We start from the raw sequence: 127,150 nt of genomic DNA, 5'->3' as shown, positions 1-127,150 counted from the left end.
ACAAGTTAATTAATCAAGTGCAAAATAGGGTCATTTTCTAAAGAGGTTAAGTGGCCCTCTGCTGAATATTTGACAGAATGAAGATTTAAGACACATTTACATGAGCTTCATTGTTTTTAGAGGTGACATCCACTCTTTTATACAGTCTATGTTTGTCTGTGGAATGTAAATGTGTGTCTTTCTTGGAAGGTTCAGTCTTGGAAGGGACTTTCCAAAGAAGTGTGCTTAGGAGTTTAAAGTCTTTAGGATGAGCGGTTCTTATTTTTGGTCACCAAAACAACTTCTGAGAAGGAGGCTTTGTGATAGGGTCAGAATTATGATACAAATTCGTACGACGGTCAAGTGTGAGTGGGTTCAGTCGGTGACGAGGCGTCCACGCCCAAATGGATAACCTGCTATATCGTCGACCGTATTTCACTTTACACAGAACCTGGGAAAATCAAGGTGATGTTGTTTTGAAGAGGATATGAAACTCACAGGGAAATGTTTATTGAGGCAATACATCAAGTTACATTTAATCTAATTTGTCTTGCAAGCACTTCTGTAGCGGCTTCTTTTTTTTTTTTCAGGCCTGGAGGCTTCAGGCACTTTTTTTTTTTTATAATGTCCCTGTTTGTCTCTTGAGTGTAAATAAAAGTCTTTCTTGGAAGGAACAAGCTAGCATTTTGGCATTTTCACCCACTATTTTGGATACATTTACAACTGATCTGTTTTGGTTTGCTCTCAAAGCTGTCATTGAGTTTATGTCTAGACAAGAGAGGAGGTTTAGATCAGAGAAAACAACAACTAACAGACACATTATACACCATCTGCCCATCACAAAATAGCAAACCAGTAGCATCTTCCCATCCGAGTTGGAGGACAACAAAACAGAACGAGACGACTCAATATTTAACTAATATAGTTGATATAATTTCCCATCTCAGAGTGCAATTAAAGACATGATTGTTGACAGCAGTGCATACTCTTACCCACCCTAAATCTAAACATGTTAAAAGCAATAAACTCTGCATCTTGTTCATCTTTATGAAAATAAAAAATGCTCTAAAAGATGCTGTGGCTGTCTTAAATAATTTCCTATTGGAAAAATAGAAGGAATTGATCCATGCATACGTTTGTAAAAGGTATCACTGCTGAACGTACAAACAAAAAGACCATCTCTAATGAATTCATTGTTATTTAAACCACAGCTGAAGTGGGTCCAGCTTGACATTAAGCTCACCCAATGAGATGTGCACAGCACTGTTTCCATTTCTGCCCCTTCATTAAACAGACAGAGAACAGCTGCCATTTAAATATGACTGTTGGAGTTTCCAGACACAGTCTGAGTCCACCTGTCTGTCTGGCGTAAGATGGGACTCAAACAGCGGCAGCCAGAGTTTCGGTTTTATTCAACCACAAGATGTTGCAATCTAACCAAACCCGACTCAACCAATGTAAATACGGTAGCAAAAAAAGTGCACCAGTATTAGTACTGTACCTCTCCCCTCCTTTACCACTGGACCTCAGACTTCCACATTTGGAGATTTTGTTTGAAATACAGACCTGTAAATAGCTGAGAGAAATACCATTTGGAAAATCTTCAAAGTCTTGTACAGTACGTGTGCCAGTCCGAAGAGTTGACAGTTGACCTTGCATGATCTACTGTCCGGCTCCAGTTCACCAGCGAGAAAGATTTAACGGTTTTAGAGACATCTTAAAGTAAAGCCCTCAACCTTGGAAAAATGATATTTACAGTAGCTGCATTATGCTGGGAAAAAAAAGGAGATTTGGTGCAGGAATTATAGATGAGATTAACAGAAGCTCTTTGTCGGGAAAGAAGGTCAGAGACCCAAAATAGTCATCAGGCCTGTCCTCTTCCAGCAAGCTGTCATTGTGCTTAAACCTATACATGCTGCAATTGAGGGAAGTGACATTACAATTATTATGTTAAGAGGAAAGGAAAGTCTTAGATGTGGATCAACCCGGTTAACAGGTCTGCAGCTGCGGTCACTTAAGACAGCTGCAGTGTGCTGAAATTACAGAGCACAATGACTCACTGGCTCTCTGTTTTTGAGACCACTAGGCTCTGCTCGGGACGAGATGAGCCCTCTCGGTGAAACAGGCTCTCCACAGAGAAACTATTGGCTCATCAAAATAACAAACTCTTTGTTCTGCTGTGCAACGTCGGCCTTGCAGACCACCTGGTAGCATTTATTATCTTCACCAGTTTACGCTGATCAGCTCCCACAAAAACGAGTTTGAGATAAACCATCTAGACCCCCCAAGATGTTACTCTGCATTTTCATTTATTAAATTATATTTCCATAGCTTTAATCTATGTAATGCAACCGACTCACATACATCATTAAGCAAAAACCAGACTGGATTCAGTCCATTAGACGCTGTAACTTTAAATGTCTTGAACTCAGAATTGCATATACATGTTAAAAGGTGACGATTTCACATTTCTTGTACACCATCCTGAACACCAGTTACCTTCTAAAAGGTCTTTTCCACAGCTCATTTCATTTAAATGCTCAGCTCTTCTAAAGATTTGTTCAACTGTGTCCTTCTTCGTGAAAAAGGTTGAAATCGCTTGTAATTCTGTCGCGTCCCGCAGCAACAAAAACACCAGAGTTAATTCACTGTGTTACTGTTGCATTTTTGAGGAAACGACCACAAAACAGTTTAGCCTGTGAGGTTTTTACACTTCAGCTTCACGTTTGTTTTGTCTAAACGGACAGTCTGAGATGACCTGTGGTCAGACATGTTTCCCTTGTGGTGGGGGTTCAAAAGATACACAAGAAGTTAAGAAATATCCCGGACCCATACTGTGCCAGACAGCTCTCCCCTTCCACAACTCTAGACCATGTGAGGAGGCCCAAGTGTTTTTGCTTTCAGGATCCACCTTCAGTGCGTCCTGCAAATGTGAAGTCCAGCTCTCTAAAACCCTTAAAAAAAAAAAAAACACTACCAACCATCAACCACCAACACACAAACCATAGGGAATGAACCTTCACTTTGTGTGTTCTCATCCGTGTTTATTTTGGGATGTTCCTGTGTCTGTGGATTACCAATAACAAACTCCAAAACATCGGCGGCGAGCCACCCGTCTGAATGATTGCGGGGGTTTTCTCTTTTAATATTTTCAGACAGTCGGCCAGTTGAGAATACTTTGGTGTTGGTTTCTTGGACATATATGTGGAGAGATTACGCCATGCTGGATTTGATTTGTTATGACTTTTCATTGATTTTTCCAAGCGCAGTTCTCTCAAATTTCTGATTACAAAACTGCTCTCAGAGAAAGCAGAGTTCAAACTGGACCGTTTGACGTGATTTGGAAGCCCCGGGGAAAGAGCAGTGTTGCTAATGTTAGCTAGCTAGCTTGAACTACCATGGTGGAGTCTTACAAAATTTCTTTTTCTCATCAAATCCACTTTAAAAACATTACATAGTAACAAAGATACTGACTTATCTGATGTTTTGTTTTGTTTTTTGCCTGGAAAGAGCTTAATACCCACAGAGGTTTCTTTTCCCCCACATTTGCTTGTCCTTATAAATGAAGAAAAAAAAGTGCGAGCTTTGAAATTGATATGGAAAAATTGTTAATAAATGCAAATATCAAACACCATGTGTCATATATGAAAATTATCATGCATCTGGAGGTTTTCGTCCAAAAAAAATATGAAAGAGAGAAAGAGTTTTATTTTTTTTCAAAGCTGCAAAAGTTACATTTTGTTGATATTATACAATGTGGAATGACCATTTCTATATAGTTAGGCCTGCTGTTTCGGGCTGAGCCCACACAACAAAATGAAGCTCTAAACCACAGTGGATGGCGCTTGGACCCCGGCATTGTCATGGACATAGTGCACATTAAACTCCAGCTGACTTCCTGTGGCCGTACCTCAGAATCCAGACCGGCATGAGCGGCGATATGTGAATTACGTGGCACTAACAACAGTTTAGCACATTTATTTTAAGACAGACTTGGCTGCAACCAAATATAGCGTGCAGAGACAACACTTGTTTTGTCTCTCCACAAGTCATTATGGTGCAACGTTAAGTGTCGGCTCCAGCGAGAGAGGTGACATTGTCTTATGTAAACATTGTCTCTGGGTTGTCACTTTGCATTTCAGATGTGCCATTTCTTCCCACACACGCTCGTTTAAGTCAAATGTAATTATGAAGTGACAAGTCAAATATAAATCCGCCTCTGCTCTGATGGCGTTTACTCAGTATTAAGCGAGCTGGGTGTATTTACCCTCCTGGCCCTCACAAAGACTTCTCCTCACAGGGTTTTTTTTGGCATTAGTCGTGAAATAGCTGACGCTGCCTGATACAGACAGCAAAACCTGAAATTTTCACAGGCTTGATGTCGCAGATTAGTCATTATCCTTAAATACAGGACTCCACCACCTACACTTAACTACCGAAAAATCCCATTAAGGTGGTTTTATTTGACTTTGATATCCTTAAAAGATCCCGCAATCAGCAGGGTGAGTGGATCTCTAACTCAGAAGGGATTTGGAAATGTCTCAGTCGCAAAGTTTGAACATATCATAAAATGCAAGGGTAGAGGAATACCTATACATTACTCTGACCTTTTTACCTTTCCAACACATTGTGCGCGCAAGTGCTGCTTTGCAATACTTTATAAACTGTCTGGCTGAGTATTTTTAGTTAAATTAGTTTCTGGCTGCAGCAACTCTGATTTCCTCGGCTGAACAAAGACCAAGAAAGCTGCCTCAAACCAGCACCTGAGTCAGACGTTTCCAGAAATAACCCATACAGCAGTTGAACCATGGAAACAGAAACAATCAAATCTCACAGCTGAGATAAGGTTGCACTTGACTTGGTTGACTGATAACACACAAGTTCTTGCTTTTAGAAGTGAGGCAGGTGATATCAATCATCTAGAGGAACCGATTTAAATGCAAATTTTCACCTATTTTAAGAAAAGCGACTTATTTAGATAGATATATATGGTGGTAAGCTATATAGTAAAACACCCTTAGGGTATTTTTGTCCGTTCAGTTTTTTGGCAGATTCACATCCATACAGTTATATGCATCCACGCCTGGGAGCTGTTGAAGCACATTTCTCATCCGTCCCCCGCCTTCCGTGCCTTTCTAGGATTTCAAACTGGTGACCTCCCATACATCACCACCTATGCTACCACCACCACTTTCCAGTTACTTTTACACTTCCGGCTCCATTTGGGTCCATGTTTGTTTTCAGGACCCTGTAATTTCCCCACCAATCAGTCACAAGGGCCCCCGTCAAGCGCCATTCATAAGGTTTAAAGTAGCTCTTAGTGGTCCGTGGACTTTATTGAAACATCAAATTTGTATCCCAGCCGTGATGGTTTATCTTTAGCGAACTCACGTGCTTGGATTGGTCCCCTTACATCAACCGCCAATTATGTTCTCCTCTTGGGTGTGGGTTGAGCTTTGGTCAGCAAAGTTGGTAAAAAAAAACAACCCAGAAACATCAATCCTTAGGCAGCAGAGCGAACTAAAACAGGATAATTCTAAACCTTTCTTCTAAGATCGTTGTAGAGTAAAACATGACTAATACTGCCAGTAACACAGTGTGAGGATTTTAGGAGGCTGGTGTTTGATACCGGTGAGGGCCTGAACTACACTTAAGTTCACCCTATACCATCCACAGACAGGTCAGATGAACAAAATCTGCACTGTCACCACTTCCCATACTTATTTTTTTATCTTTCCTATCCATCTACATCTGCAGAAACTCTGAAATATGAGGTGAGGTTTCAGGGGTTTTTTACGCGCAATAACTTTGGGTGTGTCAAGTAATTAGCTTTTGTTTTTGTAAGCTTAGTGAAAAGGTTTTTGTAGCATTTCAAGTGCATGACATGGGACTGGAATCGTATTTCACAGTGAGGGATGTTCAACAATATAGCAGCGTCATGGCCTTCAGCAAGCTAACTGTTAATGTTTATTACAATGAAGCCAGCAGACCACATCAAGCGGCTGTGGTTCTGTAATAAACCGAGCAGCATAAGCCTTCTCTCATCCACAGCCTACAATTCTGTCACCATACGCTCAAGTCTTTCTCAGATGAATGCTGTGGCATGTTTAGAAAATGTAGGGGGAAAAAATGCTACCCAGGTTATAAACAACATCCAAATTACACTGTTAAATTCAAAACTTCCTTAAGCCAAAATGTTCTCTGGTTCCTACACTCGACATGAACATCCCGGCGTCTTCAAAGGCTCACATGCCGATGCAAATTGTTCGTATTTTTTTATGCACGAAAAGATGAATCATTGTTCTAAGAACTATAAATGGAGAAGCTCTTTTACAGTGGTTTAGCCGTGTTTGAAAACATAAATAAACCAAAATGATTTGAGCCTTTAAACTCCACCCTCTCTTTGCTCTGTCATTTCATCTAAATGTGACTAAATCTGGTCTCCTGCTAAGGCTCAAGCTAAAAGAGATTTTAAAATCATATACTATAACTTAAAATGTATCAAAATTGTCAGCTCAGGAAAAAATATGGTGTTGTAGTTACCAGTAAATATTTGCTGGATAAACATGCTCAGATCAGATGATACAGCAACAGCTAACTTCCATTTTAGCTGAAAATGCTGTGATCCTTCTCTTGCTTGAGATTTACAACGCGTCTCCTGCCCAGGTCTTTAGTCTGCACTATCAATCTTATCTTAGTTATGATCAGAATCTCAAACATGTGGAAATGAAGATCACAATTTACCAGGATGAGCGTACTTGAATAATGCTTGGGAATAGAGAAGGTAGCATTTTGGAAAATTGCGCATAATTTGGTGCAGAATCTTAAATCATGCTCACAGTGAAATGTGGCTTGTCACAGTCACATGTTGTGTAAATTGCATTCAGCATATCTGCGAATATTCACACGTATACTCCATAGTTAGAACACAACCTAAATGCTCCCATATCCAAGATGCCCTGGGATGGGATATAGAACACCCTACACATTGTTTATGACTACTTGTGTGTTTTAGAACATGTGATTATTTGGGTGTATGCATTTCCTATGTGGCTGGGCTGAAATTGAGAAATTACAGTCGGAGGATCTGAACGTAAGCAAGTCAAGGTGGAGGGAGGATAATACTCGAGGAAGGAGCTGATTGAGGAAATACAACATCATGACAGAAACCAGCTGTAATTGTAGGAACAGGCCTGAAACCTCGGATGATGTATGCACTGGGAGGACCAAAAATAACAAGTGACCACAGGGCCATGGCCCCCTCTGCAGCAGCACCATCTGCCTCTGTGGAGAGGAGCTGTCCAACAGTAAAAACTGCCATCTGGTGTCTGAATATCATCACTGCACAAAAAGGGCAGTCGGGCACCAACTTACAAGACGGCACAGAAACAAGAGCAAATGTCTTTTCCAGCAGGTCTTTAAATAACTTTATTAGCTGTTTCGAGGGAGACGACACACAAAATACACAACTTAAGAGCTAAAAGTCCTGAAATAGTGACTTAAATGAAATCAACTCTGTTTTCTCTCGGCCACAATGACTAGCTGACCAAATAATATCCAGGAAATGAAACTGACTAAGAATAAATAGTGCAATTACATCAGGAATAAACATAATCACTATTTTTCAAACTGTAGCATCTAAAACCTCCAGTAACCTTTGTTCATGGATGTCTTGGGCACCTTTTCATCACTCACCCTTGTTTACCTTTTCCTGGTCAGCCCGGGGGTGTCCAGACAGTCAGGAAAAGGTAAAAGGTAGGTCTCCATAGCCGGCTGGACAAGATGTAAATATGGTGATGAGTCTGGTACTGTATATTCTCAATGCAGGCTTTGTATAGAAGTACAGGTACCACTACAAATCTGCTGCTGCTGTTTTTTTTCCCCCCAAAATAGATGTATAGCAGACTATTTTCAGATCTTGTCCAATTTATTCTGGGGGCTCATGAACACTAACTAATAAATATTTGTCTCAAGCAAAAAAAAAAAAAATTATACTTTAAATAAAGTTTGCATCAAATTCGTAAATACAAGCTCAAAATGAAAAGTTTTTCCTGTTCACAAAGCCGACTCGTGTTCTTTGTTACTTTTTTTTTTTTTGTACATGATTATTTTCTAGTTCAGAAAAAGATTTTTCAAAAAAAGTGATAATCATGTGTCTGGATATTCAAGACATGGAGGCACCCTGATGTGACATGCCCGCTTTGGGCAGATCTGTCTGCTAATTACAGCCTAGCTTTGGGGAGGGAGGTACTTGTGTGGTGGGGGCATTTTTTTTAATGATTCGAGGGGTAGATATGGTATAAATACTCACAACCTTGTACTAGAAAGCAGCATATCCTCAGTTGTGCTCCTACCCTAAGGATATACAGCAGCACCAGGAGCCCACTGGTGCTGAAGAGACTGTTTTTTTCCCCTTTTGGATCCTGGTATGTGTGTGTTTTCTCTTCCTTTCTAAAACAGATCCATCTCTGGAGGAGAGGGGTCAGCATCTTGGCTTAATGTAGGCCCTCACTGGGTCTGATGATAGTCTTGGGATGGGATGTAAAATACTTCTTCCTCGGAGCACCCTTTGGGTGGGAGGGTTTGCAGAATCCACACATGTCGAGGACTCTGACAGAATCGAGCATTGTTTAGGTGATGCGTGTATCTGCATTTAGAAAGTGCTCTGTAAAGTAATTGCAAAAAGACAGCAAGTTAATGCAAGCTTGAGACAGGCTGTGCTGACTGCCTACTTGTACCCCCATGCAGGTTTGACCTCGGAAGATGGACATACGAGTAGCATGCATCCTCCTCCTCATGGCAGCCTCAACTGCAGCCCATGGGAAGGGGTATGTGGTGAAGAAGGTTGTGCCCTTCGCTGTGAAGAGCCACGGTAAGAAAGCACAACCTCCTGCTCTGCATACAATCATCATTTGACAGTAGGGGAAGGCAGCTTTGCGTTCTCAAGGAAGTTTCCCCATAAGTCTTTTGAAACAAGTTTAAAAGTGTTATATCTCAAGCTTGAATCTCCAACAAGGGGATTGTAAATGTAGCAGTATTTCACCATGAAAAAAATGAACTTCACCTGCTCTGAATTCATCTGTTGCTCTGATTGGCTACAACAGCATGTGCGTGCGCACACTTCTCCTCTCACACAGTACATCTCAGACTGACTCAGCTCAGAGTAAAGCACTGCAGTTTTGTTTGTCCTGAAGTACTAATATTTGATTTTCTGAAGTCTGTTTTTTCACTATTTTTGTAGTTCAGACTGATGATTATATAATGAAGTCGAGCAGTAACAAATCCAGCCTTTTTTGATGGAGGTGATATGGATCTTTTTTCATTTTGTTCTCTGATTTTTGACAGTTAACAGAACAGACACCAAGTGGAGACAAGCAACATATGCTCTGTGTCTAGAGTGGCTTCGATTTTTTTTTTTTCACATGCCATACTTTAAATTAACCATTTTCTTCAGTTATATCTGACACTTTTTTATATGATGATTGGTGTTAAATTTGCACATTCTGCTTGTTTTATGGACTTTAAGAAACCCATCAAGATAAGGCATTATTCTTTAAAATTCATTGAATGTTATTCCTGCAATTTTCTATGCAAAACCAAAAGTATCCATATTTCTGGGGAGCTTCTGCAAGAAAGTCAAATTTGAAGTTGACTTAAATGACTGCAGCAAAATGTACAATTTACTATTGTGAGATAAAAACATGTTCCTATTTTGATGTAGAAAGTGGCTGTTAAGGAATTATTTTTAGTTTGACACTGATAATTAGAGTCCAGTCACCCAGCAGCGTGGTTTGTGTGGGTGTGCCTGCTTCACACAGAAGTAGAAACATCTGTTCAGCGTCATCTGGATGAAGCTGCAGCGAACTGAGGACAGACTCCTTTACACTCAAACACACTCAAAAAAGAAAGGTTCCCTGTCATTTAGGCCTGCTGTTTCCAAACCAGTCACGCCATTTCTGTCATCTATGGAAGAAATAGCAATTAATTAAATGGCTTGAAATATTCATAAAGATTTTTTCTAATCCACTAGATATAAATAATCCAATGAATCTGGCTTTCATGGTGAACACGTATTTTAAAAATGAAATCAAGTCTCACAGTTGGTGGAGGATTTGTTTGTTTTCGTTGGATTAAGGAATGGCATCCCTGACTCAACACTGGTCATTCCCTTCTCAACAATACATGATGACCTCATGGGAATAAAACCATTGGGAATCAAATATCAATGGAGTTTAACCCATTCGTTGTAAGGTTCTCACCATTGTTTCACCAACGAAACAGATCAGAAGAATAAATGAGGGAAATCTGATGATTTTTTTTCAGTTTTGTTTTGCTCAATCTAATTCGTACTCAAACCCTGCCTATATTATAACTTATATTTTAACTGAATGACACAAACAGAAATAGTAGAGATACTAGACTTTGTGAGATCATAATATGTTTCACAGACAGTCACATTTACCTCAGAGTTATAGAATTGTTTTGTTGTTGGTTCTTTGTCAGAAAAAATACAGTTTATATGTAACAACATTGTTTACTTGAGATTTCACTTTGTTTTGTTCGTGTTTCTGTTCCGGCCGCTCTGATCATGATCACCGTTTCTCTTCCACAGTTGTGGCAGGTGAACCTGGTGCTCCAGGTGAGCCCGGCCCTGAGGGACCCCCTGGCCCTCCTGGCCCCCAAGGTGAGACTGGTGAGGGTTACCCCGGAGCCCAAGGACCACCTGGACCACAAGGACCTCCTGGCCGATCCATTGCTGGCAAACCTGGAGCCCCAGGTGGACCTGGCAAACCTGGTGCCCCCGGATCACATGGCGCTAAAGGAGACACTGGAGCTCCTGGACCTCAAGGACATAGGGGAGCCCCTGGAGCTACTGGAAGCCCTGGACCTGCTGGCCTCTCAGCAACTGGCAAGCCTGGACCAGCTGGTATTCATGGAGCAATGGGACCTAGAGGAGAGCCTGGTCTGAAAGGACATCCAGGTGTACCTGGTCTGCCTGGTCCTAAGGGTGATAGAGGGGTGGGAATTCCTGGAGCTCAGGGTGAGAGAGGACCTGTTGGACCTACGGGAGCTACTGGAGCCCCAGGTGAGCCTGGAGTTGGCAAGCCAGGAAAAACTGGTGTGCCCGGTGAGCCAGGAAAGTCAGGTAGCCCAGGTAGGGATGGTGCAACTGGTCCCATGGGACCAATGGGATCCAAGGGTCACACTGGTGCCCCTGGTGTAGGTCTTCCAGGAAAACCAGGTGAGAATGGTGCCCCAGGTATGCCTGGTCCAATTGGCCCTAAAGGCCACCAGGGTGCTGCCGGAGGTCCCGGAGCCCCTGGAGTCCCAGGATATGGAAAGCCAGGTGCAAATGGAGAGAAGGGAGACAGGGGAGCTCCAGGTAGCACAGGTGCCACAGGTCCCAAAGGCGAGCAAGGTGCAACAGGATATACAGGTGCAACTGGTCCAACTGGGCCCCTTGGTCCTGTTGGACCACAGGGTCCAGTTGGTTTCCCAGGTGAGCCTGGTGCTGCTGGTCCTAAAGGTGACACAGGTGCAACTGGAGCTCAGGGACCTAGGGGAAGCAAGGGAGATCAGGGAGCACAAGGTTTCCAGGGTAAGCAGGGTTATCCAGGTCCAGCTGGTCCCGCTGGAGGCAGAGGAGCCACTGGACCTGCCGGTGAGAAGGGCCATGTTGGTGCCCCAGGTACTCCAGGTGCCCCAGGTATTCCAGGCCCTGCTGGTCCCAAAGGTCTTCCCGGTCGTGCCGGTGAGCCAGGTGCTGCTGGTAATGATGGTGCTCCAGGTGCTAGAGGATCTACTGGTCCTCAAGGTCCTGCTGGTGCTCCTGGTGCTAAGGGACACCCAGGTCTCCCTGGACCTGCTGGCCCTGCTGGCTTGGCTGCTAAGGGTGTTCCTGGACCTCAGGGTTCCGCTGGTTCACCTGGTGAACCTGGTTCTGATGGAGCCATGGGTCCACCTGGACCTCCTGGTCCTCCTGGTCCACCTGGTGAGGTTGCTTTTGAGAAAGGTATGGGCATTGGTATGGAAATGGGCGAGGTTATGGTCAAGTCCCCCATGTCTGCTTTCACTGCATCTCTGGCCACCCCCTACCCTGCTTCTGGCAGCCCCATTAAGTTTGATCAGATTGTGTACAATGCTGAGAATCACTACGACCCTGAGACCGGCATCTTCACCTGCCAGGTTCCTGGAGTTTATTATTTCTCCTACAGCATCCATGTTAATGGTGCTCATGCCCTGGTGGCTCTGTACAAGAATGGTCAGCCTGTTATGTTCACTTATGATGAGTACAACAAAGGCTTCCTGGACCAGATGTCCGGCAGTGCTGTCCTCTTGCTCGATGAGCAGGACACAGTCTACGTCCAAATCCCCGATGAGGAGGCCAATGGCGTCTTCGCTGCCGAGAATGTCCACTGCTCCTTCTCTGGGTTCCTCATTGCTTCTACGTGATACGTTGATGCCGTAGTTACCAAAAGCCAACCAACTAAATTTGCAACCTATTTCTCAAATTAAAGTCAACTCCCTGTTCATTGTTCCCTCAATCAAACAGACAGGCAGTTCACTCCCTTTTTTGAGGAATAGTAGCATATCGACTTGAAAACTACAAGAAATAGGTGTTTAGAAGAAGGAAAACTAATTTATAAAAACAGGTGATCAGGGATGGGGAAAGCAATTCACAAAATCACGAGTGAGCTTTTACAAAGGAGACAACATGTGAAATTGAGGTGTTTATCTGTGTTGTGTCCTGACTTTTTCTTTTCCACTCTTCCTTTTATAATGACTTCAACTGGTGATTCTTAATTTAGTGTTTGTCTGTTTTTGTTTGTTTTTGTACAACCTTGGTTTTTTTTTTTTTTTTTTGGTTTTGTTTTGTTTTGTTTTGTTTGGGTGACCAATTATCTTATTAAAAGTATACAAATACTTTCTGTGCAACATGTTGTAACTGTTGTCCTTGTATGTGACTTGAATATTGTGAAAGGTAATGGTCAAATTGACTATTATGATGAAATAACTTACCAGATTATTGTCATACAAACACAAACTGTTTACCAGAAACATCATCATATCCCTGAACATGCATTATGTCATGAAAAACATAATGACTAAAATAAAAGATGTCTTAACAAATGCTTTGTCTCAGGCGCACTTTTTAACAATTTACTTGAAAGTATTAAAAGGCAGCAAAATAAGAAGTCTTTATTGTTTAAAAATCCAACACTTAAGATTTGAATTACATTTGAATGGTAGAGTGTTCTTGGAAGTGGTTTGGGATCTTACAGTCAAACACGACTGCAGTGTGCTACACAAAGTATGAGTTCCTCCAACTAAAGTTGGACTTTAGCATTTTAGCATCAGATAACCGCATAAATCGATCATCGAAAAGCTCCTACATGATAACTTAAGAGAGAATTTACCAAATAGCTCATTCTCAACCTCCAAAAGAGATCATTTTCACTTAAAAGTAGAAATATTCCAATGTAACAACTCCATTAAAAGTAAAAGCTCTGATTCACAAGTTAGTAAGCGCTGACAGCCGAAAGGTAACAAATCCAATACGTCAATGGGCAGTGGCACATCTTAGAGAGATATATCACATGTAAATATTATTCATGACCCATACTGCATTGGAAGATATTTTTAAAAAGAATGTCTCAGGCCCCCAAAGCTTCTTTCAAGACATTTATCTATAGAAATACACTGCTAGAGAAGTATAGTGAATGGCATCTAAAACATAAACGTTGCAGATTTGAATTTTGACAATACGTTTTCTTAATAAAGGACTAACAACTCTGAAATGACCTCAAGATGTAAAACAATAATACTGCAAGGTTTAGGTTTAGTACTGGCGACAAGAAAACCAGACCTTTACAGAACAGTTGAAGTTTGAAATTACTATTCGTATACAGTATATGTACATTGGTATTTCGGGATGTATTGTGGTATGTGCATTTTATGGTATCTACATATTTGTAGTGTACAGTGGTTTTATGATTACATGTAACATCCCAAGTTTGTGCTGCATTTTTACTATTACAAAAAGAAAACAAAGTTGAAAGCTGTGGAGGAGAACATAAGATCTTTTTCTCTGAAGTGTCGTTGGATAGATTTATAGATAACATCAATGTAAAAGCTTAACTATAGAGCTTGAATAAATGTACTTTCCTTTACTGGTCCCTCAGAAGCAAAGATGGATGAGCGTGAGTGAAATTATTCCCCATATGATGGCCACTGGATTGGCTCTGCTGCCAAAGTTTACAAAAGCTACTCTACCATGCAAGCCTGAATGTGGCTGTGCTGAAAATAGTTAGCATGTGGGATGAGGTACAGGGATGGTGCTCTGGCAGCTAAAATGTTTGATCTTCCCTGGGAAGAGGGTGAGATGGTGGTTAGGTGATGGGCCCCCGGTGACAGAACAGAGAGGAAGCTGGTGGAGGAGAAAAAAACCCACTGGGGATGGAGGCGACAGCCTTTCAGAGACACTCTGTGGTTGGTGCATGTGGAGGGACAGACAGGAAGAAAGATGGAGCAGTGTGTCTGGTTAATTCCACAAGCCACACTCCAAAATTATCTGCTGCAATGACTCACTTTGATATATTTGTTTTTCAGAGAGCTCACCTGTTATGTAGTCCTGTTGTGTACAACGAAAGAAATCAAGAGGATGGAGAATCTTGTGTGGCTAGATGGAATTCTTCCTGGCTGTTAGGCGTACTGGGCACAAAATTAGCAGCAAATCCCTCAGGAACCTGACCAAGATGGACATGCAGACCAACAAGCAGAAATAGAAATATTATGTGTAAAACACACCCTTCTTGTGGCAGCTGAAGTTGCAGGGTTACACTCGGAGCAAAGGAAATAGATGGTTTGAAATGTGCGAGGGTGCAGCTGTGGGTAGATATAAACACCCTGAATACGTTTGTAGAAATTCCGGTGTTTTCACAAATGGAACACATCTACGGCGTGTCTGCACGAGTCTGCGCTGCATGTTTGCAGTGGATGCAAAAACTTAACACACTGTAAAAATGTTTGTCTGACACGCTATCATTTATGGTACAAAACCAGAAGTTATGTGATAGGATCAAATGCAACTTGCCCTGAATCCTTTCACATAATTATGTTGTGGTTGCTCCTCGGGCGTTTTCCTAAAAATACGGTTGGGCAGCAAGCACATCTCACTTTGTCTCCTTGCAAATTAGGATGGTTTGGAGAGAAAAATGCTTGCGGTATTCCTACACGTTGTAAAATATGCTCATAGCAGCTTCAGGGATGTTATAAAAGAGTTGAAATAAATTTAAGGGTCTATTTGGGCACTATATTAAATAATTATACCTTTCTCTGTCGCAAATTCTGCCTTATTTGTGTAATAAAAAAAAAAAAAGACTCCTTGTGCATGAAGTGAGTTCTCCCAACGTTCCACATGTGGGCGCTGTTATGCAAATAATCTACAGTCACATTTATTCTAGTTGAAAAGAAAAAAAAAAGTCAGTTGATGTTTAAGTGTAAATAAATGAACTGAGATTGCCAATTCACACTTTCCTTTATTCTTCAGTGCTCACAGAAAATAAACGGAACACCTCAATACCATGTTGTAGCCAATGTTACATTCCATATTAAAGTGAAGCCTTGTTATATACAAAAAAGATGCCCTAAACTCTCAATTGTGTAGTAAAGATATGAAGTATTGTAGTCATCACAGCTTGATCAACATTTGCTTAAAACATCTCCCAATTTTATTCAATCTTACAAATGGTGAAAAACAAGAAAACTTCATTTACAATGGGTAATCTGTTAAAAATGTCATTTAGGTACATTTCAGTCATAAAACCAGTAATATCAAAGTCTATACAACGTGCATTACTACCGAGTTTGGAAATGTTGGATTCTAATGGAAAGTGTTGAGCACCTACTGTTTTCTTTTTTCTTTTTTTTTTTTTTGATAGTAACTAACTCTAGTTCATTCAGGAATGGTTTAGTCCACAGGAGTGTTGAGCTGGAGTTGTAAACAACAGTGCACTGCAAAGACAACATTTAAGACGTAGTTTAGGGCATTCCCTTTAAATATCACCATGTGTCAAATCTTGCAGACACAGCTTTAGCTGCTACATCCAATTGCCCAGCACCAAAGACTTCAATTAAATATGTCAAATTCAGCATTGTGTCAACACAGTCATGGTTTCATGTAGAAAAGCATTCACACTCACATTCGCGCCTTCACACTCACCCACGTCACAAATGCAAGCACCAATGAGCAGTGAGGAAGCAGCACACTCTCCAGTACACCTCCTGTCCATCACTGCCACGGACATTGCAGTCATTATGGATGAGATGGTTGCAAAATAGTAAACAAACACCAACAAAAAAAATAAACAAAAAAATCCCTGGTTTCAGACAAGTCCTCGCATTCCTTCAGATAGGCTCCGTCGTCTCCTTCATTCCGGTGTCTTGTTCAGCAGGATTATTCGGCGGCAGCAGCCGCAGCCTCTGGACTAGCTGCGGACTCTGGTTCAGCAGGTGAAGCCTCGGCTGCTTTCTCCTCGCCCTCCGCGGCTGCTTCCTCCACCTTCACCTCCTCTTCAGCTTTTGGCTCTTCAGGTGCGGCCTCCTTGGTTTCCTCCTCGCTGGCCTCAGCTGGCTTGGCCTCCTCGGTGGGAGCCTCCTCAGCCACAGCCTTCTCTCCCTCTGCTGGCTCTTCTGCAGCTGCCGCCTTCTCCCCCTCCTCTGCTGCCTCCTCAGATTCCTTCTTGGTCTTTTTAAAAGAGAAGCCGCTGAGCTTGAAGGAAGGCTTCTTGAAGGAGAAACGCTTCTTTTTCTGCTTGCCGTCTTCACTGGTAGACGGGGTGCCTTCGTCTGGTTTGGCGGAAGCCTCTCCGTTTGTGGCGGCAGGCTCTTTCTCTCCATTAGCCTCAGCACCCTCTACTTTCTCACCTTCCTCTTTCGGCACCTCCTCAGTAGGAGTGCTGCCATTGGCCTGCACATCAGCTTTGTTAGCCTCTTCTGCAGCTGGGGAGGCATCTCCATTGGTCTTGGCATGGCCGTTCTCCTGCAGGGGAAACAATACAAAATGTCAAAGTACTGTTAAAATTTTAAGAAGGAGTTACTCGTCTCGATTACATCCATCTATTGAGGGGAGAGCTGTGTGACAATGTGAATGGAGGACTATAAAATATTGTCTTGTAGTATTTAATCAAATTAATTGTCCAGTAGTATCCAATAGGAAAATAGCTCAAAAAATTGCAGCAACATCTGTTGCTATGAGAGTGACGACAGATCAGGTTTTCAGCAGAAGGCTGCTCGGTTAGATTGCAGAACCAACCACATCCACCAGGTGGCGTTGAGTTTTAGAGTAAGTGGAAATAACTGGTATTTTTTCATGTATTTTACTCTTTTTAATGGCCAACCACTACCTGATAAACATTCCATAGTTATTATCTGATCAAATATTTATCTTCTGCTTTAAATCAATTGATTTTTTTGTGATATGTGTGTGTGAACAAAACATGGCTCCTTTCTTGAATCTGGCAACAAAGGCGTGGCGTTTCTAAAATGGCCATGCCACAGTGTGAGCGCCCACAAACCCCGCTGAACACATTTCAACCAAGAAAAAAACCGCAATGGTAGACGTGCTAAAGAGCGGCCATGTCTTGGTGCAATAAATCAAAAATGCCATTTTCAACACTTGACATTCATTTGATTTATTATGTCCATCGAAAAAATAGTCAAATTCCACGTTTAAAATTGGTTTTAATTCATACAATGTATCTAAAATGATGATAGTGTGAAATGTTTGAAAAAAAGAACAATGGATTTGGTTGTGGGGGAAGGATGCATATGTGGCCACTTTCCCTGGAAGCCGGTGAGCATGAGGATGCGCTACATACAACATGGAGCACGCCATTGACGCAACACATTGCTAGACCATAAATTCCGCGCGAGCAATTAAGACTTTAATAATTTAAATTCAATTTACCTGTCCGTTAGACTTGGCTGCAACAGCTGCACCGTCGGCTGCCTTCTCTACCGCAGCTTCCTCTTTTCCAGCGGTTTTGGAGATTTGTGCTCCCATGCTTCTGGTCCAACAAAGGAACCCGAGCGATGAAATGAATGAACAAAGACCGCAAGCCTCCTTCCAAAAAATCCTAATCAAACTCCGAAACCTCCTTCTGCAACCGAAGCCGAGGAATCAGCACCAAACCCAAATGACCGCAAAGAGACGTGTGAGAATTTACAAAATGTGGCGAAGACGCAAAAGAAATGCGAATTCTTTCAATTTTTTTTGTCGAGCAGAGTTTGTAAGCGGAGAAATTGGCCCCGCCGCAAATGAGATGCTGAGTACAACGCCCAAGTCCACTGATGAATGGGCACTGGGGCTATGACGACAAAGCGACCCCGTCTCAGCCAATCACAAGTCCGCAATCCAAAGAGGAGGGAGGGAGGGGGGTAATGGATTGGGGAGAGGACAATGGGAGAGAAACAACAACATGGCCAACTAGGCTACTTGGTTTTATATCCACTTTATTGTAGTGAAACCTGATTTTGATTTATTACCAAAACAACGGCTGAGATGTTCTTACACTAAATATCTTATTTTTTCCACGTCATGCCGATTATATGGTGGCTCATAACAAAGAGATTGGCCATTTTCTATTTCACTGCTGAAGTAACCATGATACAGGGTTTTTTTTGTCTACAATTTATAACTTTAAAGAATATTACATCAACATTCATGACTCAAAAAGCCTATAAGTGACATAAAAATGTCACAAAATTATTTTATTCATGATAGATAAGATAGATAGAATTGCGGATAGATGGATTGATGATAGACAGATGGATAAAAATAGGAAAAAATACGGATGTTTTTGTTAAAAAATTAACAAAACAACGAATAACAGCATGCAAAGCTGTAACACATACAAATGTGTCTGCCGAAATAAGATGGCGAAAATTTAAAATACGCTGTAAATAAGTTACTTGAATAGATTAACACATCAAATAATGCAATGATGACTAAAACATTAGCACTACCATGAGCACAGGGTTTAAACACTGAGAGAGCCCCTATAGACAAACTGAATTCAGGTACATTAATATACAAAATAGTTCCTTATTCATGTAGATTTATATAACAGTACTCACATTTTGAAAATAATTTAGAGTCAGATGTATTTATTGATAAACGATGCTACAATAAATTGGGCCAGGGAAGTTGTTTATCACACCTTTTCTAATTAATATATGCATGTACCAAAACAACAGCATGTGTTGGACAGCTGAGCTGACAAATCAGCGCTCGGCATGTTATATCATACACGCACCCTCCTGACATATGCCTCGCTCAGAAAACAGACGTCCCCTGTAACCATAAGCCCCTGCGCCCACAACTTCCCTCATCCCTCTTCTTGCATAATAGCGTCTTGTCTGCCTGTTACAGCTGGAGCATCCCAGTGACCCAGATATAACGAGAGTTTATGGCCCTGTGCTGCTGCCTGCCCAGGCAGCCTGCAGTGCTCTGACTACACCAGCAGCCACAAGTCTTTTCACTCTTCCATCACTGCGTGACCCACATCTCCATGGTAACAAGTCCAAAATGGCTTCAAGGATGAGGTTGAGGGGCTTTAGCGGTCATAAGTCTCGCTTATGAAGAAGTAAGGTGAGAGTGAGTTCAAAACCAAGCAAACACCAGACAACAGTTGAGGATTAGGGTGACTTCTTCCACCCAGCCAGCCAACCCTCCCTCCCTTCTTCAGGCTAACTAGGCCACGCTCATTGTTGTGATACTCTGATTACATGCAAAGCTGCCATTTTTACTGAGCGCTGTCATGAATATGGAAACTGGGGGACAAAGACAACAGAAAGCACCAATTCAGACGGACAGATTACACCTGTCAGGACTGCTGAATCATGTCACTGACCTTGTGTGTGCGCGCGTGTGTATGTGTGTGGGTGCACGCGTGTGTGGGTGCGTGTGTGCAAAAGTGAGTGTGAGTAAGAGGAATTTGGAAAAATAGGCAAACTAGCATCATGAAAAGCCCTCAAATCAGTACTAAAAACATATAAATTGGTAACTTCATTTGATAGATTTCTCCATTAATTAAAAAAATGTTAGCATAATTTAAACATAAAGTTGTTGTTGTTTTTTTTAATTCATGAGTGAAGCTACAGTCCGGTCCAGTCTAACAATCCTCAACAGATACTTGTTAGTATTCCATCAGTGTGCCCTCGACAAAAAGCTAAAAGAAAATGTTGTCAGCTCCTGGGATAATGATCATATATTTTTGACAGGAAAAATATGCACAGATCCAGAAAGAGGTTTGGATTAAAAAAAAAACAACAACCAGAGAGCATTAAGAGGTGTCAAAAAAATCATCAATTGATTTTTTTTTCCATGAATTAATCAGGTTATACATTTAGAGGTGGAGGTGTATTTTTTTTTTATCTTGTAACATTTCTTTACTCTTACATGTCCCTGAAAACCTATTTGATTTAGTCTGAGCACCAAGTCAGGGCTGAGTTCAATGAACAGAGGTCAGAGGTCAGCCGTGTAATTAATAATAACATTCCTGAGCAAACCCAAGTTGCTGTAAATCCTTGTAAATGTGGGTTTGTTAGGATTGTTTGGCTTTGATTAGAAATATATTTCACCTGCATCTCCCTCTCCCTGTTTGGCTTCCACTGAGAAATGATGACCCCACAAAGGTCACTTCAAGCTGCATCATTTGGACCACAACGACTTCTCAACATGCTATGGAGGGCTTGTATCCTGCTTTAAACTCACCCCTGCAGGTAATTTCAGTAGCTTTTCTGGTAGAACAGGTTGTCACCTGTCGTTGCTATTAACTGCAACAAAAACATAAACACAGGAGAATTTGTTGGAAGACGACACTCAGTGGATAAGAGCCTCAGCCCACTTTAAAATTTGACTCTAAAACGTCTGTTATGGGGGATGAAATCTCTTGAGGTTGTCTCGGTTTTCAAGGAGTCCGCAACAAATCACAATGCAAATCAAAAAGAAACATATGGATTTCAACAGTGCATAAACAGACAAAGAATTTGCAATACTTTAATTATCAAAAATAACAAAAAAGTGGCAAATAATAATCAAAGTGTAACTGGATTGTAGACCAGAGGGTAATTCATCTAAACCTAGAGGGGGAACCTTCCCTTCTCAGTCTTCCTCATGTTTAAAAACCAAAGATGGTATGCAATAAGACTCTGACCATTTAAACAAGAGCAGACAATTTGCCAACCCTGCCCTGTTTTTCAGTCACTCCGGCGATGAGGCGGTATCTCATTATACATTGTAACCTTTCATTGGTTGAAATTGATGCCAATCAAAGCTGCTGGTTGGCGTAGTTCCGCAATCACAACCGCAGCAAGTCAATCAGAGATAAACCGGAAACCAAAATCGAAAAAATAAAAGCACAAAGTAGCTTTGGAAACAAAATATAGTCTGTGCTAACCTTAATATTGCATATCAAGTTTTATCTGAATTTGAATAAAGATATATTAGATATATTTTTGAGTATTAACACATTTACACTTAGACCGGCCCTTTACTACGGAACACTTTCAAAAACAATATTTTTATTTTGAAAAGTTAAACGGAAGCTTAGCTTAATATGCTTGTTAGCTTAACACCATCGTCGCCTTCGTCATAATCTGTACACACGGCGGCGACAGCAGCTCCTGAGTCGGCAGGGACGGGCATCCTACCGCTATTCTCTGTCTTTATCAAAGCCAGAAAAGAAAAACACTAAGAGAGAGAAACAAAACACCGGCGAGTTTTCCTCCGCGAAACTTCCCCTGGAAACTCCGATGGATTAGCTTGATTTTAATGTGGTAAGCACGCTTTTTTTTTCTTCATGTGTTGAATTTCAATTGGTGCAGCCGCCTTGTCCCCTGTTATGCGCTTTGAGATGAATTCATCTCGAGAGAGAGAGGGAGAGAGAGAGAGAGAGGGAGAGAGAGCGAGAGAGGTGAAATATAACATTGTGGGTCGCTGCATTCAAGACAGAATCTATCCTGCACATCCTGCAGATGAAGCTGCTTCTATTTGACGGGTAACTTTGCCCTCAGAGGGGGGAAAAGAGGAGGGGGGGGGGGGGGGGGTGTAATGGACTCGTAATTGTGGATGATGTTTTGCAGTGGTGTGATTCCAGAGAGGGGCTCTTCTTGTATTGCAGTAGCAGCAGCAGCAGCAGCAGCAGTAAGGATGGATGCGCTGCAGCTGACCACCACTGAGGCCACATCAAGCCACAACAGGCCTGCAGACAGCCTCCTGTTGATTGAGCGCCACATAATTTCTAATTGTCATATATCTAATTAAAGCTGGTAATCTGATGTGTGTGTGTGCGTGTGTGTGTGTGTGTAGAGTTGCAGCCATCCATCTTGCAGCCAAAACACTAGAGATGATAGACTTGAGTGTGTTGCTTTACACTAATAGTTTGATCGATAAGTCAGGCATTTAAAGCCAATAAAGTGTGTGAATATGTACTCTGCAGCCCGAAGCTCTTAGTATTCAGCTTCAGTCCGTGAGTGACTGAACAATGGGAGTGCGTGATGTGTATCAAAGTTGAATGAAAGGGATGGCACATTATGGTTCATGTGCATTTACCCTCAGGCTCTTTCTATCCTTACACACTCTCATCAGACAACACATAGGGTTAAAGTCCGCACTCTCTACTTTTAACGGTACAAACAGAATTACATCAGTACGACACAATATCGAGTCACATTAAATCAATCTGTGGCATATTTCAACACGTGAGAGTTAAGTACAGTTAGAGAAACTAAGCAAGAGACCCTGTGAAGTCATGCAATCAGGTTTTCAAGCTCAATACATACACGCTCACACACACACTCTAGATTACAGTGAGCCAAAAGTGATGTCAAGAGTGGTTACACTTCTAACTACACGACACAGACAAACACTCTCTGCATGATTTAAGATGGCAAATGCAAATCTGGCCATAGAAAATGTAAAATGCAACACGTGGTCAAACACAAAATATTTCTAAGAACGGAACTGCGGATGTTGCAGTTGCAGCTAACGTTAGCAACACGCCTGGAAACAAAGATGTTTGCAGCTGATATGATATTTTTTTAATATTGTGAGAGTAAAATATCAACAACAACAAAAAGTACAATGGGGTGTCTGTACTCACTTCCAGGTACGGGTAAACGCAGACGTTCACCAATTGTGTGGTTCGGGGTTCATATCGACACTGATCATTAAAGCATAAATTCGGCTAACAGCTGAGGCTAATTGTTGTCTTAATCTTTTTTTTTAATCATTATCCCACCCTTGGAAACAAAATTATCATCATCATAAATAATTTTCCATGTAGTCCTTCATCACACCAACTTTGAGGACTGATTCATTCCTGCACATATTTGAAACAGTATTTAATACAACCTTTCATGTCAACAGTTAAGCAGCCACTGTCGTATATAAATGTCTTTTTATATGCTGATGTCAATCAACATGGAATATATCAGCCGAAACCAACACTCCACCGATACGTCGGCTGAAAAGGGACCGATAGCTCATGATCTGACGGCGAATGTGTCGTGTTGACGCTTTTTTTTAACTTTGTCACTCCTGCGTTGATTTGAATTCATTCAGTTTACACAAGGGTTTACCTGCTCGTGTATCAGATATCACCTACAGCGCATTGTCTTAATTTCTGAATCGGTTTGGGTTTTCCGCCAACTCAAAATCGTATCGAGTTCCACCAGAAATCTTCCAACCTCCTCTGCTGCAGTCCCACCGCACGCATCAGAATTTCCAGTGAATTCTCACAATGACAATCGCCCTCCACTGGCAAAAGATTTGGAAAGAACCACGCTGACTAACAAGTAGAAGTGGCTTCTACGGGAAAAGAACCCCATTTTTTTTTCTCTCTCATTAAAAAAAAAAAAAAACCTTCCGCGTACTGGTTATAAACCTCGCTGTGTGAATGGCCGTTCCTGTTTACAATAGCGATTCAACAACAACATGACTCAACACACTCAACAGTGTTCCAGTTCCACACGTAGGTACTGTATGAAGCTCAGCTGTGGGGTTTTCTAACTGGCTCTTTTCATTGAGAATGAGAAGAATGCTTTGAAAGCGTAACACTGCGTTGCATTGTCCAGATAATCTTGTAGCAGAGTGAAATGTAGCCATTGTCTTGTTGTTGACCCACTGAATGAACTCACTTGCCTGACACAAGCAAATATTGTAACTATTCAGTGAATGGCACCCAATAAGAGAGAGAGAGAGACTCACTGTTGTATCCAGTAAACACACCAGTGGGTTTCAGTCCATCATTTAAAAGGCACACAAGTTGAAGTGACCTTTTTTTGTTAACCTATCCAAAGAATGTCTTATTCTTCAACTCCTATTTTGGCATTGAAATAGATCTAGTGTGACTTCAGTAGAACGCGTGTGGGAGGTTTGATCTCTCTCTCTCTTGCGCGCACACACACACACACTTCACACTGAAAAGGCTTCTGTTGTTGCTGAATTGTTCTAAAGAGATTTATAAGTTCACTGGTGTTGAGTAGTGAAGGCTTCACTTGATTCGGTGACCATCTGAGAGCAGTTTATACGTCAAAAGGTTCAGATCTCTTTACAAAGCTGACAGGACTCTTACAGAAAATCTGTCCAGTGGAATAATCACTCATCTCATCAGCGGCTTGATAAAATCAGAAGCTATTGTCACAAGCTAGCATCGTTTGGCTGTTGGATTTTTTTTTTTTGGCCAACATCTGTTATGCTGAGACTTTAAGACTGATTTGGCCATGAAGTGATATTTAACGATGTCAACAGCTTAACAAAAAGGAAGTTCCTATCATATTTATATGTTTCACTTACAAAAAGAGACATGTAAACATTGTGAATCCGAAAATGTACAACTTTTCTTTATTTCCAAAACATTCGGGAAAGCCCGGAAATCATGTATTTACCTCAATATAGAACATACATATTTTGAATTTTCAGCTTTTCTTTCATTCTGTATGATGACATTTTTGGACTGATGGTTGAATGCAAACTCAAACAAAAGTTACAGGTTAATGTTAGATACAATAATCGAGAATCAATAATGAAAATAATCCTAGGTTGCAGGTGGTTTCCACGGCGACTGCAGAATGAGATAGAAACATTTGGAAACAGCAGAAGATAGAGTCAAGAAACAGGAACACAATTTGAAATAATAAATACAATGTAATGGAAATAAAAGGTTAATTAAAAAAGCAATATACATAAGAAGAATTATAAGACTAAACACTCGGTGCATTATAGCTGACGGAATGTGGAGATGTAATGAGTGTGGTGGCTTTACTCCTCAGGGTTTATTAGAAATAAATTAATACCAGCACTGTCATTTATTTCAGTCACACACACACACACACACACACACACACACACACACACACACACGTGCAAGTACGAGTGTAACTTTTTTTATACTGTATACATTGCACAGAATGAGACGCCGCCATGTCTGCCGTCTCCGTCTTGACTGACTGTCTCCTGTTTAATCCATCAGCTACACTCGGCGACCCTGACATGTCTGTCCTTTTAATTTAGTATATTGATCTTGCAGCTTTACTATAAATGGCTGTGTATTTCATTACGGCTCCCAGCAGTGTGTGTGTGTGTGTGTGTGTGTGTGTGTGTGTGTGTTTGTGTGTGCGTGTTATTATAGATGATTAACATTTATGCCTGTAGAGTATCCAAATAAAGCTCTTTGTTGCAGTAAATTAATTTCCAGATGAGCCCAGTATTTGTGAGTGATGTCATGGTGGTTCAGGACCATGACACAATACTATCATAGTCTGATGTAGTATTGTGTTTTTTGCAATGTGCCACTAAAAGAAAACTGTTGTATCTTCTGACCTGCGTGTTTTACACAGCTCAGTGTAAACACAACAGGCTGAAGAACTCTTATATATCAGTCCAGCCGCTGATAAATCAGAGCTACTGTGCTGAGGATGTTGTGTCATGTAAATGTGATTAGTGGTATGGTATGTGTTTGGGTTAAGAGTTTGTGTGCGTGTGTGTGTGTGTGTTTTATTGGTTTGTTTTACCAATGATGTAATGTTATGAGCATCTTCGTTTTTAATCTGTATATCATTTTCTTAATGGAGCCCCTCTGTGAGCACAAGACCAACTTGAATGACGTCTTGTCTCATCTCATCTCCTCTGTCAGCAGGATGACTCATTTATGGATGGATTTTGGTGAAATGTGTACGATGATAAGTTATCAAACAGCTGATTATAAATCAGAAATGAATCAGAACAGTGTCTGCTGACATCACAACTGCCTTCGTGGAGCTGTGCACAAAATGATCGTACCAACTGACCAGCACTGTAGCCTCCCCTCCCCCCCAAAAGAACTAAAGAACTTGTCCTAAATGTTGCATGTGCCTTTACAGTTCACATCAGATAATGCTGATATTTGACGTTCATGTTTTAATAGGAATTCAGCAGCCAAAATATCACCATACTCTACTTGACAAAGCTCCTGTTGCTTATGCTTAGATGATATTGGCCTCTTCACTCTTTACTTCCTGCTGTGAAGGAATCTCGCAGCAGCGTTGACAAATGCTCTTCAACAGATTTGGCCAGACATCAAAGTCGAATTTCAGACACCATCTTGAGTTGATCAAAACGACGAGGCTCTCGTGTGATTGGGGTGCTGTCTGTCTGCCTGCGTGTGTGTGTGTTTGTGTGTTTTTGGTATGTGTGACTGTCCTCCCACTCACTCCTGGTGTCTCTGCCATGTGCTATTAACTGTCACAACACAAAATCAAGCTACCATGTCCCTGACAGACTTTCCTTTAACACGCTAGCAGAGCCAAGCTGTTCATCGGGGTTTGAAACCAACGTGATGAGGGATCTTGCGATAGCCAGGCGCTGGCACGGAAGGGACGAGGCCGACAGCTACAATACTATCATCTGCTTTTCCTTTTTTTTCTTTTGATGGTGGTGGGGGGGTGGGGTTAGGGGTGCAGGGGGAGATGTGTTGCAGATCAGGTGACTAGCAGGCTAGCTCTCTCCTGCATGGTGTGAAACTCTATTAACACCCACCTAAAATGTTCCATGGCTTTTGTCTTGACATTTCTACACTAATGATCCATAGTGTCAGTTCATGCGTGTAATTGAGTAACAGAATAGCGGATGTGAAAGTGATGATGAACGCTCTCGGAACGGTTATTATATTAGTGGGTAAAAATGTGATAAGGCTGCCTGTTGCTGTCTAATGTACTTTAGCTAAACCTAATAAATCTGTTCATCTCCTGAAAGCAAAGCTGTCCAAAAACATGCCCGTGTTTGTATTTAAGACCCATTCAGCAACCACAAAAGTGAACACAGACTTGATTCATATGCAAATGTTTACAAGTCAACTCTCAGCCAAAAAAACAATGCCGCAAAGGGAACGTATGTATATAAACAATACAAGATGGCCTAGATTCTGTGCAGCACAATGGTTACAGATCTATTAAAGCTATGGTAGTCCCTGGTCTTTTTTTTTTTTTTTTTTTTAACTTCAAGAGCAGGAAGATTTTCATAATCCCCGCAGGCAGAGCTACGACGTGAGATCTCCCCTCATTTACTCAGATCCCTTCAGGAGTGCAGGAAGAGCTATTTCAGTCCCCACAGTTCAGGAGAAACACACCAGAAACCCTACACGCTATCTATGTTTGTATTCCCTCAACACCAAAGGGTTTTGACATATTCACACAACTCCCAAAAGTCTTTTATTTTGTATATTATTCCATTAAATACCCACCTTAAGTGCCCTTGAGCCTTTTATGCTGCAGACGTGATTAGAAAGGTACTTTGGAAAAGAATTTCCTAAAATTCCCCGAAGGAAAAAAAAAAAAGAAGCCAGAATGTCACCTGTTTTGAGCATTAAATGGCATCAAAAGCAAGAAGAAATCTGGTCAGTGGATTTTTGATGTGTTAATTTAAGTCGATTACAGCCAAAACGCAATGCAAACACAACAGCGGGGTAGTGGTCGAGAAAAATAGCGCTCAGATTATGATGTCATCAAAATCAGCTTTTTTTTTTTTTTTTTTTTACATTTGAGTTTACAACATTTTTTCAGCAAAGCGTAAGCAGGGCACTCAGGACGGGAGATTGAGAGAAAAATAGAATTAAGACAAAAGACCTAGATTTACAAAATAAGATAAAAACAATAAAGGAATAAGAGCAATAAAAAAAAAACCCGCCTCAGATACTTATAATAAAAAAGGATAAGAGCGATTAAAATGATCAATATTTAATGAGACTCTATTGCACTTGTTCAGTTATTACCCAGGCTAGTGTTCCACACACAATACTGCTTCAACTCAGAGAGCCGGTCAGCACAACGCTGCTATCTTATCACCTTCTCACGTGGCCTATTATTTACATTATGGCTTAGCTCGGTTTTTACAAAGGAAGCCGCCACAACAAAACCATTCATCGACGTCGATCGGAATGTCTGTCAGTACAGTTTGTGTTGCCGTTGGCCGCGGGTTTAAATTGTCCAAACAAAGTCGGAGTATATTCATAAAACAAATCTGTACGTCTATTGTTTTAACTCTGCTGCGTCACCATGAAAAAAAAAAGTCTTCATTTCTAGGGTTCTGAGGAGGCTGATACATCACCTCCTTAAATGGATATGAAGTGTTGAGAGTGGATTTTTGCTTCCTCGTATTAGCGGAGAGTGCTGTAAATACCTGAAAATGGAGGGGATGTGAATATAAATGTCAAGGAAGATTACTTGATATCTTGACTATCAGAGAAGCAACAGTCGGCGAGTCTGTGGTCTCAGCTTCGGTCCGGGCTTATGTTGTAATGCTACCCCTGGGCTTGTTTCTTCTTCTGGATATTTCATGGGCTTTTATTGGCAGCAATGAATCTCCATCATCCCCTTTCTCTCTCTTGTTCCTCTGTTAATCCTCGTGGAGAAAAATAAAAAAAAACTGGACGAACTGGAAATGATACAACGGTGACAACTTGTCATACTGGGTATCTTGGCATCTATTTTCGATGATAGATTCTCCCCAGCCCCCATGAACAGGGGTGTTTTGTCATCATCATTACACTGTTGACAGCAATCAGATATCTGGAATTATAGAAGAGGTAAAGACACCGACACAAAACTACTGTTTAGTGTTAATAGAGCTGGTCATAGTGCACTAAAGTCTTTATAAATGAGTTTGTGCACTTAATTACGGTGTTAAATCACGGGTATCACATTTAACTACTCACTTCCTGGAAAGATCCAGTTTATTTTAAGTTTCTCTTACTTTTCTCTCACATTTACTCTCAAAACATTTAAATGCAAGTTTCCATGATATACTGTATACCCCTTTTAACCCCTTTACATTAGACCCTTATTGTTCCCCTCTTCAAAAAGAGATGGAAAAAGGTAATTACTTCATAATTATTTACATGGAAATCCTTTTTTCTTTCTTTCTGTCAAACAAAATACGACACGTTTACATAAGGATACCAACCCATTTCAACCAGTTTCAATGAAAGTCCTCCCTTTTTTCCCTGCTTCATTCACTGATACACCTTGCAGCAGTTAGATCCTGCAGTTCCAGTTGGACTTCAAGCAGGTTTACCTCCTCTACAATATATAACACACTGCAGTGTGCAGCAAATGGCACAATGTACACTTTGTGTGTGTGTTTTAATTTATTTCTATATTTATTTATTTATTTTTTGCTTTTAAATGCGAAACTGGACTAAATGCATCTAGTCACCAAAAGGCTCCAGTGTCACTGAGGGCATACCTTTGATTTGAGCTCATTTAGTATAGGAGGTGGGGGGACTAGTTTCCGAAGAAGATCGCAAAACAACTCAGCCTATCATTTTCAGATATTTCCTCGGTCTGCCACACTGTTGGATGAGCCAGAATTGCGTAAATACAATGTTTCGACAGCATTTCAAGTACGTCAAGAATAAGATGGAATGACTCCTGCAAACTTGAAAATGTACGCTGATGTTTTTGTCTGACTCAATGGGAACAAAAAAAACAAACAAAAAAATCACTATTTGTTAGACAGCCACTAATGCTGATGAAAGACAACAGTGGCTTCTTCTTAGCTGCGCTGAACCATCTTCATAAGCTTAAAAAGGGGACTGGGGGGGGGGGGGGGGGGGGGACTGAACCGTGCATTAGTTTAACTGGGTCTTTAAAGACGTACGGCTCCTTTTAATTGGTAAAGCAGATTGCCTCACTCATTACTGAAACTGGTTTAGCTTTAGTGAGGCCAAATGCTTCGTCAGTCCTCCCTCATGAGACCCGGCGTAGAGCCAGGGAGCGTGTCTCTCTCTCTCTCTCTCTCTCTCTCTCTCTCTCTCTCTCTCTCTCTCTCTCCCCCCCCCCCCCCCCCTCGATTAAACTCTGAATCTGTAGACGGGTGTGTGGCTGCTCGTAAAGCAAGCAAAAATAGATCTCATGCCAACTTGTAAACGCCAAAGTCGGGGTGTCGTTTCTTCTCACGAGCGTGGTCGTACAAGTCAACGTAAAAGCACGACGAGCGATGCTGTTGAAGTATTCGCGGGGTATTGTCAGCGTAAAGTATCTCAATTCAGCATCATTCAAATGAGCCACACGCTGCAGCTCTGTCACATTATGTTCTTCTGTGTAATTAGTTACGGACTTTAAAGTATCGTGTGTCATTTCAGTCTAATTGAAAGATTTTTCTGAAGGCTTGCCCTAACTCTCGGAGGAAGCGCTGAAATAATGGAACACTGAATCATAATTTCCCCACTGGAGACGGCTTTGGAGCTATTATTTTACCTACGTACTAATTCCATCTCTGTCTCTTTTCTCTCCATCCACAGAAATTAGAGGATGGGCTGTGTGCAATGTAAGGATAAAGAAGCAGCGAAACTCACTGATGACCGCGAGACCAGCCTTTCACACAATTCGGGGTACCGTTATGGGTCTGACCCCACGCCGCAGCACTACCCCAGCTTTGGGGTCACCACCATCCCTAATTACAACAACTTCCACAGCGCCGCCACACAGGGGGTGACGGTGTTTGGCGGAGTCCACACGTCCTCGCAGTCTGGAACGCTTCGATCCCGGGGAGGAACAGGTGACCTTTCAATAACTCTTGTAGACAAATGAGTTGACCCAGTTGTTGAAAGCTGTTTCATATTCTGGGTCACTATTTAATACCATACGGTTTTCATACCACACTTACATGCATTTAGTTTATTGGCACGTTGCTGTTGTTGTTTTTTTGTTTTGTTTGTTTGCCCACTGCATTATGCAGTTACTGCATAAATGATAAAAAATGCTATTAGTGCCGTATAGTTACTCTTCAAGCAAGCCGCATTAATGTTATGGAATGTTAAGCTAAGTGCTAAGCTTGCTAATGCCATTTCCCACTACACAAGTGCATGTGTGGGATTTTAAGAATAAGAGGAAGAGAAAAAAAACAAACCTCCACCAGAAAAAAACACGTTTTGCAAACAGCATAGTATAAAGCATTATGGGGTGTGTGTGTGTGTGTGGGGGGGGGGGGGGGGGCTGTAGAACCTTGAGTAGAACTCAACTCTGCTTCTAAAACTCAACACGGAATTTGTTGCTGAGAAGACAAAAAGTTGCAGAAGTTACATGCTTGAAAAAGTCGAAGTAGAAGCGGCACGTTCACATCAACGCTGAGCGGAGCCTGAGACGACAAACAGCCCTTTCTACTGCGGGCTCATTTGACCTGGGACTGAATGCTGTTCAAACCGTTTCCAAAGCCAGATATTAGCAAGTGTTAGCAGAGGGTGTTTTGCCCCTTCTCTTTTTGCTCTCTTTCGCCTCACCTGGTCGAGGCAGATGGCCGCCCACACAGACCATGAGTCCGCTCCAAGATTTCTGCCTGTTAAGAGGCAGCTTTGCATCACCGCTGTCGCAGAGTGGGGAACTGTTAGGCTCCTTTACACTCAATCAATTTAGATTGATACTTTCTCTTTTTTCTCTCATGTATATAGAAATAGAATAGACTTGACCTCTCATAAGGAAAAAAAAATCATCCACAATTCACCGATCTGTTTGTGTTCCATCGCTCTCCCTTGGTTACATGTTTTGCAACCAAAAGAATGAGTAACATCCTGGAAACAGCCAGTAAGTTTAGTTTCCTCTGTAGGGCTGCTGGCGCTGCTGCAGGACACACACTCTCAAGGTACAAGGTGATAGTAGCAGATGGGATTGACTGGCGCTCACTGGTCAGCAATTTCACATACGCTACCTTTAATTGTCGCGAGGACGTCGTCTTCTTTTTACACAGATATTTTCATTAACATTTTTAACATCGACAAGATATGAAAACGACTCGGGTTTAGATACTAACATTCATTTACGACACATGACATGTGTACGCTAATATGATCATAATAATGCTGCGAAGTTTGGAAAAACACTTTTCCCAGGTCGCATTTTCCCGGATGTCTGTTTGTCCAGCATAAACTCAGTTGCTCTTACCCTGGTAATTTAGCTGAGTATTTATTTCGCACTAAACACACTACAAGGAGGAACTCGTCTAGTTTTGCCACCTGACAACACCGCGACATAAAGTCCCTCCTGGAGAAACTCTGTCCTACGTTCCCTTTTGTACTTTTGGTGATAAAGAATGATCTGAAATGATTTCCATCACGGTTGAAACTGTCATCAGCTTTCTCTGTTATTTTCCTTCTGTATCCTCAAGGAAATGTGTTATTCTTCCCCAGTATGTGCTCATATTGTGGTGCTGTCATACATTAATCTTGCTGCAGAAGATGAATGTCCACTAGCTGCAAGTTAATGGAAAACAGGGTGACCTAAATTATTGCTGCTGGCACATCTGACGTCCAAAAAGAATAGCTGTTGTCCTGGATAGTGCAAATGTGTTTTGAAGGCAAGTAGTCAGTTTGATAATCTTTCACTTCATAATTTAAAGAGACATACAATGTGAGGTGCATAAATTAAAAGCATCCCTCACTTTGATATCAACTGCTGAGCTGTTTCTCTTTTCTTTTTTTTCTGGAGGTAGATCCCAGCGCAGATAAACACGCTGCATCTGTGGAGTCAGCATCAGCCGCTCATATGAATAAGAAATTACTTGAGGAAGGCAGCAGCATTCAGACCCAAGATCGCAACAAGAGGCAGCAGAAGTAGTGCAGAAATCTGACTCGACAACCCCCTACTCCCAACCCCCCCCCCCCCCCCCCCCCCCCCCGTTACCACCCTGGGCTACCAAATTTATGTTTTCGCTGGAAAATGAGCAGAGCTTTCACAATGCACTGTGTGTCTGACTGTCCAGACAGGATGCAGATCAAATCACAAAATGAAATCAAATTTTGCAATTTCAGGCTTATTAACAGATAAAGGGACTCTTGGGTTGTTTCGAATCGCATATGATAGATTTGATTTGCCTTCCTAATGTAGACCTTGGCAGCTCATCATTCCTAGAGGATGCACTGTGTGATAAAGAGAAATCATCCTTTTATTTTTTCATTTTTTCTTTCGGTTTTGTCACATTAGATCTACATTTTTTGATTTTACTTTTGTGTACTTTACCACTGGGAGGAAGCTAGAAACAGTATCAATATCTCTTTACCTACAGGAAGGCTCCTGCTTGCGTTTTGGGACAGGCCAGGTAATTTACTTTGGGAGTATTGCTGCTTTTTTTGGTAGTGCTGCTGAAAACACCTGCCTGTTGCACCTTAAGGGGGGGGGGGGGGGGATGGGACTTTCAAGTTGCGTTTTTTGTAAAACCAAAACGCTGAGCAGAAAGATCCTGAAGTGCTGCATGGAGACTGGAACTGAGACGGGAAAATCACTGTTTGCAGGTTCACCAAAGGGACACCTTTTGCTATCAGAAATATTCATGCATGCAGTCATTAATCCAAAAACACTCATTAGCACAAATCTCCAATGAAACGAATCATAGAGAAATGAACTGGAATGATGCAGAAGGATAAGAGAACAGGCCAAAAAAAAAAATAAGTCAGTCTCAGCTGTAAACAGAAACTGTTCACTGTTTATATTTTGAGCTTCATTTAACCTGGTAAAATCAATTGAGAACCAGTTCTCATTTGGCTAATTGGATATTCTTGTCAAAAGTTCACACTGGAAACCAGCTGTCTTTATTTAGGCATGTGCTTTAAGGAGATTGTTGTAACTTGATGAGAAAATGTGTTTCATAACTGAGGATCCCATTTTGTCCCACTGAACATGTTTTGTAAATGGATAACAGATAAACAGCAGTGACTCAACGTTACAAAAATCACAGAATACAAGAAATAAACATTCCAGTCCATGTGTTGAACATATGAACGAACCCCAACATAAAACCGCAAAGAACAACCCGACAAGATGTTCGTATTCTCTGCTGCTTATCTGGGACGGGGTCATGGTGGTGGCAGATTGAACCCAGACACCCCTCTCCCCAGCAACGCCCTGCTGCTCCTGCTGGACGATCCCAAAGCAGATGAGATATAGAATAATCGGAACCTTGCTCCATTCAGGGAAAAAAAGAGCTCGATACACTTCCACGAAGCAAATGAAGCAAAAACCAGCATTTTCCAGCAGACATAACATTCATGCAATTAGCATAGCATACCACCTCTGAGCACCGCATGTTGACCACATTACTTTCCTGCAGGGGTAACTCTGTTTGTGGCTCTGTACGACTATGAAGCCAGGACCGAGGATGACCTCAGCTTCAGAAAAGGGGAGAGGTTCCAGATCCTCAACAGCACGTAAGTTTGAAAACATGTGCATGACAGCATTAAAGGGTGGGGGTCGTGTTTTCCCCCATTTTGCTGTGAGTGATGAATCTGGAATTAAATCTTTTTGACCCAGTCTGTTTAAAATCAGTCAAAGCTCATGAATGTATTTCTTTTTTTGATAAATAAAGTGTGATAGATATGTCTTGTTTTTGGTAAAAGTCCGATTTTGCTCCATACATGTCTCCATTGGTGGTGTTTTATGAATCGAATATTTTCTTTTTAAAGCCATTCTTCATCATGTACCGTTTCTTTGCATTTGTCCACTTTTAGACCTTAAAACAACTTGAAAAATTGATGGCGTTTTGGTCAATAAACTTTTATATCTCAGCCTCTGTAGCAGATAGAAACATGAAGTAGAAATAAAAGAAATGTTGTTCGGACCTTTGGCTTCGTTGTAAAATCGTGTGCCTTTGTTTAACCGTGGATGGATTTTTTTTCATGTGGAGCATCCAGGCTTAAAGGGAGAACAACCTTGATTCCATCAGATTTAAATGGATGAATAAAATGACTCACAGAAAGGAGTTATTAGAAAAACGGCTTTAATTATTGTTTTTATACTTCTTAGTATTCACTTCTTCAGAACCGCTGACTATATAAATGTTTATCCCAACCTGCTTCCCTCTCTCTCCTTTTTCCTCTCCTCAGTGAGGGAGACTGGTGGGAGGCTCGCTCTCTTACCACAGGTGGAACTGGTTACATTCCCAGCAATTATGTAGCTCCAGTGGACTCCATCCAAGCTGAGGAGTGAGTAAAAAAATAATGTTATATGAACAAACACACACGCACACACACACACACACACACACACACACACACACACACACACACACACACACACACACACACATTGTCTCAGCAGCATGGCAGCTTCATCAGCAGAGAGCATATCCATAAATATTTGAGGGCTCATCTCACTTGCCTTTTGTTAAATGTGGCATAGCGGCATGTACAGAATAAAAGAATACATACTGTATGTATGTATGTGTGTGCGTGTGTGTGTGTGTGCGCGCGTGTCTATATATATATATATATACACGCGCACACACACACACACACACACACACACATATATATATATATATATATATATATATATATATATATATATACGCTATACACTTCATAGTCTTTTCTTGCTCTTTTTCCCTGCAGCTGGTATTTTGGTAAATTAGGCCGAAAGGATGCAGAGAGGCAGCTGCTCTCCAACGGCAATGCCAGAGGCACTTTCCTCATCCGTGAGAGTGAAACAACCAAAGGTATTTAACACGCTGACATGTTGAACGCTTTTAAACTTAAGGAAAACTGGCACAAGGTTTTGGAAATTTCAGAACATTTCTCTTTCATATGCAATGCATTAGAAGTGGTTTATTTCTAAACAATTTGTTTCATGCCTAATGTGCTTTCTGCTGGATGAATACATTCATTAAAACACGCTACTTGTTCTTTAGGAAAACCCTTCATGAAGCTAAACTGTTTATGTGGCTTTGACAGCTTGAACCTGCCAGGGTTGTTCCTTATCAGTGACTGGTCTCTGTTCCAGGGGCTTATTCTCTCTCCATCCAGGACTGGGACGATATCAAGGGCGACCATGTGAAACACTACAAGATTCGTAAGCTAGACAGCGGAGGTTACTACATCACTACAAGGGCCCAGTTTGAAACTCTCCAGCAGCTAGTACAGCACTACTCTGGTGAGACTCTGCCACAGTTATGTAGAAAAACACCCTGTCATGAGAAGTCTGTCTTACGTCCTGTCCTCTAAAACGAATTTCATATGCTTCCGTTCTACTCTAATATGGGTTTTAATTGTGCGTCTGGTTCAGCCAGGGCTGCAGGCCTGTGCTGCAGACTGATCGTGCCGTGCCACAAAGGCATGCCTCGTCTGACTGACCTGTCCGTCAAAACCAAAGATGTGTGGGAGATCCCGCGGGAGTCGCTGCAGCTCATCAAACGTCTTGGCAACGGCCAGTTTGGAGAGGTCTGGATGGGTGCGTATCTTTTTGGCATCCTTTTGTTTTGGCACCAATGAAAAAATGTACAGCTGCTGCGGAACATAATGCACATGTTGGCTCATTTGAGATGAAATCCAACTCAGTGCTACCCATCGATCGTAGTTTTGTTTTGTAGTTGTTCTACCCTAAACGTGGACATGAATTGAGAATTTGATTAAGTGATTTTTAACCTAATCATTTTATCTTACTGTTTCTGTTGGGATGCTGGTTTTAAAAAAGGGCCTGCAGCAGTAGTTGTGACGTGTGTTTTTGTTAGCCCTATTCAGGTTTTTGATGATGCATACCTTTGGTAACCCTCAGTACCCAAAGACACGGCTTTGTTCATTTCCTGTAGGACTGTTTGTCTGGTCAGCAGAGGTCTGAAGTCCAGATCGATTTCAACTGAAAACAGATTTGCTTGAAGTGTAATAAATACAGACAGAAACAGTATGGCTTGTTACTGAATAATTGGGTTCCAGAATAGATACAGCCGTGCCTCTAAACTACCTCATATAAATACTGTATCTGTAACCTTCATTCCCACACCATTCGCCTGAACAACTGTTCATGCACACGAGTGAGAGAGGCAAACCATAATCTCTCTCTAAACCCAACCAAGTTCTTTTTGTGTCGAAACCTCAACCAAACCTTAACCATCACAAAACATCATTATTGTAAACAGTGCATTGCAGCGATTGTGGAGCATGACGCAAAGATGAGGAATGTCAGGATAGTAAAACCAAAGGATTGCCCCCCCCACCCCCCACCCTCACCCCCGGTTGTGGTACCCTGGCTACTCCGATAACAACAAAAATTCATGCTCCAGCGTCCTGTCATTACCATTTGTGGCAGCAGTGGTCACTGTTGCCCCTGGAAGAGCAAATGTTGGATTTCATAGCTTAGGATTTCAATAAAGAGGGAGTATAGTCACACAGTTTAACTTTGGATATTTCTGTATTATAAGCATCTGTTTTTCAATTTTAACACATTTGCCTCACCGTGCTCTTTCTTTATTTGTTGGCTGGAATTTGCTTCATAATATATTCACCCCAATACACAGGATTGTAAGTAATAATCCCAAGACAGATGTTACATTTTGTCACAAGTTTTTCCCTGCTGTGTGTTCGATGTCTTTTGATCTCAGCTCTCATGATGTCAGACCCTGCTGGTGATGATCAAATCCTGTTGAAATGACACTGGCTAACCTCTAGAGAATTGCCCTTGAACAGTCTCTTTGTCTCTGCAGGCACGTGGAACGGCACCACCAAGGTGGCGGTGAAGACTCTGAAGCCCGGCACCATGTCGCCCGAGTCCTTCCTGGAGGAGGCTCAGATCATGAAGAAGCTCCGACATGACAAGCTGGTGCAGCTTTACGCCGTGGTGTCTGAAGAACCCATCTACATCGTCACAGAGTACATGAGCAAAGGTAGCACTCTTTCAAACGGACACTTAAAAAGACACTATAAATATTACATACATGCATCTCTGCTCACACCCTTGCAGCGTATGCATAATTCATGCACCTGCATGGACAGTACACTCCTGCTTCCCCGCATGGCGCTCACACCCACGGCCGCATTACTATACTGAAACAAACCCAATCTGATGCTGTCATAATTGTGGTTTTACAAGAGTGATTTTCCTGAAATCACCGAAAACATGTTACCACAGCAATGACTAACAAATAAATATCAGAGCAAAGTGTAATGTGTGGCAGGAATCCCTGAACTGATGTCACATTTGCTTCAAACATGGTTTCTTTTGTAGTTTTAGGGTCAAAAACGAAAAGGCGGGGGGAAAAAAACTAAAAGCCCAGTTCTGAAGCAACAGATCTCATCATTTTAGTTCAGGCTTTTATATTACACCTTTCACACAGGTTAGAAACAAAAAGCTGTATTATTAATAGATCAAACTCGATAGAAAATAAATTTAAAAAAGCTAACTTGGTTTACATGGAAATACGGTAAAACAGATGTAAAAGTTATTATAATTAAAAATGATAGTTAACAGAAACCTCGACTGGAAACTGCTTTGTCAGTGTGTTGGTCTTGTCGGAATAAGATGATGTTCAGGGGCTGATGTTTGGCTGTTGAAGTTAAATTAAAGGTTGTTTCAAGAATCTCTTTGTGTTTCTACTAATTCAAAGAGGACGTGCTTTAAGAGTTCAGTCAGTTATTTTTTGAAAGGAAGATGCTGTTGTTTCCTCGCCTAAAAGAACACAAAAAAACCCCGACAAAATCATCCTTAAAATTGAAAAAGTCCCCCCCTCCCCCCAAAAAATCTGCATCACTTGATGTTTGAAACAAAAGTTAAAGGGAATTCCACTATCTCTTGATTCTAAAAAAAAGAATGGAAAGTTTAAATAAAATTAGTGAACGATAAAAAGATCTGAAGATCTGTTTTTGTTTGGTTTGGTTTTGTTTGTTTGTTTGTTTTAGGGAGTTTGCTCGACTTCCTCAAGGACGGAGAAGGACGAGGCCTCAAACTTCCAAATCTAGTGGACATGGCAGCTCAGGTACAAGGTTACAACGATCCAGTGCTCTTGTTACTTGTGCACCGTGAAAGACAGTTTTGTTAAAGCTTAACTCACTTTAATCATCTCCAGCTGTATTCTGCAACTCATGTGCTTTGCTACTGAATTTATAATTTGGCAACTCCTCGCTTCCTTAAAGCCAAAAGGTGGTGAGCAGTGTTGTTTACTCAAGCAGTGGATCTGTGGTGGCTTTCTGGTGTAATCATGTGGACATCAGAGACAAAGTGGTAGTATAATGATAGTATTTACCAGGATGGATCACATGATTTGCTTCACTTAGCGTTTTATTTAGAAGTTTTGGTTGATTCCCTCTAGTGGGTTAGTATGTAATCCTACACACTCATTTAAAATAAAAATCCTCTTGATTTATTGTGTTGTTCATTTTCTATTAAAAACATCATGCCTAGCTCTGCTTGTTCGCTGATATGATGTTTAAAAACCAAACCTAAAAAAAAAAAATGACTGAAATTCCCAGGTGGCAGCTGGCATGGCGTATATTGAGAGGATGAACTACATCCACAGAGACCTTCGCTCTGCCAACATCCTGGTCGGAGACAGCCTGGTGTGTAAGATCGCTGACTTTGGTCTGGCCAGACTCATCGAGGACAATGAATACACAGCACGACAAGGTACCGGTCACAGTTGAAGAGAGATTTCATAGGGCTTTGTTGAGCATGGCATCGGTTCTCCACCATCCTTTTGGGGAAAAAAACAAAACAAAACACATTGTCAGGGGAAAAAGTGTGCGGGCTGGCATCTGAATTTTCCATTTTGAAAGAGTCCAAGACCTTTTTACACACACACACACACGCGCGCGCGCGCGCGCACACACATGCACACACACACACACTTGCACAATAAGTACAGCAATTGAGCAGTAATTTCTCTTGGTGACACCAGTGGAAAACAGACGCACATGTGGTTACAGCATGGCAGCTCATTTATAGGGAGGGCACTGCAGTGCAGGATTTAACACAGCAGGTTGCACATATCTGTGTCACACACATGAATTTCCATCTGTCGCTGTGTGTATCTGGTTGGAAGCACAAGGAATACGCAGCTTTACACTCGACCAGTCAAACCTCGTTAATGCCTGAGTTTGTGTTGGCAGAGATGAGCCGCACCAGGTCGTTCAGACTCTCCATCGCTCTATCAACATGCTCAGTCACTCCTTTGTTTGTCATCCAAACGTTTAGTTGTTCAACCTGAGCCAAGTGTAAGCTGAGAGGCAGAGAGGTAATGGAATAGTTTCAGTTTATCCCAAGTGGCGTGTCGTCAAGACCTTTGCTCTAATGAAATAAAACAAAAATCAAGACAGCGTCTTAAGGGTTTGATAAATGACTGTTGATTTATGCTTGGTACGACTGAACGATAAATCATACTTTGATTGTTATTTTTTTTTAGACATATTGTGATATGACTAGAAGGAATCAAGTTATTTTGTGGTTTTTTTTTTATTATCTGGGGAAAAAAAGCATGCTCTCTTTCATCGGGGGAATGTGATTTGTTGGCATGTTTTGACACACGTCCTGCAATTTGGATGTACTAGCCCTGTTTCTCAATATCTCCGGTAAAATAACAGTGGGAAAAAAAACAACAACAACAACAACAAAAAAACGGAGCCTCAGTTGCTTTTTGAACCTGTTAAAATCTCAAGCCTCTAAATTATTTTCAGGTGCAAAGTTTCCCATCAAGTGGACGGCCCCTGAGGCTGCGCTCTACGGTAAATTCACCATCAAGTCGGACGTGTGGTCGTTCGGCATCCTGCTGACGGAGCTGGTGACTAAGGGCAGAGTTCCCTATCCAGGTGAGGGAGAGCTCACCATTAAATGAACGCTTGTTTGATCGATGTACCAGAGGATACTGCGCTTTGCATTGTGCATCACGGAGGGAAATGTTGCCAGTAAACTCTGCGAATATGGGAAATATGTGTTTTAGGTGTTCAAACTAAGAGATGCAGACAGTTGCAGAATAACTGGAGTAAAAGAAAAGCTGGATGTCCTGGTTAAGATGCATACCGCATATCTACAACACTGCAGTTTATCTCATATCTCTCCCTCGCCCTTTATCATCTCTCTCACACGCACACACTATCATCTCTCTCTCTCTCTCTCTCTCTCTCTCTCTCTCTCTCTCTCTCTCTCTCTCTCTCTCTCTCTCTCTCTCTCTCTCACACACACACACACACACACGGGTGTTTTTAGCCACCCAGGCTGATTATGTTCAGCTAAGACTAAAATAACATGACATCACCAAGATTTCTGCGCTGGAGAGAACGGTATTTAAGTGAAACCAAGAGAGAGGGAGGGAAATGTCAATCAATCCCAATTAACAAGGGTGGTCTTATCTAGCTCACTGTGGCAGGACCCTGCATGTATAACATTCTTCTCCCTTTAATACTCCTCGACTTCACCCACTCACCTGAACGTCAGCGCTCTTGTAGCATTTCACAAGCCCCACCCCCATCATACTGTAGGCTCGGTTTCCCCCAGAGAATGAGTTGGGGGGGGGGGGGGGGTTATTACCACACCCCAATTGCTGCTTTGCAGAGCCTGGTGTTCAGTATCCCTGTGGGGACTGATGTGATCAGACCTTAGAGGCCAAACACTGTGTACACACTCAGCATTCAAATAATGATCTAATTCACGGGTTAGGTGACTGAATGTCGGCCAATCAGAAGGTTGTTCCTCTTGAAGTGCAAGTTTCTGTCACATGAAGAGATATCACCACCGCTAGGCTGACAAAACCTTCAATTATTAGCTTTTTGTACAGTGACTTAACAAACTTTTTTTCTCTACTTATATATCATTTCTCATTTTTCTTGCAATCTTATTTCCTAATGGCTGACTCCACATTATGAACTACAGGAGTAAATATGATCCACTTACGAGCTTCCTGAGCTTTCAACCACATCTCAGAATGAATTTCATCAAACTATTTTGGTTCTACGCTTTAGTATTTTTCTTTCCGCTATTCCTGCCAAGTTTAAAAGGTCCCAGCACTGTTTCCATGTGGAAAAAAAAAAGGTTAATGTGTAAAAATGCAGAGCTCAGCTCGAGAGAGATAGTTCAGTATTTAACACAAACTACGCTCCTACGTCTTCCACTCTCCAGGCATGAACAACCGTGAGGTGCTGGAGCAGGTGGAGCGAGGTTACCGGATGCCGTGCCCACAGGACTGTCCTACGTCCCTGCACGAGCTGATGGTACAGTGCTGGAAGAAAGACCCGGAGGAGAGGCCCACCTTTGAGTACCTGCAGGCCTTTTTGGAGGACTACTTCACTGCCACTGAGCCTCAGTACCAGCCAGGGGATAATCTCTGAGCGCCCTCACCTCATGTCATTTCTCTGGTTTACCACCAGAGGGAGCCAGACATCACCTATTCTCTCTCATCCTGTGGTTCTAACACTCTTAAAGCTCATTGACCGACTTCTTGACTTTAAAGCCTCATACACACAAAGACGGCAAGCTGACTATCAAATCAGAGGATGTGTTGGAGGGGAGAAATGACTGCCATGCATGGTAGAGATGAGCTGTGTAACTTGTATGTAATGTAAATATAAATTGCTTGTTTACTTATCTATTTTGTTCCATTTTACTTTTGATATTTTGAAAAATGTGTGGATTTTATTCTGTTTTGTTGTTTTTTTTTTTAATCCAAGGTCCAAGTTATTTCAGGATGGCGGCTCATAGGAAACAGTCAGTAACAAATTGTGACATTATAATCGTAGGAATGGTTCTTGTTAGAGATTGTGGACTGAAATATCTCAGAAATTTTTCTGGGAGTCCACTGACATTTTTTTACTAAGTTAATAATGTATAACGCTACTGCTCTTCTTCTCAAGGAACTTAGATGTACTATAACACCTGTTCTTGCCTTTTCATGTTTAGTAATACTCTTATAATGTAAGGGAATGCCTTCATGCTTTCTACAACACTAACTATAATTGCCTAATACATCATGATCTCTTCCACCCCAAGCGTGTACGAGATACGCACCGATAATGACGTGCATCCATTCAAGCTTCAGCCAATGATTTTAAGATCGGCTTAGATTTAGATTCAGCTTTAAAACCATAGTTCGGCTGCCTGCTTATCGTTTTCTACAATGTTTTAAAAAGGCTGTGTAACTTTTCTTTTTAGAGGCCAAGCAAGCAAAAAACTGCCACTCACATGAAGGAAACAAAGGATGCTCTGTTTGTCCCTCCATTCCATGTATCTGACGTTTTTGAGACCAAACATATTTATTTTTTAATCAAAGGTCTTGTGTGTGTTGTTGCTTCAAAGGACGCCTGCAGCTCTGAAATTGTGTCAAATTTCTCTGAAGAAGGTGCATTCTGTCACAATACACCAGTTCTGTGTGTATTTATGTTCATTTTTTTCTTTTCTTTTTTTTTGGAGGGGGGGGGGGGGGGGAGGGTGGAGAAGAATGAGCGAAACTCATTTTCTTTCCCCTACGCGTCTCTGTATTATTTATTGTCCCTGTCTGTTAATTGTACACAACTGGTTTTGAAATAAACAATCTCGCCATCTAGTGAACTGAACACTTCCAACCAACTGAACATTTGTAAGTTTAAAGATTTCTTCTTTAAACTTCTCGCATCAAGCACCACAGGCCTGTATTTTCTTCATCAGTTTTGTCAATCCTGTCAGAAGAGAAATCCATCACCGAGCGCACGTAAGCCGAAACGACGGATGTCTGTATTGAGTCAGTGTGTTTCTTTTTCTCCCTCAGGCTGCAGTTCAAGACAACATGACTAAACTAAGACTATATGCAAATCACCTCATAGGTGTCCGCATGGCAGGTAGAGAGCTGTGAGCGCTCTTCAGACGGCATGACAGAGAGAAGCTCTTTATTTTGATGTCGTCGAAGGATCTTCTCACAGCATTTGACTGTCTAGATTTGTATCTGCCTTTAACCTGTTGTCAACCCTTTTATTAACTCGCTGTGTCTCCCGCGACTAGAAACCTCATAAGTTTCGCCATTGTAAGCGCTTTTAGAGAGACCACATGGCGTATAATACACTTCGGAATGTAATCCACCTCAACTAAACTTTTCTTTTCTGGCTGGTCTGGCTAAGCAACACAAATGGTACCTTCTTGGCTCTGATTGGATGCAGCTGAAGCATGAAGAATTTGCATATAGCAGGCTCTAACACACACACAAGCCTTTGCACCCACAGGACTGTAAAGAATCCAGCAAATAACAGGTAGGTCATTGTTACGACTACTATTCACCGTGTGTCCTTTTTGACTGGTTTAAAAAAGAAAGACAATTTGCGATACATGTGCAAGTGGTGTGTGACTACGTGTGAATTACTTCCTTGAGAATAATTCTAATAAATAGTTCAACCCTATCCAAACCATATGGCAAATCTTCATTTGCGTATTTGTCTCCTCACCCAGTTTATTCACAAACTGAAGGTCAATTTGATGTTTCACCTCCTTGCTGCGGTAGATTCAACTTCTTTCATGGACGCAGAGCAAAGGTTACATAAAGGTGGACAAAAGGTGGAGTCAGCCAGCTCGTCTTGCACAGTATTTAGAGCGGATGTAGCAAAGACAGCTGGCAGTTTGAGAAAAGACTCCCTCCAGGATGAATCTCCATCACCATCGCCCTGATGGCTGCTGCCAGCAACCCGGTGCAGACAGAAGGCAGCTGAACCTTAGAGGACCAGGCTGCAGCTGGTACAGCTGTGGACACCAGCCGCTGGACACAACACAACCTGCATTTAGAAATACACAAAGGTAAGTGGGGTAAAACTTGTAGAGGATGGTTTGAATTATTTCAAAGGAAAATAATTATCTTTGCTTACATCTCAGAGGGAGCAACGACAACAATTATCAGCATCACAGTGATGTTGAAGAGGAACTTGAGGCTCCTTTGCCGTTGAGATCTGAGGACGAGCTGCAAGGTCTCGGCCTTCCTCACCACAACATTCACAACTACGGTGAGGAAAAAAGTATTTTTTCAGCTTTATCATATAAAGGTGACAGCATTCCTGAAGACATACTGAGGGTAAATAAGTAATGAAAGAGGGAGGAAAGGAAAAACAAAGCCTTATAAAGATTATTTGGTTGAAAAAATATGTGACATTTTAAAAATGAATTGACGCAAATAAATTTAAAATCAAAGATCCAGAAAATATTAATCATGTTGTTTTTTGACTTTTCTGTTATTATTTACTTTTTACACATTTTGTATCGGTAACATAAAATGCTAGATTTAAAATAAAATTGTATTTCAATGAATCACAAACAGGTGCCTTGAGCTGACAAAGAGGGTTTTTTTTTTGTTTTTAAAGTGCTGCCTCACTCGTCTTTGAGACTCTAGAAAGCAGAACGTGCCGGTCATGTGTATTTAGCTTGACGCTAATGGAGACCTGCTACTAACAAGAATGAAAGTGCCCTAAAACATCTTTAAAAACACCATCCACTATAATCCACGTCCTCTTTATCCAACCCTAGGCTCAGCTTAGACAAGTGTGTATTCAGTTGAATCAACTCGCTCATGCTGGTTTATGGTTCCAACAAACAGCAAATGTTATAGTTTGTTTGTCGTGTACTCAATCAGAGTGTTTGTGGATTATTGAGCATGCAGCTGAATATAGAGGATGTAAATTATACCAGACACCAGACTCAAAGTTTAGAATATAGATGTTTTGCTCAATTATTTCCTGTTATTAGTTGTTGGTTGTCAGGCTCCTCATAAGCTTCAAGATGCATGACTGGCTATTTCTGCATTCTGTGGCACAGCTACGGAATTAAAACCATTTTTGGGGAATATTTGAAGGCAAAATACACTTTTTTTGAGGGGGGCGGAGTTTTGCTTTTTGAGCTGTCTTAGATGTGTACTGCTACATCCTTCTCTCTGGTGTGTATTCCAGGTATTTACTTTCTTGTCGACCAGCTCTCAGAGAGCTTCATCGTTCATCATTGTCATGTTGAAATTCTCTGCACAGATGTTCCACACCCCGTGGATGTCTGGGATTATCTCTCTGCAGGAGAAAGACTGTACAGTGTCAGTCAGCACCATCGTCATCCATGTCACCACTACAGAGGTCCCTGCACGGACCAAAACTGGTAAAAACAAATCTACTTTGTTTCAGGGTGGAGGAGATAAAACACAGCCGATGTGTTTTTATAGGGGCTCTCCCTACCGAAGCCAGTAATTACCCTCTTATCCTTCAAACCCACTATTTGTGTAATGAACTGAACCAGGTGCTGTGCCACTCTCTAATTTAGTTCTTACTCAGATGCATCATGTTTCTGCATGACTGAATTTAATGGCCTTTCTCTTATCCCCGCGTAAGGCTGCAACTTCATGATAGCTTTGTGAACGACAGTGCCGCCCACGGAGGGGTCTCTGTAAATGTTCCAGAGTTCTCTATCCCACCTGTCGAGACCGTGTCACAGGTGAGCGTGACGGCTGTGAGCTCAGAGGCCTCGGCTTCACCTCCAGCAGAGAGAGGAAGAGCCATCAGTCTCCCTCATGAGTGTCGTGAGTAAGCTGTTTGAAAGAATTTGCATGCGGGTTCTGTTGGACAGCAGGAGGAAATTTCAGCAGCAGTGTTTCCATGGGACACTTATCTAATCTCTATAAAGGGAGGAGGGTGTGTTATGATGCCCTCACAAACCTGCTAGGCCTGTTTAGGAGCTCGGAGGTGAGCTGAGTTAATTTTGTTACGTTTTTTTTTCCTTCTATCGCCAAGGACGTGATGTTAACACCGGCGTCCGTCCGTCTGTCCGTACCTCTGTCTTGGATGTTGGAAATTTGTTGATGGGGTGTTGGAGGAAAATCATTTTGGTGTCGATTTCAATCAAGATATGCAAATTGGGTTTTTGGGGGGGGGGGGGGGCTTTCGTTAACTTTCCAAGGGCATGTAATTGACTGAATGTTCAAAGAGGAAACGGTCTCAAAAATGAACTTTCCCCTCACTTTATGATTCTTTTTCTCTGGGAGAATGTGTGCTCAAAATGAAAGCATCTAGACGCATTTTGCTCCATCAACCTTCGAGTCACAGAAGGAAGCTCGAACTGTAATTTGCGGTTGTTAAATCCTGAGTAATCGTCCGGAGGTCTAGATGTGTCTCTCAGCCGAATCTTTGTCTCATTCAATAGAAATTAAGCAGTCAGCATCACCACGGCAACCTCCAAGTGTAGTTGCAGCCCCTCAGCTGGATGACGCCGCTTCCCTGATGTGTGTGGCGTTTATCAGACATTTAACAGTTCTTTCTATCAGTCCAGCTTCTATTTGAACTCATTTCATTGTTGCAATACGGCGATAAACCAAACAGAGGGTCATGATTTATACATTTTCACTCAAATCTGAAACATACAGACTCTTTTTACATAAGGCTGACAAAAAAAATGACAGCATTGGAATGCGATCACAGATGATCGGACAGCAGTCGTCACTTGAGTTTAACTAACATAAAGAATGGAGACAAAATACTGAGTTTTATTTTGATTCATGATTTATTTTCTTCTCAGGAAACGTTTTTATAACTTATTCTTCGGATGCATCTTCAGAGATGGTTGCCCTCCTAGAATTTCTCACCAAACATGGTTTCCACGCAGCTGTAAGCTTCCTCCATATCAAAGCAAAAATCTTATTTAAAGCTGTTCTGGGTCCTGATAAAAGTGACTTTAATTTCACAGATTGACATATCTGACAACCCCAATAGATGCATGGACATTAACAGGTGGGAGGATAGTTTCCTGAGAGATGTAAGTGATGAATAACACAAAGTTTAATAACTCATCTAAGTTTTTAGGTCCAGACAAAAAAGACAAAAGACAGAAAAGACTAAATCAGCCAACGTGGCGTAATGGTGTGAGAGTTGGGTGAATGTTTTGATATTAACTAAGAGTTTTGGTCTATGGGATGTTCCAGAATGATTTAACCTGTTACTTTTCTATTGTCAAAGTTGTATTTCCAGTCTGAAATGTATGTTTTCTTAACAGCCTTCTACTCTGATTATCATTGCCATCAGCCCAAAGTATAAAGCTGATATTGAAGACTCTGTGGTGGACAATCACGGTCTGCACATTAAATATATTCACTCCATGGTAAGACAGTTCTTGCATAAATAAGATACGATTCTGAATCAAAGTGCTGAATGATCATTTAAAAAAAAAATCTAACTCTTATCAGATGCAACATGAATTCATCCAGCAAGGCAGCTTGAATTACAGATTCATACCTGTTCTCTTCCTCAACGCAACCCAGGTTAGAAGCATTCTAGCAGCATTTCTACATTCAAATGTTGAGTTTTATGTTTCTCATGTCTGTATGATGTATCTGTTTAAAAAAACACACACACACACACAGAAACACATCCCCGGTTGGCTTCAGAATACGCGTGTGTACCGCTGGCCGCAGGACACGGAGGATTTGTTACTGCAGCTGCTGAGGGAGGAGAAGTTTCTTCCTCCTCCTGTACCGATGGAGCTCACCCTCATCATCAGGCCTGCAGCCCCCAGTGTGGCAGCTACACCCTAAACCCCCAACCGTGTTTATGCATGTGTGTATGTATAGTTGATATTTTACCCAAGTTGATTATTTTGTCTTTGAGAGAAACTTGTGAACTGAGTCAATAAAAGCTCCTGTTATATGTACAGTAAAATATGTTAAAAGTTCCCCTCCGGTCAAACGTGTTTTTGTTCTTGGTCTTGCAGTCAAATGTTTGAAATTCGGTCTGCAGAACGATATAAAGGTCGACCCCAGAGAGCCGCGATGACAGTCGTCGATAAAGGTTACGATACTTTCTAAAAAGCGACTGGATTAAGAACATGATCTGTGACATCACAAATAGTCCTGAAGCCAAGTCCTCATCCAGTTTTCAGCATACTTAAGTCATGAAATATTTGACTTCATACTGAAGAGTGAGACATCTTGTGCCCATCATTTAAATGCATTGAAATGAAAAATATTTGTAAACACATATAGATCTCAGAATTGCCATTTTGTATTTATCAGGGTATTTTAGAATGCCTCAGTTGGTGTATTTTCCTTGTTGCAAGCAGTATTCTTTCAAGGTATATCTGTGTACTTGTGGTATGAGACGCAGCGGGTTAAAATGCTCAAGGGAGTGTTTTTTATTGTATACATTTATGTGACACGTATGAATGGATTTGTTTGTTGGTGCGGTCATTTATAATTCTGGAAAAAAGCTGCAGCTGCTGAACAAATCCAAACATAAAACCTTAAATTCTATGAAAGAAAAGGAAAAAAGCCTCTAATTTGCTGTGACTCATAATCCAGGTTTGGGTGGTTGTGCTGAAAGGAGAACTTTTACTGATGTCATTGTCCATTCTTGATCTTAGCAACCTGATCAGTTCCAGTTTGGTGGCTGCGTGCAGGCTGGTGCCCCACCAGTAGGGGTGCTCCGCTCAGCTAAACGATCTTGCACCCCCTCCACCCCCACCCTGAACTGCCAAAAAAGGCCTGCTAGAGCAGCTGGTGTACAGAGCTCAGCTAAGAATAACGCAGACCTTCAGGAGGATGAAGTTACCCCTGAAGCCCTCCTGTGCAGTGACCTATACCCATGTGAGGCACCAATAACGCGGGGTGGGATACGCTGTCGGTCCCCCCCCTTACCCCCAACAAGCTCCGTGCTCAGCTTGGCTCTTTCCTTCCTTGTGTTGCCTTCTGGTGCCACTGTTCCCAGACCCCCACCCCACCCCACCTTCTGCAAAGCTGCCATACAGGCAGCTCCAAATTCACCTGTGAACCAGCAGTTTTTTTTTATTTAATTATCCTTTTTTTGGGGGGGTATTTTCTTTTTTTTTGTCTCGTAGAAGTTCAGCCTGTGGATTACACTGATGAAGATACAAGATTGTGATTGCCAAGTAAAAATGGAATAATTTACTAACTGGCGGAGAAGTGGAGGCTGACTGGATCGACTGAAGCTGTCAGTTTCCAGTCAGTACTGCACAAGGAGGCTTTGCTCCTGAATCAAAGGATTATACCTGAACTTGTTTCCACATCATGGCTGAAGGTAGGAGCCTACACATTTGCTGAAATGAGCAACAATTACAGGTCAATCCTCAACTTTAAATGCTTTATGATGAATAAATGACAGTGTTTTGATGGGTGCCTCCTCTACAGAGAATGTGTTGAAAGTCGGGAGCTATAAATACAGTATATCATGTAGCACGAGTGCTGCCCTCCTGTGATATGAGCCGTGCCTGGAATTAATCTCTCACAACCTCTCATTGCTCTATGTCATGAGACTTCATATGTAATTTTAACAAACAAATGACACGTTACAAGCAAATCAGTTGTCTTCAGGGCTCAAATAAACCAAGCTCTTTCACTTCTGAGGAGATTTGTCTTGAAATAGTGACACCAGCTGTCTATTCTGAAAAGTTCAGCTCAGCAAAGGACATGCCGTGGTTTTTAATGCAGTATTTGTATATGAGGAAACTGCTCACGAGTCAGGCACGCTTAGAGTTTATTTACAGTTGGCCGTAGATTCCAGTTGAATAGTAAAACCAAGCCGCGACTTTCACGCTTTTAGCCGTTGACGGCGAGGACATGGTTAAATTTCAGGAGGACTTGCTCAGCAACAGTCCTTCATGTAAATACGCGGTGAGGTCACCGTTCAAATCAGACAGCTGGGCCCTGACGAATTTATAATTTTCATTCTGATCCATCAACATTAGTAACATAATCAACAGGGGATTCATTCCATTAGTGATCCAAAGTTCCCCGATCAAGCCAGACACCATCTTCACCTGTCTGGATTTAGCTGACAGGTGAGACAACAACGAGAGAGGAAACAAGACTTTGGAAGACAACAGTTGTCTCCATGTGTCCTGCAGTTACATCCTGATTCAGAGATTTGACAAAGCCATGATAATAATAATGTTTTCAAATTAATATGAAAGCAAGCGGTTCCGTTTTGTTAAAGTTCAGTGAACGTTCCCTCTTTGTCATGAACAAGATGACATCATCAGCTACGGACCCAATATGTGTTTATTTGTTATTCAAGCACTGTGCTGGGATCTTCTTTTACCTTTTTAAAGATTCACTGAGCGATAATAAGAAGGACCCACCGACGGCAGGTCAGTGGACTGGATATGCTCCTTTGTCAAACTGTAATGAACGATTCACAAAACAACAAGTTTTAAGACCAATACATCAAGATTTCCCAGGTTAAAACATTCGATAGAAATGAAAAAAATAAAATCGGATTAAATTTGTTTATCGTCACAAATAAATGTAGTGCCTGAGCGGAACATTTACAGAAATAGATTTGTCTGTAATTTTTACATACTACTTTGGAGTGAATGAAATATGATATCTTGTTACACAACAGGTGGCTCATGCTCTAGTTGTGTAATAATAATGATAATAATGATAACGATAATAATAGCAATAATAGAAAAATGTATTCACGCAGCACCTTTCGAAACACATTGCAAAGTGCCTTAAAATAATAAAACCAAATGCACTTGATGAATAAAAGGAGCGAGGAAAATCTAAAAAAAATATATATAGAATCTAAAGTATATCCTCAGTTATATAAAATGGATACATTAAACAATTAATAGTAATAGTGTGTTTTTTTTTAGCTTAACATAAACATATACTAATATACAGTTTGCAGGCCACAGTGCATTTTTCCACAGAATTTCATTGAAACCTTTCCAGTTGTTTATGACTGCTGACAGAGAAACAAAGAACCCAACAAAATGGGAAAACACAGCCTGATTAGTGGAGGTTATTAAGAGCATTTTCCGCCAAAGCGACTAAACAGCAATATCTAATTGAAAAGTTTTTTAAAAATGAGGTCACAACTATCAAGTTTTCAGCTTCTTTTTGTTTCCCCCACCCTGAAGCAGCAGGTGAATCCAGAGCTCTGGGGCTCCTCAGGAAGGTGCGAGTGTCCGTGGAGCTGCTGGTTGCTCTGGTTGCTCTGCTGTCCTGGCTGGTCGTGGGTGTGGTGATGTTTGACTTTGTGGAGTACAAAGCAGTCCCAGGTGAGTCACCAAAAAAAAAAAAAAAAAAAAACAACCCCAAAAAACCCCACTTGTTATAAATGTCTTTTCTTTTGTCTTCAGACGTGGAGAATTAACCAAACATTTGTTTCTCAGACATTCAACAAATCATCACCGACCCTGTGCAAGCTGTGAACGATGCTGTGGATGAAGTATCCAGTCTGTTTAACAAGTTTCAGGGTACACATGTGGACTTATTGCATGCATAACTCAAATAAGACTTATATTTAAGTGAAAATACTGCAATAGTTGACTCTCATTTCTGGACCCCTAGAATGTGCCCCTGATCTAAGTGACCCCATGGCAGCTGCCGCTTACACAGCAGAGGAAATAGCAGCAGCGAAGAATGAATTTGTTCGATATTTTTCAGATGAAGAGGGTATGAAAAGATATTCTTAACAATAATGCGCAATTCTAACAAGATAATAGATGCTGACATCTTTCTCGCAATCTTCCAAACCCTGCAGGAAACTTCTACCTGAGTTATGTTGACCCCGTGGTCATTGGTAGACGAGCTTTCCATTCCGCTAACGACTTGGTGGGTGGAGTGATGGGGTCTTTCAGGAAAACACTTTGTGCTATTGTGGATGCTACATTGGATGCTATAACGGACATAACGAAAGGTTTGTAATCTATTTGCCTTCCTCTTTTCAAGTCCATAGAAATAACTTAAAAGTTTTGTTAATTACATGAGTAAAAAGACTAATTGTTTTTGTTTTAAGTCAGATTTTGTCTGTGTTTATGTACCTCCTGGTTGCCTGCTTTAGTATTAACCCCTAATTATTATTTTTTCCTCTCACAATTTTCTGTGTTGTTCTCAGGAAAAACTGACCTTAGCTACATTGACCCGGTGGTAATAGGCAGAGGTGTCTTCAGTTCTACTAATGAGTTCATGTGTGGAGTGGGGGGCTACATCCAGGATGTGCTCTGTGACATTTTGGACACTATTCTGGATGTAGTTAAAGGTATTCAATCTCCTAAAATGTTGCCTAATGTGTAACCTCTTTAAGGAAAACACCAACTTTTTCAGGAAATATGCTCATTAGTCATCCTCCCCAGAGCCAGACAAGAAGATAGACACCCTACTCTCCTCTGTTCATGAATTAGGGAGTCGAGATCAGCTGACCTCTAGTTAGCTTAGCATCATGAATGTTATTGGAGGGGAATTATTAGCAAGCATATCTTTTTTAAAAGTCATCAAATAGATTAGGTCATGGATCTTGATTACACTAGAAGTAAAGATATAAAGTGGACTATGATTAGTAGCAGCAGTCACCCTTCAAGTCACAAATCACCAGTTTTATTTTGTTGGCTGAAGTTTGGAGGCACAGGGTCAAATCACTGCGCAGAGTCAGGAAAGTAGTTCAGACTACGAATCTGATTCTAAAATTAAAATGTCCCATGATTTTGAATCATATTTCCTAACAAAAGTTTGAAGTTTCAGTGAAGATTGTATCGGATGACTTTGACAGATTTTACCATTAACTATGCTAAGCTAACTAGCGGTCAGCTAGTCTCTGGTCTCTAATGTATGTGCACAAGACAGGAGGGTTTCTGTCTTCTTGTCTGGCACTAGGGAGGACTGCAAAAATAGCTTTATTCCTCTCAAAATTGATGTGTTCCTTCAACAACAAACATCAACAACATGGCTGTGACAAAGCAGTCAACACTATTTGTTTTACATATATGTTCTTATCTGTTTTATCCTCAGGAACCACTGATATTAGTTTCATGGACCCAGTGGTAATTGGCAGAGACGCCTTCAGTGCTGTAAATGATACTTTCAACAAAGTAGGGGGCTGCATCCAGGACATGCTCTGTGTCATCGTTGACAGCGCACTGGATATAATAAAAGGTACCTGCTTTATATTTTGTATTTATTTCTTACATTAAAATGCTCACTAGAAGTTACTAAAGTCACTGATTGTTACGTAATCTTTTTTAATAAGCCTTATAATGCATTTGCGGTGGGCTTTCACCTGTTTGTTTTCTTCAGGAACTACTGACATTAGCTTCATTGACCCTGTGGTACTCGGTAGAAATGTCTTCAGGGTTACTAATGACTGTATGAGCAGAACAGCAGAATACATCCAGGGTGTACTATGTGCAATCTTGGATGTAATACTGGACACACTGAAAGGTACCTTATCCTCTAACAGCCAACTACAATACTTTAAATATCATTGGATCTAAATATTTCGGTGCGTCTGTTGATCAGGTATCCAGCGTGCTGTGGGATTCAGTCCCATGACAGTTGTGACGAGAACAAAAGAAATCACCACGGAGCAGATAAATCTGCTTGGGAGCTACGTTTCCTCTTCTCTGATGGGCGAACAAGGTCTGGCTTGATGTCCTACTGCACATTAAGAGGTTAAAAATGTAAAGAGATTTGACTCACTTTGATTTTTTTTTTTTTCAGGGATCTTGCCGGAAGTATCTATTGACCCCATGAAAGTCGTCGAAGATGCTGTGCTGGAGTTTACAGACAAGAAGGATTTGTTTCTGGCTTACATGTCGAGCATGCTCGTCAGCGATCAAGGCACGTTTGTTGGCGTTCCTTATGAACATTTTTTTAATAAAGTCAAGTGGTGCCACAAGTGATTAAAAAAAAATAAATACTTTGACTATAAAATCTTTTTTTTCCCCCCCTCTTGTTTCAGGTCAACCTGCCACACCAGTTGTAAATGTAGTGAATGAAAAAGGTTTCACTTTTAAAATAAATTTCTGAACTTTTTTCTGAAGGGAATTTCAAAATGTGGCGAATACAGACTTTGTTTAATTTGTCTTTATTTAGATGAAGCTGCAGCTTCTCCATCTGAGATCAATTTGGTAAGACGAAAAGGTACGTACCGATATTCTTTTTTTTTTTAAATGATGTATTGTATAATTTCCATTGTCATTGATTTGTTATACCTTCTTTGGAATGTAGGTGAATTTCTGCCACCTCAGGAAAAAGGTAAGAGATTCCATTTATTTTCCATGTACAAAGTTTCTACTGATCCCTTGCGTGCCTGCTGCAACTACTGTAGTGTGCATAGATGTTTTAACTGCCTTTTCTCATGAAAAGGCACCTTTTTTTGTTTTTGTTTCCATCTTACCAAGCAAACTGCATGCCTGCAATACCATGTATGTAGTATATGTCGGCCTTATTTGAATAAAGCCCATAAAAATCCTTCTGCATGAATAAATATGCATTACATCTACCGTGTATTTCGTACTTTCCTTTCTGTATGCATCTAAGTTCTTCTGGGTTTGTGATTACATGCATTCTCACACTGACAGGTCTTTGAATTTATATACTGAAATGAAACTCATGTGAAATGTGTCTTGACGTTAATTTGTTTTGTTTCCAGTCATAATGTTTTGTGAAGAAGTTGTAAACTCTGTGTCATATGGAGCATGGACATATTTCTTTTGTGACGGACATTTTAATATCTATGCAATGATGCTCCTCCCTTCATTGTCTGAGCACCGTTTTACGAATGACTGACTCACATCTGTATTCTAACAGTTTCAACATCTATCATACCCTGTTACTTGAATTGTCTGTACTGAATCACCTTTCGTCTGAGCATAAAAACATACACCACATGTATCAAAAGTTGGCATTTATCATTTGGGATATTGAAGAGTTTGAGTTTAGGAAGAAAAACTGGGAGAACAGGTGGAAAAAAAATGTAAAAACCTGAAATGGGAGCCATCAGTAATTTCCACATGTGGTGTGTGTACAATATTATGCTGTAAAAGCTTCCCCATTTTCCATTTCATCACATCTTATCTTATCCCCAGTATATCTTAATGACTTGTAATTAAATTGCCAAAGATATAAAGAAATGTAGAGGTCACATGGCTTAATGATACAGTTACAGAGATGACGTACTCTGCTGTTGATGAAGCTGCTCCAGAGTTAAGTGAAGCCCCACACATAAAGATGGAGGAGGAGGAGGAGGAGGAGGAGGAGGAAGAGGCCCATGGTAGTCATGCGTTTTTTCCAGTATATTAATCATGAAATACACAAAATGAAACAAAAGAGAGATTAAATTTGTCGCTATCACATCACTAGTGAGCCATGAAAACATCGAAGATGCAAAACCTGAATCATCACCAGATGCTGATCACAGTGCAGAGGATGAGAAACAACAGGAGGCAGAAGAGGTGGCTGATACTGAGGAGGAGCAGGAGGAAGCAGGAATTAAAACGGGGGAGATTGAACTGCACATGGAGGATGAAGAGCGAGAGGAATTACAACTGGAGGATGATGGCAAAGATCAAGAGGGAGGGGAAACAGAAGAAGATGTCGTGGAAGATTCACTGACCGAGGTGGAAGAGGAGGAGACAGATGGACTAGAAGATGCGGTAGAAGAGGAGGAAGAGGAGCTCAAAGATGCAGACATTTTGTTGTATGATGAAGAAATAAAATTAAAAGATGAGGAGGAGAAGGAGGCCAAAGATGAAGTTGATTTGGTGCTAGAGATGGAGGAGTTGACATCAGAGGTGTTGGAGGAGGAGGACGAGGAGGAGACCAAAACAGAGGGTCAGTTGGCAGAGGAGGTGAAGGAGACCAAAGACGATTTCACACTTCAGATGGAGGAGGAGATGAAAATCAAAAAAGAAGAAGAAGAAAAAGAAGATGACGATGACTATGACGAGCAGGAGGACAATAAAATACCAGAGGTTTTGGTGGCTGATGTGGATGAGCGGGAGAAGACAAAAAATGAAGATGAAGTGGAAGATGAGGACGAGGATGACACCAAATTGGTAGATGTTTTATTGGATTTGGAGGAGCAGAAGGAAGAGACCAATATGACCGAAGCTGAGGAGGAGGAGGAGACCAAAACAGAAGATGAAGAGGAGGAAGGGGAGGAGGAGGAGGAGGAGGAGACCAAAACAGAAGATGAAGAGGAGGAAGGGGAGGAGGAGGAGGAGGAGGAGACCAAAACAGAAGATGAAGAGGAGGAAGGGGAGGAGGAGGGGGAGACAACAATGGTAGATGCTTTAGAAGAAGATGAGGAAGACAAGGAGACCAATATGGGTGAAGTTCTACGGCAAGAGGAGGAAGAGGATGCCACAATGGTAGATGTTTTGGTAGAAGATGAGGAGGAGGGGGAGGACGAGGAGGAAGACGTGGAGACAAAAACAGATGATGAGGTTGAAAATGAGGTGGAGGAGAAAGAGGAGAGGAAGGCAGAGGAGGAGGAGGAGGAGGAAGAAACCAAAACAGAAGATCTGGTAGAAGATGAGCAGGAGGATGAAGAGGCCACTGAAAAAGCTATCGTCAATGAAGAATATGGTTATTACCATGAGGATGATAGAGAGAAAGACCTCCATGGAGATGAAGATGCTGGTGTCAAAGCTCAAACTGATGATGAAGCTCTAGAAGTGGAAGAAGAGGGAAAACAGGTCAAAGAAGATGAAAACGAAGGAACGGAGCCGCCAATCCAAAACCTTGATCTTCTGTCCTCTGAAAACCTCAGTGATGACAGCTTCATACCTGTACCCCACGACGAGGATGACAAAGAGACGGTGATTTTAACACCCATTAATGATGGAGATGAAAATGCTGACATCCCCGATGATCACGATGAGAACAACAACAATAGTGAGAACTTAAAAAGTGAACCAAATCGACAGAGGAAGGTTCATATTCCCCTTAAGCGAGTCAGAAGTGTGGGATCCAGAGCCGCATACAAAGAAGGTATAATACTATTTATCATCATCATCACTCACTTGTCATCACCTTTACGTGTTTTAACTGGTCATGAAAATGTTTGGGAATGTTGGATTGACATTGTGGATGTTTAGCATAATCCACTTAATCTGACAGTTGTGATGTGACTGAAGTTATTACAACCTAATTTTCAGTAGTGTATGGAGTATTACTTAGTTTCATTACAGTGCTCTGACTGCTTTTGAGTCCAAATAAATAGTTTTTAATACAGTACAGTTAAAGCAGCATTACTGTGATGCTAAAAAACTAGCTTCGCCATTTGAGTTTTTCTTAAATAGAAAATGAAGACGGACATAATGAGGAAATCCAATTTTATTTCAATCTGAGGATGATGGCGATGGTGAAAACGCCCTGATTTAATAGCCCTGTGAGAGGTTCTCCACAATATTAAGTTCCAGCGCCTGTGAATCATTGCTTCTCACTGTTGGTGTGCTAACTATGTTTGTATAAGTGTTCTTTTTAAAGGACACAGTCATTGCCCCAAGCAGGCAGGCGGGTGAAGTCATGAACAGAAAAAAGAACCTCTGGATGAAGACATTAATCAACATACTGGTGTATTGCTGTCTTGACCTTTACTACATTTAATCAACCCTCTCAATGAGTTACCATATCAGCTAAAATGTCCTTTCATGTACATCTCTATCTTTTGAACTTTGTCTACCTTGAAGTACGTTTTCGACTGTGTGTTGCGCTTATTGTGCTTATGCAAGCATGATCCGCTGTCATGATCGTACGATACAATATTTTACAAAAGAGGAAACGGCGCTGTTTATGTAACTGCCGTGTATTTTTGAATCTCTGATGAATTGCTTCAGTTCACAAAGAGGCAGAGGAGGGACAGACAACACAAGACGTTGAAGATGCCCTTAAAGAAGGTAATCTCGAACCTCAAAGCCCGGCGAGATGTCCCAATATTCTAATAACATGTCATGATTTGGTACAATTTTGTGAAAAATGGATTCCACTCCATGCACGCAGGCACAAACTTTTACTATCATTATTATTGTTTATCAATACAGACCATAAAGACACAGAAACCGAAAAGGACGAGGAACACATACATGCAGAACCTGAGAAACCCGTTGAGCTAAAACCAGAAGAAGTTAAGCCGGCGGAGGAGGCTGCAGGTAGTCGTATTTGTTAAAGAAACAATACTGTATTATTACAAAAAAGAATTCATATTTCCACGTGTAAGCTTATTGATTTTATCTGCCAACAGTGAAACAAGCTTTTATGATAACTTAAATCACATGTGGGTGAATTAAAAGATAGCTTTGAGCATTACACTTGATTACACGTTGAATGAAAAAAATGTATATCTTCATCATCTCTTAGACAAACTCCTGGTTGAGGAAGAACCACAACCTTCTGAAGAGAAAGAAGAAGACGAGAAGCCCAGCAAAGAGGAGACAGAAGTAAAGATGCCATCTGAGGAGGAGGAGGAGGAGGAGGGCCAGGAAGAGGAGAAGAAAGAGTCTGAAGAAGAGAAAATAGATGAAACTCCAGAACGAGAAAAAGAAGAAGAGAAGGTACCGCCAAAAGAGGAGAAAGAAGAAGAGAAGGTACCGACAAAAAAAGAGAAAGAAGACAGGAAAACAACCAAGGACAGAAAAAGGGTAAGGAAACTACACACACGTGAAAGAGATGTCAAGGAACCTCCTAAAGAAGGCAAAAAAGTGATCGGACATAAAAAAGAGAAAGTCACCAGAAAACGTCCCAAAGTAGATATAGATGACAAGAAAGCTCTCACAGATGAGAAGGAAGTCAAGGAACACCACAAAGAAGAGAAGGAGGCCGTGAAACCACCCCAAGACAAAGATGAGGTTATGACCCCTCTCAAAGAAGAGAAAGACATCAAGAAACGTCTTAAAATAGATAAAGAAGCCAAGGAACATCTTGAAGAAGAGGCAGAAGCCAAGGAGCCCTTCAAAGAAGAGAAAGAAGTGAAAGAACTTCCCAAAGAAGAGAGAGAAGTTAAGGAACAACTTAAAATAGCAAGAGAATTCAAGGAAACTCTTCAGAAAGAGGTCAGGCAACCTCCACGACCTCTCACAGAAGAGAAAGAGGTTAAGGAAGCTCTCAAAGAGGAGAAAGAAGCCAAGGAACATCACAAAGAAGTGAGAGAAGTTAAGAAGCCCCCCAAAGAAAAGAAAGAAGTTCAGACACCTCTGAAGAAGGAGGAAGAAATAACAAAACATCATAAAAAATGGAAAGTTACCAAGAAACTTCTCAAAGAAGAGACAGAAGTTAAGGAAGAGCACAAAGAAAAGAAAGAAGTCGTGAGACCACCTAAGGACAAGAAAGAGGTTGTGCAACCCCCACAAACTCTCAAAGAAGAGAAGGAGGTCAAGAAACCTCTCAAAGAGGAGAAGAAAATAATAAAACCTGTCAAAGAAAAGAGAGAAGACAAGGAACATCCCAAAGAAGAAAAAGAAGTCAAGGAACATCCCGAAAAAGAGAAGGAAGCCAAGAAACCTCTCAAAGAAGAGAAAGGAGAAAAGAAACCTCCCAAAGAAGAGGAAGAAATAACAAAACATCATAAGAAATGGAGAGTCACGGAGAAGCTTCTCAAAGATGAGAAAGAAGTTAAGGAAGACAAAAAAGAAGAGATGGAGGCTGTGAAACCACCCAAAGACAAGAAAGAGGTCGTGCCACCTCCACAACCTGTCAAAGAAGAGAAAGAAACTAAAAAACCTCCAAAGGAGGAGAAAGAAGTCAAGAAACCTCTCAAAGAAGAGAAAGAACCCAAAAAACCTCTCAAAGAAGAGAAAGAACCCAAAAAACCTTTAAAGGAGGAGAAAGAAGCCAAGAAATCTCTCAAAGAAGAGGAAGAAATAACAAAACATCATAAGAAATGGAGAGTCACTGAGAAGCTTCTCAAAGATGAGAAAGAAGTTAAGGAAGACAAAAAAGAAGAGATGGAGGCTGTGAAACCACCCAAAGACAAGAAAGAGGTCGTGCCACCTCCACAACCTGTCAAAGAAGAGAAAGAAACTAAAAAACCTCCAAAGGAGGAGAAAGAAGTCAAGAAACCTCTCAAAGAAGAGAAAGAACCCAAAAAACCTCTCAAAGAAGAGAAAGAACCCAAAAAACCTTTAAAGGAGGAGAAAGAAGCCAAGAAATCTCTCAAAGAAGAGGAAGAAATAACAAAACATCATAAGAAATGGAGAGTCACTGAGAAGCTTCTCAAAGATGAGAAAGAAGTTAAGGAAGACAAAAAAGAAGAGATGGAGGCTGTGAAACCACCCAAAGACAAGAAAGAGGTCGTGCCACCTCCACAACCTGTCAAAGAAGAGAAAGAAACCAAAAAACCTCCAAAGGAGGAGAAAGAAGTCAAGAAACCTCTCAAAGAAGAGAAAGAACCCAAAAAACCTCTAAAGGAGGAGAAAGAAGTCAAGGAACATCCCGAAAAAGAGAAGGAAGCCAAGAAACCTCTCAAAGAAGAGAAAGAAGAAAAGAAACCTCCCAAAGAAGAGGAAGAAATAACAAAACATCATAAGAAATGGAGAGTCACGGAGAAGCTTCTCAAAGATGAGAAAGAAGTTAAGGAAGACAAAAAAGAAGAGATGGAGGCTGTGAAACCACCCAAAGACAAGAAAGAGGTCGTGCCACCTCCACAACCTGTCAAAGAAGGGAAAGAGGTTAAAGAGCCCCTGAAAGAGAAAGAAATTAAGAAACCTCTGAAAAAAGAGGCAGACATCAAGAAAGTTCCCAAAGAGGAGAAAGAAGTAAAGAAACCGCTCAAAGAAAAGACAGAAGACAAGGAAGCTCTTAAAGAAGAGAAGGAAACCAAGAAGCTCCTCAAAGAAAAGAAAGAAGTCAAGAAACCCCTCAAAGAAGAAAAAGAAGACGGGAAAGCTATTAAAGACAAGAAAGAACCCAAGAAGCCCCTCAAAGAAAAGAAAGAAATTAAGAAACCACTTGAAGAAGAGAAAGAAGAAAAGAAGCCAAAAGTAGAGAAAGAAGTCAAGAAACCTCTCAAAGACGAAAGAGAGGTTAAAGAACATCTAAAAGAGAAGAAAGAAATGAAGAAATCCCTCAGTGAGGAGAGAGACAGTAAGAAACCTCCAAAAGAGGACAAAGAGGTCAAGACACCTCTCAAAGTAGTGAAAGAAATCAAGGAACATCCCAAAGAAGAGAAAGAAGTCAAGAAGCCCCCCAAAGAGAAAGAACCCAAGAAGCTCCTCCGAGAAGAGAAAGAAATCAAGAAGCCCCTCAAAGAACAGAAAGAACCCAAGAAGCCCCTCAAAGAACAGAAAGAACTCAAGAAGCCCTCCAAAGAAGAAAAAGAAATCAAGAAGCCCCTCAAAGAACAGAAAGAAGATAAGAAAGCTGTAAAAGAAGAGAAAGAAGTCAAGAAGCCCCTCAAAGAAGATAAAGAACCCAAGAAACCTCTCAAAGAACCGATAGAAGATAAGAAAGCTGTAAAAGAAGAGAAAGAACCTAGGAAGCCCCTCAAAGAAGAGAAAGAACCTAAGGATACCCTTAAAGAAGAGAAAGAAGTGAAAAAACCACTCAAAGAAGAGATAGAACTCAAGAAACCTCTCAGAGAAGAAAAAGAAGAAAAGAAACCTCCCAAAGAAGAGGAAGAAATAACAAAACATCATAAGAAATGGAGAGTCACTGAGAAGCTTCTCAAAGATGAGAAAGAAGTTAAGGAAGACAAAAAAGAAGAGATGGAGGCTGTGAAACCACCCAAAGACAAGAAAGCGGTCGTGCCACCTCCACAACCTGTCAAAGAAGAGAAAGAACCCAAAAAACCTCCAAAGGAGGAAAAAGAAGTCAAGAAACCTCTCAAAGAAGAGAAAGAAGTCAAGGAACATCCCGAAAAAGAGAAGGAAGCCAAGAAACCTCTCAAAGAAGAGAAAGAAGAAAAGAAACCTCCCAAAGAAGAGGAAGAAATAACAAAACATCTTAAGAAATGGAGAGTCACTGAGAAGCTTCTCAAAGATGAGAAAGAAGTTAAGGAAGACAAAAAAGAAGAGATGGAGGCTGTGAAACCACCCAAAGACAAGAAAGAGGTCGTGCCACCTCCACAACCTGTCAAAGAAGAGAAAGAACCCAAAAAACCTCCAAAGGAGGAGAAAGAAGTCAAGGAACATCCCAAAGAAGAAAAAGAAGTCAAGGAACATCCCGAAAAAGAGAAGGAAGCCAAGAAACCTCTCAAAGAAGAGAAAGAAGAAAAGAAACCTCCCAAAGAAGAGGAAGAAATAACAAAACATCATAAGAAATGGAGAGTCACTGAGAAGCTTCTCAAAGATGAGAAAGAAGTTAAGGAAGACAAAAAAGAAGAGATGGAGGCTGTGAAACCACCCAAAGACAAGAAAGAGGTCGTGCCACCTCCACAACCTGTCAAAGAAGAGAAAGAAACCAAAAAACCTCCAAAGGAGGAGAAAGAAGTCAAGAAACCTCCAAAGGAGGAGAAAGAAGTCAAGAAACCTCTCAAAGAAGAGAAAGAACCCAAAAAACCTCTCAAAGAAGAGAAAGAACCCAAAAAACCTTTAAAGGAGGAGAAAGAAGCCAAGAAATCTCTCAAAGAAGAGGAAGAAATAACAAAACATCATAAGAAATGGAGAGTCACTGAGAAGCTTCTCAAAGATGAGAAAGAAGTTAAGGAAGACAAAAAAGAAGAGATGGAGGCTGTGAAACCACCCAAAGACAAGAAAGAGGTCGTGCCACCTCCACAACCTGTCAAAGAAGAGAAAGAACCCAAAAAACCTCTAAAGGAGGAGAAAGAAGTCAAGAAACCTCTCAAAGAAGAGAAAGAACCCAAAAAACCTTTAAAGGAGGAGAAAGAAGTCAAGGAACATCCCGAAAAAGAGAAGGAAGCCAAGAAACCTCTCAAAGAAGAGGAAGAAATAACAAAACATCATAAGAAATGGAGAGTCACTGAGAAGCTTCTCAAAGATGAGAAAGACGTTAAGGAAGACAAAAAAGAAGAGATGGAGGCTGTGAAACCACCCAAAGACAAGAAAGAGGTCGTGCCACCTCCACAACCTGTCAAAGAAGAGAAAGAAACCAAAAAAACTCCCAAAGAAGAGAGAGAAGTCAAGAAACCTCTCAAAGCAGTGAAAGAAATCAAGGAACATCCCAAAGAAAAGAAAGAAGTCAAGGAGCCTCTCAAAGAAGAGGAAGAAGTCAAGAAACTTCCCAAAGAAAAGAAACCTCCAAAAGTAGAGAAGGAAATCAAGAAACTGTCTAAAGACAAGAAAGAGGAGAAACCACTGAAAGATGAGAAAGATGTCAAAGCAACGGAGAAGAAAGAAGATGAGATCAGGCCTTTCAAAAAAGAGAGAAAAGTGGAACCAAAGATACCCGGTCAAGAGAAAAATGTGACAAAACCACATAAAGAAGAAATAAAACTTCCAGAGAAAGCCTTAAAAGAAGAAAGAGAACCTCCCCGACCAACCAGAAAGGAAGAAAAAGAAAAGATGGAAAAAGAGATACAACCAAAGATCTCAAAGAAAAGACCTGCTAAAGAGGAGAAAGAAGTCAAGGCTCCCGTAGAAGACAAAAAAGATGCCAAGAAGAAAGACATCATCACAGGCAAGACAATCCCAATCTTTCTGAGCAAGTCCTCATTATAACAACTCCTTATTTTGAGATGCCAGACTCAATCAGATAGGAATCCACAAACTTGTAATCCTTTTATTCCTTTTTGTACCAGATGCTAAAACCAAAAAGGCTGAGAGGAAGATTAAAATAGTTGAGAGGAAGGTTGCACCCCTTCTGAAGAAGGAAGTTCTCAATGTTACTAAACCAGGTAGGAGAGCAGGTCAAGACATCAAGAAATGGAGCTTTTGCAGTGATACATCCTGCGCTCCAGTGAGATGTCTTTTTCCCTCTTAACAGTTGAGGAACCCAAGAAGTCTGTACGGGTGCTGAGACCTGTGAGAAAACAACTTGCTCCGATCCTGAAGAAGGAACATCTGAACGTCACAAAAGCAGGTAACAAACCGCGAGGCTGCAGTTTGTAGAGAAGTTTCAAAAAAAATAAACATAAAAATCTAATGCAGCGTGTGACCGGAAAATAAGCTTTGAGCTTCAAAGTTGTAATCTCGGGAAGGTTGTTTGGAAAGGCATCGTTGTTATCGGATTCTCGTATTTCCAGTCACGGCGGACGCATGTGCAGTTAAAACTATGTCGTGAATTTTATGTTTAATCTTATCCTCTAATAGAGGTCCCAAAAGTTCCAAAGGTGAAAGTGACACCAGTACCTACAAAGAAAGGTAACAGCATTTTTGTTTTCATGTAATTCCATAAAAATGCCATTTTTCTCATGTCAAGTCTTTAGATGAACGGAAACTAGAATTCCCTCAAAAATGTGTATTGGAAAATTAAGTATCTTTTTGTCATGATATTTAACATTCCAGAGACGTTTCATCTGTTCTCCACATATGAGGTTATTAATTCACGTATAATTAGCGTTCTACGCTTAAGGGTTTATTGATGACATCGTTTTTCACGAGCTGAAGCTCCCAAAGAGTCCAAGAAGGAAACGAAGCAGATGCAACCCTAACCTGGAGAAGCTGGTACTTCACTCACTGATGCTGCCGTTGAACCTCTTTCTCACTCAGAGGGGAATACACTAAAAGAAGTCACAACCCAAATAGTGAACATCCTTACATCGCCATCTTTCACCCCAAGTTTAGACTTAAGAAACTAATAATAGTTCTGTTTTTTTATTAAAATAAAAACAACGACAAACAGATGATATCAGCACTTTTTCTATTCTGATCCTTTAGATATTGAAGAGGTGAAGAAAAAGGATGAAATAAAACCCTCAAAGAAAAGTAAGATCGATCTCACACGCCTTTACCAAGAATGCATATTTGCAAGATGATGATATTCACTTAAAAAAAAAAAAAAACATCGTTCGGACTGTTTTAAAGTATTGCCCGGCCTTTTTTTTTTTTTTTTTTCAAACCAAAAATGGTGTTGACATCATTTTAATGGTACACCGATGTAGCTCGGAATATCTGTTCTTACATAATGTCATTGGAGCTAACTGGGCATTAGACCCCCTACTAGCTTGGAGTGCTGCTTTCAGGAACCAGAAGCCGGCTCAGGATTCCCAGTAGGGCTATCAAGTTTGAGACAAAAATACCGTAGCGGATATTTGCAGAGAAATCCAAGCAAGCGCATACCTCTTCTAACACGGTGTGAAACCATCAGATCCAGTTCTACGTCTCCTCCGAAATCATATCAGCGTAGAAGGTGTAGAAGACGTAAAGACGTGAACCATGAGCTCCTGTTCAATCATGTTTCCATTTCTCAGTTTAGTTGTCTAATAGTCAGTTATATCATCTGGAATCAGTTTTCACTTCCTAGTGCAGAATTCTCAAATTAGTAGATTTGTATTTTACCACCATGCAGCTGCTGCTCAGAGAAACTACATAATGTTACTTTGATATGTTTTTCCGTAGCTGCCGAAGATTCTGAACCAAAGGCCAAACCCACACCTGTTCAGAAAGGTAATGACATGATCACTTTTTCTATAGAAAGGTGAAGATTATAAGTGTTATGTGACTTTTACTTTCATGATATTCCCTTTTATCTGTGTTTTTAGCTGTTGAAGTTGCCAAAGACAAAGTCAAACCAGCTCCCTTAAAGAAAGGTACATTTAAAGATGTCTGTGTTGCCTAAACGCACAATGTGTATCATTCAAACTGCTGAATTTTCATTTTTGAGTGCGTTTTAGAATACCTGAAAATGGATAGTCTGAGAGATGTGTTTCCTACCTGGACTACAGGGTTGCTTACATACAATATAACATTGTACTTGCATGATACACACTATATTAACATGACAAGGTTTCAAGTTGGGTGGCACGGTGGTGCAGTGGTCTGCACTGTTGCCTCACAGCAAGAAGGTTCCAGGTTTGAGTCCTGGCTCCAGAACGGGGTCTTTCTGTGTGGAGTCTGCATGTTCTCCCTGTTCCTGTGTGGGTTCTCTCTGGTACTCCAGCTTCCTCCCACAGTCCAAAGACATCAAGAGAGGACGAGGCTGATTGATACTCTAAATTGACCGTAGGTGTGACTGTGAGTGTGAATGGTTGTCTGTCTATATGTGTTGGCCCTGTGATGGACTGGCGACCTGTCCAGGGTGAACCCGCCTCTTACCTGAAGCCTGCTGGGATAGGCTCCACCCCCTGTGACCCTCAACAGGATAAGCAGTAGAAAATGGATGGATGGGCTTTCAAGTTAGCATGTAAACTCCTCTAACTTGCCTTTATGCCCTATTCTATGACACAGTTGTTCCAAAGGAGAAAACACCAGCAGTTCCTGCCAAGAAAGGTAAGATAACATTTATTGGATTGTAAACCCACTGGTGCTACTTTTATCAGCCATGCTGAGGCAAGCAAACTCTGTTGTGTTTGAACAAACAGAGACGGCTGCTCCAAAAGAAAAGCCCGAACCAGTCATCTTGAAGAAAAGTACGGCTGGTCCATGTCATGAAATAACTCCAGTAACGTGTGTGTGTGTGTGTGTGTGTGTGTGTGTGTGTGTGTGTGTGTGTGTGTGTGTGTGTGTGTGTGTGATTTCACGGTGTATCTCTGTTGACAGAACAAGAAGGCCCCGCCAGAAACGCTTCTCTGGCAAAAGAGAAGGTCAAAGTAGTGCCTGTCAAGAAAGGTATATTTCTATATCTTTCCTTACCCTGATGTATTTGCATTATAGATTTGTGTCATCAAGTCAAAAGAGAAATTCCAAGCAGCATCCGCAAAGACACATGTTCAATTTTCAACAAAACTTCAAGGTATTTGGTCTTCACGCATTATGAATTTATACATTTTCTCTTGCAGCAGAGGTTTTGAAACTGAAGCCCAAAGCGGTTGCAACAAAGAGGGGTAAGGGTTATTCTTGCAGTTTCATACCCGATCCCTTCTTTTATCTAAACTTAAACCTTCTCAACTTCTTTATTTTAGAGCCTGCTCCTCTCAAGCCCAAACCAATTTCAGTGGTTAAAGGTAAGAGGACTCGAACCCGACGTTGAGCTTCATGTTTGAATAATCAAGACATTTGTTCTAACACGGCTTTTACTTGCAGGAACAGCTGCCCTGCAGAAAAATGTTTCTCTAACAAAAGAGAAACTAAAGGTTGAGCCATTGAGGAAAGGTACGCATTTGTGCGTCAGCATTCCTGTCCACGTAATAATAACAAAACTGGGGCTGCACAAATAAATGCACGGACAGAAAAAGCAAACAAAGATCTCTGGTCAAATTATTACGACTATTTTTTGTTTGTGTGTTTATGAATATATTAATATTCTGCCAACAACCTCCACTTAGGTCAGTATGCAGATGTTAATACCCTCAGTTTCATTTGTGCAGTTCAGCGTAGCAGGAATAAGCTACAGACTGCAACAAATCATTTTTGTTGCTATTTGTTTTCCCAGCTGAAGTTGTCAGGGGGAAGGTCAAGCCAGCTGTTCCCACCAAAGGTTTGTTCCTCCTGGGTCTTTAAATACATACGGACCAGTATTTTAATCCTCACCTACATGTGAAGTACATTTAATGGGATTACATGTGATTCTATCGTAGCTGGAACCAAGGCGAAAGCTGCTCCGGCTGAAAAGAAGACAGGTACGCAGCACAAGTGGGGCTTTGTAGTTTTCAAACAGCCTCCGCCGTGGAAAAACCACCTGCAGTGCTGCTGTTGGCAAAAACAGATTCATAATCCATTGTGATAATCTAATAACTGTAACTATTTAGCTTATTGTCTTTTTTTTGTGTTCAGATATTTTAAAAGTGCGCTGAATTTTTCCGAACATATTTCCTTACTTAAACCATATTCTATCACTGTTAGTTGTGTCATTTTTCCCTGTTGTTCCAATTTGTCAGATTGTCTTTTTTTTTCTTAAATGTCTTTTTTAATGCAGAAGCTGCTCTGAAAGAAAAAGAAAAAAACCTTACAGAAAGGTGTCGATGGAAAACACTGTTGGTGGATTGTTCCGTTTTTCAGATAGAAAATCAACTTCACGCAATTATTCAATTTCCTGTATTTTAAAAGACAAACACTGTGACATTTCTAACCCTCGAATGAACACATTTCACAATAAGTCTACAAAAATGTGTCTATCAAAGTGTGATGCCAGTAGATCAGCAAGAATTATCAGAGGCGACTAATATTCACCTTTTCATTTTTTTTCCTTAGAACCTGCTGCTAAGGGGGTTCCTGTCAGAAAAGGTAATGCATTCTCCATTAGTCATTATTTAAGTGTCTTCTACACAACAATCAAAATGAATTCCAACCTGTATTACATTCAGAAGCCCAGGTCACAAAGGAGAAGCCTAAACCAGTTCATGAGAAGAAAGGTAAATAAAAGAAAAATACAAAGTATTCTATGTATTTTTTTTTTTTTTTGGAGGATTTGAAAATTCCAAAACTAAAAAAAAACAAAAACAACAAAAAAAAACAGCTGGAAACAAAAAAAAAATCTTGTTTTTCATTTAAAGTAGCTCCCTCTAAACCAGAGGCTGAACCAAAGACGGAAAAGATCAAATCAGTGTCAAGGAAAAAAGGTAGATGCGTCTCAGAAGTTGTAGCCAAAGTATTTAACAACTATCATTGTAGGAAATACTTTTATTTAATCAGCAACAGTAAAACTAAGCCTTTTCTAATCAACAAATATACATTCTTACCTACTCAGAGTCCAAAGTTCCAGAGAAGAAAGCAATTGATACAAAAGGTACAACAGCATTTTTAAGTTAATAAAAAAAAAAAAAACTACTGGTGCTAACTAGACATTATCCTTTGATAAACTGTAACTATATACCATGCGTACTCATTAATGGGTGTTTATTAAATGACCTCTTCCCCCTGGCTCAGCCTTGCTGAAGGAAAAGGTCAAGCCAGTACATGTGAAGAAAGGTACAGAAGTGATGGTTCGGTAGAAGCAGTGGATATAATCCAGAATAACCAGTGTGCAATTGTGATTAAAGTGATCTGACAAAATGTAGTTCGCTGTATTTTGCAAACGTTCTGACTTTGCCTGACATTAACAGTGCAGAAGCGATGGTAGAGAACCTCACTGCACAGTACAACCAGCTGTTGACTCCTAGGAGCCGGGCTTGTAGAGGCTGCAGATACTAAAGTGATACTTCAACCCAAAAGATGTTGTTTTTTTTCCCCTGCTGTATCACTTCTTAGTGATACTGCAACACTGAGTAAGCAACATGTATTGAGCATGAAGTTAACGGTGCCCCGTTACCACCGACTGTAACCCTTCCAAAGTGTTACAAAAACTAAAAACGATCTACCTGAAAAGCCAAATACATGTTTTGAGTGAAGAATCACTTTTAGCAGGTCGTGTTGGTAGATTTGCTACATACGATATGCAAAGATTTGTTATGGCTTTCAAAACCCGCCTCACCAACCAAACAAAACCATGCCATTCAACCCAGCCAATACGGATGATGGGCAAATGTTATCTGGATGAAGTCGATTTGATTCTCAACAGGGGGAAGAAAAAAAAAAAGGCAATGTTTGGATAGCATTTCTGGCTCTGTGCACTCTCAGATGCATCAAAAACTAACTCTGCGACTCCGGTTATAGCTGCTATAGCAACCCGCTGCAAGCATTGAGAAGTGCTGCAATTATTTTTTTTATTTTTTTTTAAAGGGAGTCTTTTATTTTCGGTGTAATGATCTTAACTGTTTTCTCCTCACAGACCAGGAGACTCCAAAAGAAAAAGCTGCTGCAGGGACGAAAGGTACAGACTCCAATCAGCGATGACCGCTTATAGAATGAAGTCTTCGATATGAGATGAATCACCTTTGGAGAGAAGAAAATCCCTCTCATTTCAACTGAGTGTGAATAGTCGTTATTTACATCGGACAAGAGAAACGTATCTTGATTGTTAATAAAAAAAAATACATTTCTAAAAATGTGACACGTCACCATGTACTTTTTTTTTTCCAGACAAAACAGTAGAGAAGAAGGCAGCCAAGCCAGAGAAAGCTAAAGGTACAAACGTGCTGTCGAATTTGAACGTTAGCATCAGATTGGAAAAATGTCTGAAGTATTTCTACCAGCAGAAGTCGGGATGGAGTTTATGACATTTGTTTTTGTTGCTATCGACAGAAGAAAGAGTTCTCAAAGAGATACAGGAGCCTGCGAGAAAAGGTAGGATTGTTGAATAGAGTGCAAAATGTATCGACGGAGATGTAGTAACTGTATCACTGGATACAATTGTCTTTTTGTTGTAGAAAAATCGGAGAAAAAAGTTGCCAAGGAGGAGAAAGGCAAAGGTACTGCATGGTTGTTCTGTATTTAACCACACTGTATTACTTTCTGATCATTGTGATGTTGTTTTATCAGCAGAGCCTGCAGTGTCAGACAGTTTCCTTACAGAAGGTGAGTGCATGAGCTCATCGTAAAAGCATGTACAAGAACAGTCTCCTCTCTGAGTGTGAGGTACGCGTTGTACTAAACTGTACTGCAGTATTGTAGTGTACTGTCACTCCCTTCACAGACGAGATGCCCTACTTCCAGTGTTTCTTCATCGATGAGGACGAGGCCCAGTTTCCATTCTACGCCTTCTCACCGCTGCAGGTTTGAAGCATCCGTCTGAATCCAGCCTGCAGGTTACAGCTTAGTTCATTTACTGACAATGACGAGGTCGCATCATCACAACCCCCCTGCGCTGAAACACGGCGTGCTGTTCATGGTTGGTCTTCAGCGGTCAACTCTGGATGACGGGCGGAATTTATGTGATGGACCGTTTTATTTTATTTCCAGTTTTGGTTGAGCTCTCGTACCAAACACATGCAGCCAGTGTCATTCCTTTCCATTTTTGTTCTTTTTTTTTTTTACTTTTTGATTATTTTTTTGAACTGGATATAACAGGAATATGAGAATCGATGAATCTGAAGTATCTACAATGTACTGTACTATCCTTAATGGATCATTCATTTAAATCCTCACAGCAGACTCGTGTAATCAAACTGCATCCAACAAACCAGGGTACAAATATGGACACAAGCGCCGAACCAAGTCAGTTCCTTTGAGTCCACATTTACTTGAAAAGTTGTTTGTACAGTTGTAAGACATAAATTGTTTTGTGTATTTAAGGTTTTTTTTTTTGTGCTCATCTAATCTTGCTTTAAGAGCCCTTGGATTAAAAAAAATTAGGCATTTATAGATTTCTCATAAAATTCTCGATATTCTCTTTTGTTGCTCAAAGCATTCGTAAAAAGAAGATACGTGCATATTTTTTGTTGTTGTTTTGTTGGTTTTTCATCCATATGTGTCAAAAGGAATGACCGTGTACTGTATATGAGAGCTCCCAAACTTCCGCTGATGGAAAACTACCTAACATCGATATTGAAAGTCTTATTTTACCGTACCATCCAGACAAGTGCACCAGCTTATTTTTTACTGTTCCTACCATCAAGGATCAGAGTATCTCTGGAATTCCTAAACAGACCAAAACTGCACGGTCACTGACGTTGGTTAGTGGCTGCTAGTCTGAGTGCACAGGGAAACCTTCTGAGTCGGTTCTAAGAGAAAGTTAAAGTCCGGAAATATTTCCAGGTTAACTTTCATGCTGATTTTTTTTTTATTTTTTTTTAACCACGATCAAATGTTGTAATGACATCTTGTATCAACTGTGCTGTAATTCAGCAACGTGATATAAACAGGATTTATATTATGTGAGTGTTTTGCACACGTGATCTGTAGAACGTGCTTCCAGAGAGGTCCTGATACCAAATATCTCAGATACTTGCTAGAAATGCGGTTACTGGTGAGAATGAAAGTCAGCGCTGCATGATGATCAGCACTGAAACCGCGTGATTGCATAGGCCCATAGGGTTAAGAGTAAAGAGTTGTTAACCTAATAATATTTGTATATTTTAACACACTGATTTCAAATCATGACTCGTGATTGGGTGAAATGCAAGTTCAAGTATCTGAAAAGAAAATATCAGACCACTGCGCATGCTTTCAGAGGGATTTCAATACTGTTACCGCGTATTTGAACTCTCCGTACGGTGTGCATGGAGAGAATGAAGTCTATTATTGCTAGCATTTATGTAACAAATACATATTTACATTGTTGATTATACATGTGATTGTACTCCAAGTTGTTGTGGAAGGCATCACATGGGTGGCGAGATGATTTCAGAGCCGGTTCGTTATTTCTTAGTACCTGATGTTTGGTTACGGATATTATATTTTCTCCTATATGCCGCGCATACGACACTTACTGTCGCTTTACTGGCGTTTACAGACGCGAATGATAGTTGATACAGAATGCAAACAACCCTCCGCAGCTAACGGTGAGTTCAGGTTTTACGAACTGTTCTGGATTTTTGATACCGCCATTTTCACCGATGACGCCGTCCAACCTCATGTCTGAATGATCGGATTAAACACGAGATTTCAATGAATCGTGACAAAAGAGAGGTGTATTTTATTTGATTTTTAAATATTCGTTTGACTCGTGTTGTATTTGAACTTTAAGAACATTATTTTACCAATCAATGAATGTCAACAATCTCACTGATCTGTATCTTTAGTTCTTAAATGAAATGTGCATGATGTGTGTGGAGTTTTATGTCATTCTCCCAAAAGCCAGTGTGATATTTATTGCCCTAAACTCTCATGACATCACTTAATACTTGAAATGATTTATGATAGCAATACAGGAAGACTATCTGACATTTGCAACTATAAAATATGAATGTATTTAAAGTAACCTGGTTGTAAATATACATCCCCCCACGACTGAAACTGCTGGAACAACAGATAAGAAAGAGCTTAATTGTGCTTGCAAAAACTATTTAACATTAAAACAAAAAATGTACTTTTGTGTATGTTTGTCTCTTTCCCAAAGAAGCACATCGCGAAGCCACAAAACAACAACAACAACAACATCGACAACAACTACAAAAACTTTAGTACAACTGGCGTCGCAGGTGACCGCATTCATTTGAGGTCCGTGCAGTTGTTGATGTTAAGGTAATGAAGAGCGCTGAACAAAGAATAACATGTAATTATTTCATTTTTTTCAGTTTTGCCTCAATTATTATCGAGTATTAAGATTTAATAACGTTTTACTTGCCGTTACATCACTGCTTTACAGTTTCAACGCGGGAGCAGGTCTCTCGTGCTCGATGGTTTTGACAGTCTACCACAGTTCTATTATAGATTTTATCGATATTCAGATTCATAGACGATATGATACAATACACAGCAAACAGATAAAACGAGAATATTTATAGTATTAAGTCAGCAAAATGGATTAAACCCTACGAACAAAGAGGCGACATTCATATGCATGCACAAATGCAAATTAACGCACGTAAATTGCACCAGAAGAGTGGAAAAAAAATGGTTAATGACGTATATTTGCATTAGAGAACATATTTTTGACCTTTTTTTTTCTGATTTCTGAAGTTGAACGAGCAACTGGTTCCCCCGGCTTCTTTTTCTTTATATGAAAACATGCGTTTTTAACTCAGAGAAACATGGCAGGAATGATACTTTTCATGAAAAAAAAATCGTGAATACAGGAAAAAAAGGCAGATTGTTTTTTTTTCCCCTGGGTTATGGTATTGAATTGTGATCTGAATACAACACACCTCCGTAATACAGTTCATATTCTGTAATTCAAATTCAATACTTTCTTCTCATATTTTTCGACATAAATTGAAATTGGAGCTAATAAGTGTTTCCTCCTCATCCTTATTGCATCCTCAATGATCAGAGTCATTGACAGATTGATGATCTCATTCGTTATGATGAGTTATTTGGTCTTCGTATCTGATTTTAGCCTTAAATCAGCAGGGAGAAGAGGGGGAGTGGTGTCCTACCTGCCAGTCTACATACTTCCATGTGTGTATGTGAGTGTGAATGAGACAAATTAATTGAGGGGAATAGAAACGGTCAGGTCTTCTCACTGTATATCGCTAATGAGGCCAGAGAGGTTACTACAGGTCAGTTTACACCACTGACACAGATTCCACACAATGAGGATAACTCCTGGGACGCTTAGTGGAAGACAGAACAAGCTACACTAAACTACTACTTCTCACAGTCTCTCTCCCCGGGACCACGATAAGCTCCCTTTTCGAACTGTACAAAGTCTGCGATTGTCCCGCTGTGACAAACACTTCAACTAAAACTTCAGTTTAGAGTTGAATTTTTGGCAACTGCAGGACAGACTGATTTTTTTTTTTTGTGTGTCTAATTTCAATTAATTCAGTGGGCAACGGCCGAATGAGTTCCACTCCAGTTACCCCAGTTTCTTTTGTGTGGCGGTCTATTCAGAGGTGGGTCAAAACTTGGCAGTCTGTGTGTTGAGATGAGAAGAATGATCACTTGTAGTGGTGGTATTCAGTAGGCTAGACACAACTCACAGGGCCGCACAGAGGGAGGGAGGGAGGGAGGCATTGAAACGCTGCTTAAAATGTGGGAAAGGTTGCCTGAAATGATGTTGTAGAAAAACTGTGGGGGATTAGTAGGGTTTAGTTGACTATTTTTAGACGTCAGCTCCTGACTGCGAAGGATAATGTATTTATATAAAAAAGGTGTCCATCCTGAGCACCGTGCTCTGTCATCGTTGTCATGCCAGCAGCAGCGTTCAGTCACGGTTGGTCCGAACCATCGAATGATGCCACTACGTAATGACACCACATTTTAAAGCAGATTATCCCGAGGCAAGTGACATCACTATCACCCCACCCCCTCTGTCTCCTCCTTCAATCTGACCATCTGGGGGTTACTCAAGGACATTCACTCTCACGAGTTCAATGGTCACACTGGTGTGTGTGTGTGTGTGTGTGTGTGTGTGTGTGTGTGTGTGTGTGTGTGTGTGCGTGTGTCCGCGTGCGTGTGTGCGCGCACATGTGTGTGTAGCTCGCCAGCACTGCAGCTGTCACCTGGAAGTGACCCATCACAGGGACAGTACTGTTCCCACCGTTTAGCCTCACATTTTTAGAACAGAACTTATATATCGGTGCATACACAGCTGACAGAAACATCATCACATGAATGGCATCACGAAGGTTTGAAAAAGTACTTTATTTTTTTTTTCCCTTTTTTTTCCTTCACAAGTTTAGGCCCTTCACAGTTTAGAATGTCTTATAAAAGAACTTACAAAAGATTTTCCCAAAAATATGTATCAAGGTTTACAAGAACGAATCAAGTGCAAATCACTGCACGCATTTAAAAGAACATTTGTTTTTGTTTTTTTTAAAAAAGAACATTGTCGATCTTTCACAGTGCAACAAATGGGCGGTCCAGTTAGGCTTTCTCGTACGTGCGCACAGCTTGGACCCCTTCAAAGGACAAAGTCTGTGAGGGAGACAAAAAAAAAACAACGTATATTAGAAATATTGCAATCAGCTGCAATATTCATATGATTTCTACGAACCATGCGTAAGCATACGTGCATGACAGAGAGTGACACACTTGAAACCCAAGTAAGGAATTCTCACCATCACCATCTTGCCATCCTTGATTTCTCTGATGAATTTGGTCTCTTTTCCATCCCACTTCTGCACATGCACCAGTTTGTCTCCATCCATGGTGAAAGTCGACTGCAATAAGAACATTTTGTTGAGCCAAACTGATGAAAAATACTCTTCGGTGTGACCTACGTGGGCAAAAAAACACACAAAAAAAAACCCCAAAGGGTCTCAGCTCACTTTGACATGCCGGTCATCGGGTGTGGTCTCATCAAACTCCTCTCCCAGTTTGGAGGAGATCTCAGTGTTCCTGAAGGTGCTCATAGTTTTCACCACCACTTTGTCCCCGTCTTGGCTGATCACTACAGTGGGTTTGGTGACATTTCCCACTTGTCTTGTGGCAAAACCAACACCTGTCAAAAAGGGATGACTCCTCTGAGCAGTGCCTTTTATCACGCAGAATCACCCACACCAGTTAAGACAATGATAAAAGCGGATTTTATGTATTAATTTCCCGTTAAAAGATTAACATTCGAGCAAATATGATCTACTTTACACAAGTGAGCTGTGGTCCACAGTGCATTGTTGCCACAAACAGATCCTTTTAGTTGTTGCTTACCAAGTGCCTTCATGTAATCATCAAAATTCTGGCTGTCCACCAGTTTCCATGTTGCACAGAAAGCATCGACCATCGTTGCAGCTGCTGTAGATCCAAACAGTCCAGAATCTGACAGTCAAACAGCCTCCGGTCACTGTGTAGTAAATCCTTAGCGCGTCTGTCTGTCAAACTTAATACCGTAAAGGGAGGTCAGCGCTCGAGCCGCAGTGAGAGCTGATTGGATGTCGTGATTTGTCGTCACCGAACGTGCTTTGTTGAATCGTCGACTGCGTTGAAGTCAGTTTTCGGTTGGAGGAAGAAGGCGGATTCTCCTACTCGGTTTCTGTCAGAGCTGAAGCTTTTCACTAAGTGACGATCATATTATTATTGTTGTTGTTTTTAAAGGATTTCAAGCTGAATCGTGAAAAATCATGTGGCACAGCTTAATTAAAAGCTCTCACGGCTCAGAAATATATACATAAAGTAAACATTTAAGACATTTAAGCTTAATTAAATGCTTAAATGTCCTTAATATTTACTTTATATAAATATTTGAGCATAAAATAATTAGGTTTTTTTTCATGTCATGAGACCTGAGATATTTTTACGAGACCTTGTATTGTGATCAAGTGACTGCAAATCAATACCAGATTTTATCACTAAACTGGATGAATAAAACACAGTTTAGTGAAATCACATACGCTGAATGTGGCCAATATTTCCAGTCAGGCACGAATAACTGACATGGAAGTTCCAAGGGAGACTAAAGGTGCATTTTGTGGGAATTTCACTCCAAAAAATATTAATATAACATATAGGGGGCAGTAAATAATTGCAGTAAATGCAATAAAAGAGATGTGTGAAATGTTTCCATTCAATTACTGATAGACATAAAATAAAGTGTAAATTTTGCAGTGTAATATCCATCTCACACTTGATTTGGGGTCCCGAGGCACTCTGACAGTCATATAAAATATGATAAGCAATGAAGTTTAAAAAAAAAAAAGAAGAAGAGGCACGTCTCAGAGTGAGTGTCCAGTAGTCATATCTGCTATACTGATTTGGACTCCCAAGGTCAACTTACTGCATGTGTTCAAAAATATTCAAACATCATACAACAGGCAATGAAATTCCCACCAAAAATAAATAAATAAATAATTTTTTTTAAAAAAGCATTCTTTACTTCCCATCTAGTTCCAACATCTGGGAGTGATTTGGATTCCCTGGGTCACATCACATTGCAGCTGTTGGAAAATGTGTAACCTTGCTGGATTAAAAATTCCACTTAGCACAAAGGCTACGAAACACCATAGTTATTGGAAAAATATTTCTGTTTTCCGTTCACTACTTATATATCATATGTAATATAGAGACACTCCTTTTTTATTGCATTTTGCAGGTCTCCTGCAAATGTTTGTGTGGTCAAGGAAAAACAGGATTTCTGGCAATTCACTGGAGAGCTGAGCGACTTCAATCCGGACAAATAGTTGTTCGGACCAACATAAAAATCCACAAACATCTGCCACGGACACAAAAGAAAAAACACTGTCACCTTTAGTCGAATTAACAGATGGGGCCATTAATGTAGACCTTTATTGTTGATAAAATACTTTATGGAGATGCAATTTGAAACATTTGTGTTGTTACCGTATATCAGTTCTTACCAATAACTCATGACATAATCAGTCATAATATTAGAAAATGATATAAAATTAAATATTTCTACTCCTAATTTAGTTGTCAGCAGTTACATGTACTTTAAAAAAAACAACAAAAAATACATTTCCACTTGCAAATTTTTGGCACCGGTCAAGGCCAGATCAATCCATGTAGCAGCACAGAGAATCATACAAAGCAAAAATCAAGCCTCCCATCCCAGGATGCACGCACGCACACATGCGCGCACACATGCGCGCACACACGCGCGCGCACACACACACACACACTTTATTATATACAAACTATGACTCATTTTCTTTCAAATAAATTTATAAATGAATGTTTAATTCCCTGATGTTCACATATACTGCATGCCCATGTAACATTAAACACTTCCAGATCCAAATAGCAAACCAGGGATCCCTACTTTTAATGTCAAAGGGTTTGTAGTTTTACAGTATTTTTCTGGAGAAGCAGAGAACAGAGAAGTCATTTGGTGCAAAAAAAAACAAAACAAAACCAAAAAAACAGTTTTTATACTTCTAAGGCTCAACACAACTCCTGTTCAGCAGAAATGATTGAGGTGAAAGCGAAGGTGCTTCAACTTTAGTATGAAAAACTTACTTGTCAATTTATGGAGTATGATTGGAAGTAAACCTGAATGTTCTCCACACCAAACAGTACACGGAACCAAACAGGCGTGAATTTGGTTATTGATGAATCAGGGTTTTTTTGTGGTATGGAACAAAAACAAAGGGCACGAGAGGTAGAGCGAGAGGTAGAGAGTGAGGTAGGGAGGATAACCGCCGCTAAGGCTTCTCCATTTTTAAGGCCTATCTCTCCTCTCCCTTATCAATCTAAATCATCTATGAACATCCAATGAACCGAATAAAGTTTTTGTTCATATTAAGAATAATCATAATAATAAGACTCGTTTCCAACCATACGCACAGTACGAAGGGATGGTTGACTCCCCACTGATGTGGCTTGTCAGGCCGACATTATCATAGAAGCCCAAATTTTAAAACTATTGGCTGGTGGTAAATCATTATAATTTATACACAAAAACGAAGTAGAAACTCCAGTTAGTACAAGTTTCAGTATGTCACTGCACACTCGCAGAAACGGCTGCCTCATAGTGGAAGGTTACAAGTAAGCTACCAACCCATGCAGCAAGGTCGCACTCTCCCACAGGAAATGTAATGAAGGTCATCTTGGGGCAAGTTTGCAGAGACGAATCATGACCACAATGTGCTCTGTAATAATCACACTTCCAGTAATATTGTATGGATATTATATGATTTACAGTCACTACTTACAAAAACAGTAAATTCAAAGCGCTTAAAAAAAAGAAAAGAAAACCTTTTTCTTCTTCTGCCTTTGACGCAAAGAGAAAATAAGAATTCAGTCAGTTCTGAAGGTTTTACAGAGAAATACAGACGTGTACAAAAGGATATCCGAAAAAAAATGGCACAAGACTGATGTCGAGTGGATTGTCATAAATGCAACATGGCATCTCGCTGTGTAGTTGTACAGGTACTTCATATTTGTCCACGCACCCATGGTAGTAAGGTGCTATCTGAATACTCCAACATTGATCGACAGCGCCACCTCTGGTTTCTTAGCTTTGGTCCCTCCAGCTTTCCTCAGCGGACCAGCACAGTCCGAGCCTGCAGCCTCCGCTCTGGAAATAAGAAACAGAAAACGATTTTGGCAAAAAGAACATGAACAGTTAATTTAATCTGCTGGCTGCAGTGCTTTAAGAACCATTTTCTCTGTTAAACAAAAGTGTAAGTGAGTCCCACCCTTTCCTACGCTGCTCTGCCTGCTCTCTGAGCCTCTGCTGGCCCTGTTCATCCTCCAGCGTGTAGAAGTCCCTGTTGTCATCAATCAACAAGTTCTGTAAGGAAAGAGCAGATGTTTTTCAAACGAACCTAGGACGACCTCTTATTAAAATATTACCCTATTAAATTGTTTTTAATACCTTGATGCCAATTATGTCACCATCTTTAAGATGGAAGGGTGCTCCCAGTAGTGACTCAGCCTTTTTCTTCTTTTTCTTCTTGGAGAGCTGCTGGTTCTGAAAATAGAAAACACATGGAAGAGCTGGTCTTCAGCAGAGTACAGTTACAAGTGCAAAAGCACGGAACACACACAGCAGCAGACTCCTGCAGGTTCCCTCTCAACTCTCCTCCGATCTTACCCAAGTGGAGATTTCCTCCCAGGTGTGTTTGTCAGGGTGATGTTTGGCCAGCAGCAAAGAATCGGGGGACAGGCCGTAGTGTGCAGCCAGACAAGTGCGAAGGGACCGAGGGGTGGGGTCTCGGGATACGTCCCACACCAGCTCCTCTGGTGGGTAATAACACCTCTCCCCTGGTACTCCCACCTTCACATTTAGCAACATCTCCTTGGGGCTTAGCAACAGCAGAAAATAAAAGGACATAATTAAAAAAAAAATACAGAAATACAAAAACATCTTAAATAAGAGGGGCAATCTCACCCCAGATCTTCTTCTCTTAGAAGCCTCTGCACACAAATGTCAGCACCACTGGTTAGCTTCAGCTTCCTGTGTGGGAAAGAACAAACAGGATCTGGGTCAATGACGTCAATTCTTTTCTGCTTATGTCATTCTATTACAATATAAAGAATCTAGTAGCTGTCAATAAAGGAATTAAGGGTTCCTGCCTGAGTGTGACTTGTTGTCCTCGAAGGATACGTGCCAGCCTGAGCCCTTCCAGCTGCCACACACGCATGAATGCAGTGGTTGGCACACACACATCCTGAAGAGCAGGGAGTGTCAAAACCTGATGAAGACACAGACAACAGGTAAAACAAGAGACAAATATTGAACAGCTGGAAAAACAGAAGTGCACCTTTGACGTTCTTATTTGTGGTCAGCCTCCAAAACCTAAGTAAAATGAGGACTCATTACCAGTTACGCATGTTAAACTTGACTGCAGGTAAATGCACAAAAAAAGAGCGCATCTTTCTACGACCGTTAGCTTAAGTATCTACATGAGAACTATTTAAAAGACTAAACTGATGTGAAATGTACTTTTTAAAAACGTATGTTGACTGAAGTAGAAGTTCTTCAGTTCTGCTGGTTCTCAATCAAGCCACCTAATCAGAAAGAGATTTATGACAACAATACACTGAAACAAAGCAGTTCTCTGGGTCAAAGCAGCGATAAAGAATCTAAGCTGTAAATAACCATCGACTGTTGGTTTGAATCCAAGTAAAACCTCCACACTCTACCTGAACCTTGAGATCCTCCAGGGTGACTTCATCAGATATCTCCACCTGTCCCACGCTTCGCAGCCCGGCCTTGCTGTTGCCACACACAGGCGGTGAGTGAGTGTCACCAGCAGTCACAACCTCCAGCACTGACTCCTCATCGTGGCCATTTTCAGTGTGGTTAAAATCGGTTGCCATGGAAACAGTGGAGTTGTTTCCACAATCCAGATAAAGCCACACGGACAGTTTGAGAAAACCCTGATAGATTAAAAAAAAAAAAAAGTGCGTGGTTAAAAAGAGGGAGAAACATCATGGTAGATCAAGAATTTAACTAAACCAAAACTTTTACTACCTTGGGAGGCAGCTGTCCCTCGGTGATGACTAATGTCTCTCCGTTGCTTATTTTCAGCTCTAACAGAGAAGCATCCTGAGGACAAGAAGTCCCTCATTCTCTCATACAGCAAAAAACTACCAGCATGCAACAGGACTTCATGACTCACCTCTTCCATCAGTGCCTCTCCTACCTCCTCGCACCAATCAAGCCTCCTCAAGTGCCAACAAGTGCCTGCACACACACATTTAAATATCACTGACACATTAATCAGATCTTTATATTAATTATTTCCCAAAAAGCAATGTTTATTTTGTTTAACAGCAATGCAGCAAATATACTTAAGTGCAGTCTACATTATATATTCAGTGTAAATGTAGTTTTACCATCAAGTCTGACACCATCCAGCATCGCCTTTAAACACTGCAAATGAGACATTAAAACATCCAATTTAAAAACACACACGTGTGCTTCAGAGACATTATAAATGTTCACAAAAAGCTTGGGATTTGTCTTTTACCTCTTTGACAGTACATGTCTTCTCCACTATTATATCCATCTCCATTCCAGCAGAGGGCGCTGAGCCCACAGAGAAGTGCAAGAAAAGCTGCAATGGAGAGAAGATCCAATCAAAACAACCAAAACTGTTCGTACACATGAACTCTCAAACGTAGGATAGAACACATAGAACTGGATATATAAGGTGGAACTTGTTCTGCAACCTTCACCTGTGCAATTACGAAGGATTTATTGAGTATTTCAGATAAAAAGACACACCTGTGACGCCTTTGGGGCATTTCCCGGACAGAGAGTCAGCGTGGTCATGAGTCGCACGCCTGCATCCCGAACACTCATTTCCTCACACACTGAAAGAAAGTAAGTCAGCACAACTGCACTTAGTAAAAATGACTTCAAAGACACATGATGAGAAGAAAAATTACAAGCACAAGGGGGAGTAGCTTTTAAAAATTTAATGAGGGGAGAAAGTAGAGGAGTGTGTACGTTAATATTTTTGTTAACATGTTAGAGGGGATTTCCAGCTCTCCTCCAACATTAAAAAAAAAAAAAAAATCACACTCAGGTTGACATCTAACACAGTACCTGGAGGAAGGAGTTTCCCTGTACAGTCCACCTGTCTTAAACAGTATGCTGCACCTGGGGAGAGACAGAGACACAACTGGGGATTTAAGTATGCAAACTTTTAAAGAGTCAACCTCAACCTCAAATTTTGTGGTCAGTTGAGCAGAGGATCTGACAAAAATGTGCATGTTTTATTGGAGAGAGTAAAACCCTCCTCTCGCTCAATTTCAACCCCCCCAACCCTTAATGGATAACCGGTATAGAAAATGGATTGATAGATGGAGTTTCTTGCCTGGTAGCTGCAGCTCCTCTATGGCCCTCTGTTTGACATCACACAGTAGCTGCAGGAGAGACGCGATAAACATAACTACAGTATTTAAAAGCGGGATATAAAGATGATGAGAAATCAGCAACAGCAACAACAGAAGCAGACAAATTACTAACCATATTTCCTGTGGCTGGAACCTTGATTTTCTTCCTCTCTTCCTCCTCCTCCTCTCCGTCACCTCTTCCTCCTCCTCCTCCTCCCCCACCCCCCTGTGGTCGAAACTCAATGTGAAGCCAGCGGCAGTCAGATGGTGTAGTCACAGTGACCACATCCCCGTCTAGAGTGAACATGCTAAAGATAGAGGAAAGAAGGACTGAGCAACACATACGAAACAAGTTCATGTGTACGTGCAGGCAGACTGCAAAGAACGTACCTGCTGTCAAACGACTGCTGCTCCAGCACCAACAGCGCGTCTCCATCTTTTAGTGACAGCTCCTTTAGTGTCCGCTGCATGTCATCGGGTGGAAACACTCTCCACCCGCTTGCTCCTCCTCCTTCTCCTGACACCTGCTCTCCTTTCTTTGTTCCAGAATGTTCCTGACACAGCAAACTCCCCTTAGGCTCCCCCAGGGCCTCCCTCACTTCCCCCAGAGTTGCACCACCCGCAAATGCTCTTGCCTCCTTTTTAAGCCCTGGCCCTCCATTTTCAAAACCACTTTTACCCTCTTCCCCTTCCTCCTGCTCTTTTTCTTTTTCCCCCAAAGAGGGACGGACTACAGTCAGGAGGACTGGCTCCCACTGGGCTCCAGTTAGGACACCAGCACCACAAACCTTTAAAAGATCAGAAGTAAAAATGTCATTCATTTAGGGTCTTGGCTTTTCACAAAGTTATGACTGGCCGCTCTCATGCTCACTCTCGTCCTCACCTCTCGGCCATTCCAAACAAACAAGTCAGAGTTTACGTAGATGCCTGCACTGTAGAGTGAGACATTGTCGTCTGCAAAGAGTCAAAGAAGGAAGTCACAGATATGTGGAAAATCCTGAATTTGAAATGTGTTTTCCTAAGTGTCTTACCTGTGAGAGTATTGTAGAGGTGTAGACCAGCAGGGAGACTCTTAGCCACAGTCAGAGCCATATCCCCTTCCCACTGTTCCTGTTTCTAAACACATGCATTCACAGGGATTATTTCTGCTCTTCCGGATTTCAAGTCGCAACCGCTGTAGTTTTTGAAAGTCACCTGATAAATAGCGAGACGCAGGTCTCCAACCGTCTTTCGACGATCAAAAGTGAGGGTGGTGGTCTCGGGCTCCTTGCTCGTTGGTTGCAGAGCTCCATTTTTGAGCCGATAGCAGGGCGCCAGGTGCAGACAGAGCTCCACGCTGTTATTACTGGCCTCAAACTCCTCACTGTAGCAGGAACAAATCAATCATTCATCTTTTCTTTAAGCTGTCACAGTCACTGGTTCAGTCATCACCAAACTGTCCAACATTCAAGTGTGATGTAACATTTGTGTAATACGTGTGTTTCTACCGCATCTGCTGCAGTTTGAGGTTCTCCTCCTGAGCCATCTGGATGAGGTGATGAGGAACTTTATACTGAGGACAGTTCAGAGCTGCAAATGTAGAACAACCAAACAAATTGCTCATGATGGTCATCTGCATACTTCATCATCAATTTACTTGATAAATGACAAAACTGAGACAAAAAAATGTTATCTTTTTTTTCTTTCACTCAACAAGAACCAACCCTCTCCTTCTGTATCTTTTCCTGTAATTCCAGTTACCTTCACTTGGCCTGTGCAGCTGTGTTTTTCTGTAGAACAACATGTAAGCACTCTCTTTGCCCTGGAACTGCTTCTCTATGTCAGACTCTCTGATGGAGGTCACAGCAGAGTCGTTAACGTCAAACCAGTGGCTCCCCTGCTAACAGAGGGGATGATTAACAGGCAGCAGTGAAACGTCTACACACTCAGACTAAAGATGAAAACATTTCATACTGGGTAGGACCAGGGGTGAAAGTGAGCCGGAACGGGCCGGAACACAGTTACGGTAAACTATTCACGGCCGGAACAGAGTTCCATTAAAAAAAGGAGGAGAAGGGAGCTGTCAAAATCCCATATTAAATAAAGAAAACGACATCTGAAGGCGGTTTCACACTGAATGTGGCAGACGCGGCGTGCTGCGCGGGGTGGGGTGCAAGCACGCGCAGCGCTACCGAGTTGCTGGGCTTGGTTTGCGCTCATTTGACGTCACAGCGCGCCCACATACACAATGAATGGACTTCCCCTGCGCAGCTTGCGCCTTGCGGCGCGCACCCTTTGGGCGTGTGCTTCTTTTTTTTTTTTTAAACGCACGCCCAAAGGGCGTACAGTTCAGGCAAGAATTTTAAGCCACTTTCACCCCTGGGTAGGACTATTCTAACAGCTTGAACGTTTGCAGAAATGTGAGGACCTCTACTTCTGGCTTCGGCTGTAGTTCTGTCTCCTCTTCTGGAGCTCCTGGCTCTGGAGCTGGAACAGAGTTAACCGTTTGTTTTGCTGGGCTGGGTGGTTCCGTCGTGGGGCTCGGCAGGTTTGCCTTCAGTGCCACTCGGGTTCCATTGCACACCAACATGAAGATATCAGTGTGGGACTGCAAGAACTATATGACAAGAAGTGTTAGACTTAAAACTGTAGATGATCGAATCCAAGCTTCTTCAGAAAACAAATCTGTGGAAAGATGTGACTAATACTTAATACTGAAGGTCATCAAGATGTAGCTATTTCAGCATCATCTTTTATCTGTTATTTGCAATTAAAACATGGCAAAATCTAAGTTGGCCCACAGGTAATTTAGCATTTCTACATCACGGCTGATGAAGGTAAGAAAAAGTGAGTGTTTCTTAAAGGTGTATCACCCAGAATGCACTTATTTCGAGTGCTAGAGTGATAGAAAGAGTACTCTGCCTCTCAAGAACAAATACAGGTAACAAGCTCATGAACATGTTTTTTTCCCACCTGTCTTACTTCTTATTACTTATGGCTTCAGAATGCAGAAACTATGTTGTTTGTTGTTTGAGGATTAGAGCAAACAGTTGGATGAACAAGATGTGGATTAAACCTGAAGTTGCACTTGAGAGTTTATAAACTGATGCTTTGGACAGTTTTGCTGTTGTTGGTTGTAGGCTACAATTAGCTTCAAGCTAAAAATACGTAGCTGGTGTTTTCCACATTCCCGAGTCACAAAGAAGTGATGCAGGGAGGAAAGAAGTCTTTGTGAGCTCAAACACCTATTTGTGAGTATTTGGAGGGCAAAACACAATTTTTGGGTTAAGTAACACATCACAAATTTATTTTGTGTCAAAGATCACCCAGTCGATAGTGATGGACACACTGGTGACCACTGTATAAAGAGTGACAGCTTCTTTGAATAAAAAGAAACACACCTTGCCAATGGGGCCATAGTGTTTTCTGAACTTTTTACTCCAGGATGCACCGATTTTATCCATGAGTTTTTGCCCCAGCTGATCCAACAGGACACTCCTAGATGGCTCCTATGAACGGGAAATAGAAGAATACTGTCATTAAACATTGTTACACAACAGATTCAACATGAAACCGCAGAGTCTTTTCCTGCTTTACCTGAGCAATAATAGTGGTGAGGACAGACAAAGGGTCATCCTCTTTTAATTTAGGCTCACATTCTTCCTTGACCTCCTGCTTGACCTTCTTCTTTGTCTTAGGTTTGCAGTCGTCCTCCTGACGAGGAGAAACAGACAAGCTGCCATTCTACATTCACTTAACGTCTACAATTCCCATGCATGTCCAGCCCATGGTTTCACTAGGTGCAAACAGGACAAGTCATTCATAACTTGTGTCTTTGCTGACCGCATACTTGTAACTGTTCATTTTTTGTTGTTGTTTATTGTCAGTCATTCCTCTCATGTCTGCACTTCTCATTTTCTACGTAATACTTAACTTTTTTGACATTTTACTATTTATTCTTCGCATCTGTCCTTTATTTTGCCATTTTTCTCACCGGTGGCTCCCACTGGCCGAGCTGGTCAATGTCCCTGATGTAAGCGTGGTAGTGGCCGCCATAGCAACCGCCCTTATGGATAATGACAGAGAATAGCTCATAGGAGTAATCTGAGTCGTCTCCATCAGCCTGTATGAGAGGAGAAGAGTTTAGAAATCCATTATAAGAAAAGATCATCTTAGGTTTATCTTCTGATTGTGTGTAGTGTCAAGAGTGTTCAAATCTGTTTATACCTGTTCACAAAATGGCCGCAGGTTGATTTTGAGGGGGAAGCTGTAGCGTCCCGTCTCCTTGTATCGCTCACATTTGGCGAAGTCAAAGCTGAATCTCAGTAAAGACATGGTCATGAATGGGGGGAGCATGCTGAGCTTGGCGGACTGAGTAGAGGAAGATTGAGAAAAAGTGGGATCAGGAAGGTGAAAAGTGGCTTATAATTATGGTTTATACTCATAAGAAATCAATTTAATGTTGTCATTCTTTACACGTCCAGTTGTTATCCTCTTTTCTATCACTATTATCGGAAGGTTTGCTCAAGAAGCTTCAACAGCAGGAAAAAGAGAATTTCATCCTGTCGCTGTGTTTACGATGTTACCATCTCACTCAGAAAGCCGACTGACCTTGGCAGCAGTGACGAGTCTGTCACACTGTGCACAGCGGTACAGGTTATTGCCCTCAAACAACTCTTCCTCCACAAACATGTTCCATAAAGCCTCCTCCAGGCTGGACACACCACAAACACACACCGTCAGATCCAGGAAGTCCTCCTGAAGAAGACAAACATTCACAACAACTTTTATTACATAATTCCTGGCAACTGCATAATGGCCTAAAGACAAATTTATTTTTATCACAAGTTATAATAAGTTTAGAAAATGGGACTTAAGATGGTGGTTTTGAGAGGTCCAGCCAGCATGACGGAGACACCCAGCAGCCAGGGAACACACAGACACACCTGTCTTTGGCTGACGTTGCCACATTCCTTACAGACGATGCTGTTTACGATGGTCCCGTGGTAAAGGCTGTGGATAAATGTACTACCAGCCGTTCCCACAAGAGAGTGCTCCAAGGCGCTGAACAGAATCCTGTTGAGCTCCTGCACATCGTGCTGATTAGTTCCCTGAGGACGCAAAAAATGGAGGAGACAGACAAATATGATGCGTCAGAGTTCCACACCTGGAACCACTATATTTTACTATTCCTTCTATTGTGTATTCCCAGTTAGTCACTGTACCAACCAGCAAAAATACCAGACAGATGGATATCAATTACATCGTGACTTTGGAACATGACAATCTTTTTGTTAACTGCTTCACTAGCATCTGCAAGGCTTTCCTTCTGAAACTCCCCAGTTTTTTTTAGGGAACACATTATGGAATTATTTTGCCAGTGTACTGCACAGGGAACATTAAAAAGTTGTACCGTCTTTTTTAGTGTGAACACATTAACAGGGTTCATGTGAATTTTTAATCAATGAATTTCCATGACTTTTCCACACCTTTAAAGAAAACATGAATGATCAAACTCTGATTTGCACATCAAAAATATAAAGAAATCCCTGAAGAAGAAAAAAAAAAGGTTTACAGTTGAGGTTTATTTCAAATGAATGTCAAGCTCTATGGTTTGATACAAGATAATTGTGTGTTAAAAGCAAATCAGTATCAACTCAATAAGTTTTTTCGAAGTCCATTGAAACGGGGCCACATAAACTGTAATAAACAGGGATTTATAAAGAATATTTTCCATGATTTCTCCTAAGATTTCTGGTTTTATTTATGTTTCAAAAACTTATCATACTTATTATTAACTTAAGAATATTGTTATTTTCGGGATTAAACAAGCTTAAATGATATTCACATGTTGATAATACAAAAAAACAAACAATGAAACAATCGTGAATTTAACAAAAATACGATTTTTCTTTATCTTGAAAACACTTGGAGACTGATATAAATACTGGCCAAAATTTTTTTCTGATACAGATGAATTTGCTAAGAATTAAAAATGAGCCAATATCTGCCAATATGACATTCTAATATCATCATTGTTCCTAAAAGTCGTATCAGCTAACCAAATTATACATTTAAAAAGTGTCTAGTGTGGAATTAGGACACAGCTTTCATCACTAATCAATTGTTTTTTTTTCTATTAAGTGCATATTGACTCTGGCTCGCTGTGGACTTCTGGTTAATGGTGGCGAACATGAAACACATCAACAGCCATGTCGGAAATATGACGGAGACAGAAATCAGTTAAAAATATGAACCTTTCATTCGAGAGAATTCAAAACAGCGGCGTGTTTTTACAATCGCACGAAAACCTCAGAGTGAAGTCAGTGAGTCAGTCTTGAGTTGTAAACACTGATAATATCTTCCAACCATCCTTGATGACAGAAATGCAGCATTCCGTGACAGAGCTCGTGATCTCTCCTTACAGGTTTAACCACACCGTTGTTTAAAAAAAAAATTATCAATGCGTTTCCTTTTTAAAAAAAGTGCTTTACCCTCCTTTTTGTAAGACTATGCTGCTCTCTACTTGGTCCTAACGTCTCACTGGTATCATCATCACACTGAGGCCGGGCCCCTTCGGACAACATAAAAATCCCTTCATTGTGCAGCTCTGTCCTCTGGAAGATGAATCAATGCTTAAAAAGGGAAAGAGTAACCCGAGCCCTTTTCTTCATCTCGCTGACAAAGAATACGGACACAGACCTCACTGCTGTTCCAGCCGAAGCTGTCGGTGAGGTCAGCGGTGGAGGCGCTCTGCTGGTCCACCAGCAGCAGACGGGCAAAGAGCCTCTGGAGCTCCAGTGGGATCACTCTGACCTGAGGGAAGACAATCTTTACTCTTCAAACAAAACAAAAACAAAAAAACAACAACAACAACAACAGATGAATGTATTCAATGCGTGGTAACAGCAGCTCTTACTTCGGCCCCTGATTTCTCTTTGTCTTCCAAACATCCTAATTCATCTGGCCCCAAACTGAAGAGCTCCTCTGCACAAACACACACCAAAAAATAAATAGACTAGTAAATAGATTATTAAGTAAGCTATAAGCGGCTTCCGCTCACCTCTGAACTCAGGGGTGAAGAGCAGGGTCTGGAGCAGAGAGTTGAGGTAGCACGTCCCTCCCTGGTTCTTGATGCCACACAGGTTGCTTCTCCCACGGGGCGGAGGTGGCTCGTCTCCCACCTTTGCAACTCTTCCCCTGGCAGGAGTCGAGGAGAGGCTCTCTTCCTCCTCTTCCTCAAAAAGATTCCCAAACATGCCGTTTGAGTTGTTTTACTTGGTTTTCTCTCCGTTATGGACTCGTCGTAATTCGTGTATTCACAGCCCTGTGTGCCCTGTTGCTATCTCATCTTGGTCTTGCCGAGCTCTCTGTTGACAATGGCCGGGCTGACTCTGAAGTAAGAGGACTTCACAGGGCTAAACATAGCGGCTCGTAACGGATGTGAATACGTATAAATAGCAGTTTAGCTAGTTTAGCTAGCCAGCTAACAAAGACCAGTCAATCTACACGGCAATGATGTGTGGCTCTCCTGGTTTGACAGCTCAGCGAAAATATAAGGGGGAAAAAACGGTCGATTTCAACACGAATAAGAAAATATTAATTTTTACCCGAAACACTGATGAGCGATTTTGGTGAATGCTTATTCAGTTTTTGTTCGGATACGAGGTTCTCCTTCTTTTTGTCTTAAAAACGCAAACACTGACAACGTAAATAAAAATACCCTCGGTGAACAGTAGGCAGCCATGTTTCTTCCTGGCTGAATTGTAGTGATGCATTATGGTACTCGTAGTGTCTTGAGTAGTTAACGTTTAGAAATAGTACAATAAAGTTGCCAAAGCATACACGGCTCTTGACAATAAATATTTCGTGTCTGACGTTATTTTGTACTACTTTGTTTTTTTACCACAGCTAAAATTATTTTCAATTTAAAGTTACAACGGTTGCAGCTGGAAAAACTACATTTCCCACAAGTCAGCCACAGCAGCATTATGGCACATGGAGTCGTGTAGCACGTATTATGCTTGGCAGTAATAATAAAGGTTGGCAGTTCTGAGCCCCGGTGCCCAGGGCCATGAGTGCAGGATTGCATCCCGACCATGAACGCTCACCAGGTGTTTGATTAAGCATGAAATAACTTGGCATAAAATTTTGCGTTGTTATGATCCTTTGGGGCATGTTTGCCACCCTGAACGTTCCAAATGAAAATGGCAGAAGACACAAAACAAATACAACACAACATGATAATTATACTTTTTAATTTTTATTTCAATAAATTGCTGCCACATTTTCTCATAAAAAGAAAAAAAGTAACAAGGTGTCCAGTTTTCAATTACAGAACTTTAATTCCAGTTAAACCAGTCGTTAAATATCCGTTTTTGAATACCTTTACAGAGAGATACAAATCCCAGTGTTCTCATTTAGCTGAAGCAGTTTCTGTCTGATTATGCACACATCTGTTAAAAAATACAGTACATCCATAGATGCAGCATGTAAGATTATAATCTTACAGACTGACAAGTGACAACTTTAACCGTTGGCACTTAGGTTTCTTATTTGACTTAACTTACTTAAGTTACATTTGCTGTGCTTTTGTCCTATGGCATAACCACCACTTATTGAAATTAATTTTATTTTTTGATTCTTAAAAAAACATAGTCAGACTTGGAAACCCCCCATGTGTAAATATTAATTGTAAACTCCTCCATCCATCCATCCATTTTCTACCTCTTATCCTGTTAAGGGTCGCAGGGGGGTGGAGCCTATCCCAGCAGCCTTCGGACAAGAGGCGGGGTTCACCCTGGAGGGGTTGCCAGTCCATTGTAGAGAGTCATGATAAAATGTGCTGTGAGCTCAGTGTTCTCACTAGTTTCTACAGCCCTTGTTATGAGAGGTTGAACTGTAATTTAAAGATACATTTACTTAAATATAATCACACATTTTAAACATTATTGCAATAATTTTCGAACAAAAATGGACACTGGATGCTGTTTGAGAGAAGGACAGGTATATATATATATATATATATATATATATATATATATATATATATATATATATATATATATATATATATATATATAAAACACAAAGCCCCACACACACATTTTTGCTCAGTATGTTTTCAGCCTGAATACTTTGGAGAGAGGCACCTTGGCACTAGAGTAAATCAGATAAGATTCTCCTTCAGAGCTGAAAAACTCCCAGTCACTGCATCCAATAGTTGGGAGCCAATGAACTGGAACAAAGCCTTCATATCCTTGCCACCTAAAAAAAAAAAAAAAAAGACAAGAAAGAAATAAGTGGTGTATTTACAGTTGCTAATTTCCAAAACATCCCAAATTTTCCCACGTCAAAAAAATACATCTGTTCTAAAACAGTGTTTAAGTATGTCTGTGAGATGATCTCATTAAGTTAAAGGCAATCAAGATGCCTGAATTATCGCACGATGTGTGTTGATGACAAGTTCAGTACCTATATAGAATGCTGTTGAGAGAGTACGATTCCCCATTAAAGGAGTTTGCAACCACCAAAAAATGTTCCTCCCCGAGGCTGAAGAACTCCCAGTCCACCGCACTAGAGACAGAAAGAGAGACATCGAGAGAGAGAGAGAGAGAGAGAGAGAGAGAGACAGAGGGAGGGAGGTATGCAGGGATGACGAGAGACTGAAATACCTTGAGATCGTTACTCAGGATGAACAGGCATACATTGAACTTTGAAGCTTGTGTATTTTTACCTGTAGGTGACAATATCCTGGAATCGCACAAACATTTGTCCGTTCATGTCCAGTTCATAGATGGTGGAGTTTATGGCATACTGACTCGGTCCGTTACCATGGAGTCTGTGTCCATTAGCAACAACTAAGAAGACTCTGCTGCCAATCTGGAACATCTCCCAGTCTGTGGCACAGAATGTCTGGATTGACAGTGAGAAACAACAGCTATTAAACATAGAAAGTAAACTGACTAAACAGAATTATCATCACTCTGTGAATCAGTAGCTCTTTGTATTGGAACTCCAGGTTAACAGCTGACAGAAAAAAACACAGAGGATTAATTATGTCGAGAAACTCTAAAGCAGCAGATCTATTTCCCTTATAAAGAGTTCTTATAGTTTATAGTTGCCTTGTTTTATATGTCACCTAAATACAAAATTGAATAGACAACATACTGACCTTAGGAACAGTGATGGGATAAATTAATTTAGAAGAAATATGAATAAAAGGTTTTAAAATATTCTGTGGCAATCAGTATTGCATGTCAATTAGAAGTATATTTCATGCCTGGACCTTAACCCTGGTCCAACAACATCACATAAGTATTGTTAAAATTCAAAGTCCATTATGATTTCCTGTCTTTGATCAAGTGTTTTAATGCCTAAATTTAACCAGACTGTAAATATATTGATATTTCCATAAAACATTAATTCAGAAATTAATTTCCAGAAGCTGTTGTCAATAAAAACTGCAAATTAATATTAGTTGCCATCCACCATGTTTTACTGTTGAACTGGAGGACCCTTAAGGAACACGATGCTCCAATAAGGTAAATTCTACAAAATCCAATGCAAATACATGACATTTTTTACAGTGTAAACAGATCTGCCCCAAAATTCCATGGATTCTTCCTTTGACCCATGTTATACTGCTCCCTCAAAGTGAAACTTGGCCTCATAATTTTTGTATAATTGTGCATGAGCAGACAAACAATTGCCACTGACAACTGTACCTCCTAAGCAGAGCTGACTAGGGATTTTATGAGTTCATAATCAGGTTATACAAAAACACGTGGTGCAGGCATGAAAGATGTTAGATTTTAGGATCATTACATAAGCTACACAGGCCTGTGTTGGCCTATGACTCTTTGTAACATAACAAAACATTTCCAGTCAGTAAAATGATAATGTGTAATTTCCACCTGTACTTGCTTTATGAGATAGTAGAGGAAGATAAACCACTTAAAGAGTAATACATGTACAATAAGTGCCAAAATTATATGTTTTCAATCATTCATGAATGGTTTCAGGTGATTAATTTCCACCAGCCCCGAGCTGTTCTTGCAAAATCCTCACATCCACCTGTGGAATTCCCCTAAATTACAGATCTCTTCATGGTTTCTCGGGTGACTATCAATGTGTCAACACTCACCTCAAAAGTGCCTTGATTCAAAATGTAAGATTCACTAACAGTTACATGTCAAAGCAGGGATATCGCTCAGTCAAATCATGACAAGCCACATGTGCTCGGGCCTATTTTTGGCCCTGTCTTAAACACATGGACACACCCGTTCCTTGCTTGCCATCTTATTAATTAAAATCTTATCTCTTCCTGTTTCTATTCCCTTCCTTCTAGTAAAATACTCATAATCAGAAGAAATCAGCTGATGAACAGACAAATGTCACGAAAATCGTGTAGTTAAAAAGACTAAAGTCACCTGCAAACATCGTCCTAGTGTATTGTGGCTGTGGTGTTTTTCTTTGGTACTTTCAGGTACATTTTTGTTCACGTACCTTAATTGTCTGGAACACCTGAAAACTTCCATTGACCCAAATGTAAATGACAGAGTCTACATTTGTGGTCACTCCATCAAAAGCGTTTGCCACCACGAGAAAATGGTACGGTCCGACCGTGAAGAACTCCCAGTCGTAGGCGCCTGAGGTCTGCAGCGTCTGGTGAGCCTGGAATGACTTGGTTAATTTGTTCCACTTGTAGACCACACTATTAATAGTGTGATTATTGTTACCTAACAAACACAAATTAAATCATTAAATACTTTATATTGACATTTTTCCAGTATTAATGAATGAATAAGTTTTTAATTACCTATCCTGTGATTGGCAACAACAAGATAGGTTTGTTGATTGATGTCAAAGGCCTCCCAGTCCCGTGCACAGTGGGTCCGTAGAGTCTGGAACCGCACAAACTGTTTTCTTCTTCTGCTCCATTTATAAATGACAGAGAAGTCTGCTTCTGGTTCTTTGTTAAAAGTATTGGCTGTCTCTCCTCCAGAGTTTGACACCACCAGAAATGTCTAAAACAACAAAACAGAAGGTTTTAAAAACCTGGAATTGATAGTGATTCCATATTTTACCTTCTTTTATTTACCGTCATACCTTCTTCCCCATGTGGAAGTGTCTCCATGCCAGAGCTCCTTGGGTGCTGATGTTCTGGTAGAGCTGGAAACCTGTGTGGGTCCACTGATACACAGCAGAACCGAAGGATGTGGACCGGTGAGCCATAGCAGCCATCAGACCCATGCCAGGTACTTGGAATACCTGAAGATGAAATGAAACAGGATGAAAAGTGCTCTTAAACGTTGTGGATCATCATTTTATGTAACATTAAAAAAATGTATTGGTCTACAAAATACATTTTGTACCAAAATCTTATAAGTGACACTTATAAGTGACACATTCTTCCTAGTAGTGATTTTCCTCTCTATTTAACCATAAAAAAAGAAATTAAAATGTTCACCTGTGTCTTTGGATTCATTATCTATGAGTGCAGAGTGGACCTGAGCGTACAGACAACAAATAAGCGAGTGGATGTCTACCTCTACATCGTGTGTCTCTGAGCTGGTGGCGAGGACCTGATGCTCCAGCACATAATCCAGACGTTTATGATCTGTATAGGTTGGGAGATGAGAATATCGTTGGTTCTCAAACTAACAACCAGATGAAAGAAAACATGCGTGATTGATAGCTGCCTCACCCTCCAGCACTGTGATCCACGCTGTACCGTCACAGAGGTAGAGGCCTCTCCTCAGAGGGTTGAACCACAGCTGACCCTGGAGCAGCTCTGAGCACGGCTGCTCCAAGCCCACCGATACTTGCTCCTCTGTTACAAAGACAAGTGTTTATTTAGAAACATGTACATAGTGTCTTTGCTCATACGGAGGTGATAGGGCGTGTTACCGTAGGATGTTAGATGACCATCAGCTTCCCTTCTCATGGTAGGCAGATCTAAGAGCAGCGGTGGAACGGACAGAGCTGCTAGTTTGGGGTTGGAGGAGGGGCAGAGCTGATGAGTGGTATCTGAACCTGGCACCAGAACCAACTGACGCAGCAGACCCTTGAGACAGAAAAGACAGCTTTAACAAAAAAACATTGCAGATAGGATTTAAAATGATTCTGAAGCGAATTATTGATGAGGATGTCTTACTGAAAACAATCCTTTCCATCTCCCCCGACTGCCAATGTGGAATCTGGATCCCTGAATGTTGAGGTCTGAGGGGAAAGGCCTGGAGGGAGAGCTGGTTGCCACAAAAAAAACATAATTATTTCTAACAGCCGTCTTCTGTAAGTAAACAAAGAATCTGCAGTTAAAAGTCTACTTTAGGCCTGGTGCAGGGAAATCTAACAGCAATGGTATTATACAGCACCTATATGGGTGCTGATATTCCGCCCGTATGGAAGCCAGAGGGAGTTTCCACTAAAAACATCTATCACACATTGTCAGGCCACTATGACATGACTGTGGGGGTGTGAGCATATTTGAAGCGATGCACTATTGTGGTGAAGGATCTACTATCCCTCCAGGGAATTCAGAAGGAGAGCAGCAGGAGACAGACAGTGTACCCACCCAGTTTACTCAGCAGCAGCAGTCAGATGGAAAAAAAAAAGAGAAAACTTACATTTCTCGTGGCAAGCTGCAGTCCACTGTGAGTCGGACACGTCGGCTAGCAACGGACAGAACGAGAGTGTGCCACTGGTTATCAGCCAGCTGAATGCTTCTGAACACCCACTGGTCCGTGACCCCGCTTTGACCTTTTACATGGAAGTGAAGGCGGTTTCTCAAGAGCCTGAGTCCCAGGATGATCCCTCCACGTTCTGCACTAGTCTTCCCCCCATCGTGCTGCTCTCCATTAACACCCGTCTTTCTATTACTTTTGGGAACGTTGTCCTTTTCCTGCTCCTCTTCTGTCCCATCCAAAGATCCTCGCTCTAGCTTTTTTGGCTCGATCAAGGCAAAGATGTATTCACTCCTCTGAAAAATAAATGAAAAAAATATTCAGGCACAATGTAATCATCAAGGGTTGTAAATATTTGTCATATTTAATATTTTGACTTTGAGGTCCAATCAGCATTTCAGAGGCAAATATTCTTCTTTTTACTGAATTATCAAATGTTACTTCTCAGACTTCGCAGTTTGAAAACATTTAATTATTGACTGAGTATAATTCCCCAACAATATAAACAAAAGTTCTAACTAAAATCCATGCGCTCCTTTCACACCAACACACAAGAATTAATCATAATGTAGTATAATGTAACCAAATAGACCTGACTTGACCATTCTGCCATCTAATGAGTACTTTCACTTTTCTTACTTGGAAGCACATTTATCTACTTTCATTTTACTATAGTTCATTTAGTTTATTTAGTAGAGTGCAGTAGAATTTCATTTTAACAGTTTTGGTAACACTTTGGTGTCGGTGCTACACTTGCATAAATGATCAGAGTCATGATAATTTCATCTTCAAAAACTCGATTAGAAGTTTTCGTTGACCGCCCTTTTTCAGATTTCATTGACTACAATTAGATCAACATTAACATACTGATGAGTATTTTAGTCTGAAACAACTAAGACTCAATTTAAAAGAAAATCGGCTGTCCCAAAAATACTCGAAAAGACACGTCGTGGCTCTCAGCAAAGAAATCTGGGTCAATTTTCCTGAATTGAACAAGACTAAAATAAGAGTTCCTTCTGACCCAAATAAGACTTAATTAGTTGTTTTTCTTTGAACAAGACGAGACTGAAACGCTCAGGCTTTTAGACGGTTAAAGCTACGTTACAACAGGATAACTGATAATGCTGAAAACTAACAGGGACATTTGACACAGCACTAAGACACAAGATCAGACTAAATCCTGTTGTTGAATGAATGGGGGAGGCGATGGATGCTCACCTCGGATGCCATGTGAGGAACTTTTAGTGTCACAACAATGGAGAACTCTTGGGGGAAGAAGTCACAGTTCACCAGCAACTGAGAGGAGAGGAAGCTCATGGAAGAATGAGGGCTAGAGATTTGTATGCCCCTCACCCCTCCAGCCTGCCTGGTCTGCACCCCTGGCATGAGTTTGGAGGTGTCCCTCTCAAGGACAAAGGACAGAAGATCTAGAGGAACCGAGTCTGAAGGCAATAAACAAATAAAGAGTTCAGGAGGATTGTTTTACGGCTCAGGCTTATGTATGCAGAAATGATCTACCAAGGAGTAACACAATAAATGTCAGTTGTCAAAACCATGTTTTACTTCCATGCTATAATGAGTAAACATATTCTCTTCAAATTAAAAATCAAATCAAACTTAGGAGTTAAAGAAGGGACAAATACCTTATCGGTCAATATATACCGTGAAATCTATGATCAAGGGTCACAAGTTCCTGAGAGGGACCCCCTGCTATAAACTAATAAGGAAATGTCATGGCGTTCTTGACTCCCTGACCATCCTGGTGTGTGAGAAATAGCCCTGGGTGCTGGCTGGGCTATAAGATTTTAGGAGGGGTTGTTATTAAGAAAGCGAAGGACGAATAGTAGAGGAAAATGAGTCTCAAATCCCTGAGACGTCACATAAACATGCACCCTGTTCGACCTGATATTCTGATGTGTATAGAATTGTTATGGAATCCCAACCACGTTCGATGTCTGTACTTGTTTGCGGATGTTAATTGCACGCAATGCTGCACACACAAGCACTCCCACTGTACTGTAAGCAGATGCAGACAGTTGGAATTATCCAAAAGAATTTTAGCTGGAGGGGTTTCCCAGGTTTTAAAAGAAACCATAAACCATTTACAAAATAATCATTAACTGATGAATTGAAGTTAACTGATGGAATAAAAATTGACACGAGGAGAGACAAAGTTAAACGGTACCTGTACATTGTTTCCATGCGTCAGTGGTCACGTCAATGACCCTCAGGCCCAGGAGAAGGAGTTGCACAAATATCAGCGATGACATCACCAACAGCCGGTTTGTTTTAGTTGCCAGCTGGTACAAAAGACTCCATATTAAAGTATTTCCATTTGAATTTCACTTTCTCAATGAATAGATCCCAGCAAGCATTTTCACATCATAACTCCGAATAAAAGTCAGCAAATTCAGTTCAGGCTGTCAAAGGCGTACTGGATCATCTGTGCTCAGAGAGAAATCCATTCATCTGAGTGGAGAATATTGCACCTGCAGCCCCCTTTTAAACACCGGAGTCATGCAAATCACTAACCACCCTGTCTCTCATCCTCCCTTTAAACCGCCTTTGATGACACGGACCTGCCACAGGGATGAGCTGCTCCACCGTCTGCTCTCACAGACCAGCAGACAGACACAAGATTTGATTGTTTAGTAATTGTCTGTCAAAGGTAAACTCCTCCTTGGCTGTTATGCACACGAATGAGAGGATAGAAGATTGATGGGGTTTTTTTGTTTCTTTTTTGGCACTGTTATAAGCAGAGCATTAAAGGAACTGAAGAACATCTGTGACCTTTGGTCCACTAATGCACAGATGGCTAATTATCATATTAGCTTTTGTCCCAGAATTTAGAATCTGAGAAAACATGAACCGTGTCAGAAAACGTTTCTCAAAGTTCAGAAAAGTACTGCAAGTTGAGAAATCTGATCAAGAATCAGGAGGGTAAAATAATGCAACCCAGCAGTGGGCGATTGCAGTTAGTTTGACTGATTTAAAAAATGAAATAAGGCAATATTTTATGTCATTTTTCTCATTCACATAAAAAAAAACCTTTAACTGTAATTGCCTGTGTGATTTTTGTTGCGATTCATTGTAATAAAAAAAAAACATTTTTCCTTATATCTGATGAATATGGGGCACACATTTGTACCTTCCTACAAATTGAAAAAAATCAAGTATTAAAGGGACCAGTGTGCCATTAAGTACTTTACTACTTTTGCTGCATTTGTTTCTTGAAGTGACTAAATCTTGTTTTTTGCAGTCAAGCGATTATCCACTTTAACTTTCCGAGATCCATTTGTTGATCTGTGCGAGACACAGCCGCATCTCAGCCGGTGTCAGATCTCTCAGAATCTTCCCATCCACCCAACCAGCACATTTACAAGTCAAATGTTCCCCCTCATGTCAGTCACATTAGCAGCACGCACCACACATAGATTAGTTTACTAGTTACCATGGCACCTCACTCTCCTCCGTCTCTCTATCCATTCATCTTTCTTCCTTCCAGGTATGGAATTGATGTTGCACTGATGGTTTCAAAAGCAGACAGATTGTTCACTCAACCACATTTTTCCTTATTCCTGGTTTGACTCATCCGCTACTTATGTACCTTATCATTGTTCCACTGTCTGGTTTATCTGGAATGTAGTGATAACATGAGATGATCAGATGAGATCGAGGGTTAATTATAGACTTTTGTAACTGAATGGTTTCGATAGCAACATCTTTTTTTAACCTGATTACGCGCTCCTTTGTTCCTCTTAGTGAAGTAAAAGTACTGTATTGTGGATCAGTGGCGCCACCTAGCTTTCTTACTGTTACCCAAACCAGATGTGAAGTTTCCACTCTGGAGTATTTTTAGCAGCAATGGTTCCAGTGGGACTTGAAACCCTGTTCTGCGTGAGGAACGACACGACGACTATATATATAAATTAATGTTAGCACGACAAGTGAGAAGGGACATGAGTAGCGGAAAAAATACACAAGCCAAGTACTTGTGTTAAATATTTCTCAGCTACAAGTGAATGTTTCTCATTCTGCCGTTTTAAGTAATGGAGGACTTCTGTTAGAAATACATAAGTATTCAGAAGTCAGTCAGTCAGTGTATCATCAACACAATGTTGTATTATTTTCCTAATGAAAACTGAACCATGTTGCTCTCTGAAACAACCAGCTGTAACGAAGGACCCCAGAGAACCACCATGACACGAAACCTACAGAAACGCTTACATTTTGCAGGGAGCCTATCCCAGCTGACATTGGGTGAGAGGCAGGGTTCAATCCTGGACCCAGTCCATTGCAGGGCCACCAGGAGGGGCTCAGTACCTCAAGGATACTTTGACATGGTCCCCGGGGGGAAGTGAAGATTGAGCCATCAACCCTTCAGTTGCTTGACGGCCAGCCTACCTCCAAGCCACGCAACCCTGGTACCTGTAGAAACAACGGAATTAAATCAAACCGGATATCAAATGTATTTTTTATCTGAGAAAAAAACAGAAGACAGCTTGTGGCCAGTCACATAAAAAAAAAAAAAATGCATAGATTCAGGCTTGAAAATAAAAACAACCTTCATTGAAATGTAGTGAATCTTAAAATTAAATATTTATACTTTGATATTGAGTTAAAGTCCTTCATATTTAAAAACGCAAATACTTCAGTACCGACACTCAGATTAACTTCAATTCAAATCAGGAGTAAATGTACTTCTTTACTGTTCATCATTGTGTGCGTGTTAAAGCCAAGACTTACAATTCATGGTAAATGTCGGATTTAATTTTTACAATTTTAAACATTCACAATTGTGTTAATAATTTTGTATATCATTTAATTTCAAACAATGTAATTTGGAACTAGTTTGTCAGTCTGTATTAAGTAAACCTTTAAAAATGCCATTTACTTCATACCTCAGTGAAGCCTATATACAATATATCCCAATATCCCATCAATTATTTATTTTTAATGTGATCAATAGGAAAAAAAATTAAACCTGGGACAAGAAGTCTGAGTACCAAACTATATTTATTGTATACAGTAGTAAAAGACCACAAATAATGTACAAATCAGTAGAGAAACAAATAACATGACAAGGGGCCCCGTTGTTCACACGCTTCATAGTTTAGCTAATACGTTAGCCGTCTTAAAAAGATCTTCATCCACCTGACTCAGTTCTCTGAGGTGGAAGGCTGATCAGTCTTGGATAAGTGTGCTCTTCTTTTGAAGAAATGTTGAATATGAGAGGAAACCACGATCAACTGTGACTGTTAGAGCAGAAGCAATCTTGAAGAGCATCCACGGTCAGACACGGCTGAGGCCGACGTCGTTTTGACGACTACCTACGAGGGAGGGGTAACAAGCGAGCGGGGCTGCGGCGGCGCCATCTCAAATTTCTTGGAATGACACTAATCTTTTAAAAATAGACCGGCGCCTTTGTGTTGTAGCAGGGCATAATTACTTTAAAATTCTAAGGAGCATCTACATATGAAGGGAGATTGGATACATGACAATTACACAAAATATAGTTACTATTGGAGCGTATATTGCATCACTTAAAGTACTGCTAGTGACTACATGACAGCAGTTTGCCACAAAAAAATGTGATTCTGCAAAAGGATGTCCACTCTTTTACCTTAGCTGTAAATTTATAGTGTATTGGTTTTCATATAGAAATGTCAGACGATCACCCATTTATCATTAACTTTAAAGAAAGGTGCAGCCTGAACTAAATATGACCACGAAGCCAGATTCCACAACCTGAAAAAAAAAATTAAAAAAAATTCCAAGATCACATCAGACCGTCAACCAAGCGAACTCGTTAGATCACGTACAAAGAACGGGGCCCCGTGGGTACACAACATGTACCTCCCATACTCCACTGTTGGATCTCCCTGCCCTTCTCATATGCAACCAACTGCATGCATCACCGTCCCAAATGTTAAACATGGGAGACACTCGCCGCTTCAGACATCTCCACCGTTTGCACAGCAGTCAAAAGGTGTTTGCACAGGTGGTCTGCAACTTTTGCCATTTACACACAAGAAAATTTCAGCTCCTCAGTTGACATAGCAGTGAAGTGTTGTTTTTTTTCAAAAAAAAAAAAGTGTTTTTAACATACTGACGTGTTGCAGATATCTTTCCTCAAACTGGAAGCTGCCCATCCACCACCTCTCTCAAAATACATCTAGAATCAAATGCCCTGCCGGTCTACATCTGCAACGATGACAGAGATGAGATAGCTGACCCCAGAACAGCAGAGGAATATCTTCCAGTATCACCCCCCCCCCCCCCCCCCCAGCCCACCCTCTACTTTCAACCTCACCCAATATCAAACTGACAAGCAGAACCCGCATGTGAAAAGAAAAGAGGAAAAAAAAAAAAAAGGGACTGGCCAGTGACTTGCTTTATCAGAAAATTGAGTTAAGTTAACAAATTCCGCGTAAAGCAGCCTGTCCCCATCCTTGATGTGTACTTCCCTGCACAGCCAAATTCCTGTTATGAAATGAATGCACATCAATACCGCGGATACCCGCAAAGAACCTCTCTCAATTAGTAGCAGTCAAAAAGGAAGCAAATAATCACAATACAAACTCCCACAAATGTGTCTGTTTTGACCCTGCAGTTTGATTTTAGCGTGATCCAAGTACTTCAAATATGAGACAGAAGTTTGGTCGTTGGGAGTACTGGTCCAAGCCCCACAACACTTATCTAACATCCATCCTGATACTTCTGTACAGAAAATTCAACAAGCCCCCTGGGTATTCTTTCATAAAAGAAAACAAAATTACAAAAACATCGCAGAACTATGTAGCAAAAGCCCCTAAAATGCAGAGAATTAAAATACATTTTGACAGAAGAGCAGGAGTCATTTCTCAGACAAACATAAACGCACAAGAACTCAAATTGAAATGGAAGGCAGGTGTGTGTTTAGTTCAGATAGTGCTTCCATTTCAAAACGTGTCCACTGACAATGACCCCTGGACAAAAGAGGAGGAGACTCACATTCAACCCTGATGGATGAAAACCGTGACAAACTACTGGATACCAAAGCTTTCACTGGAGAGTGAATGAGAGAAAAGCACGGACAAAACTACGAACAGCCATAACGAGCTGTTGGTCCAATCACAGCCTGTGCAGCCAGAGGGTTAGGATGTCCTGATTGGCTGGCAGAGAGACTGATGATACGCAGTCCTGGCTGAGACAGTACATGAACAGCTGAAGGACCCCCCACCCAAACCCCCTCCCACCCCCTAACAAAACCATGACAGACATCATTAAACTGAGGAAATAATAATAATAATAATAATAACAATAATAATAATAATAATGATAGGCTGAGAGGAGCAATGAAGAGGGGAGAACAGTGAAGATGGCAGAGGGTGTGGTCTGAGGGTGGCTGTCGATAAGGTGGGAGGGGCTTAGCAGTGACCGCCTGTCTGCTGCTGGAAAACATCTATGGTGTCTTCATCTTCCATCTCCAGCTGAGGGAGGTAGAGAAACAGATGTTCAATGAGGTGAAAACAGACAACCATTAATTACGTGGAATAGCCTAAATTCTAATGTCCTACCTGTGCAGGTGTATCCGTTTCATTAATAGGCTGGCCATCAAACCTGAACCTGATCTGCCTTATTGAGAGACCCTGCATGAGCAACACAAGAATGACGATAAATCAAGATGCAGCATCACAATATAATCAAAGATATAGAATCAATGAGAGACAGTCTCACCTGTCGTTCACAGTACGCCTTCATTAGTTTGCTGAGGGGTGTGTGCCTTTTGATTTTGAACTGGACCACCGACCCATCTTGCCCTGCAACCTTTAGGTTGATGTGATCGTTCTCGGTCTTAACGCCCTCCTGTGGAGAGAAAATTAAATGGAACACTCATTAAACCGATCAGTAACACTAGAATTGCAGAACTTCAAAGGAGATCATACATAACTTACGAGACAAAATCACTAGCCCTTCAGCAATAAAGTTAACTTATCACGTTAGCACACACTGCTAAGTTAACCTAGCTAACGTTGCATTTAAATAGTTACCTCAAAAGCTAATTTCATTTTAAAAATGCAGGTTTGGTGGAGAGCACATTATTAGCTGGTGCATCATGTTTGTAAACACTGAAGTCTATACAAACATACAATAAGCAAAAAAAGGAAGGCCCCTTAGAAGATGTAGCTTGCCGAACAGTCCCAGATGCTAACATTAGCACGATTAGCTCCGGGCTAGGTGGTGGGAACGCCAGCCCTTCAGAAACTATGCACAGTTAAGCTAACCGGGTAGCATTGCTAGCAGTTTTGTTTTGATGTACTGTGACAAAACAAGCACGGAAACGGCGACTATAACGAGGTGGGTACGGCTACTTTACTTTTTACATCGGTGCGTCACCCCTGTTAGCGCTCTATTGTCGCCGCTGCAGTTGCGGCATTTGCGGACAGAGCGTGGTCCTATTTCGACAAAGAAAAAAAATCCGCAAATGACAATCACGGTGTTACTTCCACCACTGCTCACAATCTTTGAGTCTGCGGTTGGTAGCGTAATATCTCGTCTATGTCGGTATGTTTTTTCACCATATAAACGTGTATAAAAGTAAATACGAGTGAGCGGGAACTCATTCATTTGCGAAACAAACACTGCGCCGATTCAGAGAAACGTGCAAACCAGGCCATTTTAGATTGCACATCTGAGAAATGGTTTGGCAGTAGATTGACTGAGCCATCACTGCAATAATACACCAGTATGAAGCATAATATCTCACCTTTGGCTTTTCCTCTGACATGCCTGCTTGATTTGGTGAGACGATTCTCGGGATAAACTGTTAATTGGGCTTTTTTTGTCTCCCCACCGCCTTCTGTCCTCTCGTCTCCTCCAGACACGGGCGCGCGCTTTGGACCGCTCTTACAAATAAATGATTGGATCCGAGGCGACCACGTGACTTGTAAATCGCGGGAGCGCGGACTCGGGAGCGCGCACCTATGCAGAATCCTCGATCACGCGAACTGTAAAACCCATGGGGGTAACAGAACCTCACAGTACTCCTTTAACAGAACCTGTACAGCAAATGTAGCCAATATTCTCATACAGGATTGAATCTACTTGAATTCCGTTCTTTAAATTTATAAATATATAGTCCAGTATGTGAACGTGAGCCATGCAAACAGAATCACAAACAATTTCTCCTTCAGAGGGGTGTTTTTTGGTCTCATGAACACGTAATATTTGTCACCATCAACAAGTAGTAACAAGTTACTTTACTGTATAAAAATATGAACAAAATCAGCTGAATGTTTTTTTTTGTTTTTTTTTAAATGTTGGCATATTAATTATTTTAGCTGTATTCCCATCCATCCATCGTCTTCCGCTTATTCCTATATTGAGGGTCGCGGGGGGGCTGGAGCTTACCCTAGCATCAACGGGTGAGAAGTGGGGTTCACCCTGGACAGGTCACCAGTCCATCACAGGGCCAACACATAGAGACAGACAACCATTCAAACTCACAGCCACACCTACAGTCAATTTAGAGTATCAATCAGCCTCGTCCTCTCTTGATGTCTTTGGACTGTGGGAGGAAGCTGGAGTACCAGAGAGAACCCACACAGGAACAGGGAGAACATGGAGACCCCACATAGAGAGATCCCGTGCTGGAGCCGGGACTCGAACCCGGAACCTTCTTGCTGTGAGGCGACAGCACCGTGCAGCCAGCTGTATACCCTAAACAGAAAATTTATCTAAGAAGATAGGAGTATAACTTGCTCACTAAATGTTACATTTTGAAAAAATAACCTAAAAAGTTGTTATTTTGGCCAAGAAAAATTTGAAAATAGCAAGTAATGTTCATGCGCACCTGCCCATTTAAGGGTTGTGTTTAAAATGTATGTTCACAAAGGCACCAACGAAAGGGGACTTCCTCTGTGACGAACGCTGCTTTCACTACCACTGCATTCATTATACAGTATAATTATGCATTTCATGAGGCCCTCATTATAAATTAGTTTCTAATACTTTGATACGCTTTCACCCTCTTGCAAATGCAGTTTGTTCCCGTGTAAAGGAAAAAGAGACAGACCTCACAACTGTGAAGGTACGGTTTGTGTTAATGTGTAGGAACCAATTCAGCGATGTGGATTTAGATGTACTTTTATTCGAATCATTAGGAAATTCACCTTCATTTCATGAATACCCGGTATTTGTGTATGGGAATTAATACCAAAGGCCTTTCTTTGAAGGTCACAACTAAAATTAAAATGATGCAGTTCAATAAGTCATCCCTGAAAAATGATGATTAATTTCAGAATATCACATTTAGCTTCTGAGCTAGGATAACGAAAATAATGATTTGTTTTTCTCCTGTAAATGCACGTGCCAGCCAGGTTCTCAAGAGTTGAAAAAAAGACCCAGTATATTACTTGAAAGCATTTTATGAGGTTTTAAGTGTCTTAACAAGATATACAAGTAATCTGTTTTCAGTCCAATTTTAGGAGAATTACATTCATCTTAAATTATGAAGTAATCAGGTGGCCAATTTCCTTTGAACCTCATAGTATGCATGCATATTCAGAACTTTATACGTTAAAGAAAAACAGCACACACCTTAAAATGGAGCATACGGAATATGCAACTATAATACAAAAAACATACACTTCAGAAATGGAACTGCTCCATTTGAAACAAGAAATTATAATCACTTCATGTACAGAAATAGGTTATGATTTTGTATCTTTACAGTAAGCAGCAGCCAAAACTGGTAAAACTGACGGATTTAAAGCAAAAGGAAAGAACAGTTCGTAAGCCATAAACCTCAGACACCAACTGAATCAGACTTATACAAACCATGTAGGTGCCACTGGACTGCGTAAGTGTTGAAAGGAACTGCAAAGATTTATCAGCAGCAACACCGAATGGCAATTTTAAGCACAATTTTTTTTTTTGCAAATATTGGAATTATCTTACTATTAAGTATTTTTGGGTTTGGATTTTTAGACAGAACAGGACCCATTCATACACAAAACTGGCTGCTGGAAATTATAATGGCAATTTACAGAGAAATTGCTAGGCAGATTGATTATGAAAATAACAGTGAAACCCAGTTGAAAAAGGCTTGCTACATGTGTCTTAGTTCTAGCTTTTGCTACAACCTCCTGGGTCATTACAGTGAGAACAACATTCCTGTTCACTTGGCTGCATAATGTCGGAAAAGGCCTTTACAAAATGGAAATTATGTTAAGTTTAAATTTTTTTTTTTTAGGTCAAGTCTAATGTCAGAGCCACAACACGTGTCCTTGATGTATGCTAGGAATAAACAGGAGGGTTGGTTCGGTTAAATCTCAGTTACGCTCATGCAAATCTTGAGTATGGATTTTGTCCACTTAGACCTGGGAAGAAAAAACAAAAATCAACCAAGTCAGACTTTGAAGAAACTTAATAATATATTAAAATTGTATGTTTGTGATACATTTTATCACTGAAAGACTCAACCCCTTAAAAAATGCTTTTCTTTAAAGCAGCTACCCTGAACTGTCAGCTTATGTTGACTTTGGTGCCCCCTCTGGACAACAGCGGTATTATTTACAAGAGGGAAAACTGCATTTCCCATAAGCACCAAAACAGGCTTTTAAAAAGGCCCAAGAAAGAACTGATATACTCTGCGATTGTACCAATGTCAGTGACATAAAAGCATCAATAAAGTCGATTAAAAAGTCCTCATAGCTGCTTTAAGAAAAACACCCTTTGGGAAGAGGGTGAAAAATACTATTAAAGCGTATCAGTGAGCGAGATAGTTACCATATTTCTTCCTGATTTCCTCATGCCTCTGTCTCATTTCTGCCTTCCTGTAAAGGAGGAAAAAAAAAAAAACTTTTGTTAGCCACATGATGACAAGTAAAATCATTTTTGGAGACTCAAACATTCCCAAACATCATGCGACCACAAACCAGTTTGAGCTGACACAAGTTTGACGTGCACATTTTGTCCCTCATCATGCTGCTTTTCTTTTGTGTTTTGAAGTAAACCGACATGGAAGATTATGCACATTACTGGAGGAACACTGCAGGCAATCAGATGAGTACACACACGTTTTAACAATAGGAAGAATCTACCTGATTGTACTAAAAAAGGATTAGACATGGCAAAGGGCTTTTGTATGTTCTGTAAATATGTTAATATTCTGTTGGTTTTTTTTGTATAAACAAGGGCTCATGTCGTTTAAGGGCTTTGTGCTGTTAAAAATATAAATCCCTGCTCAATCTCTTATCTCAGAAAACTTAATGTGAACCAGATTTGCATGACAAATAAGCTGCTGACACAATCTGACAAACAAATTTGCACACAGCAATCCTGGATAAGACCTAGCAATCCTACATTGAGCGAGCCATTGCACTTTGCAGCTGATAGCTGATGGCGGCGGCAGTCTACAGCGAAGTTTATCAGATTAAATGTGTATCAGGGAATGTTCAAGAAAACAGCATGGAATTAGGAAGTGAATGTTCTTTGAACCGCAGTGAGAGAATTTTCTTGAATCAAATTGTTTGCCACCACGCTTGGAAAAAATGGTGACTTTGAAAACAAGGTCAGACTCCATTTTTTTTGCATTTTTAGTTAGTTTGAATCCAAATCTGGTGAACTAAACCTGAAGATGTAAACATTTATTTTGACACTCATGTGAACAGAACAATTTCTGTACCTCTCCTCTTGCTTGGCTTTTGTCTTTGTTGCCTGTCTCTGCATCTTGGCCTCGAAACGACTGGATCTGGTACACAAATACATGGACAAAATTATGGTCTTTATTCACACACACACACACACACACACACCAGGGGGATCAAGCAACTAAACCTGCAACTAAAAGACAACCCGCTGTACCTCTTGAGCCACAAAGCTCCAGTGTGTTATGAAAGTACAGACACCTAAATGACACCAAGTCAACAGAAATATACAGGATGTGGAAACATTATCTTCTTAGTGTTGTTTTGATTTATGACCATAAACGCTTCAGATACTGATGAAAAATGCAGGATTGCTATCACAAGTATATGCACTGACCTATTGCCATATCATTTTCTAGCCCCTAAACAAAACCTTATTACTCCCTAGCTAGCTTTATTACCTCTGACATACAGTAACAAACCGGTTCTAGTGGCAAACACAGGAAGTTGTTTTGTGTTTCCACTGGCAACTATTGTTTTAAAGATGAGAGCAAGAATTGATGGTTATGTAACGGCAGACATTTGCCAATGTGCACACTTTTTTAGTGCAGGCAGAGCTGCCCTGATGACATTTTGAACGATTAAAGTCATTTATTGTTCAACAGTGAAATGTTCTGGCTTCGCTGCATCTCTCTGTCACAAATATTTGAATCATACGCGAGGGATCATTGCTGAAAATGTGTGTTCATGCATATGTTCTCTTCTCTATTTATGTCAAATATACACCTACAGAATGTTGGCAAATGAATTGTTTGCCAGAATTTTTTACTACTGTGTATCAGTATTGGCGTTGACCCCCACACATCTGGTTGGGCTACTTGGGCCGATCTGTGAGCCGATGTACAAATCCAGTTATCAGAATCGGTATCAAAAAGAAAATCATAACATCGATCATCATTTTATACAACTAAGATTCTGACAGAGGTCACAAGCACAGATACGATGGAAGTCCCGTCACCTGCTCTCTTGACTTCTTCGTTAGCCTGACCTTTAGTCGTCCAGATGCCTCAGCGGAAGCATCTCAAATGAACTTGACGTGAGCTTAGAATCAATTCAAATCTTCAAAACAAAATGATTTGGATTCTGGTTTAGCAACTATATTTTGATGGGAGATAATCCCACAAGCCACTAAGGGCGCGTGATGTTCAGCATGTACAAGTCTCAAAGGACAAGACAGATATTTGTAGTGCCCGAAATGGAAGGGTGGAGAGAGGAGGGATCTGGGTAAACGCAAAACGAAACGATATAACATCCAAGAAACTGGGAAAACCTGAGCTCTAAAAATGTCTATTAAATGAACTTCTTATGGAGAGGAATCAAATAGAATTGAGGGTTTAAAAAAAAAAAGTTCTATAATTAATTTAAGAAAAATATTAATTTCAGCCTCTTATAAAAGTTGTCCTTTTGGAATAATACATTCAAATAAAACTATTTTTTTGTGGTTGTTCTCCTTATATTACAAGTATTTTATTTATGTTGTTCATGCCTCATGCATTTCAAAAGAAGCTTAAAACGTAAAGCTTAGACTATTATTTTATCACTATCGCTTGAACTCTGTGGGTTGTCTACTGTCCTGTTTATACAGCGCCATGTTGTTGACTGGGAGGAAGAAGAACACCCCAAGGGATTAATAAAATTCAATCTTATCTCATCTAAGAGTCCCACAGAGCGCTAGACACAGCAACTGTCAGCACATTAAGTAATATCTGCGAATGTACTTGCTTATTTGCCTAAATTATAGCGGTAAATTGTGAACGCAGCTGCTATAAGAATAGGAACAAACTGGAGGATTTAAAAAAAAAAACACACTGTTATGATGCCATATCTCTATTTAATCTGTATTTTCAGTGTGTTCTTGGGTAACTCAGCTGCGTCTTCAATACTTAAACGTGACTGACGGTATCAACAGTCGATAAAGCTAAGTAGCTAAATCAAAATAGGAAAAGTGAAGCGTATGGCACAGCTTAGTCTCTTACATCAACATTTCTACGCTCAGCCAGACTGCACGGTCCGGCGCTCAATTCCGACCTACCCAAAGTTTTCACACTTGCAGCAGCAGAACAGGCAAATGAGGAAGGCGATGATGATGACTCCACCTACCACCGCCAAGGTGATGATCAAGGTCTGGAAGTTCACTGCAGGGTGAACACAGATAGACACGAGGACGGTTAGCCAGGGATTCACATTCACAGCTTTTCCTTTGACATGAATAAAGACAGAGCGGCGCTAATTCTTTGAGATAAACACATAGGGGTGCTCTTTTTCTACCTCTGGTGTTTTGGGCTTGTTCCAATCTAGTAAAGGCTCATGGCATGGAAGGAAAATTAGAATTCCTTTATTTTACACGTCAACACCTACATGTCATCATCAGCTTTTATTTTACTTCCTCTGCATCTTGTGGACTGTAGGGACATCAGCGATTATACAAATTCATTAAAAAACAAAACACAAAGAGCCCTTCCTGTTTGGCACGGGCAGGAACCAGTAGTGAACAGGAAGCGTTACAGTTCGTTTGAGATTTCACTTCTTTTATATTTAGTTCCCATAATAAAATTTTAACACCATTAAAAACGTATGTTTTTTTCCTCCTAAAAGATTTTCTTTCACGATGAATTCCCTATCATTCACTAAAACAAAAGGCAACTCACTCAGTGATTCATAATGATCAATATTAATCAGAACCATTTAACACTTTTGAAAAGCAGCTGTACAGAAATCAGACACGCTGTTTTAGTTTGTAATTTCGTTGAATTTTAGGTGTATCTAAGTGACGAGAGTTAACTGGAAGTGATGGTACTGATGTAACTCTAAATAGAAATATACACCTGTCTGCCAGTCAGAGATAAAAAAAAAAAAACTTTTCTTCAGCTGTAGTATCAATATTTTGTTGTATAAACTGCATTCAAGCAAAAAAAAAGACCTGAAACCATTTTTTTTTTGCAAATCAAACATTTACCAAAGAAAATGACATTTTTTTTCATTATTATTATTTATCATTTTCCATTTTTTTCATCCAATTAAAAACCGAGCTTCTTATCGGTCAAAGCAAGACTTCGGACGTTTTTCTCTTGCATAAAACCAGCAGATTAACTGACAGAGGAAACGGTCATCAGATGAAATGGTAATGAAAATAATTGCAAAGGGAAAAGTGTATATGCACAACTTCCTGGTGAAATGTGTGCGAGGTAAATTCACAAACTTCAAATATCTAGAGGACTATTGCATTTAGAGTCATTTTAAAAACAGCTCTTGACTGAAATACTTCAAATGAAGAGTGGAACATGGATGCGATAGGGTCAATTCCATTTGTGTGTGTGTGTGTGTGTGTGTGTGTGTGTGTGTGTGTGTGTGTATTTCTGTTTAGTCTTACTCCAGCAGAGACCCCAACGTGCATCGTTGAGTGGACAGAGTGAATGAGGTGGAAGGATGGTCCTCACTGGATAGGTTACACATGTCTTTGTTTTGATACACCATAAACACTGCAAAAAAAAATAAAAGTACCCAACAAATGACAACAATAATGAGTACTGAGATATGCAAGGCAACACACCTAGGCACGCACACACACACACACACAAAAGGTTAAAAATGGAGGACAGATAGGGAAGGATGACGGATCAGTTTCTCCACAAACCAGTCTAACAGGTGTGGAGGTGGAGCCACTAGCTGGGGAGTCTTCTACACCTGAGACGCTTTTTTATTTCTATTACATGCACACACACGTAGTGAAGTATTAAAAAGAGAAAAAAAAGCAGCCTTACCTCTACGTTTCTCAGACATTCCTCACAGCTTGTCCCATTCTTTGCCTCACAGTCTACAGGAGGAACGTGAGTCAGTTACACCCAAAACAATAGCAAACAAACATCAAGAGCAGGAGTGACTTTCAAGCTTATCCAAGAACCGAATGAGGAGCAGATTAAATGAGGCCTGGAGGTTTGAACACAGTGAGGGTTTTTGTAACTGTGGCTGATCCTCTGGAGGTATTTTCCATGGAGACAGATCTCAGTAAACAGGCTGTGGACCAGTCATGTTATTATCAGCAGACCACACGGAACAGCAGCTGCTCTCTAAAAACCCTGAATATCTACTAAATTGTGCTGTGAACGTAGTCGGGGGGGGGCTTGTTTGTCGTTAGGTCCTCCTGATTCTTTTACCCTGAGATAGAAACCTGGGGGCTGTTGAAAGAGAACTGAAAAGAGACTCTTTGTTCTAGCTGACACATGAAACTAACAAAGTCACATTGGTAGCAATAATATCCATATTTACCTTTTCAGCTCACATGTAATTTACTGAAGATTTTCTTAATGATTTTAAGACAAATAATGTTTGTAGCCACGGCAGGAAGTATAAATCAAACTCTGTACGTAGTTTATTTGTTGTTTCCAAACTGTAAATAAATGAAACGGTATTGACCTAATTTAAGAGTCATTTGTGGCAGTGTTTTATCAGTAATTTCAGAGAAGAGGTGAGTTTTCATGAAATGAATTCCTCAGTCATTAGACAATAGAAATAGGACTGATTTTCACTCCTACCTGGTGCAGGTGCGGAAGTCTGGGACAAAACTGTCGCCAAACCGAAGACAAGGAGTAGAACAGGGGCAAAAGTCCTTAATTCCAACATCGTAGATGTCGAATATTCCCGGACCGTTCTACCCCTGAGAAGTTTCTTGTAAAATAATCCGCAAAGACGCCCGCTCACAGTGGAGGAAGTCTTTTGGCTGCTCCGGTCGGCGTGTCAAACACGAAGCGAACTTGCCGAAAAGGAGCCAAGCGCACAGTCGTGACGCACGCTCATTACGCACCAGAGACAAAGAAGGGAGGTACGTCTTTGGGCAAGTACCAGTACTACACAAAATACTCTATTACAAGTATAAATCCAGCATTTATCATGCAATTATGACGTCATTAGGAACATACTATACTATACTATTCTATACTATACTATACTATACTATGATCCTATTCGGGAACTAAGTAAATCTTTTATGGCAAAAATAAAATAATTACACGGAAATATTGGAGAATTTTAGGGAAGAAATGTCTTTTGACACATTTGGAGATCTTAAAAAAAATCTTGGCTCGAGCTTGAACTAGATTCTGTTTTTTGTTGTTGTTGTTGTTTGTTCTATTTTTTGTTTGTTTTTTCCACAAAAGATACAAGAAAAACGCTGGAAAGGTCATGGAACTTTGCTTTGTTAACGCCTGCTTATTGATATTTGGTTCAGTTCAATTTGACCGAGAAAAATCTCTTTCAGTTAACATCGGTGGTCTCTGCTAAAATGTCATTGTACCAAACCAGTAACTTCTCAATAATTTTGAGAAAACAAACTTTGTGAAATTTTGTCATGGATGTCTCAGTTCATTTTTTTTTTTTTTGTATGAAGTGAAAAAGAAAAACTGTATGGTTTTAATAAGTGTTATGTACTTCTAAAATGCAGTCGAGTCAAAGTATATTGTGGGATACGATTGAAATACTGAAGTGGAAGTATGGCATCCAGTATTTAAACACGGTATTTGAATAAATGTAGATACTAACTTTCCTGTGTGAGTTGAAATAAATTCGCAAGCAGCATTTCATAGAGGACAATTTCCATAATTTATTAAAGCATAATTTTGTAAATCCAGTTACAAATAAAAAAGAACAACACACATATCTCTCTCTTTCTCTTATTTTTTAACAAGCACAATGTTTTACTATGCATTGACGATAATAAGTATAACAGAAGATAAGAAGGGGCCCCACTCTGGCCGCCTGCGGCTGATAACAGGACCCTTTAGTGTAGAAGTTGCCCTTGAAAGCAGATTTGTGATCAGCTACTTCAAAATTTCCCTTTTTGGTCCATTTAGCAAACGTGCTGATCACATTCTAGCAAGTACAGAGCAACTTCTTCCTACTCACATCAGTGACAGATAGAATCATAGAAATAGAATAGCTAGAACGCACTGCTCCAGGTTCCTGGTTAATTATGGCTTATGGGTTACCTTGCTCCTGTTTAGCACTGATTTCATCCAAAACTAAAATAAATCAAGTTTGAAGCTGGAACCTCTTTGTGAGTTCTGCTTATTCTAGCTCTATCAGCAGGATGCCAGTGGGCTGTGTGTATGCAGCCAGGGCCGTAGCTACAACTGAAGACACTGAGGTCTAGTTCCTGATATTTTGGGGAGTCAAAGCAATACTTCACCCAAAAAGTGTAATTTTTCCATTCAAGCTCTCACAAAATGGTGTCTTGAGTTCATTAAGATGCCCCCCCCCCCAGTACTCCTTTGTGAGTCTAGAATACAGAGAGGCAGCCACATATACTTAGCCTGAAGCTAATAGCGACACCCAAAAAAAATGGTAAAACCACCCAAAACATTTTTTTTAACTCTAAAACTCATCGCCCAGCATACTCCATGTCTTCTTTCTCCAGTCACATGTTCAGTAACAAAAATTTTAATTTGAGCTAAAAACAAAAAATTATAAAAATTTCCAGTTTGGCGGTACCATAAAGTGGAAGTTGCTTCAACTGAATTTGCCAGTATGTTGTATTCATCATTACTGAGCACAGATCTACAAGCGTGAGGTTGTGTTTTTAGCTCAACAGATGGTTCTGGGCAGCTTTGTGGTTAACAAACAGACACTATTAGCTTCCAGTGAAATATACATGGCTGGTTCCTTCTGCGTTCTGGAGTCACTCGAAGTAATGCAGGAGGGGAGAAAACATCTTTGGTGGCTGATTTTTGTCTTTTTTATGATCATCATTTAAGCCATAGATGTTTGGATGTTTATTAAAGATAATAAGATCACGTACAAATATTCTGCATGCTGATTTCAATATTGGTAGACACCATATATTTAAATTTGGATGCTTTGAGGCAGAACTTATGAATATCTGTTTGGAGAAGGAGTTGAAACAGCATTTAGACCATGTTGGGATATCTACTGTCTTCTGGAACATAGAATATTGAATTGGAAGTTTTGTATTCTGGATTCAAGAGCTCAGTTGGACTAAAATCCTGGTTAATAGCTACGGCACTCATTGTAATGGCACTCCAGATAGGCAGCAGATATTTTCACCTTGAGAAGTTCAACTTCACATATCCGTTGCAAAGATAAAACTGTCTCCAGGCAAGAAACTGTTAATGAGAAATGAACCATTTTGGAGCCTGTAGCTAAAATAAATTGCATGTCGTTGTTTGTGTTTTTTTAAGTCATGTGGTGGAACACTTTGTTTTTTTTTTTATCCTCCAGAGCTTTTGTACATTGGGGTGCTGCCATCTACCTGCAGTGCCACAGTGTCAGGGGATATTGACAGAACAGTGACTTCACTATCAGTCCAAAATACACACACACACACACGCATGCACGCGCACACACACGCACACACACACGCACACGCACACGCACACACACACACACACACACAGCAGTGATGACAAAGCAACATTCCCAAAATCCATATGTCTGAGCTCCTATCTTTACTGTTCCAACTCTCCTCCTTTCAGTATATTTTCAATACATCCTTATCCATCCTCCCAAACACACTTGGTATTACATACAGTATATTCATAAATAAATAACCCGCACCCTCCCTCCCTCCCTCCCTCTGGTTCCATGTTCTTCCCATGAACTCACGATCACAACATCATTCTTTGCAAAAGGTTAGTCATGTAAATACATCTCATTTCTAAGGAATACACTCGGTCACATCTGTTTTCTCATTCTGTTTCAACATATGCTGTTTAGAATACATGGTTAATACACTCCATACACACACACACACACACACACACACACACACACACACACACACACACACACACACACACACACACACACACACACACAGCAGCAGCATTCCAAACACGCTGAGATAGCAGAGGGGGTATACAGTAGTAATAGCAGTAATAGCAGTAATAAAAGTTCATAAACAGGTCAGAAACACAGACAAGATGCATTTAAGTCACTGATCCTTTTAGTAAAGAAACAAAAATATGAGCAGACAAGGATATACAGTATTTTATGGCTCTAAATAATGCAGTAGAGTGAGCCTTACATACAACAACAATGATAAATCCATCAAAACACTGTGACAACAGGACCACCAGGGCAGCCAGTCTCTTATTTCTCAGTGAGTCACATTAATGGCACAGCCAGTGATTGATGGCATCATATTCAGACATAGAGTGGGTCTTTAATACCGTTTACCTGCATGTATTTTACACAAGAGGTGTCACATTCCATTTAGTATGGCATCTATTATATACTGTACAGTGCTGTGGCCACCAAAAATTGAATAATAACTCTTCTAATGTGTGATATACAGTACAAAACGATACATCTTGGTTTATGTGTACATGTGTCTGAATATACGGTAGAAGTGTGTGTTCCATAATATGGGGAAAACTTTTTGTCTCATACTACTCTGATTGATATTATTTTCTATGATGAGCCAAAAAAGGCTGTTTTCTAAGCAGTCACAACCAGTGAGCCTTGGAAGTAATACCTCTACTTCTTCGACTCAAGAAAATCTATATGATATTGCTCAGAAGTATTTAAAGCCACTTCCTTTGGCTGTATTTTCTGCTTGTGGCCACACGGTGGCACTGATGAATGAGTGAACGCTGTAATTTGGCGGGCTGATTTTCCCTTCGTGAGGAATCATTTTTGAGTTCCTTTTTTTTTTTAAGTTTCAGTCCTCAACAGTAGATGTAATATAGCTGATGTCACAGAAAAAAGAGAGAATGCAAGCAAGAATTTTAGCTTTATAACTTAATATCCAACAGGATGCAACAGCGGTGAAGACAAACGCACATGAAAGAGAAAGAGAGAGAAATTGGAGGAGTGAGAGAGAAATTAAGAAATAAATGTGTCGCTTTCTTCTGTCTGGCAGTGCACTGGAGGGAAACGGGAGCCACCTGGGACAAAATGGGACGGGGCGGCTGAGTTGTGCTTGTTATTAAGGAGTTTTGTCCAGAAAGGAAAACGGAGAGCAGTTTGAGAGTGTGCTTGAACATCTACATGCAGGGCTACAACTGGGGTTATGTAATTGAAAGGGCTGTACCAAAACATAAGTTGTTTCTTTGTCATGCTTGTTTTAAACAGACTCCATCCCTATCATCCCATTGATCCCTTTGGCTTCTGTATCCACTTCTTATGTTGCTTGGCCTCGTTCTGCTAGAGGTGCTCACCCTTGATTCATGTTTCCTGGAGGACTGGCTGATTGGTGCCTTCATCGAATCCAACCGACCAGTACAGAAGGGCTGAGGCATCGGATGCCACTGGAAAACCGGGGGGTAGTGTGGGCTGTTGCTGGCTGGTGGCAATCACCTGACCCAGGAACTGCCGACACTAGTCACGGACATGATGCTGCAGCGTTTCTTCACCATCATGTTAATGTAAGCCCTCATGATCTTGGTGATCTCACCGACCTAAACAGAAACAAAGTCAGGGCGTTGATATGTGTCATCGTCTGAGCCTCACATTTCACGTGTTTCTCGATTAGGAAATTGTAATCTGTATTTGTCTTCACATTTAATTGTCAAGGGAATTTAAGTATCTGTCCATAGGATCAGCCTATTCTATTGTGTGCTTAACTTTTTTATTTTTCCTTCGCATTTTCCGATGCAAAATTTCAAAATGTACATCAATATAAGTTGATGGGAAGGAAACTACCACTAAATATACTCAGACAAACCACAGAATATGAAATAGTCACTTAGAACTTTAGGAAACATTTCTGAATTTTCATTTCAAAGACCAAATGATTAATTGAGACAGTATTTACGATTAGCAGATTATTCTACAATCAAAATTTTAAAAAAGGTAACAGGTAAACTAGAAATAAAAGTCACCAGTGGAGTCTCGAAGAACATCTCCCTCTCATCCACGATGATCTTGTAGGTGCAGAGCTGTGACGCCCCAAAGAAAGTGATGTGTTCATACTGGAAGGTCTCCAGTGGTTTGGGTTCTCCTCTTTTATACACAGACACATTGTCTGCACTCACGCTCAGCCACAAGTCGTGAGGAAAACCGCCCTCTTTACACTGCAGAAGAAGAAGAGATCCAGTTAAGGTTTCATTTGGAACTTTATTTGCTTAATTCAGAGTCTATTTGATAGTTTTTTCACCTCCACATCAAACAGAGTTGATCCGTAACCAGGCCACTCTTTGATGATGCTCATGTATTTCAGCATGGCCTGGTGCTGGGGCATGCCCTGAAGCCGGGTCCACTTCTCCAGGACACTGGTGCGAGTGGCGGATGTCTCCTCCTTCACCCACATCTCCAGCATCTGCTCCTCCTCAACCTGTAACCACACAGGTCAATGAACATCCCATCAAACTATCAGTCAGTGAGTAGGGAAGTAGCCAAAGAGTGTAGCAGAATGCAGAGATCGATGCGAGCCAGTGTTGATAACAAATCTCCTGTCAAGTCAAACAGCAGCTGGCAGCGATCAGAAAATACAGCCAGAAAACATTAAAACCACCTTCTGCTTCTTCAGTGATCCAGTCTTAAAGCTTCTCCTCAGCGTGCCGTCAAGGAAGCTCGGCGTCTTTCGTTTCTCTGCCCCAGGGCCAACACCACCAGGCCCTCCCACCGCAGCCTTCCCATCACCAGCTCCAGCTCCACCTGCTCCGGCTCCACCTCCCGCTCCCACTCCTGGCTTGGTGGAGTGTAGGATGCGACTACGAAGACGACCAATTGGGTAAACACTTCCTAAACTCCAACCAGCTCGACCTGCCCCATCGCCATGGAGATACTGGAGACGTAAAGCAGCCAGATGCTGCAAAGTCTCTTCCGAGGCCGGGAAGTGTCCACTAATCAAAGACTCGTGAGCCTGAGATACAGACAGACAGGAAAATCATCAAACAAGCTCGGAAAATATGACATTTATTCATCTGTTTTGGGGCAATTTATTTCTAAATTGGCAGAGTACTGCACCATTGTTTTCTTCTCACTACTGGCTTGTAGTACTTGTACTGTGTTCCGTCTGATGCTCACCTGTTCAAACATGAAAGCAAACTCCACTCCTTCTTTGGGCATGCTCTCCACATCCAGGAAACAGTAAAGCTTGAAATAGAGTTTCCATTCTCCTTCCTCCTCCTCCTCTTCACTGCCAGCAAGTCTAGAAGTATAGAAACTCTGTTTTAGTTTTCCACACAGAAACACATTCAATTCTGCCTTGAACAACAAAACAGCACAGTCTGAAAATTCTCAGAGTCTCAGTTTTTAGACCATTTGGAGTTGTAAGTTTTGAATTTGGATTGAAATTTTTGGCGATGAGACACCTTTCAAACTTGGCCAGAACATCTGCCACAATGACTCTGCTCTCCAGAGCTCGGTCTGTGAAGGCGTTGTGTTCAAACAGAGAGAAGAGGTTCTTGCTGTCCTCCATGGCCAAACCTCGGATCAGCTTCTCCACGACCTGCGGCAGCAACACGAATAGGCTGATTATATTGTAACCCCACACGGAAATCCATTTGTGTCTTGTGTCCTTTGTACTTATCTGATGTCCACTGAACTGGTAAATCACACATTGGAAATATGTATATGAACTAAATGCTAACAAGCACAAATACTTCATTACTGTATTGTTTTCAGATAACTGTACTTATTCGTCTGATAACCTTTTAAATATACGCTACATTTCTCAAGAATATTGAAGCTTATCTGCACGTCTACTTAAGGCAAGGATGTGCGTGCCATGTATCTATCATATGTTCTGAAGTGTCTTCTGTGACTGTGTGTGTGAGTGCACGTGCACCTCTCCAGCTGTGGTGTGTGAGTTGATGGAGATCTTGCAGGATCCTCCTCCGTGGCAATAAACAGTGGTGCTCATCTCCTGTCTCACCAGCAGGGCAGCGATCTCCTCCTGAGAGGGAACAAACTCACGAGTCTTGGTCTTCTTCAGGGATTCTCCGATGAAACTGGCGTAACGCTCGATCTCGGTGCTGGGGTAGCGCTCACGTACCCTGACACAAACAAACACACATTCAACACACACTGCTTTCTCACGAGAACGGATCAGAGGTTTCCTTGGCATTGAGGACACACACATACCTCTTGAGGTGGAAGCGGAGGTATCGGAGGATGGCTCGACTGGGGAGGAAGGTGCAGCTCATGCAGGTGAGGAGGTGCCAGTGAGCTCTATTGGCTGGGCTGTTAGGCTGAGGCACATGATTGGTCTGCTTGATCACCTGACAATATACCTGAAACACAAAATATTTAATGAGAATTCAGAGGTTTTAAGCAACCAAACATCAAATCTCTATTACTAAATCTCATCATTAGGTTCAATATACAGATGGGATGGAATCACCTTTCCAAAATAAAAGCAAGCAGAAAGAATAACAATGATGTTTCACGGAAACAAAAAGGGAAATAAGCCAGGAACAGGTTGAAGCTTCCATTATTTAGGGCAACAGACATCCTCTCACTACTTAAACAATATAGAGTCAAGACAAAAACAAGCAAAATATGAGCTCATGTATTTCATACACAATAAAGACCATTTATCAATTTTTTTTAAACCTTTTTCAATTTGCAAGGCAAACGACACATTCTTAATTCCCTGCCACGACTGTTCTTTTATTTGTATGCTTATTCCCTCTGATCCCTAATCTTCCCTCTCTAGTTTCTGCAGCTGTTAAGCATATCATGTTGTGCTTAACACATTTGTTTTGTACTGTAAGGAACTCAGCTAAATCGTACAAATTTAAAACATTTAAACTATTGAATATTGGATTGGAAGCTCCAAGTAAACTGGATTTGTACTAGTTTTGTACGTCTTTCCTCTACATAGCGGGTAAAGTAGTGAAAAATGAGAAAACAATCTATACAGATTTATATATCTAAATGTATAAATGTTACTCTACGGTTAACGTACCTCATCCCTGAGAGGCCGCAGGTCCTGGCACGTCTGCAGGATGCCTTGAATGATGGGCACTGTGTCTGCCAGCGTCTCCATTTCCTGCAGTGAGTTGAAAACTCGCACCGCTTCATCCTGCAGACTGGCGTAACCCTGCTGCCTTTGCACTGCACACCGGGTAAAAGACAAGAAGGTTAAAAAAAAAAGGGAGCATCGTTTCCTGTATGAAAAACAATCTTTTGGATGATATGTCAATTGAAGAAGTCGATAAGTATTTACAGAAAAAATAAAGACAAATATGAAAGTTACATTTTTATCTGAATGTGATTTGTGAGGAAAATAAGACCGGAGAGAGACAGTGAGGATGTGTTGAGGGTCTGTGTTTTACTCACGGCTCGTGACCTCTCCATATGGGAGCGGCAGCAGAGGGGAGTGCAGAGGATGCTGCGTGTATCTGAGGATGGGGTTCCTCCTGTACATCTGCTCTACTATCTCTGTGTTCACGCTGTTCTCCTGAGAAAACACAAGGTTTGCTTTTAAAAAGGAGCGTCTAAAGATGAAAGTCACATGATGAAAGTCACATGATGAAATAATGTTTCTGTTTTACTTTGATGTCTCTGATCAGCTGCAGAGTCGGCGTTTCAATGGGCGTCTTGCTGTCAATGACTCCCTGTATGGCAGCCGTCCATCTCATGGCCTCATTCAGCATTTTGGTATAGAGGCGGTAGGAATGCTTCCTCCCATACACTATGATGTTCCAGTAACCTGCGAAAGAAAGCAGGTCTTAACATTTAAAATGTGAAAAGAAATAGAAAAAAAATATCTTCAACACAGGTAGAATAATTTGCCTTAATTCATTTGAATGGAATCCATTTACTGGTGTGGTTTTTTTATGTCTGTATATGTAAAACTAGAATCTTCTCATTCCGTGTAGTCCCTAACCTCTTCATTCTAATCCCTAATTAAACGTGGCCTTTCCATCTTTTTCCTCCATGTCTTTCTCCTCACCTGTCTCTCTGTGCACTCGTTCATCCGGCTGAATGATGGAGCACAGGGAGTTGAGGACCAGAGTTCCCATCTTGGATGAGTTACGCTCCGAGCTCTTGTAGTAATCCAGGGAGTTGTGGGTCAACACAAACCAGCGCTTCTTCAGCTTCAGGGAGGTGCTCTTAGCGTTCGTCTTCATCTCCTTTTGGAGCCAGCCTGAGGAGGAGGAGGAGGAGGAGGAGGAGAGAGGGAAAGAGGTGGGAAGAAATGCCAAAGGAGCTGCAGTTTAGCAATAAATGAGTATTAGCATTTATTGTATCTCTGCGTTACTGATCTTACCATACCAGTTACAATGTTTAATTAATCAATATATACTTTTTAAAAGTCTTTTGGTAATGATGAATTTATAAAAAATAACATTTCTAAATATAATTTTGTAATTTTATAAATATAATTTTTCTCCATATTTTTTTTGGCTTATTACCTGGAAAGTCTTTTGTTGTTTTTATGGATGTTACCTTGAGAACATTAATGTTTTTTGACAAATTTTCTGATCAATTTGCCAGTTTAATCGATTAATTTTAATGCATTTCAAAAACAGAAACAAAAAAATGGCCAAGAAATTAGCCAAGAGGTTTTGGAAGCCTAGGGACAACATATTTCTTAAACAAAATTGAAAAAAGAAACCTTTTCAAATATTTCTATACACGAAGTACAGATATACACACCACGACTCATTTTCCAACTTTGTGACTGATATTTTACATGTTAAGTATAATAAACCTGACTAAACAACAAACACGAGTTGGCAACCCTTCAACTAAAGCCTAAGTAAGCTTGGTTTAAACTATGTCCGGCTTGTTTAAAAAGAGTAGAGACGAGCTCCCACCCCTAACAAGGAACTCCTGCCCGTCGATCCTGGCGTCTCCTTTGGGTTTCTGCAGCAGACTGATCCAGTGATGCATCTCTTCTGGTGTGTCACTGTTGCAGTGGATCACACGGTTGGCCGTAATGATCACAAAGGAGTTGGGCCTGAAAAGGACATGTGACACTTTTAAACATCCCCTACAGATATTTAGATAGTCCGTCTTTCATTCTTTCATCTTGGGGAAAACAAACCCAAGTTTTGCCGAAAATCTTTTTTTTTTTTTGGGGAGGGGTCTTTTTTGACTGTTTCACACTTACCGATCAGGGTTGTCTGATGCACAAACTGAGTCAATCAGTCCCACATCAAGAGTTCCCTGAGGAAAACATTTAGAAAAATAGGATTTATTGCATTATTGGTAATTCTGTCTTTTTGCACGTTTGTGTAAAATTGTGTCTTTGATTTGAACTTTAGGTCGTTAGACCGGGAGAAGAAATCTAACATTCAGAAGTAAAAGCCATGACAAACACTTTTTTCAAATATTATATTTTGTAATGTTAATGGAAAAGCACAGAAGAATAACTTTTATAAATAAAATGTTTTTGTTGTCGTGCATTCTGTGACTGACCACTGCGTTCTTCGGGTTGGCCTGTTCGTGGGACATCTCCAGGAGCTGCTCAGGGGTGCACACTCGCACTTTACTGAGCACATTAAACCAGCCACTACACAGGGGAACAGTCGTCATTGGTTATTAGAATATAGAATGTACTTTTTTCCCCTCCACATAATAACTGAAGTCTCCTTCACACCTTGCATCCTCTGGTGACTCAGCAAACACCTGATAGGTCCTCTCGTCCGTCACGATGTTCAGAGCGTTCTCCTTTTCATGATTATCTACTATTTCCCTGTCAGGACAAAAACGGTGAATTCAAGCCCTGCCAGTGAATAAGAGTGTGTGTGTGTGTATATGTGTGTGTGCGTGCGTGGACGTGTGAGTGTGTGTGTGCGTTCTGGTGCTCAAGCATCTTTGAATCTTACTTAGCAGCCCGGATGTCGATGGTTCCCTTCAGTTTCTCCTCACTGTCGTTGTCGTAGTACATCAACTTACTGTCCCTCAGCACAAACCAGCGCATCTTCCAGTTTCTGAAGTAGACAGAAAGTTCATGAGAATACAGACAAATACGATCCACTGATGACAACACACAAGGTTCCCACCAACATTATTAGATTTAATCTTACAAACTCAACAATTTTGCTTCTTTATGTTCGACATGCGGTTAACTATACACATAGTAGTGCCATGCAGAAGATTTTTAATGTTTAAAAAAAAAAAGAACAATGTAGCTTTACATTGTACGCTTTATTGTATCATTTCCATTTGCTCCACATTATAGATAATACTTGAAAAGTTCAATATCTGTCAAGTTAGAGCGGACCAGCCTAAGTAGATGATTGCAGTCTTCCACCTCTAAAGGGGGTTCAAAATATCACGTAAAGACCACAGTCCTGCTGCAGCACACAGGCAGCTAGTTGAGACAGACTTGTCAAGCTAAATAAAGACTGTCTGTAAAACTAACCTCTCCAATTTCCCAGTTTAATTCAACTGATTTCTCTCAAAAACAAAAGGGGCGTTTTAACAAGAAACACTTCAAAATGACCAAGAAACGAGTTTAATAAAAATGATGAGAAAATGACCAGGCAGACAGACAGAAATGATCAGAAAATTCGCAACAAAACGTTTATAACAATTATTGACTATATTGTTATCAATGTAACTGCACTAAGTACTCTACCCAATTCACTAAGTCACTGAACATCTGCATCATGGATGGGTCAACAACATCCAATGGAGTTTCATTTCATAAGCACACAGGCTGCACTCAGTAACAACTACAACAACCTGCGTGAGAGAGTGGACAGTCCGCCCCCTTTCTTGTAGAGCCAGCCAGACTTGAGAGATTCTTGTTTGGAGCGGAACCACATGAAGGTCTCGTCTTTTAACACACACCAGCGCCGCCTCCACGGGATCATTAGACCAGCTGAAGAGGCAAAAAACATGATGTGTAACATTTGATAATTTCAGAGCAAAAACGTTCGTCTGAACTCACCCTTCATGTAGAGGTAACCATGGAAATATGGAGGACCATTTCCGTTAAGCAGAGTCACTCTGCCATTCGTCACTTCTTCATCAGTGTCCATCATACCATCATGCTCGTCATCACTGCCTGCATACTGCAGACGTCAAAACACAATTTGCATACACATGAACGAGAATGTTAAATTCTATCAAAAGGGTATATTATATTTTAACATATCTGAGACCCCCGCAGGGCATACATGTCTGCGTGCACGCGTGTGAGGATGCGTGTAAGTGTGTGTCCTCACAGAGTCGGAGCTGCCTCTGTAGGACTCCAAGCTGGCGTTGGTGCAGGTCGACTTCCTCGGGTGCTCCTCATCTGTCACG

At 40.8% G+C, this 127,150-nt stretch overlaps 11 protein-coding genes across 13 annotated transcripts in view; 4 read left to right on the top strand and 7 right to left on the bottom strand.

The window, feature by feature from the left end:
* The first annotated feature begins 8,299 nt into the window (after positions 1-8,299).
* On the top strand, positions 8,300-12,915 carry col10a1a (collagen, type X, alpha 1a). The gene is made up of 3 exons (XM_086183224.1): positions 8,300-8,405; positions 8,728-8,851; positions 10,592-12,915. The coding sequence occupies exons 2-3, from the start codon at positions 8,743-8,745 to the stop codon at positions 12,430-12,432; spliced, it is 1,950 nt and encodes a 649-aa protein (XP_086039350.1). The 5' UTR covers positions 8,300-8,405; positions 8,728-8,742; the 3' UTR covers positions 12,433-12,915.
* Positions 12,916-15,498: 2,583 nt separating this feature from the next.
* marcksb (myristoylated alanine-rich protein kinase C substrate b) lies at positions 15,499-18,335 on the bottom strand. Its single transcript, XM_086182362.1, has 2 exons — positions 17,948-18,335; positions 15,499-17,020 (listed from the first exon to the last, which is right to left on the bottom strand). Exons 1-2 carry the CDS (start codon positions 18,041-18,043, stop codon positions 16,436-16,438), a joined length of 681 nt encoding a protein of 226 aa, XP_086038488.1. The 5' UTR covers positions 18,044-18,335; the 3' UTR covers positions 15,499-16,435.
* Positions 18,336-21,650: 3,315 nt separating this feature from the next.
* Positions 21,651-43,659, top strand: fyna (FYN proto-oncogene, Src family tyrosine kinase a). Its single transcript, XM_086183490.1, has 12 exons — positions 21,651-21,819; positions 30,819-31,075; positions 34,616-34,712; positions 35,388-35,486; positions 35,895-35,998; positions 36,283-36,432; positions 36,565-36,729; positions 37,979-38,158; positions 39,171-39,247; positions 39,741-39,894; positions 40,941-41,072; positions 42,379-43,659. The coding sequence occupies exons 2-12, from the start codon at positions 30,829-30,831 to the stop codon at positions 42,585-42,587; spliced, it is 1,614 nt and encodes a 537-aa protein (XP_086039616.1). The 5' UTR covers positions 21,651-21,819; positions 30,819-30,828; the 3' UTR covers positions 42,588-43,659.
* A 23-nt stretch (positions 43,660-43,682) lies between these two features.
* LOC147246395 (uncharacterized) lies at positions 43,683-48,933 on the top strand. 2 transcript variants are annotated; one of them, XM_086183489.1, is made up of 10 exons: positions 43,683-44,474; positions 44,723-45,012; positions 45,088-45,215; positions 46,227-46,347; positions 46,578-46,765; positions 47,758-47,846; positions 47,926-47,969; positions 48,261-48,336; positions 48,422-48,496; positions 48,599-48,933. In XM_086183489.1, exons 2-10 carry the CDS (start codon positions 44,861-44,863, stop codon positions 48,767-48,769), a joined length of 1,044 nt encoding a protein of 347 aa, XP_086039615.1. In that variant the 5' UTR covers positions 43,683-44,474; positions 44,723-44,860; the 3' UTR covers positions 48,770-48,933. The 2 variants fall into 2 exon arrangements, with proteins under 2 accessions (XP_086039615.1, XP_086039614.1); XM_086183488.1 differs by having other exon boundaries at positions 43,686-44,474; positions 47,926-47,994; positions 48,232-48,336; positions 48,599-48,927.
* Positions 48,934-49,945: 1,012 nt separating this feature from the next.
* LOC147246394 (uncharacterized) lies at positions 49,946-73,774 on the top strand. The gene is made up of 40 exons (XM_086181948.1): positions 49,946-50,267; positions 52,114-52,254; positions 52,369-52,452; positions 52,547-52,651; positions 52,740-52,895; positions 53,094-53,237; positions 53,984-54,127; positions 54,269-54,412; positions 54,491-54,610; positions 54,692-54,811; positions 54,933-54,974; positions 55,067-55,114; positions 55,202-55,333; positions 56,136-56,246; positions 56,294-57,120; positions 57,391-57,967; positions 58,816-58,875; positions 59,020-59,130; positions 59,336-64,546; positions 64,668-64,763; positions 64,853-64,948; positions 65,179-65,229; positions 65,746-65,793; positions 66,427-66,474; positions 66,570-66,617; positions 67,255-67,296; positions 67,567-67,635; positions 67,806-67,850; positions 67,929-67,970; positions 68,050-68,118; positions 68,399-68,443; positions 68,544-68,585; positions 69,157-69,189; positions 69,270-69,317; positions 70,673-70,714; positions 70,924-70,968; positions 71,086-71,127; positions 71,211-71,252; positions 71,323-71,358; positions 71,477-73,774. Exons 1-40 carry the CDS (start codon positions 50,258-50,260, stop codon positions 71,560-71,562), a joined length of 9,402 nt encoding a protein of 3,133 aa, XP_086038074.1. The 5' UTR covers positions 49,946-50,257; the 3' UTR covers positions 71,563-73,774.
* A 2,236-nt stretch (positions 73,775-76,010) lies between these two features.
* On the bottom strand, positions 76,011-77,202 carry fabp7a (fatty acid binding protein 7, brain, a). Its single transcript, XM_086183475.1, has 4 exons — positions 77,035-77,202; positions 76,656-76,828; positions 76,446-76,547; positions 76,011-76,302 (listed from the first exon to the last, which is right to left on the bottom strand). Exons 1-4 carry the CDS (start codon positions 77,105-77,107, stop codon positions 76,252-76,254), a joined length of 399 nt encoding a protein of 132 aa, XP_086039601.1. The 5' UTR covers positions 77,108-77,202; the 3' UTR covers positions 76,011-76,251.
* Positions 77,203-78,609: 1,407 nt separating this feature from the next.
* usp40 (ubiquitin specific peptidase 40) lies at positions 78,610-91,359 on the bottom strand. The gene is made up of 31 exons (XM_086183136.1): positions 90,671-91,359; positions 90,527-90,594; positions 90,310-90,423; positions 88,554-88,718; positions 88,219-88,365; positions 87,835-87,978; positions 87,602-87,730; positions 87,205-87,321; positions 87,009-87,116; positions 86,036-86,224; positions 85,369-85,504; positions 85,116-85,197; positions 84,823-84,991; positions 84,660-84,744; positions 84,512-84,582; positions 84,019-84,416; positions 83,762-83,936; positions 83,610-83,658; positions 83,339-83,392; positions 83,015-83,103; positions 82,758-82,844; positions 82,624-82,660; positions 82,407-82,471; positions 82,259-82,333; positions 81,928-82,164; positions 81,358-81,476; positions 81,173-81,238; positions 80,876-81,086; positions 80,657-80,752; positions 80,478-80,572; positions 78,610-80,356 (listed from the first exon to the last, which is right to left on the bottom strand). Exons 1-31 carry the CDS (start codon positions 90,864-90,866, stop codon positions 80,248-80,250), a joined length of 3,882 nt encoding a protein of 1,293 aa, XP_086039262.1. The 5' UTR covers positions 90,867-91,359; the 3' UTR covers positions 78,610-80,247.
* A 529-nt stretch (positions 91,360-91,888) lies between these two features.
* On the bottom strand, positions 91,889-103,581 carry LOC147246391 (thrombospondin-type laminin G domain and EAR repeat-containing protein-like). Its single transcript, XM_086182093.1, has 14 exons — positions 101,523-103,581; positions 99,481-99,595; positions 98,514-98,737; positions 97,239-97,591; positions 96,767-96,857; positions 96,520-96,676; positions 96,317-96,442; positions 96,159-96,229; positions 95,719-95,880; positions 95,429-95,636; positions 95,116-95,348; positions 93,344-93,522; positions 93,082-93,183; positions 91,889-92,874 (listed from the first exon to the last, which is right to left on the bottom strand). Exons 1-14 carry the CDS (start codon positions 101,550-101,552, stop codon positions 92,721-92,723), a joined length of 2,205 nt encoding a protein of 734 aa, XP_086038219.1. The 5' UTR covers positions 101,553-103,581; the 3' UTR covers positions 91,889-92,720.
* Positions 103,582-103,585: 4 nt separating this feature from the next.
* On the bottom strand, positions 103,586-106,183 carry sumo3a (small ubiquitin like modifier 3a). The gene is made up of 4 exons (XM_086182094.1): positions 106,045-106,183; positions 105,015-105,143; positions 104,855-104,926; positions 103,586-104,767 (listed from the first exon to the last, which is right to left on the bottom strand). Exons 1-4 carry the CDS (start codon positions 106,063-106,065, stop codon positions 104,705-104,707), a joined length of 285 nt encoding a protein of 94 aa, XP_086038220.1. The 5' UTR covers positions 106,066-106,183; the 3' UTR covers positions 103,586-104,704.
* Positions 106,184-107,415: 1,232 nt separating this feature from the next.
* On the bottom strand, positions 107,416-114,766 carry pttg1ipa (PTTG1 interacting protein a). Its single transcript, XM_086183331.1, has 7 exons — positions 114,520-114,766; positions 113,749-113,801; positions 113,358-113,466; positions 112,020-112,122; positions 109,966-110,031; positions 109,068-109,114; positions 107,416-108,658 (listed from the first exon to the last, which is right to left on the bottom strand). The coding sequence occupies exons 1-7, from the start codon at positions 114,605-114,607 to the stop codon at positions 108,621-108,623; spliced, it is 504 nt and encodes a 167-aa protein (XP_086039457.1). The 5' UTR covers positions 114,608-114,766; the 3' UTR covers positions 107,416-108,620.
* A 2,800-nt stretch (positions 114,767-117,566) lies between these two features.
* The window catches only part of myo10l1 (myosin X, like 1), a 47,170-nt gene continuing 37,586 nt past the window's right edge, over positions 117,567-127,150 (bottom strand). Inside the window, exons 24-43 of one of the 2 annotated variants that reach the window (XM_086182457.1) lie at positions 127,072-127,150; positions 126,795-126,918; positions 126,584-126,725; positions 125,725-125,829; positions 125,496-125,591; positions 125,315-125,408; positions 125,007-125,062; positions 124,711-124,853; positions 123,843-124,037; positions 123,442-123,599; positions 123,227-123,347; positions 122,853-123,001; positions 122,027-122,175; positions 121,731-121,938; positions 121,255-121,391; positions 120,968-121,091; positions 120,453-120,803; positions 120,096-120,272; positions 119,821-120,012; positions 117,567-119,397 (exon numbers count right to left, since the gene is read on the bottom strand). The exon at positions 127,072-127,150 is cut by the window's right edge and continues 758 nt beyond it. In XM_086182457.1, the coding sequence (XP_086038583.1) occupies positions 119,293-119,397; positions 119,821-120,012; positions 120,096-120,272; positions 120,453-120,803; positions 120,968-121,091; positions 121,255-121,391; positions 121,731-121,938; positions 122,027-122,175; positions 122,853-123,001; positions 123,227-123,347; positions 123,442-123,599; positions 123,843-124,037; positions 124,711-124,853; positions 125,007-125,062; positions 125,315-125,408; positions 125,496-125,591; positions 125,725-125,829; positions 126,584-126,725; positions 126,795-126,918; positions 127,072-127,150 (2,905 nt within the window). In that variant the 3' untranslated portion in view covers positions 117,567-119,292. The remainder of the gene's footprint in view (positions 119,398-119,820; positions 120,013-120,095; positions 120,273-120,452; positions 120,804-120,967; positions 121,092-121,254; positions 121,392-121,730; positions 121,939-122,026; positions 122,176-122,852; positions 123,002-123,226; positions 123,348-123,441; positions 123,600-123,842; positions 124,038-124,710; positions 124,854-125,006; positions 125,063-125,314; positions 125,409-125,495; positions 125,592-125,724; positions 125,830-126,583; positions 126,726-126,794; positions 126,919-127,071) is intronic. The other variant, XM_086182458.1, reaches the window with a different exon arrangement.

The sequence above is a fragment of the Aulostomus chinensis genome, chromosome 17, assembly GCF_037954235.1.
Source record: "Aulostomus chinensis isolate RoL2024-O1b breed Wild chromosome 17, RoL_Achi_v1.0, whole genome shotgun sequence".
Lineage (NCBI taxonomy): Eukaryota > Metazoa > Chordata > Actinopteri > Syngnathiformes > Aulostomidae > Aulostomus > Aulostomus chinensis.
The sequence above is the reverse complement of the archived record's forward strand: the minus strand, read 5'-3'. Positions and strand labels throughout refer to the sequence as shown.

Coding starts and splice junctions, on each gene's coding strand:
- col10a1a (XM_086183224.1), top strand. CDS start 8,743: ATGGACATACGAGTAGCATGCATCCTCCTCCTCATGGCAGCCTCAACT. Junction 8,852..10,591: donor CTTCGCTGTGAAGAGCCACG/GTAAGAAAGCAC, acceptor TCTCTTCCACAG/TTGTGGCAGGTGAACCTGGT.
- marcksb (XM_086182362.1), bottom strand. CDS start 18,043: ATGGGAGCACAAATCTCCAAAACCGCTGGAAAAGAGGAAGCTGCGGTA. Junction 17,021..17,947: donor CAGCCAAGTCTAACGGACAG/GTAAATTGAATT, acceptor TTTCCCCTGCAG/GAGAACGGCCATGCCAAGAC.
- fyna (XM_086183490.1), top strand. CDS start 30,829: ATGGGCTGTGTGCAATGTAAGGATAAAGAAGCAGCGAAACTCACTGAT. Junction 34,713..35,387: donor TTCCAGATCCTCAACAGCAC/GTAAGTTTGAAA, acceptor TCCTCTCCTCAG/TGAGGGAGACTGGTGGGAGG. Junction 39,895..40,940: donor TGAATACACAGCACGACAAG/GTACCGGTCACA, acceptor AATTATTTTCAG/GTGCAAAGTTTCCCATCAAG.
- LOC147246395 (XM_086183488.1), top strand. CDS start 44,861: ATGAATCTCCATCACCATCGCCCTGATGGCTGCTGCCAGCAACCCGGT. Junction 45,216..46,226: donor CCACAACATTCACAACTACG/GTGAGGAAAAAA, acceptor TTCTCTGCACAG/ATGTTCCACACCCCGTGGAT. Junction 46,766..47,757: donor CAGTCTCCCTCATGAGTGTC/GTGAGTAAGCTG, acceptor TTTTCTTCTCAG/GAAACGTTTTTATAACTTAT.
- LOC147246394 (XM_086181948.1), top strand. Junction 57,121..57,390: donor AGACCAAAACAGAAGATGAA/GAGGAGGAAGGG, acceptor GAGGACGAGGAG/GAAGACGTGGAGACAAAAAC. Junction 71,253..71,322: donor CAAGGAGGAGAAAGGCAAAG/GTACTGCATGGT, acceptor TTGTTTTATCAG/CAGAGCCTGCAGTGTCAGAC.
- fabp7a (XM_086183475.1), bottom strand. CDS start 77,107: ATGGTCGATGCTTTCTGTGCAACATGGAAACTGGTGGACAGCCAGAAT. Junction 76,829..77,034: donor TGATTACATGAAGGCACTTG/GTAAGCAACAAC, acceptor CCTTTTTGACAG/GTGTTGGTTTTGCCACAAGA. Junction 76,548..76,655: donor CCGATGACCGGCATGTCAAA/GTGAGCTGAGAC, acceptor TTCTTATTGCAG/TCGACTTTCACCATGGATGG.
- usp40 (XM_086183136.1), bottom strand. CDS start 90,866: ATGTTTGGGAATCTTTTTGAGGAAGAGGAGGAAGAGAGCCTCTCCTCG. Junction 87,979..88,218: donor GACTCGTCACTGCTGCCAAG/GTCAGTCGGCTT, acceptor TCCTCTACTCAG/TCCGCCAAGCTCAGCATGCT. Junction 81,087..81,172: donor CTAAGAGAAGAAGATCTGGG/GTGAGATTGCCC, acceptor GCTGTTGCTAAG/CCCCAAGGAGATGTTGCTAA.
- LOC147246391 (XM_086182093.1), bottom strand. CDS start 101,552: ATGTCAGCTGGGATAGGCTCCCTGCAAAAT. Junction 93,184..93,343: donor CAGGATATTGTCACCTACAG/GTAAAAATACAC, acceptor TTCTGTCTCTAG/TGCGGTGGACTGGGAGTTCT. Junction 92,875..93,081: donor CTCAACAGCATTCTATATAG/GTACTGAACTTG, acceptor TTTTTTTTTTAG/GTGGCAAGGATATGAAGGCT.
- sumo3a (XM_086182094.1), bottom strand. CDS start 106,065: ATGTCAGAGGAAAAGCCAAAG. Junction 105,144..106,044: donor TGTCAGAGGAAAAGCCAAAG/GTGAGATATTAT, acceptor TTCTCTCCACAG/GAGGGCGTTAAGACCGAGAA. Junction 104,927..105,014: donor AGGCGTACTGTGAACGACAG/GTGAGACTGTCT, acceptor TTGCTCATGCAG/GGTCTCTCAATAAGGCAGAT.
- pttg1ipa (XM_086183331.1), bottom strand. CDS start 114,607: ATGTTGGAATTAAGGACTTTTGCCCCTGTTCTACTCCTTGTCTTCGGT. Junction 113,802..114,519: donor GACTTCCGCACCTGCACCAG/GTAGGAGTGAAA, acceptor TTCCTCCTGTAG/ACTGTGAGGCAAAGAATGGG. Junction 113,467..113,748: donor AATGTCTGAGAAACGTAGAG/GTAAGGCTGCTT, acceptor TTTTTTTTGCAG/TGTTTATGGTGTATCAAAAC.